Here is a 141411-nt window from a genome sequence, read left to right on the forward strand (position 1 = left end):
GAAAAAATTATCTTAATATCTAATCTAAACCTCCCCTGGCACAACTTGAGACCATTTTCTCTTGTCCAATCACTTGTTATATGGGACCAGAGACCAACTCCACATCTGGCTACAGCCTCCTTTCAGATAGTCGTTGAGAGCAATAAGGTCTCCCCTGAGCCTCCTTCTCTCCAGGCTAAATAACCCCAGCTGCTCCTCACAGGACGTGTGTTCCAGACCCTTCACCAGCCCCACTGCCCTTCTCTGGACACGCTTCAGCACCTCATTGCCTTTCTTGTAGAGACAGCCCCAGAACTGTTCACAGTTATCAAGGTGTGGCCTCAGCAGTGCTGAGCACAGGGGGACAGTCCCTGCCCTGCTCCTGCTGGACACACTATTGCTGACACAGACCTGGTGCCACTGGCCTTCCTGGACACTTGGGCACACGCTGCAGGAAGCAGTTCAAGGTCAAACCCTTGTTTTCTTTGCCCAGTGCTCACTGAGCCGAGGGTGATTCCTGAACCTGTCAGTAATGTCTGTCAGGGCAGTGAGTCGCCTCTGGAGAATCCTGGAGGTTACCTGGCAGCTTGTCCAGTCAGCTCAGTCTTAGTGAAAGAATCAAAGGGACAATTTGAAGCTGAAAGTCCATAACTGTGGATTTTTGCAAATACTAGTCTGCATGCAACGTATCTGTTGTATAACATGGAATACTGTTCAGATGTAGGGATTTTTTATTCAGTTCAAAAATTAATTAATGCTCAAGAGTAGTGATAGCAAAGCTCTCTGTAGCAGTGTAAACTAATTGCAGTCCTTCCTCATGAGGGTAGGTAGAGGGACAGGTACTGATCTTTTCTCTCTGGTGAACAGTGACAGGACTAAGTCTGCAATGAGGCAATGGCCTAAAGTTGAGCATGGGGAGGTTTAGGTTGGATATTAGGGGAAGGTTCTTCACCCAGAGGGTGGTTGGGCACTGGCACAGGCTGCCCAGGGAAGTGGTTACAGCACCAAGCCTGACAAAATTCAACAAGTGTTTAGATAATGCTCTGATGCTCCCAGGCAATGATGTGACTCTTGGGGATGCTTCTGTACAGGACTAAGTCAGACTCGATGATCCTTGTGGGTCACTTCCAACACAGAATTTTCTGTGATCCTGTAATTTTAAGAGACTTATTTTCAGCAGTTTGACATACATTAACTAAACTTTCTAAAACACAGAAATACTGTTCAAAAGAGCATTAAACACTCCCACAGCAATGGCAGCCCCTTGTCCCAGCAGACTCAAAGAGGTCAACACTCCTGAGCTGTGACTCATCCTGAAGGCCATTTTAATTGCAGGGGACAGGAAAAATTGATCTGCTGGGACTGTTGTTATTGTGAGACCAAAACCTTACCCTGACATACCCTGAGCCACAGCAGGTGAGGCCAGGTAAGGCCAAGACAGTCTGGAGAAGTGGGCATCTGGGAATCTCATGAGATTTAACAAGACCAAATGCAAGGTGCTGGACCTCAGCTGGGGCAACCCTGGTATCAACACAGGCTGGGGCACGAACAGATCAAGAGCAGCTCTGACCAGAAGGACTTGGGGGTGCTGGTGGATGAGGCTGGACATGCTCTGGCCACAGGCACACACAGCCCAGAAAGCCAAATGCTTCCTGGGCTGCACCCAAAGCAGGGCAAAGGAGGAGATTCTGCCTGTCTGCTCTGTGAGACCCCACCTGGAACACTGCACCCAGCTCTGGGACCCCCAGCACAGGAAGGACATCGATCTGTTGGAGCGAGTCCAGAGAAGGCCAACAAGGCGATCACAGGGATGGAGCACCTCTCCCACCAGGAAAGGCTCAGAGAATTTGGTTTGTTCAGCCTGGGAAAGAAAAGGCCTTGAGGTAACCTAATTGTGGTCTTCCAGTACCTGAAGGGAACTCACAGTAAAGACGGGGAAAGGTTATTTACAAGAGAATGTAGTGACAGGAGGGGGAATGGGTTCAAATCGAAAGAGTAGGTTTAGATTAGATATCAGGGAAAATAATCCTTTACCCTTAGTGTGGTAAGCCACTGGCACAGGTTCTCCAGAGAAGCTGTGGATGCCCCATCCCTTGGAGGCATTCAAAGCCAGGCCGGATGGGGCTCTGATAAACCTGGTCTAGTGGAAGTTGTCCCTGCCCATGGCACCGGGGCTGGAACAGGAGGACCCGTGCCGCCGCCTCAGCCCGAACCATTCCGTGTCCCCGGCTGTGTGAGGGGCGGTCCCTGCCCATGGCACCGGGGCTGGAACAGGAGGAGCCGTGCCGCCGCCTCAGCCCGAACCATTCCGTGTCTCGGGCTCTCTGAGGGGCGGTCGCTGCTCCCGCTGAGGGCGCGGCGGGGCGGAGCCGCCATCGCCCCCCGCGGGCGGCAGGGCCGGCTCTCCAAGATGGCGTCGGCGCCGCGGCCGGCCGAGCTGTACAGGCCGAACCGCTACGTCTCGCTGCCCGCCGAGCTCGACCCCGAAACATACGACCCATCGCCCGAAAAGCGCCGCGCCGAGGCCGAGCGCCTGGCGATCCGCTCCCGGCTCAAGCGGCAGTACCTGCTGCAGCTCAACGACCCCAGCCCGCCCGCCGTCATCGTGAGTGCGGACGGAGAGGGGCGAGGGCGCGGCGGGGGAAGCGCGGGGCTCGTCCGCCTCAGCCGGTGGCGTCCCGGAGCGGGGCCCGCGCCCGCGGCCGTGGCTGGGGCCGGGACCGTGCCCGCGGGGCGCTGCCCGCCCTCCCCGCGACCTTGGTGCCCTTCCCCGTGTGCCTTTGCCGCAGGCCCCGGGTGGCCTCACCGCCGTTCTCTTTGCCCCCCAGGAAAATCCCGCCTTGATCCGCTGGGCCTATGCGAAGTCCATTAACGTCTACCCTACTTTCCGCCCGACCCCCAAGACGTCCTTTCTAGGAGTTGTTTACGGGTTAGGCCCCCTCGTCTTCTGGATCTTCGCCTTAAAAGCTGACAGGGTAAGTCGGCCGACAGCGCTGAACATCAGCTGAACACCACCACAAACACCAGCTTGTAAAATGCAGATCGGCTTGGCGTTTCAGTCTGTGGGATCCTCGTGCACCTAAGAATGATTAATACCATTAGAGTAGTGAGGGAAGGAAGGCTGATAGTGAGCCTCTCAAAGCCTGCTGCAGAGTCTTGTTTTTCTGAGAGCCTCTTAGTGTACCCTTGGAGGTATGGCCAGTCACAGTTCGGCTGATCAGCCTGTTTTGCAGTCACAAAGCTGTGTGTAGCAGCTGAGTGAAAATTAATCCTAATTTCCTCTTATTTTCAGCAGTTTACATGCATCAGCTGTGCTTTTTGAACTTAAAATACACAGGAAGCTTATGGATGACAGACCTAGCCACATCTCTGCAATAGCTTGACCATTTCTCTAATTTAGTGAAGCAAATGGGGAGGAGAAATTATGGTAATTGCAGTGTCTGATCTCAGCTGGATGTTTTAATATTTTGGAAGGTTTATCTTGTTTCCATTCTAATTCCTGAGCTATGAGTGTCAGAATCTGATCAATGGTAGATCATTATGAAAAAACTCAGCTATATACATACATTAAAAAACGCTAACAGGCACACAGTGGCTGTTTTTAGTATAGAATTTGTTGCTGTTGTAAAATACTTTTATTTCCCTCTTTTGCACAGAAGTAGCATTTTAGATCAAGTCATAAACCATAAAGCACTAACATAAATTAATAGAATACTTGTAGGGAATGTTGTTTGCTAGGGTGACTTGAACATTCAGGTTTTAGGAAACATGCTTAGCATGTTGATGTAAATGTTCTTGAGACTTCAGTACCTCTGCAGCACTTTGCTATACTGAAGTCTTTAATTAGTGTCCAGGTTAATTCACTTTCCTTTATTGCAGTTCCTTTAGTGATGTTTGGGGATTTTTCTTGTTTTCCTGGTAGTACATAAGTCACAATAGGAATAGTCTTTTCTCTTAGGAATGTTGGCTGTTTTTCTGGGAAAGCAAAAGATAAATTACTGGGTTTTGTGTCAATCTTCTGGTTTTATCCAGTAGAAGGAATCTGGCCATTATCTGCAGTGCCTGTGTACTGTAATGGTGCCTGTCAAAAAGGTCCATGACTGCAGAGTGAGGTACAAATGGGTAGAAAGTGATCGCAGGCACTTTTAGGCAAGCAGTTAAGAAGTTTCTCCATAAGAAAGTTTCTCCATTAGATCTCTAAGATGGATTATTCAGATTAGCCAGAAGGAGGAGGTAGAAACTAAGGTACAAATTGTGAGGCACAACTAGTTTGGTGAAAAATGCCTTACAGGAAGTGATCTCTGCTGGCCTGTCAGAGTACCTGGAAGTGAGGTCAGTCTGAGCAGGTCTTTAGTAGATGAAGCTAAGTGCCTTGTTACCTTTCCCTTTTAAACAGCTTGCGCTCAGAGAATCATTTAGGATGGAAAAGACCTTTAAAATCCTATATGGTGCTACCTTCATGCAGTCTAAGCTGAAATACTAGAACTGCTGTTTTGTTATCCCAGTCCTGCTTGAAAGTCCTTCTCTAGTAGGATAATGATGAATGTTCCCTTTCTTCCACAGGATCGTCAAGAGAGGCGTATCCAGGAAGGTAAACAAAAGCGACCAGCGCTCAGTGTACTCTTCTAAGTTCCTGGAGTTGCAGTGATGTTCTTGGCTTATAAATAAAATAAGATGCATTATGTGGTGACATTTCTCTGTCACAAGAATAAATCTTAATTGCTTGTTGGTTGTCTTGCATCTTTAAGAATCATGGGAAGTGCAAAAATGTAGGATCTTTATGTCTAAGCCAGATGGATACAGAGAGGGTGTCTGGAACACAGCCATTGTACTCTTTCAGTGTACATACAGAGGATCCTTTTAAACCATGGAAGTTGCTGCTGTCCAAGAAGGCTGAAGTTTAAAATTACTAGCAGGTAAAAATGCTAAGCAAGACCAAAGCAGTTTCCTAAAGGAACTACTGCTTGCCTTCCAGATGTTTCTTCTTGGTGTCACTTTGGCAGTGTGGGTTGCCCTAACTGGATAATAGGCAAGTTCTGTGATACATTTTTAAGAACTTAGGAGTCAGCCTGACTGCGCTCAATAAGTTGAGTTAATTTTTCTTTTCCCCAATGAAATACAAGCCTAAACCATGTGTTTGTTTACTGCAGTGGACTTCTATTTTTTTATTACTACCAGATTTGGAAATAGTGAGCTGAATGTTGTCATGCTGTATGTAACTAGAATTTCCACTAAGTCTCTGGTTCCTGTGAATGAGAGACAAGAAGTGTAAGATAAGGATTTTTACTTTGACACTATCTTGTAGTATAGGAGAATTGATCCCTGTAAGAGGGCTGTGCTCCAAAGAAAAATAAAAAAAGTCATCACCAAGGATAACTGAATTTTATGCCTGCAAAGATTCCTTTTCAGTTTATTCTTACAAGAACACAAGTTTTTCCTGCCCAGGTCAACTGGTATAGAGGACTCTGGAATTGTTACTGCCAGTGCAGTGAGGTGTGAGAGCAAAGATAAGATTTTTGACCCATACTTGAGTTTTTACGTGCCTGTAGATGCCATCATAGTCCAAACAACCCTCATTCTTCAGAGACAATGGGAGCAGTTTCTTCGCAGGCAGTGATGTTCATGCCAGAAGCTCAATCTGATACAATAGTTGAAAACTTCCTTTTGCCTGCTGGGAAAGCAGCCAACAGGAAGTCAGCAAAAGCAGGTCTCCTGCATCCTTCCTTTTCCTGCATGATGAAGATGTAAATATGGGCCATTTGCAGTCACTCTCCAGCAGAGTGAGTTGATGAGCTTTCCCACATAATCACAAAGTGGCTGAGGTTGGAAGGGACCTCTGGAGGTATCTGGGTCCTACCCTCTGCTCACGTAGGGCCACCTAAAGTGGCTTGTTTAGGACCACATGTGTACAGGTGGCTTTCGAGTATCTCTAGAGATGAAGACACCACAACTTCCCTAGGCAGCCTGTAGCTATGCTCAGTCACCCTCAAAATAAAATCACTTTCTGAGTGGGTTTTTTTGGTGGGTTTTTTGTGTGTTTTTTGGGGTTTTTTGGTTTGGTTTTGGTTTTGGTTTGGTTTGGGTTGGGTTTTTTGGGGTATTTTTAATGGTTTGTTGTTGTTGTTTTGGAGTTTTTAAAATATTTTTTAAGTGTTTCCTATTGTAGCTCTTCCTGTAGCTCTTTCCAGCCATGAAACATTCAGGCTGTGTGGAGCTTGGTACTAATGCTGTGTACAGAAACTGGACTAATCAGAGCCCTGGTTTTGCAATCCCATATGTGCTTCCAGCAACCCTTTTGCACCAGTTTCTGCAGCTTGTTCTGCTAGTTTAACTAAAGCAAACCCGTATTATTCTCTGCAGAATAGCTCCTAAAAGACTGTCACAAATGATATTACAAGATAGGGCTGTGGATCAGTGCAGAGAGGCATCAGTGCATGGAGAGAGTGGTATTTAGGGAAAGAAATAATTGCTTGTCTGAGCATGCTAAATTAGCTATTCTTGCTGCCACAAACTAATTTGATCTCCTAGGACCCATTTCCTCAGCTAATTGGAACTCGAGTTGCCACACATGTAAATTCTCCCTTGCAGCTGTATTTGTTTCAGGCCAGCTGAGCAAATGCTTCAGGATGGGTTGTGGATGAGCACAGCGCCTCTGGTCTTTTAGGCCAACCTTGGATTGATGCTCGCGGCAGCTGCCACAGCCCTTTCCTTTCCAGCCCTGAGTCTCTGATGCTACATCCCTGCAGATTTGAGGGTGGTACTTGGGGAAAGGCTGCCCTACTTTCCTCTCTTGTTATTTCCAGAACTCTCCAAGCTGTTTTCTTGCTAGGAATGAGCATGCCATGCTGCTGGAGGTGGGGTTGGTGTTGGAGGCAGTGGTGCTGGGTGTAGTGAGGAAGGAAAGGGAAGTTTCTCTTCAGATACCTAGGGTGGAGGTGGGAAAGTGAATGTGCCTCGTGGAATTTTACCCTTGACTGATGTGTTACCACCCCTATATGCTTTGGTGATGTGTCTGTATGAGAGAAATTCAAGCTTGTAGGTCACTGCATGATAATTCAGAAACAGAAAACAAGCTCTTCTCCTCTGCCTGTGAAACATTTACACCTCATTTATCCCTGGATCAGTCTGATTAAATCAGCTTCTCTGGCAAATTGATTCTCCCAAATGTCCTTTTCTGAATTGGCTATTTTAGAATAAACGTCTCTGTGTAGATTTTATAATACTTTGCTCAAAGCTGATGCTTTTTTTTTTTCCCCAAGGACCTGGTGCAGATCCAAAACTGATGATGGATGTAACTGACTGATAACTGTGTGTCGAAGGTCTACATTTCCTTCTCTTTGGGAAAACTGCTTGTCTGGGGAAGTAAGAAATGTAGATCTGGTGGCACCAAGTTTATAAACTTCCACGTGGGTATATGCTAAAGTACAGGCCTGAAGTGTGGGATCCCTGGGCTGTGCTCTTGCTTCCCACTCTACTTGGGGCTTTGCTTGCTGCCTCCACCCTGTGGAATTCACCAGCTGGAGGTCAGGCTTGCATACTCCAATCCATGTTGAGATCCTCCACCTGTATCTGCAGTTGAGCTTTTTTCCAAGTACTTTCGCAGGAACAAATACTTAGACTGGCCAGAGAAACTCTCACATTTGCTATGCTGCAGTTTAGCACAGCACTAGGGAGAGAATTTGTCAAGTGCTGACAAACAAGTCTATATTGCAGGATGGCCAGAGCATGGAATAGAAACTTGCCCACACTTAGCAGTGAAGTGCTTTGGATTCTCCAGCCTTTTTTCATTTGTGGTCTACTTTTCTGACAACCAGGTCTTTCCTTGGCTGTCCTCCATGGATGAGCAGGTTGAAGTAGCTTGCTCTGATAGCGGGCTTAGGCCTGGTAGAGCCTTCAGCTCTGTGTATAAAGCTCTTCCCATACAAACAGCATACAATGCTTTGTCAGTCCCTAGGTTCTCTCTGGGGAAGACATTGGCTTTTATTTTCAGGAGGCCCTGTGAATGGGAGCTAGCTGTCACCTCGTGTTCACACAAGGCACAGCTTTCACACCAGCTACACATGGGGAGAGTCACACAAGTACTTCAACATGCCACCAGGAAAGCTTTAATTGGATTCTTGAAAGTTAAGAATGTTGATGGGTTTTACTGCATTTCCCACGTTTACTTAGGGATGATTGTTTTCATGGCTGGTGGAAGTGCCATTCTGTGCTGGAGCATTCTGCACTGCCCGAGTTGACTGTGCCATCACATGTAGGTATGCTGGATTTCCCTGCCTTCACTCATGTTGCATCCAGCAGGCACTTCCCTTTACTTGCATTTAGGGTTGAAATGGATTTTCAGAGGTTCCCAGCACTTGTAGTAGTTTTTGTCTAGGCGATTTGAGGTCTGGAGGCCCCATTTGGTGACGGCAAGGCTGAGGGATGATTCAAACATGAAGGCCTGTTGGGAAGAGGAAAAGTAGGTTAGGGTAAAAGAGGAAAAATTTAAATCCAAGCAAAGTGTCTGCTCTACCACAAAAAGGATTTGCATATGTTTGCAAGTATTTCCAAGTTCTGTCTTCAGCCTGATGAACTCAGGGAGAATGCTCTTCAGATCTGGCAATGCAATGCTGGAATTAGTCAAGTCTCAGGAGTGACTTTGGACTCCCTGCCTGCCCAGGAAAGCCAGGTTGTTCAAAGTCTGTTGATGATCATCATTAGATTTTAGGGGGTAGAGACAGGAGGACAGCCAGGGCATTTACTTCTGTGCCCATAGGCCAAGACAAAAATGAAATTTTTGTCTTGGCCTATGGGCACAGAAGTAAATGCCCTGCTCAGGCAGCAGTTTACGTGGGCAGAGGATCAAAGCTGCCTAACATCGGATGTCTCCAGGGGAGCTCCTGGGAGCTGAGCAGTGCTCATCGGTGAGGGAGCTGAATGCTGCGGCAGTTGGGACCAAGTACTTTTCCAACTTGCCAGCAAGAAGTGACAGTAGTTAGGCTTTAGTTTAAAAGTGTGCTGGATGGACTATGCCATGCTATACTCCAGCTCTTAGGAGCTCCCTTTGCTCCTTACCATGGTCCCGTCTGCAACCCGCTCTGGCTCCAATTTGGCTTTGCTCGCCTTCTCGAAGCAGTCGGCATCTGGCCCGTGAGGGGTCATCATGCTGTGCAAGCTGCCACCTCCCGGCTGGAAACCTTCCTCCTTTGCTTCATAGTGGCCTTTGATGAGCCCCATGAACTCGCTCATACAGTTCCCTGCAGGAGGCAAAGAGAAGAGTTTGCAAAGAAGGGTGGTTGGGAGGGATCACAGACAGGCTGTGTGAGCTCCTTGAAACCCATGAGTTAAGCTGGGCCAAGCAGAGGTCAGAGTGGAAGTTTCTAGAGAGGGTATCATGCTAGGGGATATCAGGGATCCTACAGGCGATGCTTGTAAAGTTGTAGAGGATTTTATTACCTGGATTCCGAAACTCAGCTCCCTGCTGAAGGACGTTCATTAGAAATCACCTTAATGAAGGTGGTTCCATCAATCCCTAAATTATGTTGGTAGACCTGTGCTTTTTCTGTCATCTTGAGCTGTGTTAGTAATACACCTGCATATGGACTGCATGGTGTAACTTGGTTTTACAGACTGGGATTAGGATTGTGAAGCATTAAAAAGGAAGTTCTGTATAATCATCTCTGTATTACAGATACAACATACCTGATCAACGGTCTTATGAGAGAGCTTGCTCTGCTGTCCCAGGTTACAAGCAGGAAGTTATTTTGATATGATTCTACCACCTCTAGTCCAGTCAGGCACTTCATTACCTTATGCCTCTAATTCCTGCATTATCTGCCTATTTGTCTACAGCCACTGTATGCCCAAAGACAAGGAGCCAAATTCTGTCCTTCCCTGAGGAAGAATGCTTTCAGTAGACCCTCTGAAACCACTAGAGTAACATACTGCTGACTTAGGCAAGGATGGTACATCTAATCATTCAGTACTTGCTGAGTTATGCTCCCTGTAAGGAAAGTACTTTAACATCTGTGGTCCAAGCTTTCAGCTTTCCTACACCTAATGTGACTAAACAATATGGCAACTTTCTGCTCAGCAGTTAGTTTTGACAAAACCAGGACATGCTTCTGTAGCTGTTTTATATATAGCCCTTTTTAACCACTAGTTCAGTCTTTGTTAAGTACAATCCAGAGTCTGAAATGTTTAACAGCAAAACTAATTTAGCTCAAAGCAGGGTTGGCCTATATATATATGCAAACATTCATTAATTTTCACTCCAAGTTGTCAGTGTCTCATGTAAGACTGGATAGTTACAAGCTTTTCATTGAACCTACTCATGTACTGCACTTGGCACATTTAAACTGCAGTACAGATCCTGAGAGCTGGATAGCCAATTTGTCTGCAACAGGAATTTTAATATCTCATAGGAAGACTGAGCAGATAAGTAGGAAACCAGCATGGCACTTAGGAAATGAGCAGAGTCCAGTCTCTTTTTCGCTTGTAAATTTCATGTGTGAACCCAAACAACTTAGGTGTGCATCCCTTCCCATTAGTTAAACAGTGTTGTCTACAAGCAGGACTTTGTGAAGTAAAAATCTTTTAGTGGCCAGTAGGTATTAAGCACCCACCATAATGAGAATCACGTAAGCACTCTCTCAGACAGAATGACTATATGCCTATGGTATAAAAAGTGTATCAGAGATTTTCAGTCTAAGTTCAGAAGTACTTAGGAGTAATTCACAGCCTCTAAGCATGTAAATGTAGCCTGGAGAAGTCAGTATTTACAAGCTGCATAGCCTCTTTGTATGTGAAATTGTTATGGTGTCCAAGAGGAATATTTTTGAAACACTGTTGCTATACTTGGTACAAAGTTATTGAAATATGAAAACCATAACTCTTGAGTGCATCAAAATTCTCTGAACACAGGCTTTCCACTGCACCTGAGGAGAGGAAGCAACAAAGCATTTCTGGCAAGCAAAATAAGCCTCTTGTGAAATACTTGGAGAGAAGCAAGTTCAGCAGAACTGAACATGTTGAAATCAATATGGTACTTCTACCCCAGAGTTGCTCAGTCCTGCTATACCTCTCTTAATGCAACATGATTCTCATCACAGCACTAATTTCAGAAGTAATTAATGTGCAGTATCTTGATAGTTGACTATCACAATGTCTGCCTTACTCACCCAAGCTCTTTCCCTCCATGGCTGGGGTAGAGCAGACAACCAACCTGCTCATCATGAATTTAGTGCTCAAGCTTATGGCTGAGGTGCTGTGGTCAAGTGAGTAGCTATGGCAGCTGTCCTCATGGGTACTCTTAGATCATCACAACATGGACAAGAGAAGGAGAGTTCATTCTGTCTTTTAGCACAGACAAGGCAAGGCTGAACAACTTCATGTATGTTATGGCTCACAATGCATTTGTGTAAACTTAGCACTGCTCTGCTGATGAGCAGCAACTTCATTGTAACTAACCAGCAGTGTGTCTTACCTCTTAGGGTCTAGAAAACGTGTCTTGGCACTATCCCAGCTAGTCAAGAGATGTGTTTTCATGTCACCCTCATTATTGCAAATGAAAGCAGAATGACAGGGCAGGACTTTGCCTGTGGGATTTACTCAGATGACTGCAGAGCTTCCTGCTATGCTTGCAAGTGCCACTAGTTCTGCTGGCCTCCAAGGTGCTTGGAAATAATCTAAGTAGCAGAAGGAACTGGCTGTTAAACTGTGGTTAGTAAGTGTGCAGAAAGCCTCTCAGCACTTCAAAGTGACCACAGCATGGTCACTTAATAGCTTCTGAGATGGAGCCTCTTAGCTGTTGATGTAAGGGGTGCAGGATAGCCAAGCTTTCCCCCTCAATCTCACAGAGTAGGGTGTCTCATCCTGTCACTGGAAGGGCAGTCCCATGTCAGGAACTGCATTTCTTGCATCTATTCAATGTCATACGTTGCCCATCCTTTGCCAAGACAATTCCAAAAAACTGCCAAAAAGAAACCAGCTCAGCAGATGGCAACCAAATCCAAAAAATATCAACCAACTCCCTGCCTGAGAAGCCAATTCCTCATCACTGGCCTCTTAAATGTGAGCAGTACCTCCATCACTGTGCACGTGGTGAAGGAGGGACTGAGGAGAGCCAATTCCCTTCTTTGCTATAACTCTGATCTCACCATACAGGTGCCAGCTCTGTACCCCTCTGTGCTTCTCACTGCTTCTAATATGATATTTCCCTTTCTCCTGTTCTTAATCTATGTACTCTAATGAGATATTAAGTGATTCATGGCTGGGTTACAGGACAATATCTGACTCATTTGTACAGTGCCAAGTTCAATATGCACCCAGGCTCTGTGGGAGCCCCTCGGCTACAGACACATCCATCTATGCAGAAGCAATGAGCCCATCATCTCTGAGTTTTCATGAGATGCTTTAAATAGGAACATCCTTGGATTTGTCCTATTTCCAGGGAGGACTGACTGACTCCAAGAAGCTGACTAACTGAGCCAAGGACAACAAACCAGACTGCTGCTTCCCTGCACATGCTCTCAAATAAATGGAGACTTTTTTCTTTTCTGCAGCCCTGGATTTGAGCACAACCAATGAAGTGCAGACTTACGGTGGTAGTAAGGTGGACGGAAGGTGTTGTTTGCTACCCCCCATCGCGGGGGGAATATGACAAAGTCAGCGAGTGCCACTCCAGCACGGGTCGTCTTGGCTGTCAGGACAGTGAAGATGGAAGGATCCTGGAAAAAAGCAATGTGAAAAAGCATGAAACAGAGCAGGGCTCAGAGCTGTCTGCTCAGGTCACCTGGGTGGTAAACCTGACTGATACAACCTCTCCCTTGCCTAAACTCCTTTGTCACCTGCACCTGGTAGCGTGGATGAGATTTAGGACTCTGGGGGACAGCACTCAGCATCCCAATTCCATGCTTGTACAGGGGGTACAAGAAGTGGGTCTCCATGGTTCTTCCTTTGAGGAGCTTTGATGATCCTTCCCCATCCTGGCCCTTGTAGCTGGCAGCATAGTAGAGGAGGGTGGACAGCACTGCAGGATGAGTTACTGCAATTCCAGAAGCAGTTTCCAACACTCCTACCACAAAACCACACCTTTTCCTTAGCCAGTTACAGAGGACAGGAACATCCTGCTAGAGGCATTTAGCCTCATGGCTCTGTTAGTTTACAAATGGAGAAGAATTTGCAGAGAAACAGTGGCTTGTTGAAATCTCCAGTCCAGTAAAATTATTTTCTGGGCCTTTGACCCCAAACCTGTCCTTCTCCTGGCAGATTTTTGTGGAGTTTTAAACGACACTTTCTCTTGGTTTTCTCACTAGAAACGCTCCAGTCTCCCTTGCACACCCACTTAAATTGCTGTGGGCACCTCTCCCACTGGACTGGTTTCCTTTTTAGATGAGTTGCTCACATTAGTTTTGGCTTTAGTTATTTTCCATGAAATGTGAAATTATTACAATGAAAGCTGCCAGCTCTTCGAAATGAAATTCAGTGCTGGACTCAGAGGAACCAGAGGAAGGAGTCTGTCCAATAGCAAGAAATAAATCAAGGCAAGAATTTGAAGCAACGGTGTTTTTGCTGAGTTGCACAGTGTATATTGGCATCAGTATTCATTCCTCCTCCAGGGAACAGAAATTCTGTGCTAAGCTGCACAGGGCTGTCTGAGAAGCTGATCAACCTCCAGTTATGTCTTTGAACCACAAAGGAGGACATCTTCTCCTATGAAACCTTGGTTTGGACCCAGGGAAAGCAGCACAAAAAATTTCACACTGTTTCTTAGAGCAAAACATATTTTTTTAAGAGGCACAGAGTCCCTGGAGCTCAGGGTGGGTTTGGATGGCACAGCAGCACAAAATTTTGCTTTGCCTTGCCCAGTTCCAGAACTTACCGCGTGGTCAAAAGCAACAGCATTAATGACCATGAATTTTCCCAGGTGGTATTTGTATGGTGTGTAGTTCCCATGCCAAGCTACAACATTGTAGGGGGAGTGATCCTAGCAAAGCAAAGAGACCCAGGATTACCACATACAGCCTTCCAATGTGCTACACATGTGCAAGATGCTGCTCTTTCCCAAGTGAAAAGTGGGTTTAGTACTGGTTAGAGGTACACTGCCAGCTCTTTAAGCACAGACCAGTGTTGTGAGGATGAGGTTTTTCCTCAGCATTTCTGCTTGGTGAGCCTCAGCCTTCCCTCTGGGGTTTGGTCTCTAAGAGCTTTTGAGTGCTCAGGCAGTGTTTGGACTGCTGGAACAGCTCTCTGGTATGGCAGCTCTGGATTGTCACAGTAGCACCAGCACCTCATTTCTACTTTGTCACTATAAACACTTGGAAACATAGACCACTGTTGTGTTTTTGGACAACCCAGTCTTCACAAACACTTTTTTTCCCGACTGAGGATCCTCAGCTGGGAAAATGAATGACCCAAAAAGACAAGGGCTCAGTTCTACTCCACATAGGGAGCAGGATTTCAGGAGACAACATCCATGCTACTAAGCTGCATATCCCAGGCCATGCCCTGGCAGTCACTGCACTTCAGTGTTACCTGTTCTCCCAGGGCATCCTCACCTGCTGAGCTGCAAACAGCTTGCCCTGGTACTTGCTGATCACCGTGTAGCCTCCTGGCACTTGGCGGTCTTCGTACCACGCCACGGGCACCAAGAAGTCACGTGGGTTGGCCAGGCCATTGGCTCCTGGGAAAGGAGACATGACAAAGCTCTTTGGGCAATCTGCTAGTGAAGTGAGAGGCTGGTGCAATTTCCTGGCTTTGTGGGTGCCACTCTGTGTTATGAATGACCCAACTGGTTTTGGCCCACCATGAAACCTGAAATAGTCATGTACTTCTCCTGCTCCTATGAGTAGGTAATTGTAATTCATCCTAGCATTCAAGTCCATACTCCCTTTGTGACTAAGACAGGCCTTCACTAGTTGCCTTCTGAATAAGTTTAGTACGTCATCCTCTATTAGAGGCATGTAACAACCAGGAATTAAGTGAAAAATGGAGGATGAATTTCTCTCTGTTCCTGGGCATCCTGCTGACAGGATGCTTAGCCATGCAGAAGCTACAAGGCATGTCACAAGGGGGCCAAATACATTTCTGAATGCTAACAAAGAGAGCAATAAAAGAGTGATACCTACAGACCCAGGGCATACTGAGGGGTTGCTTAATGTGAAGGGTGCATTTTCAAAGTGCAAAGCACCATATGGGTGCTGGAGCATTCTTCTCCTCGTTAGTATTATTGTTACAAAGTGGTTTTGAATTTCTTGGATAAAAATGCAGACATTACTACCTGCTGCTAAGGTTTAACAGTCACTGCTTTTCTCCAGCTGTCACTTTTTTCCTAGTGAAAAGTGAAGTTAAAATAAAGTAAGGCAGAAATACAAAAGATCTTGGTCTCTGAGGAGAAGGCGGGTAGGTGGTGAAGAGGAGCTCTTATAATTACCACCTCCTGAAAAGGTTTACAAGGCAAGTGCACTCTTTCTCTTTTCTCCAGAAAGTAAGCCTTATAATAGATTTCTGCCTTCTGGAGACAAAAACCCCTTCCAAACCAAAATCCCAAAGAAAGTCTAACTGTGTCTGAAAAAGCAGCTAATGGGAAAACTTATTACAAACAGGCTGGGCGACCATATCAATAATCTAGTAGAGCAGGCACAGGGTAGGATAAGTGGGGAATGGCAGAAATCTGCAGCTGGCTAAAAGGTGAGCTGTTGAAAAATCACTGTAGGCTCCATGTGGAAAATGATGTGCCCAGGATGTCATAGAGAGAAGATGCACAAATGGGGTTCCATTGAACAGCTGCAGATTGGGTTGGTTCTCCACTGAAAGAAGGACAAGCTTCACTTTCACCATGGCCATGATATACAGATGCCCTTGAATGCAGATGTGCCACACCAAGCTTGTTACTGATTGATAATATCAGCTAATTTGCTTGAAGCATGACCAGTCCTTTAGATCATATTGAGAGCTAAAAATATCTAGTGGGGAAAAAAAAAAAACCCCAATCCAACTTAAAGCAACCAACCCTGAAACACCAGTCTGAAAGTGGAGAATTGTTGGTACTGGTGTTATAGGTATTTTAGCTGTTACAAGAAGAGTTTCACTTCCCTTCCCTGAGACAATCTTAGTAGCAGTAACCAGGAGGTGTTTTTCTCAGCAAGATAAATTTGGAGGCAAGTACCCAAAGGATAAGGAAGGTGACATAACCTGAGCTGAGCACTGCCAGAAAGCCGACTGGGGCATCATGATGTGAGCAGCAGGCCTTCGGATGCTGTGTCCCCTCACAATATCTTTGACATGGCAGCAAGAGGCTGTGCCTTCATGATCTGTGACTCTGCACAGAGCAAAAGGCATCTGGCACAGGGGATCTGTGATTTATGAGTGCTTTCCCTCTGCACTCAGGGAAAGCAGATCCTCCCTGGCAGCACCACACGGAGATGTGAATGTGTTGCTGATCCAAGTCTTGTGCTGCTCATTTTATTGGTTTCTAATTCTCCAGAGGAAGCAGTTTCTAACACTAAAGCACTCCAAGGTTCCTCTGTTAACAGAAGTAGGGGGGAAAAAAACACTTGATTAAATCTAAAATGAGCCTTCAGGAATATCTCATTTTCAGTTGCCTCTGAAACCTGCCCTTCCTTTTACCAGGAAAATTCTCTCCTATCACTCCAGATTATGCTGTATCTGTAAGTATGAGACATCAGTGGTGATGGTCTTTTTGGTTTCTTTTGGTAGGAACATGTTCAGAGCCAGCAGATGGGGACACACTGACCAGAACTGAAAAGCAAATAGTAGAAAAGAGGGTGGGGGATAAGTGGTCCCTTCAGTGCCAGGGGAATCTCTGGACAACTGGTCTGTCACAATTTTTTGGGCAGATGCTTTCTCTTCTGGGGAATAACAGTGCTGGAATGGAAAACATCTTTGTGAGGGAGCACGTGCATGGGAGGATGTGATGGATTTTGGCTTGCAATTCATGCCTGTTCTTAATGAAATTCACTGTAGGTTTAACAGGAGATCATTACCAATGGGTCCTAGGTCAGGCAGCTCAAAGTGTGCCCCATACACCTCCAGGATGTAGCCTCTGGTCTCTCCAAACACCTCCACACTGAAACGCATTCCTTGCTGGAAAATAAAGAAAGATACTAGGATCCTCCCAGGACTCTGCTGACAAACCATGAGCAGCTGAGTGCAGGAGTTGGCTTGTTCCAACATCTGACTCTGAGCCACAGGCAAGGTGCATTCAGCCCTTACCTGGATGACACAGATTTCATTGGGCTCCACTAGCATCTTCCCAAACTCAGTTGTGATGAGCAGTTTTCCTTGCTGGGGCACTGTGGAAAAAAAATGCAGTCAGAGCAGCTGAAGTAGTGTGATGATTGCCACCTTCTCTGTCCCTGTCAGAGCATCCAGGCTCCGAGAAAGAGCAATGGGCCCTTTCTGACACAGCTACACAGGAACTCTTGCAGCAGAGACACCTGCATGGGAGTGAAGCCTCCTGACCAGCCCCATCATCCCCACGTCACAGAAGGTACTTGTATGAGCCAAAGCTTCATGGCCCCTTGGTGTAAGGTTTGCACCACAGTACTGATAAATGGGATTTGATACATTTGGGTCCATACTTCTTTGTCTCACAATCTTCATATGAAACAGTGCATGTACCCATTTTTGTCATGACTGTGGCAGTGTGAGATGTCTGGGAATAACTGCTTCCTGAGGGTAGAAGCAAAACTCTGCTAACACTTGTATTGTTTTCCATGATTGTCCTGGCACAGGAGAGATCACATTTTGACTTGAAAAACTAGCAGATTTACAAAACCTGCCCTGGCACTTTTACTTCACAGTAGTGAGGGAGGTGAGTGAGAACAACTTAATAGCTATTGGATGGGACAAATGTTCCTGTTGGTGTCCCGAAGGCATTCCTGTTCCTTACTCAAGAAAGATAAAAGCAAATATGTGACTTCTGATACCACTCAGAATATTTTTCAGGGTGTATGGACTTTATGTGTCAACCTCCACCCTCACTGTGGCAGTCTGGTTGCCTGAGGCTGGCACAGCACGGGAGCTAAGCTGCTGTGCCAAATAATCTTGGGCTAAAGCAACAAAGACATCTAACTATAAGCTGTTCAGAAATCCTGAGGTTTATGATTACCAGAAAACCTCTGCCTGTGGCGTGTCTAATACCAGTCTGGGGAGCAGTAGGAAATGATCCCTGAGCAACATGGCAAGGAAGCTGGGTCACTGCTCAAAGAGTTGAGGTCTGGCACAGCAGTAGTGCAACTCGCCCAGCAGCCAAGCTGGTGCCAGACCATCAAATCTGCATGGCATGGGGGGTGAAGCCAACTCTCTCCTCCAAATCTTGGCTGTAGAGCCCCAGGCTCTGGAAGAACAACGAGGCAGGCAGGTGGTACCCCAGGTAGAACCACCTGGAGGAAAAAAGAAGCCAAAGGATCAACTCACCAATCAGGAAGTCGCCATCCGAATTATAAAGGCATCTAAAGAAAAAGGAAAACAGTAAGGTTAAGGTGCTATATATAAGCCCCATGCATTTGTGTACACCACAGCAACAGCTGGGGAGTTTTGAGCTGGGAGACAGACATGGCAGAGTTTCACAATTCCACAGAATATTCTGAGTTGGAAGGGACCCACAAGGACCATCAAGCTCTTAAGAAAATGGCCCAGCCTGGAAGCAGGATGTCCTCTGACCTCTGCCAGGTCCCTGCCTTTGTACTCATGGGCACATCAGGTATTGTAAGCTGGGGAGTGGGGCTGATTTCCCCTCTGAGCCACTGCAGGGAGCAGCAACATCTGCTGCATGTGTGTTGAATTCTGAGGAGCAGCTAGAGGACCTAAATCCAACACATCTCCTCTTGCTGCACCCCCATGTCCAGCTCCCTAATTCTCTTGGTGGTTCCTCACCCACTCCTCCAGTGTTTGACTACAGAGCACAGCCTGCTGTGGACACGGAGAACATGCTTACCATGCACACAGGAGCACAGGATGTACAGGGATGCTGGGAGCCAGACTCAGGTTGGTGGCAGACAGCCAGCCAGCCTGGAGCAGCCTGAGCCACCAGCACAAGCAGGCACTGACCTGTCGATCATGGAGGTGTTGCAGACAAAAATATGGACGGCGATGCCATTGCGTCCTCTGGGCTCACCGGCGCCGCACAAGGTGTGCAGTCCCTACAGCCAAACCCAAAGCACCAGGAATGAGCAGAAGGCAGGGAGCAGGGGCAGCCCTCTTTCCTCCCCTCACCCCACCTTCTTGCTGGCTCTCACCTCCTCTCTCACTTCCCAGCCTTTTTCTGTGTGGCCTTTTGTCAAGTTGTTGGATTCTCTTTAATATAATAAGAGTTTCTTAAAATCCATGTAAGCTAGTGTTTTCCAGCCAAGGGTCTGGGGAAAACCGAGGGCTGGGGCTTTTTTTTTAAAGAGCTCTGTGAAAGTCGGTGAAGAAAATCAAACCCACTGACAGTTGCTTGAAATCTGCAATCATCTCTCCTCCCATAGATGCTCTGCAAGCCCAGTGGTTTCAAAACTGCCAGTATTACCCCAATTCTGAGCATCTTCTGTGCTCTGCCATGTCCTGAGGGGAAACAGATGGAGGATGCCCAGATGCCCGGGTTCCCCAACTTACGCTCACAAAGTCCATCTTATTCTGAGGGGCTTTTGGAATCTCAAAAGGTTTCCATCGCAGCTAGATCGCAGCAAACAAAAAACAAGAAAGAGGTGTCAGTGATCAGAACACAAATGGTGGAAATTCAAAAAGAAAGTGGACCCCTGTCCTCCCCCTGCTTCTCCTTGCTGAGGTAGCTCTCTCTTCTTTCCTCTATTTCCTCGTTGCCTTTATAATCTGGTTTACAAGTAGGGGGGAGGTTGTTTGTTTTTGTGGGGATTTTTTTGGGGGGGTGGGCTTTTAAATTTTTTAATCATATTTTTGTAAAGTAGTTGGCAGGCCTGTGTAGTGCAAAGGTTAAAGAAATCCTATTTTAAATCTACCTCAATAGATAAGTCCTCAGACAGAAGGTGCCAGAGGAGCCCAAAATATTTGTTGGATTTGAATCCACCTGCATCCTCTCACAAGAAGTTCCACAGTTTATGTTTGTCTGGGGCTTTTTGGTTTAGTTGGGTTTTTTTAATAATTTTGTTTGGATTTTTTTTTGTTTGTTTGTTTGTTTTTTCTGTGAGATATTTGTTATTGGTATTTGTTTTCTCCCTGCCTCTCAATCATAGCTTCACTTTGTCATCTCTGCTCCAGTCATGAGAGCTTTCTTCTGTTTCAGCATTTCTTGCTCAGATGCCACCCCATGTTTTTTTATCATGTTTGACTCCTTTTCAGTTTTGTCATCTGTGTCTTTTACAATTCTGCCATTGTCCTTGGGTAATTTTAAAGTGTCATTTTTCCCATTGACTTCAATTGGCTTTGCATAAGGTGCCTCCATATGGCCACTTTTTTAGATGGATGAGGATTGCTGAAGCTCCTTAAGTGCCTGGGTGAAACACAAAGCTTTGCGGGGAAGAATAGGTGTTGTCCAACAAACTGAACCTTGTCTCTGGCTCTGCTTCAGAGAGGATAAGAAGGAAAGCAAGAAGGTGGCTCCCACTTCCTGCCAGGAAATAACTCTTATGGGTTTGGTGGCAAGAGAGGGAGTGAGCAGGAGATTTGCTGCTGTCTCCTTAGACAAAAAAGGTACTACGCTTAAATGGTTTCACATGCCTGGGAGCTGGGCATCTTGGAATTACTGTAATCATAAATAATCATAAAGGTAGATGTAGGGTGCAGAAGGGCATCAAGAATGGATGAGGTGATAACAGAAGTCATTGAAGCTTCATCTGGGAAGGAGCACCAAAGGCATGTAAATATGAGCCTGTCACTGCTTCTTGGTCAATGGCTGGAAAACATATTCCAGCAGATCTGGGAAATTATTTAGACAAATGGTGAGGCTGCCGGGAGGCTGGGAATTAGCTAATCATGATGCATCAAAGGGCAAAACCTGAGAGAAGTGAAAACCAATGACCGTGAGATGATGTTGAGAGGAGAATGGCAACAGATTAGCAAAACCAAATGTTCTGGGGCTGGCAGGGGAGAAATCATGATTAAAGACAGTGGCAAGGCTGTAAGAGAGGAAGACAAATGCCATCTCTCTGTGTGTCTCTCCAGAATGAAGCGAGATTTCCCACGAGGGCTGCAGAGAAATGGGCTGGCAGCCAGTAGCCTCTCCAAAAGCACAGGGAAGGAGAGGATGGATGGCAGAGACATGCAGCTGCTCTGCTGGCTGAGCTGGGCTGTGAGAATTTGATGTGGGACACTGAAGGAGAAGAGAGAGCAGATTAAAAGGTGGCCAACAGGAGCCCCCAGGGGATTTGCCAGGTAGCACAGGTCTAACCCTGTGGAATGGTAGCCGTGCTGGGAAGCAGCACAAGGATCTGTCAAGATAGGAAGATACAAGCATCGAGGGCTGTCTTTCCATGGTGAGGAAAAATGAAGAGGTGGCGGACAAGACCCTGCTTCTGAATTGGTCAGACCCCCAGGAACCCATGGCTCCCCTCAGACCTCTTGCAACTCAGTGCCTTTGCACTTCTGATTAATTTGATATTTGACTGTCCTCCTGGCTGGACCAGGGCTCCTCCCAGCATGGTTACCTGGTTGGGGTCAGGCTCAATTTCATCCCAGTCGTGTGTCAGGTGGCCTTCCTCGAGAGGTTTGAAGGGTTTGTGGCAGACTGAAGGTAGGATTCGATACAGCCAGCTACAAGAAAGAAAAACACCTGGATTAGCCTGGGGAAGAGGTTAAACCCTCTGGGTAGCTGCTGGCTGACTGAGCTTCTAGAATAACATTTACATGGGTGGCAACTGGAACAAAAGGTTTATTAAATACCAAACTAATAATATTAATATTAAAATTACATAGCAAACAACAGCTCACAGCCAGAGGTTTCCAGAGAGATGGCTTTTATTATAGGCTCTAAATACAAACATGGCCTGATTTATACAGGTAAATGTCTATATGTGTATTTATGTGTAATTACTTATGCCTACATTCACACATATGCATATATAAAATAAAGATACAGCTTTTTCTGTTGCTGAAATACAGCAATCTCACAGCTGGAAAAAGAAGCTTGTTTAAACACAGATATAAAGCAGTTCAGACAAGACAGGGATGATCAGTATCCAATGGGAAAAACAGAGGAGCTCTCTGGAGACAACCTGTATCTGAATTTGGATGCATTACAAAAAGTAGCATCCTATGCTTGGTTGGCCATGCCCATGCAGCAAAGCCCAGAGTTCTATGTGGTGCTTTCTGCTGCTGTAGGGGGTCCCCCATGCCTCTGTCACTGCCTGGGACCACTGCTGTCCCTCCTTGCTGCCTGCTGTGGGCCCTGCCAGCGCTGCCACACACCCTGCATGGTGCAGCCAAACCTGAAGCTGGGCTTTCAGTCGGGTGAGCAGAGGTGATCAGAAAAGCCTGAGCTAGGCAGGGCAACCAAGCTTTGGATGTGTTAACAGTGGTGGTTGCAGTTTGGGCAAGTGGGAGAGGGGAGGAGGGAACTCTCTCTTGAGAGCTGGAAAAATTCCATCAAGGACAACTTCGTGCAGCAAACAATGATTCATCCCTTTCCCACGCACACTGAGAGCTGGCACCAGCCTGGAGAGCAGAGGCATCTCAGATGATGCATTTGCCTTTCATTAGAGCAAGCAGCAAAAGGGACAGAAGAGCCACAGTGGGAAAAGCAAAAAGAGAAACCCATCTTCTGCAATCTAGTTATGGCTGGAGCATGACAACCGGGACAGAGCTCTGGGAAGCTTGCTGCTGGCTGGAACAAGCTGTTCCCAGCACTGCTGAGGTGTTAAAGATCATGCTGGGTGCCTGGCACTTTTCTGAGGCCCTGAGCAGCCCCAAAATGGGAACAGACTGAGCTAAAAGCTCAGTGGCCCCAACCAGTGTACAGGAACATCCCTTAGGAGGAAAGAATCTTTCTCAGAGGCTTGGCTTTGACACTGTCCATCATCAGGTGCTTACCAGTGCCAGTGGGCAGGGGTGGTCCTTCCATAGAAGTATCAGGCCTGAAACCCTGAGGTTGTTTCACACAGCACACATAACCCATTCAGGACCATGGGATCCCTGTGAATATCACCCCCTTCCTCATCTTGCTCAGAAAGCTACTTTCTTTCCCACCCCAATCCGTCCTTTCTCAGCATTTTCTTAACCCACTCACCCCGCCAAAGCCTTTTCTCTCCGTCTCCCATGGTCTTCTGTCCTTGTCCCTCTCCCAGAGCACAGCAGAGGTGTTTTACCCTTCCAGGCTTGCAGAAAGCCCTGAGGCAGCCTCTCCGCTGCTCCCCAGTGCTCGCCCCAAGTGCCACATCCCCCTCCCAGAGCCAGGGGTCCCGGTACCTGCGCTTGTTGGTGGGCCGGGGGCAGGTGAAGGCAGAGCCCGAGAGCTGCTCCGCGTACAGGCCGTACGGGCACACTTGAGGGTTGTTCTGGGTGGGAGGAGAAGGAAATAGGAGTGAGAGGCAGTGGCATGGAACTTGGCTCTGAAGCCTCCAGCAGGGCACTGACCTGGGCACCCAGCACTCTGATGCTGTAGGGTGCTGTGCTCTCCTGAGGCTGTGCTTCAGCTCGAGTACTTGTGTGTTCTTGCTCCTCTGAGGCAGCCAGACCCCAAACACCATTCCCACATGCCACAAAAGTGTCCTAAGGAGTCAGCACAGCTACTGAGGCAGCAATAGAGTAAGCTGCAAGGGGCAGTGCTGCGCAGGGTCAGAAACAGGAGTATCAGCGAGAAGGAAATAATTCCCCGTGAATGCAGACTGAAAAGCAGACTGGTATTGAGCACAAACTTTTCTCAGACCAAGTGTTCAGAGGGGTTACCCCAGAGCATTGTCTGGCTGGCTTTCCAGAAGGCTAATAAAGACTTGCAGAAGCTGAAAGCACTGAATTCCCCCTTCTCCTCCTGCCCTCTGCCTATGGAACTAGTGCCCAGAGCAGGCGTTTTGGTGTCGTACTGCTTCCTCCTGACAGCGCTGCTTGCTGCCCAAAAGCATCAGTGAGCTGTGTAGGAGCCTTTGCTTTCCTGCAGGGTTTCTGCACAGTGAGAGTCCTCCTTTGGAGTACAAAGGGGCCACTTCCCCCTCTGCAGAGCCGTGGGTACAGCTAGCACAGGTTTTAGCAACCCTTATGAGTTCATAACTGGAGGACAGATTCCTCCTTTTCAGAGAACAGAAACTAAGCATTTTGATCTAAGTAGGCCACCATCTATTTATTTGAGATCAGCAAGAAGCAAAGACATCCAAAAACTGCAGGAAACACCCCAGTGGGTGTCATACACCATTTGCTATCCCATCTCCTTCCTGCAAGGTCTACCATAGCATCCTGTGTCCTGCTGCTGAGCAGACCAGCCATCCATATGGTATCAAACCCTGCCCTGAGAGGTGGGCAGAGGGGAGAGCTAAAGCTCTCTGAGTGTGTGTACCTTCCAGCCCTCCAGCTCCATCTTGTCAGTACGTGTATGCAGTGAGGCAGGGGGATCAATAACCCTTGGAATTTTTATCTTAGCCAGCACTACTGCAGATGCCAGTCTTATAAATACTGCATTGGAGAAAGGATCCATTCCTGGGACTGAAATCTTTTCTGTCTAACTTGTTTTCAGATTTTTCTATTAACTCTTTTGATACAGAGTCCACACTCTGTCCAGATGAGAGCACCTTAGCCAGGAGCTGGAGGAATCTGCTCTGGAAAGTGGTGCTGCTGTGGAAATCTTCAAAGAGCACACCCACCACATCCCACTGCCTTTTTAGAACCAGCAGCCACCACTACTGATCTTCCAGTTTTTAGGTGCTTCTATCTTACATTTTATCTAGCCAGCCTCAGTAACAAGACACTGCACTGGCCAAACTATCAGCCTGAATCAGCACAGCAGTTTCTTTCTTGTGAGCACATTGTGGGCTGCCATGCAGACCAAGGGGACATGTGCATTTAATGTGTCCCTGTGCTGTGTCTTAGTGTCCTCACTGGCACACAACATGTAAAGTATCAAAACTGGGGGGATCCAGAAAACTCAGGAAAACCAAAAGCTGAAAAAGTCTCCATTTGACCTTAATTCTACTGGCCTCTTTGTATAGATGGGGAAGAGGAGCACCAAGGGATGTAATTGGCTAAGCACCAAGTCATTGAATCCTGGAATGATTTGGATTGGAAGGCACCCTAAAGACTATCTAGTTCCAACCTCCCTGCCATGGACAGGGTCACTTCCCACTTGAACAGGTTGTTTAAAGCCATCCAACCCGACCTAGAACATTTCCAGGGATGGGCTATCCACAGCTTCTCTGGGCAATCTGGGGTAGTGTTCCACCATTCTCATAGTAAAGAATTTCTTCTTAGTGTCTAATCTAAACCTGCCTTCTTTTGGTTTAAAGCCATTCTGTCTTGTCCTATTCACTACATGCCCTTGTGAGAAGTCCCCTGCAGACCCCTTGTCCTGCAGGGGTATCTGGATATTTAGGTATTGAAAGGTTCTATGAAGCCTCCCTGGAGCATTCTCTTCTCCAAGCTGAACAACCCCAACCCTCTAAGACTGTTTTCACAGGAGATGTGCTGCCATCCAAGTCCAAAGGATTACAGAAGATTCAAGGGAAGCCACAGGCAGCCTCAGAGTGTGTGCTGGTGTAGAGGAGACCAGCACAAAAGGAGTTGAGAGAGGTTTAATTCTCCAGGGTTTCATTCTCACCTCTGGGCACCAAGAGGATGGCACCACGTAGGTTGTGATTCTTTTCCTTAAAACACGTAATTTATTTTCATCCAACATGTTCAAAAGTTAGTTTTAAAAATTCATCTGTCACCTTATTACTGCAGGCATTCATGTCCCCTCCCTCCAAAGAGGCTTCTCCCCTGCCAAAGACTCGTATGTAAGCTTCATTGAACCCCATTCCTGCAGAAGTTGTGAAATCTGCCTCTCCTGCATGAGCATCTCTCTCTGCCAATCTTCAAACTTCTGCTCTGGTTTAGTCCAGAGCTGGTGGCTTCCTTCTCAGTGTGGTGAGCCACTTGTATTGCAGACTCCTTTAGGAAAAAAAACCCTGTTGCTGAGCAGAGGTAATTTAGGCAAGCCTCAACATCCAAGGTGAAACTTGGAAGCTCAGAAATAACTTAAAAATAGAAAGTATGAATGGAAATCTTTAGTTCTGACTCCTGCCAGCATCTTATTATTCCAGTCTTGTATAAAGAAGGTTTCTGGAGATTTTCATGGTGGCAGAGAGAAAGGAAACATGTTAAGATGAAAAGAAGCCAAGAGATTAGATATTCACTTAAGAGTGCATTTTGATAAAGCATTAAAAAACCCTCAGTACCTGTCCCTCCGGTAAAGCTCCTGGACAGCGTGGATCCTCAGAAACATGTTCATTTCCAAATCCTGACATGTACTGTAAAATAAACCACACAGCTCATCACTGTTTTGAAAACACAATCAAAACCTCTCCAAACAACCCACCCATTGCTTCCCCATGCATTTTTCCAGGCTCTTTGTATGCATTAAGACTTTCTCAAGTGATATGGTTGCATGTTGCCACACATCATTTTCACAGCTCCTTGGATTTGCTTCGTTAGCTAACCATGTGGTGGACTGGGAAGCACAGACAGGAATTGCTCTCCTCAGTCTGCATGTCCATTTTGACCACATTCTGCTCCATTAAGGCTCTTGTGAAGTAACCCAAGTATCACATAAACTGTCAGTCTCAAGGACAAGAGGGTGACAGATAGAAAGAACTGTGCACCAATGTCAGGGATGTGTGTCAGCACCATTCATGTTCAATGTGACTTTGCTTCAATCATGGGTGTTCCAAAATCTGGAGACTGCCTGGGTCCTCAGATTCTCAGGGAATGAAACTGGGAATCATTTGGTTGACATGCCTTGTGATAAATCCCCATGCGCAAAGAAAAGGTCAGGCTATAGATGGGATGAGGGAGGAAGGGAAACAAAGCCAACTTAAACTGTGTCACTGGTCTGCCCTAAATAAGCATTGTCCTGTTGGGCATGAACTGTTCACCACAGCTGTAAGCAGGAATTAATCCATTACTGGTTGACTGTCTGGGTCTCTAGAGCAGTGAATTCCCAGGAGACCCACGGATGAAGCAGACCTACACATCCTCCCATACCTGCCCTGCCTACAGGTGCTGTGGTCTGAGCATGGCTAAAAGCCACAGGATAGAATGGATGCAGATCCCAACTTTGCAGCACTGGGAAAAGCCCCACAGCAAGCCTGAGACACATAAGGGAAGCAGAATAACAGAGACCTTAGCTTTGCACTGTCAGAAATCTAAATGCAGTCCCTTCAGATGCTACAGGAAGCCACAAAGCAGCTCTGTTGAACTCTGTGTGAACACAGAGGTGTTTTTTGGCAGCGACCAGCAGTTCAGCCCCATGGCCTGGCGAGGGAGTTAAATATTAATGTTGCCCTCTAACAACTGCAAGAATATCAGGGCTGCTCATCAGCCTTCAGACAGTGGTGCCAGGATGGCAAAGCCCAGGAGCCCTAAGGTTTGGCTGTCACACATCCTCGCTATGACCAGCACTGAGCAGCCCTGGCAGGAGCTGGGATCATTCAGGATCCCCCCTGAGGCACAAATCTGAGATTAAAGTGGACTGATGAAGCCTCTACACCTGGTTTATTTTATATATAGTATTACAGTGCCTGGATTATTCCCCCCAGGGATGCTCAACCTTGGCCAATTTGCAGCCACCTTATATTTTTTCCAGTGTAGCAGAGACTCAGAGAGCAAGCCTGAAACCTCCTGAGAAATCATGTATTTTCCTCAGGCTCCTTTCAGCGACCTGTAAGAGAAGACCATTCCCAGGGGGCCCAGGATGGCTGAAAGCCCTGCTCAGCCTGAACCTGAAAACATCCCCGTTTCCATCGGTTCAGGGAGGATATTTCTCTCCTCTTGCAAATGAATATACATTGCTGGGAGCTGCTCTCCGCTGGGTTCTGCAAGAAGCATATTGATATGCAAAGCAGTAGGTCACCTAAGCAGCCTTGGCAATTGTATTGTATTGGAGCATTTCCCCCCGCCCCGTTCCCCCCCTCCCTTCTTTTAAACGGAAATGCAGCAATATCTGATGGGACTGCAGCAGTTCCAGAATTAACTGAGACTGCCACACTGCATCCTTCTTTACCGGGAACATAAAAGTGGTCCGAGTATTTGCCTTCGGGGCAGCCCTGGTGAAAAGGGGAGGAAAGCGGGAAGAGGACGAAGAGGGAACAAGCGGATTTTCTGGAGGCATAGTCAGCAAGTGTCGACAGGCTCTGCTGAATGCTGATGGAGAGCTGGCAGGGGACAAGCAGTGGTTCTTTAGAGGGTTTGTGTACCTGGCAAGCATCGTGTGCTCCCCGGGAGCCCCGTGCCACACTGCTGGGGTGAGGGGGAAAGGGAAAATTTGCTGTGACAAATCCATCCCTTGCCCTTCAGGCTAAAAAGCTGGCGACCTGCACATCTGAACTGCCCATCCACATCCCCAAAAGTCCCTCTGCCGAGCAGAAGAGAGAGAAAGAAAGGAAAGAAAGGAAAGAAAGGAAAGAAAGGAAAGGAAGGAAGGAAGCAAGGAAGGAAGGAAGGAAGGAAGGAAGGAAGAAAGGAAGGAAGGAAGGAAGGAAGGAAGGAAGAAAGGAAGGAAGAAAGGAAGAAAGGAAGAAAGGAAGGAAGGAAGGAAGGAAGGAAGGAAGGAAGGAAGGAAGGAAGGAAGGAAGGAAGGAAGGAAGGAAGGAAGGAAGGAAGGAAGGAAGGAAGGAAGGAAGGAAGGAAGGAAGGAAGGAAGGAAGGAAGGAAGGAAGGAAGGAAGGAAGGAAGGAAGGAAGGAAGGAAGGAAGGAAGGAAGGAAGGAAGGAAGGAAGGAAGGAAGGAAGGAAGGAAGGAAGGAAGAAAGAAAGAAAGAAAGAAAGAAAGAAAGAAAGAAAGAAAGAAAGAAAGAAAGAAAGAAAGAAAGAAAGAAAGAAAGAAAGAAAGAATCAACCCAGCAGCAGGCGTCTCGTGGCAGCAGCTGCTCTGTGCCTGCGTTGGTGCTGCACCGTGCCTTGCCTGAGAGCAGCAACGCAGGGGCACTTTTCCCCTGGGCTGGATCAGAGCTGCTGCCTTCCCCGGCTGCACCGGGGGCTGCAGAGGGTGGCACTGCCCCACTGCCTCGAGAGTGGCAGCAGAAGCTGCTGCATCATTGTTTGGTCAAATAAAGTCTTTCTTGCCAAGAAAAAAAAAAAAAAAATAGAATTCTCAGGTAACTGCATCGAGGGCTGAAACAAAGACATTGGCAGGACTGCGGCCACTGGAGGGGAGACGCCTTGCTGGTCATTTATCACCCTGAGTGTGATAGGCTCCAAGACTTTTGCCTAGAGATTGGATGTGGCTTTTCTTATTTGCTGTTTCATTTTCTCCATCCCTGTGGCATACTTCGGAGAGGCTTCTCTCCTCTGCATGCCCATAGAGGGGTGGTGTCAAACATCATTTGGGCTCCCAAAAAGCTGTGCCACATGTGCTCCTTGCATGCCTTGGAATCATCATGCTTCAGGGCTCTGGGGCATCATGCAGGGACCCTGCTGATAGAGGTTGGGTGGGAGCAGCAGTGAAAGGGCCAGGTATCACGGCTTTTCTCCCTTCCAACCCTCTGAGCCCACCTCCACCCTCCCCACTTCTCAATTTGTGTTGCACAAGGTGCCCCTAAGCCAAGGGAAATGACCTCTTTCTGCCTGCCCAGCAGCAGAGCATCCTTCCTGGGCTGAAAAATCTGTGAAAATGTATCCCAATCCATCTCTGTGAAGTGACACCATGATTTCAGTCCAAGAGTACATCCCCCTAGGTCTCTGCCTGGCCTCTACAGTTCCTAGATAAGTTATAGATATCTCCAGGTTGGGTTGGTTGATGGGCACTATTGTAATTGAACAGCTGTTTTCTCTGTTATACAAAATAGTCTCTGTGGCTCTTTGTTTTCAGTCCTGCATTTAACTGCTGTTGTTATTTTGTTCAAGATCCTGTAGATTTTTATGCCAACAGGACCTTAGGAATTCATCTGACTCCACTTTGGTTTTTGTTTTGTAGTTTTTCAATAAAATGAGAGAGATAAAAGCCCGGCACAGCATAAAAAATTCAGCAAAGCTCATTGATTGGAATAACTGGGATGTAAAGCAGAGTGCTCGCAATGGGTGTCGTGCTCTGACCTATAAACCATAACCTTTTGTTCTCCAGATTAGACAGCAGGCATGGGAAAAATGCATTTGAAGTCTGAACACATAGTCTGCAAAATAATTAAGACCCTTCTTCAAACACTGCATAATATATTTCTCTCTCAGCTCCTGCTGCAGGACACAGGGAAACAACATTCCTCTCTTGACAAGAAGCACGGCACTTTTTATCAGCTCAGTCCAGTCAGCACTGGAGTGTTTAACACAAATGCAGAAACATTATGAGCATCTGAGGCAATGAGCAGAGCAGGTCTCACCCTCTGTGTGGGGCTCCACAGCCTCTTTGCAGGCTGAAGCCCAAGCACACAAACCACAGCTCTGCCCTGGTGCTGCAGGTCCAATATTCCCAGAGGAAGCTGCCACCTCTCCTGACATTTTGACATCCCTCTGCTCCAAAAGGGCTGGAGATGGTCCAGGGCCAGACCTTTCCTGAAAGGACCTGCTCAGCTCTAGGCTGGGACGTGACCCTCTGTGGACAACAGAAGAGTGGGGTGGATGCCAGGGCAGTGCAGAGGAAGGGTAAGCCAAGAGTTTTGGAGGAGAGATGCCAAGAGAAGGTGGAGCAGGCGAGGTGGTGACGGGGTAGGGACACAAGTGACGTCTTGGAGAGGAGCTGCTGGCAGAGCAGCCTGCTCCCATGGGCAGCTCTGCACAGACCCACACTCAGACCCACTGCAGCCACAGCCACAGTGGCCAACAAGGCATTAGGAGCTGCTGGAAGTGAGTTAAAGATGGATAAGGAAGATGCAGTCACAGCCATGGCATGAACCAGCTGGACCCTCATCTGAAACAGTACAGGGGCAAGGCTGCCCTGCTGCTGAAAGAGGATAGTGAGAGCTGGGAAGTGTCATGGACAGGCATGGAAGAAGCACAGTGAAATCTTACTGTTTGAGGAGACAGGGTTTCTCAGATGTGAATGAGACCTGTAAGAACACTGTGTAAAATAATGAGCATTACAGAAGGTGCTGAAGAGCACACATATGTATCTCCAGGACTAAGAACAGGCTTAGTAACAATGACATCCCAAAAGTCCGGGGAGAAATATGATCCTGCACTAGCTCTTGAGACTCATCATGTCCTGGGGTGAGGCCCTGCTACTCCTGCCTGCTGCAGCAGCTCATGCACCCCAATGGCCCTGGGGCAACTGGCCCCCCACAACAGCGGTGAGATTCAGAGTTGCAAGTCTCACATCCCTACGCTTGAGCCACAAACCCACCCTCTAACACCCTTCTTCCAAAGCTCCCCCGTGCTCTGGCAGATGGCGCAGGGAAAGCTCCTGCCAAGCTGCCCTGCTGGGGCTTGGAGAGGAGGGCATGGCCACAGCCTTGCTGTCCTGGGTGCCCTGCAAGGGGTCCTGAGAAACAGCCCTGAATGGAGCTGCTCCCCGGGGTTGCTGGGGAAGATGGCAGCCAGGGTTGCAACATCTGGGCAGATGTTACCAGCCACATTTCATAGGCTGAGGGGGAAACACCCCCTGGCAGCCAGGATGGGAGGAGGCGTGCATGCCGAGGGTGGGGAAAGGACAACTCCCACCATGAAGAGGTCCTGAGCAAGAATGATTTCCAAAGGAGGTGAAGAGGGAGAGAAACGCTTACTTATAGAGAAACACAGCAAAAATACTTCATCCCAAGAAAGCTTTAAAAACACACCCTGACACACAAAAGAGGGGCACAACAAAATGAAACAGAGCCCAAAACCTTAGTGTTAGCAGAGAAAGGGTGTCTACAGCCAGCACTGGTGGGTCACAGGCACCTGACCTCTTACCTGCAGGCCCGTCATCCTCCACCTGGTTATCCTCCTCTTGGAGCAGACACAAACCCCGAGCAGGTATGTGGCCAAAGCAGCCTGCCAAGCAAAGCCTGCTCACTGATCAACTGAGCTGGGCTGGAGGCAGGCTGACAGTGCTGGGAGTGAGAAAGTCCAAGGGAATTTTCAACCTGTTTGCTCAGCCCAGTCTGTGTTTAACCAAACGCCCTTCTCTGCAGAGCCAACCCCAGGATCGATCTGAATAAACAGGGGATGAGAGGGACTGAGTTTCCTAATCCCCTCTGTTCCCCCCAGAATGTTAAAAAAAGGGTTATAGTTCCCACACATGGGGAGGGGGAAAGGACAAGGTGTTTAGAACCACGGAAAGCCATTTTGCAACTGTTTTATAAGCTACTTTGATTTTTTTTTCTTTCATACCTCCAGCAATTTTCATACACAACCCGCTAAATGTGTAACAAATATTTGTTCATTAATTCTTCTGAGCCGTGTTACATTGGGGATAGAAGAGATCACATCTTCATCATGGTGAAGGCACTGATATTTGTTAAACACTGTGTGGCAACATTACACAGCATTTTGGGGCCAAAAGCAGGGGAGGATTTTGTATTCTGTGATTAGAGCTAGAAAGAGGAACTTACAAATTCTGAAATATTAATATTCTTCAAGAAAGCTGTTGCTGGGGAAGAAATGGCAGCAAGCATTTAGCTACAGAATACTAATGAAAGTAGCTCTGCACTCCAGAAGTTGCAAGGGAAAAAACACAATTGATTTTATTTGATTTTTTTTTTTTTTACTTTGAATTCTCAACCCTCCTCTTAAAAAAAAAAAAAAAAAAAAGGCATATTTCCATCAACTGGTCTACTTATATGCCCTGCCAGGAGGAAATTTCTAGGAGCCACACACTGAAATATGAATGTGCCTCTGAATTAATGTCTCTTTCTCTCCTAGAGCATCCTGGAAGCCTTCCCTCCCCAAAGCAGTTACCAGTCCCTGTGACCCCCACAGCAGTCACCGAGAGTTTGGGCTGCAAGAGGGGCAGGTCTTAAATCACCTCTGCTTCTCTGAAAACTAGTAGCTCCTCACACTATTCTGAGTAACACATTTGAGTCACTGAGAGCTGCCGCTTTTAGGAACTGGCAAAATAGGCTGGCTGCCCTGAGGGAGAAGATGGGCTGTATGAAGAGAGAGTGGTGGTTCTGGATAGGGGAGAGGAGAGAGATTTTTCCTTGGCTCTCAAAGAATATAGACTGAGTAATGTCCAAATTATAAGTCTTCTTCAGGTCTCTGTTTCTGCACACCAGGAAAGCTCTCTCCATACCCTGGCCTCTCCCAGCTTTGCCATAAAAAAATCCCTCCAGCAGAGAGGAATTCTCCAGGACAAGGCAGAGACTGTGAATATGTTAGCTCACCCTGAGCAGTGATTCATCATTGCCAAAGAAATGAAGTACCTGGCACTTGTCACCTACCCTTGAGACTCCTATCCTACCAGACAAGATTTAAGAGTAAAAAGTTCACCTCACTTATTTTCTGACAGTGAAGAATTACACATTTGACTACAGTTAGGCAAACTGCAGTTGCAGAGTTTCAGGGGTTTCCAAGATCCCCTTTTACTGAGACACACAGCAGGAGAGAAAATATCACCTTTTAGCTTACATTTCCCTTTGAGAACCTACATTTCACCTTGCTCACATCCCTTTACAGGCTCCATTCTCTTGTTTTCTTCTCACGGGACAGGTAAAAATAAAGGTGTTGCTTTTTAATTATCTGTAGGCCGACTTCCTGGTTGTTCTTAGTTTCCTAAAAATAGACAAGGTGTTGTCACTTTACTCACTAGATGGCCATGTAATGTTTTAAAGCTGATTAGGCTGCCTAACCTTGCTTTTCCATTCCACTCCACTCCATTCCATTCCATTCCATTCCATTCCATTCCATTCCATTCCATTCCATTCCATTCCATTCCATACATTATTTTGTAAGTTTCTGTTGAAATGCCAATTAATTAATTCATCTCAAATTACATGAAATACAGAAAAAAAATCTTAACACACATTGTGTTTCTGTCCTATCCCCTACCATTCAAGAGGGTAAATCCATGTTGATCACTCCAAATGATCTTCATGTTCTTCATGTGTGTGGAAATGTTTCCCAGGATTAGTTGCCTTGAAGAACCCCTCCTCAGGGATGGAGGGGAGGCTGACAGGCCTGTAGCTCTGTGGACTTCCCTTCTTGCCCACAGATGTGAATATTAAGTGGTAGTCAAACACTGGAATAGGTTGCACAGAGAGCCTGTGCATTCTCCACCATTGAAGACAATCAAAAGCCATCTGGATATTGTCCTGGGCAACCTGCTCCAGCTGACCCTGCTTGAGCAGGGGATTGGAAGAGATATCTCCAAAGGTCACTTCCAGGCTCAGTGATTCTGTGATTTAGCCTAAACAACCCCTTTAGTTAGCTGCAGTATAAATCTTCACTATAACTCTTATGTAACATGAAGTATAGATGTACCTCATTAATATTATAGCAACTGTATTCATTATCATGTAAATATGAAACAGAAACACGATGAATTGTTACTGCATAAACATGGGGCATAAACACAACAAATTAAGCCTGGAAGAATGAGCATTAAAGCTATTCAGTATTCTCAGCCACCTTTCTGGGTTCATGACATTATCCAGTGCATGTCTGGCCTTTACTCCAAGGAGATTCCAGCTGAAAGATGTAACAAGACCCAAAAGAAATATGTCAAAAAGCAAAAGATATCAATCAGGTATTTGCTACCTGATGCATGTACAACTGAATGGTACCTGCATACCAGCAGCTTATTACCTGTGAACTGTTCTCAGAGGCATCTGAAGAAGTGTTCAAAGAGCTCACCTACTTCAGAGAGGCAGCAGGAAAATACCAAGGGGCTTGCTTGAAAATTTAGCAGCTAGTGTTCAACATCCTGGTGATGAATGAAGGATGAGGAGGAGAATGAAAAAGATTTCCTTTCAATGAGAAGTTGAAGCATCTTGTATTTGACCCAATAGAAAAAGGGGACTAAAATTTTTGAATTCACAGCATATGCATTTAAAGTCATTTTGTTTCCTGCTGATTCAGGTAGCGGGGCCATGATGTGAACTATTATTGGATCACAGCTCACCACTGCTTTCTGCAGCAAGGCACTCTCGGGTCCCAAAAGTCAAGCTCTTTGGTCCTGTGAGCAGAAGACATCACAGGTAACTGAGGCAGATTCTTTCTGATACATTTGTGCCCCTCCTGTTGCAATAACCTGTTGCTTTTCACAGTGATGCACCCTGTTTCTAAAAGGATCAACTTCTCCTCCTATCTTCATCAGCTAAAATGCATCTGTGATGTATGTATTAATAAATACGCTCATTCACTCCTGTCTCTGTGATCCCAACTTCCTCAAATTGCATCTGTTCTTTGCTTGTTAACCTTTTACACACTGCTAAATGGGACAGGAGCTCTTCAGAGCAGCTATCTGTGTTTATCTGATAGTGTACTACTTAGTACCAGGAGGATTTAATCTCTTTTTTGAACCTTTCATCACAATATACCAAAATAAAGCAATAATGTGTATACTTTTTTTAATCACTGCCAACAGCATTGTATTAAAAAGGGTGTTTTTTTAATAATGTACTTTCCTGTAGAATGGATCTTATGAAATATGTCCTTGTCATTTTTCTTGGACTGTTCAGCAGGAGATGCCAGACAGGTTAATTATTATCATTTATTTATTCAGGAAAGATCATAAAAGTTGTCTGCAGCAGAAAGCACACAGTCCTTGTTGCCAAAAAGCAGATGCTACATGAACAGAAGCTGGAGAAGCCACATGCTCATGTCACTGTGATGCCTCTGCCTGCAAGCTAGAACCACCACTCTTAGAAGTCAGCAGAAAATCTAGTCACATTGCTTTGTTCTGTCCTTCCCCACTCTGGTGCTAATTTTGGACAACCACTGAATTTGTGATCTGACCTTTTATTCAGCAAGGGTAGGACAGTCCATCAAACCCACCTAAGCCAGAGCAGAACAAGCCTCAGGAAGAGCAGATGGTATCAGACAGAAAGATAAAAGCTCTGAGCATAGTCATAGCCTTTGCAGTGACTGGGCAGGCTTGTCCTTTAAACAATCTTTAACCCATAGCCAGCAGTGCATTTCCACTGTGTAAACATTAACTTTCAGGTCAAAGGGAACATAGATGTGCATGGGTTAATCACCCACTATTTCACTTCATGCTCCTCCTGTTCAAAAATAGGACTGAATTTTAAGTTGGCTTGCTCACACAGTCCAGATTTCATTTCTATCTAGTCAAGAAAGAGCAAGTGTTTTTATTAACGAGCCTGTCTTGTGTTCAGTAGTTTTTGAGAGAAGTCCATGGTGGTATGCTGAGAATAAACTTCCCTGTGCAATTTTAGTAGGTATGGAACCAGCATTTCTGTGCCCTGGCAAGGCCAAAGGGCACAACAACTGCACCTTGGTGATAGAATGCCAAAGCAGGAGAAAGAAAGCACATTTCTGTATTTAATGGTATTTGCAGCAGGTGTTGGCTGAGCAGCCGAACTGCCAAAGTTAGATTTCCCAGTCTATTTGCTGCCACAGAGCTCTGAACATCTGAACCACCTTCCTTACAAGTATGTGGGGGACTTGTCCTCAAAGCTGTGCTAAAGCACGCCCTTCCCAAAGCAACTAATCCTAATCTGGAAAACCTTACACATTGACAAATCTGCTTTTTTTTTTCCCATTAAGTGTTTCAGGCATCACCACTCTCACTGTTAGAGAGCTACATCTCATTTCGAGATCTGTTTTGAGTCAGGTCCTGAGAATTGCTGTTCCTTGCAGCTTTGCCTGCACAACTGGAAATCCCTTATGCTGCTCACATGGCCACTCTTAGTGACAGAGACTCTTCTTAATTTCTCTTTTATGTCCTCACGTACCATAAACAAATGTATTTTCCACACTTACTGATCAGATGTCAGAATAAAAACAGTAGCACAAGTGGATAATAAATACTAAAAATAGTACTTTTGGCTACATGTCACAGGCTCTCACTAGGTGGGAGAGCTTTCTTTACCACTGATAATTGAAATTAAGGATTGGAACTGGATTTTATTTACTTCTCCTCTTCCACCTGATAACTATGTGATGTTTTTTTTTTCTAAAATCCCTGTGTCTGAGGACCTAACACAGAGTGCTGCAGCAAAGCACACCCTGAGGAAAGCTTTACCTCTGCACACTTCCTGGTAACTTGCCAGCCAGTGACAGATTCATCAATAATGATAATGGCTTTTTGTCGAAGCAAACTAGTGCACTAAGCCACACACTTGCTCAGCCCTACAAAGGAATCAAAGTAACTAGCATCCTTGCACGGAGAGTGAGACAGAAACATGACTTCAAACAAGAGGAACTGACTAACAAAAGAAAGAGAAGGATTAAGCTCCCTTTGCCGAAAAGCAGAAGCAGGTTTTCAATCAGTGAAAACTGTCACCTTGTTATCCACTGAGAAATGAGAACTCAAACCCTGGACTTCACCACAGCTGACTGATACTGACTGCAGGCTACTCACACAGCAGTTCATCTCTCATTTGTGACAAATGAAGCATATTGCAGCCGCCTCTGCAAATATAATCAATAATGAAAATTCGTATTAAGGTTGCACCCAAAAGCCCATTACTGGGTAGGTTTCACATGCTTAAAAAGCCAGTGGCATCCTTGCTTAATCTTCCATGTTAAGCACACTCATATTCATTCTGACTATCCCCCAAATCATCAAAGTGGTCATAGATCAACCAGAAAGCTCTGCCAAGTCCCTTGAGAAGAGGGAAGGCTCATGGTTTATTAGCTCTATGTTTCAACTGCGTGTGCATGGGAGATCCAACACATCTCATATGTACCTGCATGAGCCACCTTCACTGACACCTCTGGAACACAGCACCTGGGCACATACTTCTGCCTGGGAAATAACACAGAGACATTGAGTAGCTTGAGTTTAAAGGGACTGGGTAACAATGTTTTGATGTGAAATGTGTGTGCACCTAATAGAAACCAGAGACAGACAAAACCAGAGATGAAAGAAAACTGAGAAACAGAATTTCAGTGGTACAGCAAGAGAGACAATGCATGGCAGAGAGAAACAGAGAGGAAAAAGGGATAAAAGGGGAAACCAGAGAGCAGAGCAGGAGGCACAAAGAGGACCCTTTGTGACTTTTTGTGATGCAGAGGGGTCAGACAGATGGGGAGAGAAAGAGGGATAGTACTTGTGAGAAAGAGAGCTGGAGGAACAGCGAGAGGTATAGGCAGACAGAGGCAAGACAGACAGAAGGGTCACAGGGCATGGAAGGGGTATGTGTGTGCAGAGAAAAGAAAGGTAGAACACATAAAACTAGTGTGACACAGAAAAGTTGTCTGGTGTCACATCCCTAGGCTTGCAAGTGAACCAGTTTTGGGCAGCTGTAACAGGGAAGGTAGAAAAGCAATGTAACTGGCTCCAGCTGCTCACATACTCCTGGTTCTGGCAAGAAGCTGGAACTTCCTGCAAAAATAAAGGCAACATCATCAACACGCGTAACTCCATTACACATCACCTTGTCCTAAGAAAGAAAATACCTAATTGTGGTTACCTGCTGAGATCTAAACAAATAAGATACTTATTTTGGGCTAGAGGCCTACTTTAAAACACACAGACAGGTGAGCTGCAGCCTGGGGTCTGGCCACTCAAAAGATGCCACAGGGTGAAGGAAGAAATAGCACTACAGCTTGCTTTTTCTGCTCTGCAGTTCCTTAGGAACCTGAGGGAGACCAGATCTGGTTACCTTAAGACTGCACTTGACCTTGAGAAAACAATTCTAGCTTTCATTGTCAAAGGATCAGAGCCAGACATTGGTGCTGTCACAAGCCGCACAGCTTAGACGTGTTCTTTATAATGAATATTCTGGTACCTTGTTTTTTTTCTGGTTGTAAACTACCTGTACTACCAGCCTATTTCACACAAGCATCTAAAAACTTACTGCATTCATGTTTACAACTGCTCCCAGACCTTTCTGGAAATGGCCCAAGGAAAAGAAAAGCATCTGTATTTTTAATAAGTTTGACTGGTGCCCCCAGCTGTCACTTTTGTGCCTGATTAGTGGCAGTAGGCAGCTTTCCATTTATTTCCAAGCAGCTGCCAGAAGAGCTGCAGGCAGAGGTAATCCAGAGACTGCAGAACTCTGCTCCCTGTCAATTTCACACCGGCATTTTACTTTCTTCTATCCCCATTTATTATTAATCTCTATTTATATCTAACTCCAGCTCTTAGTTAGCCTTTGCCAGAGGCTTAACCATTAGAGGTGACTGTGAGGAAGGAGTGGAAAGAAGGAACTGCCATAAATCAGGCTTTTACCACTCCGTGGAATTCTAGCAAGTTGAGAAACTGTGCAAAGCTTGGGCTGTTTAGGAAAACAAGATCCTGTACAAGAGATCAGACCAGATCAAGCCTCCTTTATCCTTGGTGCTAACTATGTAAAGCAAACATCTGTATCACAGAACCCTCCTCCTAATCATGCTCAGTTCCTACTTTTTACACAGCTTCTAAATTCCCTTGTAAAATTTCTAAATTATCCCTTCTAAATGTCTATCTATTCTAATTCACAGGATGTTCTTACATTTCATGTTTTCTGAACCCACTAAGTCCTCACGCTCAGTAGGACCATGTCATATTTGTTCCAAATGAGCACTGTATAAAAACATACTTTTCCCATCAGTTTTCCATGAACTATCTTTTAATTTAATATAAAAAACAAGACCACAATCAATTACAAAAAGATAAACAGGAGAACCTGATTTACTTTGCCCTCTCCAAGATAAACAATTTTAATTTAAGCAGCAGAACTAACACCAGTTGTTTTCTACTGATGATTTTCTTTTTAAGGCTTCAAATCATTTTTCATATCTTGCCTATTGCTTTTGTCCCTTTTGAATAGGGATGAACAGTGTGCTCTAGATGAAACAACACTCCATTCATTTAATGGAGGCATCCTCTTATTTTCCAGACCACTCCTTACCCATCGTTAGGTTTCGCTCACTTGTTTTGGTCACTTTACTGTACATGAGAGGCTCATTCAGTGTTATCTTTCCTTTCGAGGTAAAATGGATGCAAAACATTGCAAAGACTGTCCATAACTTTTCCAAATGGAGACAAGGATGTCACATAGATGTGCTGTGTACGACGAAGTTTCCCACAGGAGTGTGAGAGGCATTCAACTTATTGCACACTTTCCCCAGAAGTTCCCATAGATCCAGATGGTCTGCAATCCTAAGAAATAGTCCAGACTCCAGACGAGGTTTTTGGAAAACCTTTCCCAAGTCTTTTCCAACAATAGAAGCTTCAGCAGGCTAACCAGCTGTAATATCATTTTATCCACTTGACAGAAGCATTACTGTCTTTGAGCACCCAGTTGGAATGGGAATGTCATTAGGACAGAGGGAAGTCATCTTCCACTTTTTCAGTGCTCAGTCATAATGAAGGCTCTTCAGTGTTCCTCCTCCAAACCTCTTCCTTTCAGAGAAGCCAGGAATCTAGAGGCAGGGAAGACAAGTTGTCATGTCAGAATCAGCAGGAGCTCCCTCTAGCCCACACTGTTACCAAGCCAACTGCAACATCTTCCACATCATCTCCAGAATCAGGACTTCAGCTGACTGCTAGAGGAGCACCACCACTAATTAAACACTGCACAACTTCACTATGGCTCATCTGTTCTGTGGGACTCCTTAAGACTTTTTGGCAAGGGAAATTGAAAGCCTCAATCCTAACCCAGTTAATGACAGATTTCAAAGCCTGTATTTACCCCCAGATTCAAGTGCATACAAGAATTCCTCCTCCATTCCTTTTTAAAACTATAAAACAATATAAATCAAGTCCTATCAAAGAGCTGTTGAGGCTTCATGCCATCAAACCCTGGCAGCAGCACTTCACTGGCAGTTGAAAGTACAGTTTTATCAATGGCTGAAAGCTTAAAGAAAACCATTGGTATAGAAATGGCTGCAACAATACAAAGGATTAGACTCCTGCTTTTGCAGCCCATCTGCAAACACTGCTTTCACAGTGACAATGGATGTTTACAACGAAAATCGACTTAAATTCATCAGAAGCTTCTCTGGCTTTGACAGTATTTAAGTCAGATTTTCAATCCAATGCATCCCCAAAAGAAAGTGATGTGCTGCTTTCTAATACTGCAAATCTGCCTACTGGCATAATAAAACTATTTGATTACAGGCCAGAGTAACTTTTACCTTACTCACTACACACAAGCAGAAACAGCAGCCCCAGTAGATACACCCTCCCAAAACAATTCCACGCTTTCATAGGAAATACAGTCTACTAAAATGGAGGGAGTCAACCAAGCCCTACAAATCATGCCAGAAGAGCATGGGCATGTATGGATGGTATGGGATGAAAACAATCTACAATTCACAGCAGATTGCTCAGCTTACACACTTCACTGGTAAGCAGACAGCTGAAGAGCTTTCCCAAAATAAAAGTCCACTAAAAACTCCACAGATTAAATTTACTTGGGGTTTTCAGGCCCAAAACTCAAGCAGATATCCAAGGTATTCACTAAGGTACTGGTTCGTTCATCTCTGAAGAACAAGCATCTCTAAGGATAAAATCAGGCAGATTTTGTAAAAGGGTTCACCTCATGAAAACTGCTTTGGGAATTTAAAGAGGAAAAATGCAATCATTATAATTAAAAAGTACCTGAACACGATAGGTAAAACGTTACCTGCTTTAGCATTTTTTATGTCAAAGTCACTAATTAAAAGTAACAATTATTTATTTATCACCGATCTGATAGAAGTCATGAGCAATTTGAAACTCATCATTCTTTCCATCCTGAAGAAGTTTATAACAGAAATAACTCAAAACACAAATGATCGTAGTGACCTGTCGTGGAAAACCCACAAACACAGTGGTAAGAGTTCCATTAAGTAGATAACTTCAATGGATATAAGAGGTTGTATTGAAGTCTCCATTTCCAGTTTGTAGTTTGTCTCTTTAAACACGACTGTTTGCTATTTAAGATTTGTTTTAAGCTTTTGAGCTCCTGTCAGGGAAGTAGATAGTCATCAGCAGGCTGCAATCTTTGGCACACAACCAGAAGGAATGTATAGTTAATCCCCGGCTAGCCACTAAATAGCATCAAATAATAAAAATAAAAATCTTACATCATGCATCAAAGACAACCAGCACACAAGCAGATTTCTGCATTAAGATATTATTCCCATGAAAGGGAAAATTCTTTTCACTAGAATGTGGGGAGGAGAGGGGGAGAGGGGAAGAAAAAAAAGCATCATGCAGAACTGAAAGAGGCAAATGAAATTTATTTTTAAAAGGCACTACAAAAGCCCACAAAGAAAGGAAGCATTTTGTAATCTGTGACTATTTTCCCCTGCTCTCCCCAAGGGGCTTTCAGCACAGCTACCTCTAACAACGTACAGGTGTGACTGTACTTCAGAGATGCTTTTCATGGTAACTTGCAACATTTTTACATATGGTAAATGCAACTTCACTACTCCCTGCATGGTAAACTGCACATGGGGAGGCAGGGGGCACAAAAGCTGAAGTGGCCTGCCCAAGCCAGAAGTAATGCTACCAGTTATTTCCCCAACAGGCTGAAAACAGTTATTTCAGTCCTTTACGAATATGATATCATACTGCCATTTTCCTTGTGGCTTCACTGAGTCTCTGGAAACTACCTGTATTAAACATAAAATCTAGTTCCAACTGTGCAAAAAAAAGGCCTTTTCATTGATCTTCAGGATACATCTATGGCCTAAATTTGCAACCAAGCAGCCTGAAGCTGACAGAGCTGAGAGAAATCATATTTGCCCATTTTACTTCATTCTTCCAACTTCTACTATGTTAGCATATTTAAGTATTTCACTGCCAATCACTTTATGGACAAATACTTCAGCTGACAGAAGTCAGCCATTCTTCTGTCTAGCCTTAACAGCTGTGCTTCCATAGATATAAGAATTCCATTACCAACACAGATTGTCATTTAGGTTGCATGAAGCTCTTGTTTTAAAGAGGACTTTGTCAGCAGTTCACATTACACAGGGAGAAATGAAAACAAAAAAAAGAGGAGAAAAGTGACAAACCTGATTGCCATCTCTTAAGAAGTATCTCTTCTCTATGACCTGGGAACGACAGAGAATGATCTTAGCTTGCACAGCACATGCATAACCTCAGATTGCAACCAACAATTCACACATGAGCACTGAAACACATGGCTAACTGGGACAAGGTCTGACCCCACATCTCTGCTCCAGGCCAACTGCTTTAGTGCAATGCTCCAGCACACAGAGTAGTTGACACCTACAGCCATTCTTAGACAAGCTGTCCAATTATCCTCAACTTCAACACACTTAACTTAGCCCTCCTGGGTAATGAAGGTGATGGTCTGTGTGTCTCCTGGTTCAGAGTCAGTTACTCACATTCCCTTAGGGATAGTGATTCCTACTGCTGCACAGTAGCCCCACTAGGCTATCTTTGCTCAGAGGATTCCTTCTCTCATTTGCACAGTGGACCAGTGGACCTTAATGGTCTGTTTTTCAGGAAGGCAGAGTAATATTCTTAATTAATTTCTTAATTCCTAAAGGTTGCTTTAACTTGGATCAACAGAGCTAACTAGCCTTGTATCTCCCTACATTACTACCTCAGAATGCTGCAACCCCTCTGGACTGCCAGACAACTCCAAAAGCATAAGCAGAGTGTCTTTCCACATTTGTGAGTTCTTTTTCCCTGCTCTGTGCAGATCAGGAACTTAATAGTCAAGCAGATCAGCTGTCTCCTGTAGGGCTCCAAAAGCAGATCAATCTTTGGCCTCTTCACACCTGGTTTGAACCAACTCAGAGAGTGTCAGTTTAAGGAGCACCTTAAACTGTTGTTCATGCTCAAATGCCAGACAGCATTTGATGCACAGGATAATAAAACATCATTTCATTGACTTACCTTATCAAAAAACCTGCTTAGTTTGACAGCATTGGATGAACCTGCAGCCAGGTAACGAGGATTGGTGCAGTCCTACAACACCCAAAGGACAACAACAAACCAAGCACAAGGAAATCAGTGCAAGGAAGCCAAACACAAGGAAATGAACATACCCTTTTCCCTGACACACCATCAGTGAGGGAAAACAGTGGGTCTGCTGATTTCTGCTCCACAGTCACTTCAGAGAAAAGAACAACTGTTCTGTGAGTCAGCTGCAGAATTCCAAGGAATCCCCCAAATGCTCCACATCTTCCTTCCACCACCAGCTATACAGTCAGGCAGTGACTTGTACAGGCTACACCTGAGACTAACCTGGGAGTGTGTATACAAGCATTCACACAGCACATGTATATATTTTTATACCCATCCATCTATATAAAGTCATCTTCATGTTTCATTCAAAGACAGTCAACGTCAGAGCTATGAATTAGAAAAAGAAAATTCTAACACTCAACAATTCTAAACTTAAGTGACCTTATCTAATAATCCTTACATCTCCCTATATCGAAACAAAGGTATCTGTTTCATCAAGCAAGGGGCACAGCCAACCAAAATGAGAATGACTGGCACTAACGGAAAAATCCCCAAAAGCCAAATTCTTGTTACAACATCTTTACTTACTAAAAATTGGACTCACTCCCATATAAAAAAAAACCAACAGTGATGACAAGGATACTAACCAAATTTATCTCTTCAGCATTGAAATCCTCAGCCAAGAATGCTGTTCTGGTCAAAACTTCATTCCTCTTAGTTTCTGGGATCTGATCCAGTTTAGTTCCTATTACCAGCAGTGGGATCTGGTTATCACCAAACTGTTCATGGTCATAGTCACTGATGAGGGAAACAAATACAATACTGAATAAGGCAATGGCCATGTAAGTGGGCACAAGTACAACAACACCTTCCCTGTGCCTCTCAAAAACCAGTAATATATTTATTAATGGTCCATTTATCTAAGTTAAAATGTGCAGTATCTTTAATTTAAGGAAGGGCTTCTGCATCTAAGTCACTACATAGGAATCCAAGCTTCAATCACTCTCTTTAGCTAGGATAATCAATTGTCTGTCATTTTTACATAAACCAAGCTTTCTAGCAAGTAATTTTACAATCAAAAGCAACAACTTGAGCAAGGAATTACTAGTGGCTGAACATCTGTCCTTGCCAGAAGTTAAATTTTCGAAAATTAAAACAATTGTGAAGAACCTGTCTGTGGAGACACTGGAGAATTTTGCAGTTTAAACAATGCAAATCCTCTTTCCCATCTCCTGTGTTTCTACAGAAACACCTGTGTACCAGAACAGACAGACAAACAATTGATATTCTTCCCACAAAAAGCTACTCCTCGTTATTGCTTTCCTGCTCATGTGTGAGGTTTAGCAAAGATTTTAAAACCTCCTTGACTTAGATGGACGACAGGAACACAGAGGTACAGGAGGAAATCTTTGACAAGGTGTTGGAGAAATAATTATGAACATACTGCTTAAGAAGAGTTTTCTAAGCTCTTTTAGTCATGCTCCTAAAATAATTCCCCCATCACCCAAACCAAAAATGTATGAAGTGAACTTCCTCAGTCCTGGTGCATAGAGAGAATGCCACTTTGCCCAGACACATCATCCCTGTACAATGGCATCTCTCAGTACAGACAGACACATCCTGAGTTAACAGGGACTGAACCCACTCTCATAGAGGCCTCAGACAAATAAGGGATGCAGTAAACATCTTCTCCCTTAAAGCAAGGCCTCTGCCACCCAGTTTGGGAATCTGCTGTCAGAATCGCCTGATTGGCAGTATAAAAGATGAACGAACAACTTTCTTTGGTATTCCCCATTTCTTTCTTTCTTTTTTTCCAAGTCTAACCACATCTACTTTCCTGTGGAGACCAAGTAGCCTCAGAGATGAACAAAGGCTTCTACAACTGCTTGGAATTACCTTGTCTGAGCTCCGCATGAATGTTTTTCACTCACCCATTTGTCACCAGAACTCCTGTTGGAGCGACATCTCTGTTGAGTGCTTCCAAAGACCAGCGATACAAATTCTGGGATGATTTCTTGTTGGTCAAGTCATGCACTAAAATTATCCCTAGAGTGAAAGACAAGACAGCAAGATGCCATTTAAAGATACATATTCTCCTCCTTATCTTACCAAAATGACACCTGCAGGTTCCCAGATATCTGAGAATTATGTAAGGGATGTATAACCAGCTCAGTTACACTGAATAAGTAAAGGCTGAATATATCAGGATGCAACAGGTTTTTTAAAGCTGCTTATCAAGAATTGGCTAAGAGCTAAGAGAAAAATCACATGAAAGCAGGAAACAAACAGCCACCTCAGGGTTTAATCTGCAAAAGGCTCACAGGCATTCACTGATCCTGTCTACATCTCATGATACTGAAATTCTATATTACTGCAGCAGAAAATTTAGCCTTTCTCTGGTAAACATTTTTTTTTGTCACACTATATATAAAGTCTAAAGGATTTTTTTTAAAAAACAAACTCTTTTTGTTTTAAAAGAGTTCAGAGAGAACTACTGCTTCCCTGCAATTTCGAAGAATTAATGCTATATACTTGGGGAGGTATCCAAAGGGGAAACAGACACTGATAAAACTTCACAGTCCACTAAATGGCTGGTAGAAGCATGAATTAATAAGACTTACTGTATTTAAGATTAGGTTTCCAGCCTTTTTCATTACCATGAGCCTTCAAAATGTAAATTCTGAGACAGAGTCAGGCTTCCTTGCTGTGCTATTAACAGACACCCACTTCTGATAACCACAGTTCCTAACTCAATTTCCAACTCCTGCTAGCAAATTTCTTCTATTTATTCACACCTTCTGCAATATGTGGAATGTTCCCACTTCCTCCAGACTTCAAATTACCATCAATGCAAGGACAAAATGGAATGATACCCCTTATCTGCATCAGGATTCATTCTCAAAACACTCACAGCCTACAGGTGGCAAAAACTTACTAATTTAGTCTTTCACCTTAACTCCCAGAGGTGCCACCCACTGTACATACTACAAAGAAACCACATTTCCACAAACATTTTCCACTACCCCATATGACTGTGCACAGCCTCTCCCACAAGAGTTCCCAGCATATCACAGCTACAGCCCTATTTCAAAGCATTTATCTCAGTAACAGTATAAAAAGGCAACTTTGCTGTGTGTCCACCCCCAGTGTAGAGGGAAAATGCCTGATATAACAGAACTCGGCCTACAGCAACAGATCCAGAGGCACTGCTGCACAACCTGTGAGAAATACCCTCCACCTCCAGACACTCTACCTCAGCTATATCTTTGATTGGTCAGTTCCCTTATCTGCTTCACCTAAAACCTGCACAGTTAGTTCCACCAGCAGAAAAAGACTGTCAACATCCAAAAAGAGGAGGCAGGACTCAAGGAAATGCTCCTCCCACAACAAGGTCTGCAAGGCAAGGCTTCACTGCCCAGTCACTGTCCTCAGAGCCCCCACACCAGGTGGAGAGTCAGCAAAGAAGAACATCTGCGGATAATCCAGAACCAAACTGTACCCAGCCCTGTCAACAGCTGCTGCCACAACCAAACACTGCCTGGTCTTCAGACCACAGCAAGCCCAGAAAGCACAAGCAGTCAGGCAGAAGGAATGCATTCATCTTCTCTTCTTAAATCAGGTCAAGCAGAGGCAATTTGTGAGACAAGCTCTAATGGAGAAATTAATCTAATGAAAGAAACAAGGCCCAAGGTTAACTACCAAAGTCAACACTCCTCATACGCGAGCTGTCTAATTAGTATCTTTTGGGCAGTGGAGATAAATAACTGCATTTTAGTGTCATCAATTATAATTCAGATGCACGAGTCCAAGATTTCATTTCCTAATGGGCTGTTCTAAGGTATATCCAAGTCTGACCCACACTCACTGGCACACTGTAGTTTTGATACCAAAAAGAAATCAATTTTTTTTTCATATACCAAAGAGGCTTGCTTTGAGGTCACAACACTACTCAAGCCTTACATACAGAAAGCTGGTTAACAGTACAATCAAGGGGTGCCTAACAGTTTTCCCCCCAAGAAAAGAAGAAGTAACTAGTCAATCACAGACCAAAAATGTTTATTGTGTGGTTTAACATGTTATTGAAAGGCCTTCAAATGAGTGCAATAAGCATAATAATGTGAATAAGCAAAGAGAATAAAACTTGAGCCAGATTTTCAGAAGCAGTTCTTAGTCTGATACACATCTATTTTTAGTGAACTACTCTGGGATGACAAAAAGTAACAACTGAAAGTGTTACTTTCAGTATTCAGAAATACTGGGCCGTTATGGTTACAATCTCTTATTTGCTCTTGTTAGAGACACAAATGAACTACTAAGCCTTTAAGACAGTATCTCAACAGAAGGCACAAAATACTACTTGCTACATATGCAGAAAGTTGCAAGATTCAACTCTTAAAAATAAGTTGGTAAGCTAAATGAGCAGAGGCAACATGGTTAGCAGCATATGGCAATTTTATGGGAGACAGTTCAAATTTGCCAGGATAGGATGTAACTATCAAAGTTCATAAAAATTGAAATAATAATTTCTCTGCTGTAGGTTTTACAACAGAACAGACAAGAAAGTATTAATCATAAAATGACCCTTAAAAATGTAAAAATCGTATTTGTTCAGCATATCAGACCTAGAACGGTGAAGGCAGCCACTGCACCTTCAAAGGCTCCCTGCTGTGCCAGCTGCACAAGACTGAAGGGAAAGGCTGATAGAGCACATCTGCACGGGTCTGCCTGAAATATCTGCCATTCATAACTGAATCCATAAAATTCTACCTATGACTGGTATCAGGTTTGTTTCCTGTATACATCAGAAAGGAGAACAATGTAGCCCTCAGCCAGGCTGCCTGGAACTCTGGCCCTGAGCCAAGGGACAGCTCCTAACATAGACAGTAGTAAAACCATATTTACACCAAGCAAACTCACCATTCAGCAAATTATAGAACACTGCTCGTGTGCTTTTCACACTGGTGGCACTGCCCACGGAGCCTCCAACATCCCACAGCTCAATGTAATAGGTCTTCTCTTCTGGAGTTCCTTCTTTGTAGTCATGGATCTGATGGAAAATTCACATCATATATAACCACAGCACCATGTCACAGAGTTAATCCACATGACACTCACACTTTCAGCTGGAAGACTATTGCACTTGGATAGAAACTTGGAAATTCTCATGCTGACACTACTTCAGACCTCTCAAGTGGAAGAGAGATGGAATAAGTCAAGGAGCAGCCACTGGGCACCACAGAGATGGAGATCACCATCTCATGTGAGGCTGGTGAGTAAACAGGGAGCATCCTCTGCATCTCAGCATCAACAAACCCAACATCTCATGATGTGCTCGGACACAGCGTTTTGCCAAAGCAAACGGATAAATTAAGGTCTTGACTTTACTTAGAGTTTTAACACATGGCAGCACTGCAAGAATATTAACACAGGTGATAGACCTGGATTCCAGCTGACCACATCTTTTTCCTACCCAAATTCTGACACCTCAACTGAATTAATTAATAACTTCTGCCTCCAGAGCTGCTGAGCAGTTTTCCTCCACAACCAAACAGGACTGCCATGTTCCTCTCCTCAAATTTTGGAAATATATTCCTAACCTAGGGCAATGCATTTCAAGGAGAATGCACAGAGTGATGTAGAAAAAAAAAAAGCATTTATCAATGTCCCATGAGGGCTGTAGGCTGGGCCAAAAAACTGCTGGATGAACATCCTCATTCTTCTCACAGCAGGTACTGCAGCAAGCAGTCAGGAGGAGAAGCTACCCCATGGTCACAATTGTCACCAAAACCCAGGAAATAAACTCTTTAACCCAGCTAGGTTAGAAAATCAACACTAATTTATTCAGCACTGAGGTACCTGAGCAGCACTTCACCAAATATGTACATCAGTCACCAAAACTTACAACCATTTATACATCTTGGCAAACAAAGGAATTAGTGTCCACTGGCTTACAAGTTCTTTTCATTAATCAGTATTCTATCTTCTATTGGTTATTGATTTCTCACTTCTCATGCTAACTAGCCCACCTTTTCAGCCTTTTTATTATCTTTTTCCCAGACAGGAAGAGTCTTATTAATTGTCTCTGTTAGTTTCTTCTTCAGCTCTGCTTTCTGTAGCATGTCTTTGTGGTCTATAAACTCTGCCTTCCTGGTGTCCAGGTCTCAACAGTAGATTTCTCCTGTTAATTTCCTCACCCGGGTCTACGTGCACTGAAGCACGTCAGGCTCTAAATTTCAGTTTGTTTTTCTAACACAATGAATATCATCCAGAGCTTTCCTGCATTCCGACGACCTAAAGGAGCAAACTGTTTTCCCCCACTGTGTCTGGCTGACATCTTGGCTGCTCCTTGCCTGTTTCTCAAGGAACTGGCCACCCTGTGACTTGTAACACGCCAGTGACCTCTGCAGCAGGGAGCTACGAGTGACAAATGTCTTGTTTGATTGTGACAACCTTGGAAAAGTCAAAACGTGCTTACACAAGTGCTTGGCTCACATTTGACGCTACTTGCATCAGATTAAGCCCTCAGCAAAACATACGATCAAAGTACACCTTCTTCTGGGGCGGTAGGTAATTAAAATAAAAAGTCAAGGCCCTTCCCTCACACGTCAGGCTCAGGGCCACCAAGAGCCCGGGCACGTCACCTACTCGCACATCCACGGAGCAGCCCACCGTCCAGGACGGGTTTCCCAGCACCTGGTTGTGGCACAAGAGGTGAACGAGCGACGATTTCCCGACACCTGCAAGTGCACAGAGAGAGAACAACTCCTGGGAGGCGGTGCCAGGGTTACAGGTGGCGAGGCCGGGAGCTGCACTGAGCGAACGCGGGCGGTCCCGGCCCCTCAGCGGGGAGGCGAGGGGCAGATCCCCAAGGAGCGGCCCCAGGACACACGGCCTGGGGACACGGACTCACCGGAGTCGCCCAGCACCAGCACCTTGACCCTGTCCAGAGCCGCCATCTTTACCCAGCCTAGCAACAACGCCCAGCCACCGGAGCGCCCGCCAATCGCGGCTCGTGTTCTTGCCGCTTCTCTCAGCCTATTGGCTGTCTTCGGGAGCGGCCGGCGCGTTTCTCACTTTTGATTGGTTTATCCCGGTGAGGGCGGGAAGGGAAGGTGCAGTACGAGCAGGCGATTGGCTCGCTTCCCTGTCGCTCGCCCCTGAGGGCGGGGCGCGGGAAGGGCGGGGGCGGCGCGGCGCACGCGCTGGCGGCGCGGTGACGGCAGAGGCGCGCGCGGCGGTGACGCGGGTGGCGGAGCCGCTGGAAGCGCCGCCCGGAGCCGGGAAGAGCTGGAAGCGGCGCCAGGTCAGTGCCGGCCCCGGGGAGCGGGGTGGTGCCTGCGGCCCGCGGAGGCCCCCGGCCCGGCGCTTGGGTGCCGCAGAGCGGCCCGCGGGGCCCGTGCTCCCCGCACGTTGTGCCCGTCTGGGCCCCTTCCTCGCCTTGGCTCCTTCCCACCGTTTGCCGTTCCTCCTGCGGTGTTTGTTGAGGCTTCTTCTTTGTTTTGTTCTGTCTTTTTTTTTTTTTTTTTATTTTTCGATTTTTTAAAGAGGTATTGCTGACCTCCTCTTGTCCTACGGAAGCCTACACAGTTCCATGTTTAAACCTCAACACATAATAGCGGGTAGGGAATGGGAAGCTGTGCAGACGGCATAGGGATTCTCCCCTCCGGCTGGCGTTAAAGCTTAGTCTGCTATTGTAGTCTGGGAGTCTGTGTAGTTTGTAATTTGAAGGGAGATGCAGGGTTATGGGCATCTGAGGAGTGGCTGATTGGCAAAGCGAGCTCGTTCCTGTTTGCCAGCTTTGAGCCAACCAGCCAGCGGTGTAACCATTCAGTTTTCCAGGTCAGCAAGGTGAGGTTTGTGGTTTTGGGGTTTTTTTTTTTTTTTTCTTCTTTTTGGTCGTTCTGTGGTTTGGGTTTGTTTGATGGGGTGTTTTTTGGGTTTTTTTTGTTGTTGTTGTTTTGGTTTTTTGGTGGGTTTTTTTGGGTTTTTTTTTGTTTGTGGGTTTTTTTGGTTTGTTTTTTTTTTTTTATTACATTTCTTTTGGCCTCAGGAGCGTGCTGGTTCCCTGAGAAGCAAACCCCACATCTCACAGTGGCACCGAGCTGTTGTTAAATGGGTCCAGCTGTCAGGCTTGTGCCATTCCAAGCGGCTGAGAATGAACAAGGAAGATCAGAATTCTGAAAAGGCTGTTCAGCCGTGCACAGCTAAGGTGCATTTCCATGAAGTCTTAGTTAGCTTAATATTTTTTATCCACAAAAGGTGGAAGTTTTCATCTTTTCCAGTGCAGTGGCATCTCTCTTACTGCTGGTTCTGTTGCTTGTCAGGAGTTCACCAGCAGCTCATGAAAGTGTTGAAAAACATAGCAAAAAGGAGAAGATATTTTTTTTTTCTACCTTTAAGTGGTCAGTTGGGTGTATGGGATGGTGCTGAGAAGGCAGAGCCATGTGCCTGGGAGAGGAGCACATGCCTTTCTGGTAGGAATGAGGCTTAATGGGAATTGCATTCCCACCTTCCACTTCCTGTGACACACGGCTCACTTCCTCACAAGATACTTTAGGGCCTTTTTCTAAACAAGAAACTATGTTAATTAAAGCTAATCTGGTGTCTTGTTACTTAATTTCTTTGTTTCCTTATTTCTTATATCCACAGTATATACCCACCTGCTTGAACTCTGATGCGCTAAAACTGTACTAAACCAAATACTTCCATAATTTTTTGTTGCCTTTCTGGAATTTCCAAAAGGCAATATTGCTTAACATCTGTCACAATGAAAAATGGGGTGTTCCAGGTCTCATTGAATCCATAATGTGAAAAGCAATTATTGCTTTTTTTGCAGTCAGAAGAGTAGAAAGGGATGCTGGGGTTAATCCTGCTGTGCTTTGTTGTAATCATGACTTCCTAGGCTTGATAAGTAAGAGAAACAATCTTACTTTCTTCCCTTTAAACAAACCCCCAAAACCTTACAACTACATTATGTGAGGGCCAATGCTCACACGTCCCCAGAATAACACACATGCTCCTCATAGGTTCAGATCAGAGTGTAAATTGTAAGAGGTTCTGGTACCCATAATTACAGTTTTCTAGTGGCCTCACATTACAGTTAGGTCAATTTTGCCACCGTGTGGGGAAAGCTCCCCACTCATCTAAATCCTGAGCCATGCATTCTTTTTTCTGTTTTGTGTTGGCTATAGCCTGGTAACATGAATGATTCAGTTCTTGAACTTCTCCCCTTTGCCCTCTGAAATGTCCCACTTTTTTGTTTTGGCATTTAACTTTTTCACTTTTTATCAACTTGATTCACATTGTTACATGAACAGTGAACTGCCGGAATCAGGACAGAAGAGTGGGGCTTGTGGCTAAAGGCAAGGAAGGAAAATAAAGACTTTCTAAGGGGAGGGAGGGTGTAATTTCACTTAAGCTGCAACAGGAAATTTCATCCATTTGTGTACGTGCACACAGGTGGTCCTTTAATTTCCTGGCACCTTGCTATTGTTTATGCTGGGTTAAGATTATAAAAGTGATTGAGAATTACATCCTGAGCCTGCATTGTTCAGTTTCTGCCTGGTGTGGTCAAACCTTGTGGTCTTACTCCATCTGGGTCCATGTGTTTTCACTTGTGAAATTAGGGAGAAACACCCTCTTTTCAGCCAGGCCCCTCAGCTTTTCTGTGCTGCAGCACAACTTCTCATCCTGAGTGAAGAAAACCCTTTGATACCTGTGGCCTCCTGGTTTCAGTTTATGGAAAGCCAACAAGAAGATGGGATTTCAGTGAAGCACATTGTTCTTTTATGCTCTCATACTTCAAGGCAGGTCTTGCAATGAAAATACACTATTTCTTATCAAGATGTAGTGCGGGAGGAAGGCTGAGCAGCAGTGTTCATGAGCTCTCCAGGGAATGAAACTCAGTAAGCTCTTGATAAAATGTCAGAAGACTTTATTTTGCAACTGATGTGGGATAAAGGCAGTTCTGGGCTCACTACAGAGAAATGCAAGTAAAAGCAAGATTTGAAAGTGGAAGATTCTGTTCCCTTTTCTGGAAAAGATGAGTAGTGTCTGAGGTTACATTGTACAGACGTTGAAAATCTTGGTGGCATGTTTTCCCACTGTAGTTCTGAAATTTATGCCTTCCCTTCCTGTTCTCAGGAAGATTCAGAATTGCTTTTCTTAGCTTAACCTCATCATCTTCTGAAAGGCAGAATTTTACATCTGGTTAGAGTGAGAGACTACAAAAGTGGGATCTGGTGTTTGCAAGTGACAGCTGGGGCAGGATATGGCAGGCACTGGCTCCAGGAAGTCTGTTGTACCTGCCACATTTACAGGTGAGGGGATTCTCTTATTATAACCTGGTTTTGATTTCACTTGAAGAAACTGTCAGTGGTGTAAGCAAGTAACTTTTTTTCCCCTTTCTTAAATATCTTGTGTCAGAAGCTTGCAGAAACATTTCTCAAGCAAATCAGCAAAAGCTGGCTTCAAAGATTTAGTGGAAAAGAGCACTGACTAAATAAATGTGGGGAAAAATAGGAAGCACCTGTGCAAGTGTTAACAGTGTGTCTGATGGCCTAGGTTCACAGCCAAACCTGCAACTCCCAAGTTTTTCTCCAAAGGGGATCTGGGGTGTTAGAAAAGCTTTGTATACCCATATGAGTCTGAAGAGCATTCTGCTTCCTTTTCTAAGATCCTGCTTTTAAAAATCCTCGGTCAAATATATGAACAGTGAGACCATTGAATTTTCTGGGTAAAATTAATGTAAGTCTCAAAAGTTACATGTTGAAACAGGGTGATCTACATTTGCAGTGTTGGATAAAAATTCATATCAATTCACTGGCTGATGTAGGTTTTCATATTTTCTAGTACTGTTTTCATCTACATTGTGGCTTCTAGGTTATCACCCTTCTAGTACTTTTTGTCTCAGTTTTAGTCAAGAAAAGCAGGAAGAAAAATCAGGTGTAACTTCATTAGCACAATTCCTCTTAGAGTTCATTGAAATTGAAAACTCTTGAAACTGTTGTTTGTGGAGAAGAAGAGTTCACTTGCTTTGATGTTGCATCAGGAAAGACCTGAAAGTGGAGGTGTTTGCTCAGTTCAGTTTCTGGCTTCTCTGTTGTCTTTGATCCTGTCATACTGAGGGTTTTTTTTGCAGTCACTTCTTCTCCCCCTGACATCTTTTCTGGTATCCCTGCTTATGCTAAAGGCCTCATGCATTTTTACTCAACCTTAGGTACAATCTTGCAGAAGGTACCCTGATTTTCTTCACCCAGCAGATCTGGTTGTGTTGTGTAACTGTAAGTCTCTTTTTCCAGTGTTGCCTTTTATAGACACATCAGTATTAATTCCTTCAATTACAGCAATTTAAAAAACCCAACAGATGTGTATTTAGGTTTGCTGTCCTACTGTGTTAACACAGACAGGTCTGCTTTCCTCCTGTACCCATAATACTGAATTGTATTAGTGTAATTACCCAGAACAATTCCCCACCAACTGTCTCTTTTAATAAAGTCCTTGTTTAAATTTGGAAATTCTTCTTTTGGCTGTTTCTGAATGTGATGCTGTTCAGTGTGCCTTATTATTGATGCTATGGCTGCTTACTGGCATAGCTGAGTGTCTTGGCCATTGGATTTTTTCACCTGAAAATGTTCCTTGATGTTCATAAATTATTACTCTCAGTTCAAACATTATTATGAAACAGATGCACGTCCATTAAAACCTTGTTAAAAGGTGTTACCGTATTTCTTTGCACATGTTATTAATTCAGGTTTGACTTACTGCTTCAGGAGAAGGTGAAATCTTTGCTAAAGGATGTATTGGTAAAATCCTCTGGGTTTTAGTTTTGTGAGCTGAATCAGAGTCTTTTTTGCCTGGTGAAAGATGGTAGGAATTTGCAGTTTAGGGTTTAAAAACCATAGATTCTTCATGGACAAGACATCAGCTTGGCCTGGTGAGATCTGGCAGTGGTATGCACTTGCTTTTTTTATTTTTTTCTTTTCTTTCAAAGCTGGCACTCGTCCGTTGTTTGTTTCACCCAGAAACTGTCTTCTGCAGGATTTAAAACTTAAAGTGTGTTAATCCACTTTTGGAAGCAGAGGGTAACAGGAAAGAATGGTTTCTGGTGTTTTCTGAACGCTTGTATTTCCATGTATCCCCACCTGGAAGAAAACAGCATCACAGTCAAGATAGCCCTAAGTACACAAAAGATTTGGACATCACTCAAAATCTCCAGCAGAGTAGAAGAAATGGTGTTAAAACTAGTCCCACTAGATGAAAAAGAATATTTTCAAGTGATTGACACTAAGAAATATTATTAAATCCCTGACTGTTGCTGAAAACTCTTACAGTTGGTTTTATTTATTGGTCCCTTGTAGGTTTCTGTTTAAGCTGTTTGAGTGCACAATTCAGGAAATTGTACTTTAAACCTGTTTTGGAAATGTCTGTGGAAGTCTGCAGCTGTCTTATCAATGCAGAAAAAGTGCTTTCCATCAGCTCTCAGATGGGGTGTCCAGGGTGAGATGTGCTTATTTTAAAGCACTTTTCTCCTTTTTTTTATTTCAACTGATGTCTGAAGGTCACTGTGCCCCTGCAAGTTGCATCACCAAGTTTTTCTGCATGGAAGTTTTTAGGGAAATTGGATTGTTGAGGAGAGAAGGTTGTCTGCTCCTCAGATCAGCATTTAACAAGCTTTTCACTTTAAAAATTTGACTTTTTAACTCTCCTGGGGTGCCAGGTTTTATTTAAAATTGATCTTTGCATTTTTTCTTTACTGTACTTTAACGCTGAATAAGATTTAATCAATCTGAATAAATCAAGGCTTCCCTCCAGCTTCTGCATTGACATTGTTTTATAGTGTCAGTATGTTGCTGACAGATGCAGTCAAAACCAAGACTTATCTTTAAGTGATTGAAAGACTGAAAAAATACCAAGAGAATGACGTTGATCTTTAAAGACAATATCCTGTGACAGTATTTAGATTTGGTCTGACTTAGAGATTCCAAAATACTGCATGGCTAACTCTTGATGGGGCATCACTTATTGCTAGCACTTTTGCCTTCAATGCAAAGCTCTATAAAGCTCTCCTTTGTGTGAGATAAATCACTGTGTCTCTGGCATGCAAGAGAAAGCTGGCTGACTCCAGAAGTACTTGTTTCATGGTTAATTCGTGGTGTGATAGATGTGTTTTAATTGAATTTCCTTAAAGGGAAGCTGTAGCTGGACATCCAGGCATTGTTTGCTGTGAGCTATTCTCAGCCTGCACACCAGCAGACAACAAATGTCATTCAGTTAATTTCACTTTGAGCACTGTGAATACCATTTGGCCCTAAGTTAGAGGAAAAGAAAAGCTCAAGCGAGGATGTGTTTTAAAAGAAAAACATGAAGGTGGTGTTTTTCTTATCCAAGAGGCAGAAAAGACAGGATGATCATAATTTACTTACTGTGAAGCTTCACATCCCACAGTCTAATTGCTTTGCAGTTCTGCTGGCCATAACCCTTGAAAGGAACATCCCTCCTCAGAGGCAGCAGAGGGTAAGGGTGGAAGAGGAGTGGATAATGCCACACTTTGTGAAAGGGCACCGTTTCTCATAAGAAAAAAAATAGCCAAGCAGGCTACTGTGGTAAATGATCACAGATCTTTGAGAAGTCTTAGCTGATGGAAGTGAATCAGCAGCTGCTTGGTTAAATACAGAGTTGGTGATCTCAGAGGGATGTCTTACTGTGGGGAGTGGACAAAAGTTGTGTAATGGTGTTTGTGAAAAGACCTATCACAGGTTTTATGATAGTGATGAAGAAAATAGGATACTCTAGGATAGGATCATCCAGATCCTTTCTTCTGCTGTCACTTGCTTCATTTGATAGGCTTGAATACTGGGGAGATACAGATACAAGAAAGGAAGTGAAAATTTGGATTGGCAGAGTTTTGCAATGTAATATATTAGATCACAGCAAAAATTGCATAGCAATGATGAAAAAAACAGAAATTAGGATGAAGGAGGTTTTCTTCAGGTAAAGAAATCTTTTGCTTCAGAAATGGTTAGTAATGTCCTAAACTAGCACAGAAAACTCATACTGAAAAAGATAATTCTGAGTCTCAGTTGATGTTAGCTGGAAGTGCAGCCTTCTGAATGGGTGTTTCAAAAGCAGCTCTAATACTTTGTTCTTCCCTTGAATCACTGCTGTTGTCTGTGAGCTAAATCTGGCAGGGGTGACAATGTAAGGAATTCCTTGCGTGTGATCTTATATATGTTGATATGTATGTCACAGAAGCTTTTAATAGTCATGACCATTTGTGCCATTTGATGTTATGGTGAAGACAAGTGAAGTGAAAACAGAGTTCTTACAAATTATTGTCTTGTCACAGACAGCCTGGTAAGTGGTGGTAAGTAACTCAAAGGATATTTCATGGAATACTTTCTTTTTTAAACACATAATCACTTCATATTTGGTATGTCTTGATTTTTGCTTTATTTATTATGCTATCTTATTAATGGGCTTTTAAGGCCTGGATGTGGGACTTTAAATGAAGGTCCAGTCATTTGTAAGGACCTATTGGCTCTTGTAAGAACAAGGCTGAAGCAATTTGTGGTGTGGGAGTTGGTAATGCTAATGGTTTTCACGCTGCAGAGTGTTGACTAAGGTCTGTTTATGAGCAAGGATCTGTTCTCAGGGTGCAGCTGGGAGCTTTTGCTTGAATGCATACAGGCCTGTACAGCAAGCTGTCCTCATAGTGCATCTCTGCCCAGGGATGGCTGAGGTGTTAAACAAGCAGGGATCAAGTGATCCTCACACTCCACTCTTGGGCTGTCTTAGGGCCTTTCTTGCTGTAGCCATTTTCTGCTTTTCCTAATTTACAGGTCTCAGTTGTCCCAAAGCTGGAGCTCAGCTTCAAGACAGCTTTCTTACTCGAGCTGTGTTGTCTGTGACTAAATACAAATGAAATCTGCTGTATGTTTTGGTACTGCTTTCTTGTGTGCTTTAAAAAGAATTTTTACATTATTTTGCTTTGAATGAGAGGTATAGTTTCCTTTGTCTGTAGCATTATTGACACCTGAGGACACAGTACAAGGCTTAGGAAAGGGAAATGGAAAACACCCCATCCTTTTCTTCTTTTCTTATGTCTAAGTGAGACAGATAAGAAGTCTGGAAGTTAGAAGACTAACTAATAATCCATGTCCCTTTTTTCCATTGCAGAATACATGAAGCTCACGATCTGAGCCTGCTATGACTGACCCAGACGTCCTCACTGAGGTGCCAGCAGCTCTCAAACGCCTCGCCAAGTATGTGGTGCGTGGCTTTTATGGCATCGAGCACGCCTTGGCTCTGGACATCCTCATCAGGAACCCCTGCGTGAAGGAGGAGGACATGCTGGAGCTGCTGAAGTTTGACAGGAAGCAGCTGAGGGCCGTCCTCAACACCCTCAAGGGTGACAAGTTCATCAAATGCAGGATGAGGGTCGAGACGGCTCCTGACGGCAAAACCACGCGCCACAACTATTACTTCATCAACTACCGCCTGCTGGTCAACGTGGTCAAGTACAAGCTGGACCACATGCGCCGCAGGATCGAGACCGACGAGAGGGACTCCACCAACCGCGCCTCCTTCAAGTGCCCCATCTGCTTCAGCACCTTCACAGATCTGGAGGCCAACCAGCTGTTTGACCCCAGGACAGGTAAGGGTGCAGCTGACAGAGTGCTCTTGCTGTCTCCTGTGGCTCTGAGTGCTGGGCTTCAAGGAGACAGAGCTAGGAGGCACTGTTTCTGCAGGTGGGAAATGCTTGAGCAGAATACAAAAGTAGTGCATACAGACAAATAGCAACCTTGGAGAAATGCTTTTGAGTGATGAGCAGCAGAGAAATGGAAGTCTTATTGCAGTCGCACTCAAGGGTGAATAGGGCAGTCTGTCTTTGTTGGAAGCTGATGGCTTTTCAGTATAACCTGGTCTTGCTGGTAAACTGTCAGACCTCCAGGTGGTTTGCCGGGAGGGCATATGTAGAGTTGCTTTTAGTTGCAAGAAGTGTTACTGTTTAATATTCTCTAGCATAGTGCATTATACTGCACCCTTGTTTCCCGGTGCAAGGCAGTCTCACCAAAGTTAAAAGAGATTAATTACGGACTTGTCTGTGGTCGGGAGTAAACAAGATTCTTATTCATGTGGAAGTCTCAGTGGAAGCGTGTATCTGTCTCATGCATATGAAATGAGAGTCTTTCTTGGGTGTCATTGTCTACTTTGTGCTTCTGTGCCAGGGAATAAAAGGAAGAACACCTGCACCTGATGAGATTCTGTTTTGCTAGTCTAATCTGGGATTATTTTGCAGGAAAAGCAGGGAGGTTAGGTGTTCATTTACTTTTTAATTTTTTTCCTTTTGAATTCTCTGTCCTGATTTTACTTTTTCAGAAAAGTAAGAGGACAAAAGTCAGGAGAGCTCTTGCATACATAGAAGTATGATGTTTTGTGTCAGTTAACAGAATGACAAACTGTAAATTGGACTGTTTAGCAACGATAAAGCTTTTAATCTGGGGTTACTGATGTTTAAATCTGCCAAGTGCAAACACCCAAGAAATGTTCAGCCTATCATTTTCTCTTTTTCCTGCCTCCATAGTTAAAGGACTGTGAAACCCCTTTTACTTGAGCAGCCATGAAGACATCAGTTGCAGAGAAGCAGAATCCACTGAGTCAAGTCACAGTTGTTCATGAGATCCAGTGCAGCTCACTGAATAGAAATTGCTTCCAAACCAGTACTGCCAGCACAGAATTTCTGTGCTCACCACTGAGTGTAGAAACTCTATGTGCCCTCCACAGTTAACGATCATCTGTGGTGGCTATGGCTCTGTGTTGGGCTAAAGAGAAATGGTGCTTTTGCTGGTTGCATTAGCAAGGACAAAGTAGAGAGCCTGTGCAGAGAGCACACGCAGTGGGGAGTGTGGGACACTGATCCCAAGGGGACGTGTGGCACTTAGCAAAGGCCTGGGGCCATTGCCTCCCAGCCTGTGTGGGCAGTGACTTCTGAGCGCAAAGAACTGCCTGTCGAGGAGGTGCTGAATATAATAATGCTGGGATTTGGCTTTGATACCAAGGCCTGTGCTCCAGGAACTGATAAGGTCAACCAAGTGCACTACAGGCACTGGCTGTGTCCACAATGTGAAGTCATTCACTGGCACATGGAGTGCTTTATGTTCTGATGGAGGAAAAGGCTGAGTGCTGTTTTCTCAGCAATTCCCAGGAGTTCTGTCAGTATTTGTGCAAATAACAAGATTGTCAGTTTACTTTCAACTTACTTTCAGTAAGAACCTAGAATTTATGTATATTCTCTGTCTCTTGATATTATTTTTAAGTCAGTGATAGCTTCATCTAGATAGTGCACAATGATACTGTTGTATGTCTGCTTTATATTGCAGTGGAATGTGTTGTCTGCATGTTTCCTGCTGCTCTGGAATTCTGTATTAGAAAAGACCTGAGAAGACTCCATGATCTTTCAAAGAGGAAGCTCATGAGGTCAAGGCATGCAGAGAAACAAGGTTTATTAGACAGTGAAGAGCCATCCTTTTCCAAGAATGTCTTTAGCTCCTGTCAGTGCTAAAGATAAACCTCTCCCAGTCATGGAAACTTGTGGCAGTAGAACTGCTGAAGGGTAGCTGAAAGCCACACAGCTACAGTCACAGCTGACCTGAGCTGCTCTTAGACTGCAGCTATGTTGATAAAACTTTGTGAGTTAAAAGGCCTGCAGGGCCAGAATCTGTTAATCCGTGGAGCAGGTAGGACATGGAAGGCATCCTCTGCACCAGTCTGGACTAAGCCGCACTTAAATTGAGAGTTTTTTGTTAAAAGATACCCTATTTCACCTCCTGCTTTTTGTCCTTGTTATTCAGAGATGGGTGTGATTTAGATGTCCTGTGTTTTCTTCTGCTTTGCTTTCTTCTTTCCTATCTACAACTCAAATGCAAGCTCTGAGCAATTGTAGAATTGGTGGAAGAGTTGCTCTTACCCTTCCTTATTAGTGAGGGCGAAGAAGTTTCCAGAACCACTCTGTGACTGTGGTCATTTTACTGGAATTTGTGAATTAAGAGTGCTTATGAAGGGCCTCGTTATAACTTGGATCTGTAGAGCTCTTCAGTTTTTTACCACAGCATCTGTGTCTACCTCTTGGATTTAGCAGACCTTTTTTCTTACGGGTCAAGTAGCTCTCTTTTGGATCTGTTCTTTACTCCATCTCTGAACAATGTTGAAATAAACCAGTGTTTATTTTTTCATCAGAAAATGTGATTATTGATGGTTTTGGAGGGTAGACACAAGTCTGGTGAGAGAAAAAAATTGATAATGAGAAGGGTGTATTTACAGGGCATGTTGGTACAGATGCGCTTTGCCTGCTGTTCAGTTAACTTGAAAAAATATTTTGAACAGAATAGTATGTTTGTCACTCAAGTAATTTTAAATGTAGATTTTAAATAGTAGAAGTCTTACTTTGGGAGTGTGCTCTCTCTGTTTTTAAAAGCATTATAAGATTTTTTTTTTCTCCATCCCTTTTTCGGCAATAAAATGTCTCAACCCGAAAGAGCTCCAAAGACTTTGTATGCTGTCAAAGGTTGAACAACTCTTACCTGGTACTTGAAGGAAGTTCAAGGACAGAATGAGAGACAGTGAAAGTCAAGATGATGCCAAAAACTGGAGTTTTTCTGCTGCTTCAACTAACAAGGAAATCTTCTGAAAAGTGAAAAGAAATGCATGCTGTGTTGAAGGAGTTGCTTGAATTGTATGACCAGTGAGTGAGTGCCTGTTAACTCTGAGCATGATATAGCCAGGTCAGGAGTTGTAGCCCCCATCTGTTCCACATGAGGAGCTTAAACAGATCTCCAGCTCTCCCACTTTCTCCTCAGCAGTGTTTTTACTGTTGCCTCCAAAGAGGCAATATCAGTAAGCCCCGGTTTTAGAGGCAAACAGGGTGAGCACAGCATGATTTTCTTGTGCCATAGTTTGCAATGGAAACTTGTAGCAAACCTTAGAAGAACTTGGATTCAAGAGTTTGCCTATGGATGGTATGGATGGGAATTGGTGCAGACTGTGTTGTTGCAGGCTGAGCAGCCACTTTTGTGAGTGTTTTGTGATCTACAGGAGGGAAAACAATAATGCTGATGAATGAGAAGTGTTACTTCTAGCTCTGTTTTTCAGACAGGATGACTGATAAAGGAAAAAGATGGTTGTTATCCTGGCATATCCTAGCATAAGTGCCTGATCCTTGCCTTTCCCTTGTGCCATCATCTGCTGTCTGACCATACTCTGGTATTTGATTCTGCACGTGAGCAGTAGTTTGCAGCTGCTGCTGTGATGAAGCCTTATGCAGGTGGACAGTTTCAGCTGTTCCCCTGGACAAGATAAGGGCTGTCTCTTGAGGCAGGGGGTGTACAAGGGGAGAGTTTAGTTGAAGAGCAGTAAGAAAAGCCATCTGTGAGATGTGTGAAGTGAATAACACTGCTGAGCTCGGTCTACTGCCAGACCTGGGCTGACAATGGACACTGGCATAAGGGAGCACTGAGTTTTCCTGTTTTACCTAGAGATAGGATTACATTAGTCTCTTAAACCTGTGGCTAGAATATTCTTCTCTGTGCTTTTAGATGCAGAAATTGCAGAAGTTTGAGTTCTGCAGGCCAATCCCTTGAATTGCAGATCAATCTGAACAACTCGATACCATTTTGTGGACTGGATGCTCGGAGAATTAAATCCACCCACGTGCGTTCGGTGGAGTGCGGGGGAAGGACAGGAGGAGCTGCGGTTCTCACCCGGTAGAGGGCTCTGTCTTTACTCTCTACAGATGTTCTTGGCTTGCTTAATCTATGGAATGTCACAACACTGGAAATTATCTTCATGGATGTATGTTTCTGTAGCGTGATTAATTGGATCTGGCTGGAGAAGGTCTCTAATGTATCCTATTCTCATACCCCTAATCGTATTTGTAAATCTAGTGTGGTGTTGGAGTTCTGTCAAATTCAAGGTCAGCGTGAAAGAAAGTATGTGACTAGAAACTGCAAAAGGGAGAGTGAGATGGAAGTGAAGGAGTGGCAGAAATGAGATTTTACAGTGCCTCACCCTGGTATTCAGCCCTGAATTTCCTTAGGTATTCTAAATACCAAACTGTGTTAGGATACTCACCAGGGCAGCAAGTGGATTTGATGTTAGAAGGTGTAAGGCTAGATGAAGTAGTTTTTCCACTGCTCTCTTCCACCTTTGCAATATAATTTTTGCCCAGTCTTGTGTTTCTTTCACTTCTGTTACTGTGAAGAAAAATATTGATGTTACCAGTATGTTGTAATTACAGTTGATCTTTCATGTGCATCTATATATTGTGTCCTTGCCATAATATTTAGTTAGATAAAGTGTGAATAGTAGTGGAAAGAAAAGAATAGAAGACAAGTGGGTTATGTGAATCAGAAAGGTGATCCTTGTTGGGATGTTCTTAATCCCAGCTGCAATCACTGAAGTATTTTGTTGCTTTTGGAAATCACAGCAGTTAATTACTTGTCTGCTCTTCATCCTCCCACAGTTTGCTCTTGGTTTAGTGAATGATTTTGTGGGGATGTCTTGCTGTTTCTTATAAATGCACTATAATGCTAACACACTGTGTATCTGGATACTGGTAAGAAATTTAATTTGGGAAGAGCAAATTGAAGGTGACAATATCAGTTTGATAGAAGGAAAGAAAACACCTTGAATATCATTTTAACCCAGTTGTTTTACTGTCTTATGTGTCCTTTGTGTACTTACAGAATTGCGCATACCACATTCAGAGACTGGTCTTCTGTACCTGTCACAAGGCACTTAATATCACATTCAGGCAGCCTGTGTGTAGCTGAGCACTTGTATGGTTTGAGCCCCGTTTCTGGGATTAGAAATTTGACTAGTCTTTCATTTTTTTTGCTTTGGTCTTGTGTGCCGACTTTGGGAGGTGCTACCTTTTCTCCTGAGTGCTCAGCTCCTCACTTCATCCCCAGTGAGCTGCTCAGAACACATCTGTCTTCTCATCTTCTTCTGAATTCCCACTTCCTCAGGCAAGTTCTATGTTAGCTTCAAAACTTCCTCATTTGATTTAAATTACTTTTGAGCCTGTCCTATCTATTTTGTTAATTTTTTATTATGCTTCCCCTTTTCCCTGCTTTTTTGCCTTACCCTTTCTTGGGGAGCTCTTACGTCAATTTCTAGTGCATCTCTTTTTGTATTCTGTCCCTTCCAGCCACTAGAAAAAAATAAATCACATGAAGCTATTCATTCTGTATATTCACACAATGTAGCCAATCCTGTTTGATCTTTATGCTGTTGTTTCTTGTCCTTTGAGTTCAATGATTTTTCAGACATTCTGGATAGCTTTGTCTGCCATGTAGTGCCATGTATGTGCTAGATGATGCTACTACTAAAACAATTTACAGCTTTTAACCAGCCAAAATGAGGACTTGGCAAGTCTTAATGTAAATAGGCATACTAAAACTTCCCTTGAAAAAGAAAGGATTCAGAGCAGTTCTGCTTTGAACAGCTTCATGTTCTGTGAAGTTGTGTGGTTTTGTTATCATTGTTAGCTTTCCAAGTGCATGAAAACCCATCAGTGTTTTTCCTTGACTCCACAAGCACATTTTGTTTGACTGTGCTGCCACTGAGAGCTTTTGGCAACCACCAGCAGAAGAAAAGTGTCCATGCTCTGCTTAGTTTTTCTATTTCTATTCAAATTCCTGGCAAAATCTCCAAGAGTATTCCTGTCAGCTTCACTCTGCTTCAGCTTGATAAGGCTGGGAGCCACAGGGAAAGGAAAACTGAGAAAAACATATCAGAATTAATGCATGTTTTCCTCAAAGTAAGAATACTCTGTAGAGTGACTTAAGAGTTGCATCTGTAACTTGAACCCATTCCCTGTGGGTTGAGCACTCTGTCTGGAAAATAACTGGCTGGTCTAACCATGGATCTCTGAGATTGATGGAGAAATAGGTGAAGGTAGGGCTGGAACCTGTGCTATGCAGAGCATCAGCCAAGAGGATAAGCTGCTGCCTCCTCTGGCAGTAGAATGCTGGCTAGATCAGCAGAGTGCAGGGTCACGTCCCTGTACTCCACACCGACCTCTGGCTAGAATGCTGTGTCTCTTAGATTAAGAAATCTAACAGATAAATGCATGCCCTGACTTACAGTATTGATGCCTTGTTTTTGTTTTTGTTTTATCTGCAATGGGCATTTTATTATTTGAAGTACAAGAAGTAATTGCCCTTCAAGTAAAGGTTATCAGTTTAACTTCTCTTAGCTTTGCAAATTGAAATAGATTGCAGGAAGAAGATCTCTGTAAAATCTGTGAATATTGCTAAGCCATTTATAGTGATGAAAGCTGAACTGCAGCATTCCTTGCTTTTATTCTAGTGACATGTTCTTTTGAAACTGCATCCTTGGTAATCTCATCTGCAAAGGGTTTTTAGGCATGGGCATCTCTAAGTCAGATGAAGAGCTCATGGAGATTCCTGTAATTTGTATTGCAGTCTCCCTGTTAGTGGATGCAATTCAAGGGTACAGTATGTTTGCTGTATAGTTGGTATATTTGTGTAATCTTCTTGAATGAAAGAAAAAAACTGTCTCTGGTTCTCACTGGGCTTCCTTTGGATAGTCCCTCTGCCCAGTTGTGTTTTTCTTGGCTTAGTGTCTGGCTTAATTTATCCACAGCAGGACTAAAGGAAGAACTCTGTCAGCTCAGAGCTGCTGAGGTTGTGCATATGAGCTGGAGCAGAAATAACTTCCAGAGAGGAGGAAAGGATTCCTCTCTTCCAGTTTATAGTGAATACATATTAAATCATCTGAGGCTTCTCAATTACCAATAATTTGATGTGTGTCTCATGCAGTCCAATTTTCGAATGTTTAATTTACCTTTTCAAGAGAAATGTCTTTGCTTAAAAATTGTGTTGCAGTAATTTTAATTTAGTTGATCTAAAAATGATCTGCACACTAAGATGAATGAGCAACATGGTGTTCCTCTAGATAAAATAAAGTTGTTCTTAATGGTCTTTTTTTTAAAAAAAAAAAACCTTAGAGGTTAAATTGTTCCCCTTCTCTAATTGCAAATCCAGCTCATCAGGAAGGGGAAACTGTAGCATGAAGTGTAGGTTAATGTTGTGAAATGCTGAAGGAAATTTGATTGATATCTTAAATTTTCTCAAGTTTACTGCCTAAACTATGGTCAAGAAATAAACACATGTAGGGGCAGTTCCATATACACATTGCAATCTGTGATCAAGTTGCTATTTCACAGCTGAGTTACAGCGCTGCTTTGCCCTTAGAGCACCTTGCATGCCTCATTCTCCACTGATTACCTGCTGTGGCCCCCTGGCAGAGCTTATTAACTTGTATCCTGTACAGCCCTCTAGAGAAATGTATTTTAAACTGCTGACTGGGCCCTTGGACTGTCTTTGTATTGCTATACTTGATTCTTGGCCAGAAAAAAAGGCTGGTGTCTTTTTGGCTTTCCCTTTAAGATCAGAGTGATACAGCTGTGGGTGTATTTTCTCCCAGAGTGCTGTCAGGGTACAAGCTGGAGGCTCAAGCGTGCCCATCCTGTACAGTTATGTGTCTTCCAGAGCCCATTGCAGGTCAGGCATGGAGCTTAAAGAAAGAAAATCTGTTAACCCACGTTCAGGTAAGCCATTCTGCTGCTTGAGGAATGAGCTTTTTTGCAATCTAGAGTTACCAAGGGTTTTTTTTCTTGAACAATGTGAGATTTGGGAATGCAGAAAGTGGAGAGTGGAAGTGCAGACAGAGATCATAGGATCTCAAGTGCAAGGCAAGAAGCATTTTAGAAGGTAAGTAAACAGTCCAGTGTTCCATCTAACTGTGCTCTTCTGAAAGAGGCAACAATAACAAGAGGCATGAAACCTACTTGGTGAAGATTTGCACTTCAAAAGGATTGGCAAGGCTTTTAATTCTCTCTACCAGGGATGGCCAGGAAGGGCATTTCATCAGAGCACAGCATCCTGTCTTCAATGATTAAAAGAAATCTGGGTGTCAGAGGGAAACAGACAGCTGCTTTGATGGAACAGGAAAAAGCTCAATAATCCAAAACTGTTCTGAAAATGCCAGTCTAAAATTGCATCATTGGAAGCATTTTCTCTCTTCGCAGTCAAAATTTTTCTTCCTCTTGGGCTGCTTAATAGTTTTATTCTTACTTTCCTGTTTCTTCTTGGGGACTTCATATGAGTTAAAACTAGTGCCTGGTAATAATCAGGTTCTTTGGTTGTGCTTACAGGTGGAGCTAAGGCAGGCTGTCTTTCCTGGATTCCCTTTGCTGTTAGTCTGAAACAGTGTGATCCAGTTTGCTGACTTCAGGCTGGGGAAAAGTTAAACTACACTGCTTTCTGAAAACAATCCTGTTGACAAGCAGATAAATGCCTTCAGTAGTTTTACTGCATGACTAGAGTATATAAACTCCTAATGTCCATGATTATGGGAATACTTGAATACTGTAGTTTTAAGTTGCAAAGAGATTAGCAACTTCTGAATGTAATTCAGTGGAGTTGAAAGAAGAGATACCTTTTTAATTTCCATAAGAATTGCAGTGAGCTGCCGAAACTGATTAAAAAGGGCTTTGCTTATCTACCCTGAAGCCTAAAAAGTGGTGAGAGTAGGACAAGGATGTAACTTGACCATAAAAGACAAAGGATTAGGTGATTTGTGAATCTTCACTCAAGCTGAAATGGAGAGATGGCAGTCTCTGTGGTTCTTCCTGCTTTGTGAACAAGATCACATGAATATATGATTGTTTTTGGGAACAGACCACATCAATTTTAAAAACAAACAAAACTCAACATTCTTTTAATATGAGAAGACAGTAAGAGCTGTAATTAAATTGGCTGATCTGTATGTCTGTGTGAAAATATTAAGAATGTTAGAGAAGCGGATGGGGGATAAATCAGGCAATAAATCTCACCTGCTGTATGCAATGCTCTATCAGCTAAAACTTTGGGCTGATTCTGTGCTTGACTTGATCCTTTTTTTGCATTTTAAAGAATATAACTCAAGGAAGTCTGTGTGCTCTCAAGACACAGTTGAGCTGCTTACTATCACCCAAATATTTTTCTGTGATAACTGAACATCGGGTGTCTAGACTGGAACGTTTTTGTTGAGGATTGAGTTCCTCAGCCCTGCCTGTTGTCCCCCCTGTCAGCCAAGGGTCTTACCACTGTGGTAAATGCTTTGGTGATTCATCTTGATCTGCCTGGAGCTGGAAGTTAATGACCCACAAAAGCAGTAAATTGTAAAGCTGACAGGAACTTGCTGCTTTCAGGCAATGAAAGCTGCTGTGCTTCTCAGCAGTTTAGTATTTGCTTCCAAAACATGATCCTGGTCGTCATCTGAATCTGTAGTATTCATTCAGTGACTGAGTGTTAAGGAGCTGCTGCCTTGTGTGTCCTCAAGACTGCAGTGGTTACAGTCTAGTGAAGGGAAAACAGCTGCAGTGGTGGAACCAGAGAAGGTAGGACTGAGCCTGAGTTTGACCTGTGCCCATCATCTGCAGCTTTTAGCTCCTCATAAATGCTCCCTGAGTGACTGTGTTGTTTAGATACCACAGCTTAAACTGGGCACGAGCTCCAGAAATCCTTACATGGCTTTATCACTTGTTACTTAGGTTCTCTGTCTTCCAAATGGGAAATGTAGAACACTTTTTCCTCACGCTTGCTTTGGCTGGATAGACTGACAGTTTTTGAGGCAGAATTTTTCGCACCAATTATTTTTTGCAGGACTCCAATTCTGTGCAACTCTGAGCTTCTGTGTCCCACGTGAGTAGGACCAATGCCTCATAAATACCAACGAATCTTTGCTGGTCTTCAGCATTGTTCTGAAATTTTATCTTTATATGTAACTAGATGACAAAATGATAAACAAATGTTTACAAATCTCTGAGGTTCTTCTGTCTTTTGCTGCTCTCTTGAATTGGAAGAGACTTTGTTACCTTGTTAAATGAATCATTTATACCCTGCTTCTCCCTCTTCAAAGTACAGACAATGAGTTATATCTCAGATTCAAGATCATTGGAGCGCTGCTGCTCTTGCCCCTGTAAAGGAAAGGACTAAGAGCTTGCTTCTCTTAACCCCTTTTTATTTGAATTTTAATTTATTAGGTGACTTCCATCAACTCTGGTGCATTTCTAATAGCAAGATGGCGATTTTCCTTGGAGCTGTGCCAATTCTGCTTGCTCTGAAGGAAGCATTTGTGGCACCAAGCATGAGTGCGTGCTTAAGAGGGAAAGCAAATGCAAGTAAACAGCACAGCGAGCCTGCTCTTTGAAACTCCCTGTGAGGGCTCAAAGATTTGCAATTAATGTCCGTATGTTTGTTTATAATCAGTTTTGAAAGAGCATTAAGACCCTGTAAGCTACTGAAGGCTGTAAGACAGGAAATCGGGATTGGAAATCTGAGAATTCATTTCTGTAGTTTGTTTTCTTCTCAGATCACTGCCTGCATCAAAATTTGTGCAATAAATTTTTTTTAGTATGTATTTACTGATTTTTTTTTTTTTAAGGCTATATAAAGTCACGTTCTTTAATGTAATGGAAGTGTTTGCTTACAAATATGCTATAGAATTTCATGGTGTCAAAACATTGATTCCTCAGCTTGTGATGACTCTTCATGTAAGCTCTGCTGTCAGCTGTGATGCAAAATCCTTTAGTATAATTTGTGATACCTCTTTTCAGGTTACAGCAGTTAAAACTTGGAATTGATCTCTTAGTCAGAAGTTGCTTTGTTTGAGAATATCCTGTGTGATATAGTTGCAGGCATAGGCACTCACTTGGATCGTGTGCATCAGTCTTTGTAGGTGCCCCAGTATTGCAGCATCTGAATGGTGTTAGGGGATATTGTTTTTATACCTACTCTGCCAATCCAAAGGTGCCTTTATAAGGCTCACAGCCATCATCTGTAGGCAGTATAGAAAGTTAAGTGCAGGTATGTAAAAAATAATGGAAAAATAAATGGATGCTTTGCACTTTACTAAACATCATCTTGTTGACAATTGACAACTTATGTAATGGATAAAGACAGTTTTTCATTCCAGTTGTGTCTTCTGCCAAGGATTTGCCACCTTTTCCAGTTTTGTCTTGTTAGTGTATAGCATATGCACCTAAGAGTCTACATTCAAAATCTTTAGGAGAAACTATGAAATTGAAGTGAACCAGGATAGACTCTTGAAATGCCCTCTAAGGCTAACAGTAAGCAATGATTTTTTTCAAAAGTGGTGTTCTCCACCAGGTGTGCAATCTTGTTGGAATTAATTTATCTGGATGATGTTTCTTTAGTTTGCTGATAAGCGTCCAGAACAGTTGAAGATCGTCTCTTCTCCCAACCGAAATAGATTGCTTCCCGTTTTTCTCATTATCCTTTATCTTATCTCATTATCCTTCTCTAAAACTTTTTTTTTTCTCTAATAGCTCATATACGTGATCCCTCCTTATGAGTAAACTCTCTTCCATGCTTTAGCTTCCACCAGTGTCCAGTTTTCCTGAATGTGTTAGGGAGTATAACCCCTAAAAAATGGACTGAGTCTCAGCTGTCCTCCATCCTTCCCCAATCCTCAATTCCAGTCACTGGATCACTGCCATCATAGATTTTTTTTTCTCTGCATTAACCCCAGGTAAATGCTATTCCTCACTGAACTGCAAGAGATTAGATAGTGTCCTTGGAAGTAGGAAGGAGGAGAAAAGGCCATCTGCAGCAGTCTCCGAAGTGGGATGCATGCTAAACAATCCATCAAAATGGGAGGAATACTAAGAAAATATTTTTTGTAACATCAACAAAAATCTTTTAAACCAGTTTTTCATCTTTATCCTCTTCCTAATTATATTCTTGTGTATGCTTTATAATGTATAGCATATTATTACAGTACTGCATACATAATTTATGAGTAAATATTCTTACAGTTTGCTCAAAAGTTATTTTACTGATGGAGTGCAATCAAAAAAGTGATCTGGAGCTTCAGATTTCCTCTTTTCTTTTCCAAAGACAACTTCCAGTCCCTTGCTGGAAGGATCCTTTCAGAATCTTTTTTCTTTCTTTAGCTTAGTATTTTAATCCAGAGCATTATGATTTTGTTATTTGAGGGTTGAATCAGACTCCGAGTTTGTTTATAAATTTGAAAGGCAGTGTTCTGTGCTCTTGAGAAGACTTGCATGGATTTTAATAAAGCAGCTTGATCTCCTGCTGACTGTTTTTGTCAAAAATCTGAGTGTTTCTTCTCCCTTCCACTGGAATCTTTTGTCTGGCTTTCCTTGACCCTGAAGTAAACTCTTTATATGCACTGAATACACTGTTGTGAAATTGAGATTTCTCTGACATCCTTAACTCTCTCACATGTTTCTGTGCATCCCTTTGGATGTGCATCAGATAAAAAGGATTGTTGTGACTCTTACATGATGAACTAGCTGAAGGTAGTCCTTGGAGCACACAGAAGAGGATGCCACCACCTTTGTAGTACAGTTCTTCATCTTCTGCCCAAGGAGAATTGCAACTATTCCAGTTTGCGATTGCAGTGATAACAAGTGATTGCTTTTGTGCCTGCTCCCCATTAAAAGCTCTTCTCTTCTTAATGCTGCAGGTTGCAGCTGAGCAAGGTGTTGTGGTTTGAGGTTTTGCTTTTGTTTTTATTCTCTGTTATCTTACCTTGTCATCGCTCTAGGGCAAAATATCCCTGTGTGTTCAAATGGAACCAGAACAAATTGCTTCATTCCTCAGGTTGTTGTGAGTGAGGCAAAATTATTTTGGAAATATTTAGGGAAGTTGGAGCTTTTTGTTAAAAAGAAAAGCCAACAAAAGTGATAGAATCTCAGATGGTGTAAATAAGGGAAGATACTTATCTGTGTGGGAAGATAATTTTTTGATGGAAACTTGCTCTGTAAAAAGGTGTTTTTAATATAGGAATAGAGAAGTACTCAGAATACTGTTTCCTAGGTTTTTCAAAAATGTATACATTCAAAAATTTATTCAGGATGCAAGGCAGAATAGAAAGTCTGCTGATATCGGACTTGAGAAGTTACTGCAGTGATGAACATGAAATATCTAAATGGAGTTTTCTGGCTTGGGTTTAACAGGAGTGAAAAACTGATATTAAAAAATCAGAAAATCAGCATTGTTAAGATAGATTTGCAACTTTATTCTATACAGAAGCATTTGACACAATCTGCATATGCCCTTTCTTCTCAGAAGAAATGCAATATATTTTCTGCAAATGAGTTTGCTGCCTTGTATGTGTATCAGGTAGTGAATGCTTGCAGCAAGCTGCTTTTTCATGTATAATGTTAAAATATGCTGGCACTATTGGCAGCTAAATTAATTCACTAAAAAGAACTAGTAATTGTGTCAGTAATGTTTTTCTCTGATAGCAATAATTGACAGTGTTACAGTGAGGTCTTGTGAAAGTATATATAAATGTAAATAAATTGCATGGGTAGGTGTATGATGTGTTCCTAATTGGAAATAACTTGGTGACAAACCTAGAAGGAGACTCTGAGTTCAGACTTTAAATTATCATCCTCAGAGAAAACCTGAAAGGCTGAGATATTGTTATTTTCTTTCTGATGCCACTGTGTGAAAATGTAGAACCTTTCATCTGCCTTTCTGTGCTGTAGAATATGATCTTTAGAGTGGCACTATTCATTAGTAAATTCTGCTAAAATAAAAGTAAAATGAAGCTCGGGAAACTGATGCAGATAACTCTTGTATTCTTTTGCAGACTTTGGAAGGAAGCCAAAATTAGCATCAACAATGGTTTCATTTAAAAAAACGTATTTGCAGAACATTAGAAAATGTTCCAGTAATACAATAAATGGAAGAGGGAAAGAGAGCGTCTTCCCAAGCATGGCCACTGGCACTAGACAAGGTATTAATCTTCCCAATTTTAGGCATTTAGAGAGTAGACATTGACACTTGAGGCAGAAGAAAACTGTAAACGGAGCATTTCTATCTCTGCTGCCAGTGAATGGAGCCCTGCAGACCAGTAGCCTCAATGTTCTTGGCTGGTTTTAAGTGTCCTAGGTTCAGTGGAAGTTCTTTCTACCTGTCACATGCACCATAGGAATGCCTGTTTCATTCTGTGACTCTGGAACACCAATTAAATTGGCACAAGTTAAAGCTAAGCTCACATATGGTCTGGTGTATACTAAGCTTCTGTGTAGAACAATCCAATTCAGGAGAGGCATTGAGCTTTCCTACAAAAATAACAGGGTTTGGTTTTCTTCAGGGAAATTATTCATTAATAAAACTCGTTTGTGAAACCAAACTCTATCACTTAGGGTAGTTTTTGTGCTAGTCATTATTATTTGGCTGTGCTTTATATTTTGATTTGCTTGCTAAAACCATGAGTAGCAAACAGATCACAAATATCTTGGCTCAGATTCTGTACAGTGTTTCAAGTATGAAGGCAAAATTCCTCCTGTGTACTTTTTTGTCTTGGCCCCTGAAAGTGCTTTCACATGTGAAGGATCAAACATATCACTGGTTAAGGTTATTTAGTGGTCGTCACTTAAATGAATCAAGTTGGATTGAGCTCCCTTCCAGCTTTGAAATCAGCAAGTTCACTCTATCTAGTCTCTCAAAGGGTGAGTGTGTGCCTCACAGCATACCTTGTAAGGGGTGTGCTAGGAACAGGAGAAAAGAAATGTGAGGATCAAGAATTTGTCATAGGAATCAACCTGCAGTCTTTTACTCTTCTTTCAGCCTGCATGTGTTGGAGACTGGGAAAACAGGACAAGAGCATCAAGAGATGTTCAGTGCCAAGTCAGACATAAAATAACCTGTTAAAGTGAAGCACACAGCTGGGACTTTCACTGGAACAGGTTAGCAGATGGTCTGTCAGTCCATGTGTAAGGTGCTGGTGCAAGTGTTTGCTACAGTCCCAGCAAGAAAGGCGTTCAGGCTCTGTGGGATATTGATTAAAATATCAATTATTGGAACTAACAAGAAGGCAAGGGAGAATGGATAATCATACAGGCCTCCAGAGGGGTGTGCTTTCTAGTGCATTTCAATTACTGTGATCCCGGCTCACCAACTTTTAACATAAACATAGTGGAAAAACATAGTCTAAAACTGGCAATCTGTTGATTAAAATGTACAGGAGAAAGGCTGAAACAAGAGATACAGCATTTGTGAACCAGAATGATGATGCAGAAACAAATTTTCCAAAGAAAGGTGTTGTTAACAATTCTGTTTATTAAACAGCCCTCAGTGGTGGGAGGGAAGTTCTGTTTTAATTTTTCATGCTTGGTTGTCAATTTTATGTTTGTGGCTTTAAAAGCATTGTGTGTTTCTGCTTTGAAAAGTAGATAGAAAATAGGGAATGAGTATACAGTAAAAGTATCCACATTTCAGAATATGCTGAAGGTTATTTTCAGATACAGTGCAGGGATAGAAAAGATAGCCATATCATCATCTTTCTTTGAAGCAGGGTAAATTTAACCTCCATGGCTAGCATATTCCAGGCTGCTTATACTCAGTTTTTCATAATACCTTAACCTAAAGGGATTTTTTACCCCAGATTAAAGCTGTGAGTAATATTTTATGTATGTGTAAAATATAAGAACAATTTGTCACTGTTTTCATTACTGTAATACCCAAAATTTACTGTTTTCTACCACCATTTTCTTAAAACTAAACAAGTCTGTCTTTCCATTTTTTCCCTAATGAAACGTGTGTTAAGCCGTGTCATTTTGTTCATTTGGAATTTTTACAGTTGATCTCTGTCTTCCAGTATGGAATCTGAAGCTGCACCTGGTTTATCAGGAGGAGATATTCATAGGGAAGAATAAAGCAGGGTAACATACTGTGGAGAGTAACAGTCATAGTCATGCACGACATAGTTATTAATATACATAGCAGCCAGATTTTCTCTTACTTTCCTTGCAGCACAACAATTTTGGTTCCTGGCTTTGTCTTCTGTTATAAACCTGAGCCTCTTTGCAGTGTGCTGCCAAAACAATTGCCCCCTTCTGGTCACCCACCTTCCTTTTTTTTTTTTTTTTTTTTTCCTTTTTCCTTTTTTTTTTTTTTGGTCTCTTTTTCTTTCTCTTTTTTTTTTTTTCTCCCTAATCCAAGGGCTATATTTTCTACCAATCTCTGCTGAATTTCTTTATACTTATGCCCAGCATTTCTCCATATGGAATAGCAATCCTGTCTCCTAAAGCATTGATAAGCCCTACCCTTTAAATTGTGAGCAAAATTCACAAAACTTAGTTATCTGACACTCACTGTAAAATACTAACTGTTCCTTGCTTTGTTCCCACCTGATACCAGATTATTGATGCCTACTCAGAATATTTAGAATGTTTTTCAGAACATTCCAACATCAGATTACATCACATCTAATACCTGTTCTTCAGCATTTGTAATTATGAGCTCTCCAGGAAGACAAAGCCAGGATATTCAGTGATGCCAGGCTGGAGGACAAGAGGGCTAAACTGCCGTATGACCTTTTCACTTTGAGCGAGACTTCCCAGAGACACTGTGCAGTCTCTACCCTTGGGAGGTTTCAAGACATCAGTAGATAAAGTTTTGAGCAGTCAGCTCTGGTTGCCCTCATTTGTGCATGAGGCTGGACTGGAGACATGCTAAGGTCCATCTATGTTTCTATTCTTTCCCAGATCTGATCTTTTTACTCTTTATCTTTGTTCTGAGATTTTGACAGTTCTTCATATCCCAGAGCCTGCTTTCAACAGTTCCCTGTTTTCTCTGGGGATTGTATCAGAGATGTGTAACTTGTGTTACCAGCTGTACAAAGCTCTAGGTTCCACCTGATTTCCTTCTTTTCTCTATTACAACATACCAGTTCATATCAGTTGACAACATCATCAACACATGATGTTGTACAACATCATCAACACACGATGTTGTCTACGGGCAGTTTGCTGGTGGCAGCAACACTTGTGAGCAGTGTCACAGGCACAGTGACCCTGTAGTTGCCACCTTCTGTGCTTTCTGTGCCTGAAGGTGGTGAGCAGGGCCATGTGATGCCTTGGGAAGGCTGGACTGGACAGAGCTAGTGAATGAAGTAGGTATTTATTGAAAGGCCTCCAGGATCCACCTTGGACAGTACAAGAGCCTGGCCAGGGCTACACCCAAGGTGGACTTAAAATGGTCACAAAATGGATGACTGGTCACAAGGTCTGACACTTTTGCAAGTTTTGGTCCACTTGCATATTGGGGTTTAATTGTCCAATTAAACAGCTTCAAGTTGCAAGGTCTCATCCTTGTTTTCTCTCTTCAGTCCACCATTGTTTATGCTTTTGGGCCCAAAAGTTGCCCTTGGTCTCCAGTAGGAAACGGATTAGTTTTGTCTACCTACTCTGTGAAGAGAGCTTACTAACACTTAATATGAGGCTCAGAACTACACACCCAGGCAGCACAGACTCTGAAATACATGAAAGCTAAAACTTAAGGCATCACATGCAGTTACAACAGGAACCTCCTCACTGTTCTGTGCCTTCATCAAACCTGTGCTCATGTCTTTCTTACCCCCAGCTACCTTCCCCATGAGATGTACCATCTTGGTGCTCCTTCTCAAAGGAAATGATTGAATCTAGTCTGTGCTGCACAGGGATGTCACACACAACCTGGCACAGCAGCACAGCTCACTTGGGACAGTGTCTGTGAGTGCTGCATAGTTTTAACTTCCAGAGGTGAACTGAAGTGATCAAAAAAGCTCTTACGTTGAGATTTTGGGTGGACCTCAGAAAAAATAGGCATGCGTATTCCCATCAGTAACTAGTCACTTTCCCCTAGTTCTACCACCGGTTCATTTAACGTTATCTAACTTGCCCATGGAACTGAAAAACCAGCAGACATTCCCTCTGCTGGAGGAGAACAGGCAGTTGCCAGCCCCTCTGGTGCAGAAGCCCTTTTTTCTTTCCTGGGATGCTGCATTTATCTGCCTGTTTCCCATCCTCTGCGGTGCTCAGGGGTGTGTGACTTGGCCCCTGACACCACCTCCCAGCACAGCACTTCCAGGGGAAGGCTGCCCTTCCTGCCACGCTCTCCGCACTGGAGGGAGCAGGGGCTGGTTAAAAATAAATTTGGGAGCAGATGGTGAGGCAGATTATTGTTCATCCTAGGGCGATGATGATGATGTGCCAGCTAACTGCTGGTTGTCTATCAGAATTAATCAGGAGCTTTTGTGGCGCATGATCAGTGAAGCCTCTGCTCCCTCTGGAAGAGCAGAGAAACAGGTCTATAAAATGTTGGAAAAGCACTCCCTTTGAAGATACAAAAAGTTTCTGATGGAGAAAAGACTCTAATAAGAAAAACAGGAATGTTTTTACGATTTGGGTTTTTTTTTTTAATCTACTAACACTCTTTTATGTATCTGCAGGTATGCTTTGCTTCTGAAAAGCAACTGGGAAAACTTGGTCACTTTCTTCTTGCATTTTTTTCCACCAGAATTGTAGATCATCTGAAATAAAAACATTTAAGAGGTTTATAGGATCCTTACAAGCACTGTCTCTATTGCTAGTATGAAATGTTATCCATGAATGCACTTGGTTTGGATTTGTGATCAGTGTCAGAGAAAAGGACTTGACACTTGCTGTGCTCAAAACACTTCACTAATGTTGGATCTCTATACTCACAAAACAGACAAGTCAAAGGCTGACTCAACCCACTGAGCTGAAAGGCTGTATCAGTTCTGATGCTTTAGCAATCAGAAGGGTAGTTTATCCATGTTACCATCTTTTTCACTGAAGAGGTTAATGAAATGGTTTAAGAATTAGCAGTGATGAGTCAAATTAAGAAACAAAACAGGAAGTACATTTTTGGTTCATGTTTTGTAATGAAAAATAACAGTCATTTTTGATCACTTAGTCCACTTAAACAACCTGTCAGTCTGTTTTGTTAAACTACTAACATGTGTTAAACCAAATGTCTTATTTTGTGTATTCAGCTTCTGTTGTCCAGGCACTGTCATGGCATCTTGTTTCAGAGTCTACCCAAGCTGATGTCCCAAGATACATTTTGCTGGGGTGTAATTTGTGGAAAATTTATGCTTTGTTGGAAGGTGATTTACTAAGTATTTTTTTATTTAAGATTGTCAGGTCCATACAGTCTATCCTAAATAGCACTTTCTCAACAAATATACAGTATAAAATACAAAAATTTGGATTAAATTTGTTATTTCTTCATGTTTTTAATCTGTTCTTCTTTTATACTTTCTATTAAGAAGGTAGCACTGTTTTAGGTTATACCATAATCTGAGGCCTCTGTCTGTGTGTAACAGGGGGTGTTAAGTCAAGGCAAGGCTGAATTCAACTGCTTCAGCTTTTATTTTTCAGGTGGTCTAATTTGATACATTAGAAATAAGATAGAACGGCATCAAGAGAGGTGGTGCCTCTGTACTCAAAATTTGCAGGTGTCAGGGAAACTCTATTGCTTTGTCCACATTACTGTGAGCTTCATCAGTCTCTGTCTTTAACAGTTCCTTGAGTGACATGGCAGATCACTGGTGGGTGATCTGTAGTGGTAATCTGTAGATCAGGAATCCTGTTAAAATATTCCTGATACTAACAAATAATTTTCTCTTGCTAAGAGTAGAAATGAGAAGTAAAATAATTTTTTTACTGGGGTATTTCTTGTGCATAGGTCAGACTGAACTGGAAAACTAATCTCACTGGCTTTGTTTCTGGTCAGTTCTGTGTGCTGCTGCAGGAAGGTTGGACTCTTACTGTTTGGAATCCGTAGCACCTGAAATGTCCTTTATTATTTATTTTTTTTTTTAACTTAGTGAAATAATCTCAGGAACCTGTTTATTTCATTGCCCTTGCCCTTCCAAACTCCATGCATGTTGCTGGAGTGAAGGGATGGTTGTGTGCACGTGGGGTGGCTTGCTCTTTAGATCTTCTGCAGTGCTTGGATGCTGGTAAGGTGAGGTTTTCTACAAACCCTGCAGTGCGGAGGTGCCTGGCTCCATGGGTGAGCATTACTCAGTTTTACCATGAAACCCGTGATGAGAGACTGCAGTACAGAAGGCAAAAATTGCCCTCAGCTGTAGAGATAGTTCTCCTCTAAGAAGAACAGTAATTGAAAACAGCACCTTCTTTCCAGGCAGGTAGTAGAAGTGAGAGTGCTGGGAATTTGGCCTTTGAAGTGTTGTTAGCAGAAATCCTGTTTATTAACACAACCCTGTGGCACCTGTGACTGTTTCACCGAGCCACACTGTTGTTTTAGTCCCTCTCACCTCTGCAGGCCTATGTGGTTCCCATTGCATTCCCATTCCAGTCAAAAGAAAAGGATAGGGAAGGTAAAAAATACACCTTCTCTATCCTTCCTTCCTCCCTCCCTCCCTCCCTGTCTTCCTCCCTTCCTCCCTGTCTTTCCTTCCTGTCTTTCTGTCTTTTCCTGAGGCAGTGTGGGAGAGAGGTACCCAGACCTCAGTCCAGGCTTCACAAGAGATCCTGCCCAGTATAATGGGCCAACATTTGAGCAGCCTCAGCAATTTCTCCTGCATGTTTCTCCTGGTGCCCTGTTATTCCCTCCTAATCTCTTTTTTCCAACATTTTTGTAGTCCTAGTCTGTGTTAGTTTCCCTTTATGCGCCAGGTTCCCTCCTGGCATCTGTGCAATTCTTTCACTTAGGACCTGCCAACTTATTTCTGTCCATGGCAATTCTGGCACCGTCCTGCAGTTTGGAGCTTAGCTCAGTCCCAAGGAGCTTCTCTTTCCATTTATTCTCCCTTACTTTTAATGAGAAAATGGGGTCCTCCCTGGCAGCCTCTGGGAAGCACTGCCCAAGCTTTTAGGGCTGTTCCCATTACTCTAATGGCTCTTCATGGACAGAGGGAGGAAGGGTGTTTAAGCACTAAGTGCTGTCTTTGGAGGAAGCTTTTCTATCACACTTCTTTGGACTTCTCTTCACTCTCTTCTGCCAGCTCTGGCCTGAGGCCCAGGTTGTGTGCAGGGGGTCCTGCAGGTGGGAGCTGGCTGGGCTGTAATCCTTCCCCAGCCAGGAGAGGTGGCCCTTCATGGAACAGTACTGGGACTGGTTACGTGTGGCATGTAGTTTTCACAAGAACAGGGGAAGGGTATTTCCTTTGAGAGCAAGGAAGAAAAAACTTCTGCACAAAGGAGTTTCTAAAAGGCATAACATTAAGGAGAAAAGAGAACAGTGAGGGGCATGACTATCCAGAAGAAAGTGTGAAGGAACAAAAAAGGATTCATGGATATTTCTGTTTCCTTAATGGCAGGTAAGAAGTGAGGCTTCATGTGCTAAAATGTGAGAAATATAGAATGGATCAAAAATACTGTGTAAGGCAGCAGTTAAAAGGTGGCACTTGCAGGCAAAGAGTATGTGCAGAAGTTTCTTAAGGGGATCTGCTGCCTTATATATGGCTGAGAATCCAAGTTAGTTGAATAGAAAATGCTGCCTTGCTTCGTCCTGCACATTGCCAGCAGAAAGTCAGCTGAAAAGCAGCATTCATTCTTATCATATACTGATGTATATTTTTGCAGTGCTGGGGCACCTTCAAAAGCTGCAAGCTAGGAGCATGATCCCTTCCACCAGTAAATAGTTGGTGAATATTTCCCATAAACTATTTGAGGGAGTAGAGTAGTGTGATGTCTGTTCTGATAATAGTCTATCTTCATTCTTAAGTAACCAACATCGGAAAAACTTCCTTTGTTTATTGTGAAGGGCCTCCAAAACCTGTTGGAAAACAAAAGGTGAACTTAGGAGCAGCTTGTCCTCTTGGGGTTGGCCCATTCCATTGTGTGATGCTGTTGAAAATAAAGCTGGAAACAACATGCTGGCTTGGAGCTCCTGCTTTAATTCCTCTCTCTCACTATTTCTGGCTGTTGCCATCCCAAGCAATGGTATGGAAACACGTGCTTCTGATATCGGCCCTGTTAGCCTTTCAAATAGTGCCTTGGGACCATGGTTTAAGGATTTTTTCTTGCTCTTTGTTCTTAAATAGATTTCTGGTGTGTACATGAGCAAATTTGCACGAATTGCAAAGTCTCAGCATCCACTGTGTGTTCCCTTGGGTGCCCTTCTTTTTAACTGGAGTTTATTATAATGAGGAGAAAATGACATTTTACATTTTTTTAAATTAATCTGTATTGTTCTCTGTTAGTGGCCCTGAGTGCTGATGCAGGAGATTTTTCTTGCTACACATTAACTCTGATTCTGAATGCTCTGAGGAGAATTTGAAAGTAAAGGATTTAAGTTCTTGCCGTTTTTGAGCAGTGGAATTTGAAGCCCTTTTGGCCCTCTGGTGGGTGTGCCAGAGTTCTGAATCTACTCAGGGAATGTGTTGTATGATACTAAAGGGATTTGGTATTGGCAGTGAACATGGAAGAAAAGATCTCTCTGAGAAAATCAGAAGTGCTGGTGTAGTTTAACAACTGGATCTGAGGCATGGGGAAAGTATTTAACATTTGCCATTGCCAGGGTGATCTGGAAGAAGCCTCTGAAACCTTCTGTTTCCCTGTCCCCAAACATTTGAGATTTTCAAGGAAGAAAAATGCTGGCCTTACGTATTTGAAGGTTTTGCCAAGGGTGTCTTAGCTTGGCAATTCTCCTTCTATTGTTAACAGCAGGGTTCATTTTGTGCCGAGAGGGTCCGGAGTGAGCGCTGGACACTATTCTTAGCCATCTGTAATAACATTCTAGCACCACCATTCTTCCAAATTATGCCTAGGATAATGTAACTGCTGAAGTAAAATCCGCTCTGCAGCTTAACAGAGGGATCTTGTGTTTCCAGGACTGCCAGTCCCTCAATTTTTATACATTTACACACTGCTCTCAGGAAGAATAAATAATACATGAACTTATGCATTGGCTAAGTGAAATTTCCTTCTGATTATAGTGAGACACTGTTTAATGGCAATTATAAAATGTGTTTCTTTTATCTTTTGCTACTTCTGCTGTGTGTTGAAGAGTATGCCTTTAATTCTTTTGTTGTTGTTGTTAAGTTACCATCTTGTTTTTATTTTTTAAACAAATTGATCATTTTTCATATGTTAGCAAGTTGCAGTTTTGAAACCTCCTGAACACATTTTTGGCAGAATTACCTCATCTGAATCAGAAATAGTGCTACTGCATGAGTGCCCTTAAATGAGGTGGCTGCTACATCTATATTACAAGAATAGAAGCTTTGAAAGGAAACTGATTGACATTTATCCCAAATGGAATGTTTACTCTTATGTTTAATACCTGGTGGGCAATTCAATACTCTGAATCTGTATTAAACATGTTTAATATTAAAATGTTTAGGAAGCATTATTGAGGCTCAAAATAGGTACTCAAAAGTCAGAGCATGCATGTATTATGAAATGGTGTTAAATTGTATGGTGAAACACTGGGTTTTCCACTTAGTAAATTCATAGAATAAGCTTTTTTCAATCCCCCATTTTCAAAGGCTGATTTGGAGGATAGGAGTATATATGACTCTTTTCCAAACCTGTAGGCTTGGGCGTTGAATGCTGTTCCAGGAACCTGGATTTTACTCTCCTGTCTTCATCGTACAGTACTCTTTCTTATTGAACAGCAGGTCAGTGAAGACAAGCTGTTGGAAGGTGAACAGTCATTGCTCATGCTCTAATTCGCAGAAACCCAGCTTAAAACCTTATGGTCTGATATTGAGAAGGATCAATCGCATAGCTGTTGTCTCAGTAGGATTTATGCTAGAATATGTACAGACCTGAGAAAACCTGCGTTAATATTTGGGGCACGTAAAGTTAAAAGGAGGGGTTTGTTTTTTGAGGTTTTTTTACTTCATTGTGGAGTCTTGATCCCATTTGTAAACAGTAGATTACATAACTTTCTTAATAATTCAGATATTGTGGAAAAATTAATAAAGACATTAAAATCTTTCTTCAGATAATAGTATTAGTTACATTGTTTGTTCCTAGCCCCATTTTTTGCTGAAGTGCTGTGCTTGACATGCTCCACATGCTTCCTTACTCATCTGAGGCAGAATTGTGATAGAAAATATGTTTTAGCAAATTTCTGTCTAGGATCTAACAATAGGATATGTCTCTATACTAATGTATAGTATTGGTTGTTGCTGTGCCTCCTGCCCATAATGGGTATTAGGTCTTCAGAAAAGGAAGAGGGGGATAGAGAAGATGCTGTGGTTCATGAGCCTGTTACTTGGAGAGCTGTCAGTTTTGGGGGCAGGATGTGTGTTTAGCAGTCTGTAGCTCAGGCCTCACGTAGCAGGCGTGGCAGTTTGGGTGCTGTATGCTTGGCTCCAAACTGCAGCCACTGCACTGACCTTCTCTGGGCAGCACTGGCCCATGGAGCTTTCAGTTCTCTGCTTTCAGGTACCACCCATATGTTCTGGATTTGCCCTGTCACCGTCTCTGACCAAAGCCACTCTTCTCAATTGCAATATCCTGTATCTTCTTTATGGTTAGAAATTATAGAGCAAATTGGGAGAAGCTTGATGCATTTTGGATTTCAATGGCAAAACTGGATGTTTTATTACAGAAGTGGGTCAGCGAATCTTCCCAAAATGCTGACATTTTCTACACATGGTCCAGTGTTTGTTTTCATGCCCTGAGTTCTGACAACAGAGTCTCTTCTGGGCTATCCCAAACAGGACTAATATAAGAAGTTAAACTTTCTGTATCGTATTTCAAGAGAGAGTACTGGCATCAGCCCTGGGCTGTGGAGCAGCCCCAGGAGCTTAAGATCCGTTGGACCATGAAACCTGTCTCAGAAAGATGAGATGTGGCATTACATTTTATGTAATGCACTGTGCTCTGTAGCTGGCTCTTTTATTGCATGTGTAGAATCACTGAAGTACTTGCCAGGGAGAATGGTGTATTGCTGTGATGTTCAGGAGACAGCTTTTATTGGTGGATTTCTATTGCTTTTTCCTAAAGCAGCTGCATTTTTGGAACGTACATGTGGATCGAAATGTACTAGGGACTGTGGGTTTCCAGTAGAGTGAGAAAAGAGGGATGGGGCCAGAGAAGGCTACCTGATGAAATTAACAGCAGACTCATCTTTCTGTGTGGCACGAGCACATTTCCCACTCAGACACACTGGATTGCTTTCTCGTTGAGAAGGTGAGAACAGTTTGATGAGGGCTGAGAAGTCTGTTTAAGTTTGGGAGTCACTAAAGGACAGCAGCTGCCACCAGTCTAATCTGCATGATGATTAATCCAGTTAACAATCAACTGTTTTACCAATTAGCTCTGTTAGCAGATCAGTCCATTAAGGTCATTAAAACTCTCTTTACTTTCATTTAACCCCTCAGCTTGCCACTTCTAGTAGGTTCAGTATCCTTATAGCCTAATGTAGAGTATGTTATGCCAACTGATGATCCAGGTCTGTTGTAGCTGCTTGGCCTACTATTTGTGTCTTTAATGATTCAGCAGAGATATGCCTTTAGGTGCTGCTGTAAACAGTCCTCTAAATCTTAAAAATCAATGATAAATGAAAGGAACTTAATTATAATTTGTACTGACAGCACTGCCTATTACTTAGGTCGCTAAGTATTTTCATTACATGAGATTGGCTTTTTAGTGGAGAGCAGGCATAGGAATTGTTCTGTGATTTTTGTTTTGTTCAAAACTTGGTTAAACACTTACTGTATGCTGAGTTTTTCCCATTCTATGCATCTGATTATATTTAAATTGCTTAGGAAAATTTAATTAAAAACAGTTTGGCTATATTGAAGAATGGGCTGATGAGAAAATGGAAGGGAAGACCAGAAAAATGTATATTCTTTTGCCTGTGTAATATTGTTCTGAATGACAGGTTATGCTGTGAAAGGATCTTCCATCTCTCTGGCTTGAAACAGGAAATTAGTTTGATGACCAGGGCTGAAATCAAGAGGCAGAAATAGTTGATCTAAGAGTGTGGGGCAGAGAAGCACAGGAATGAGGAGACACTAAAATTGGGAAAAGAAAAATGGACAGAGAAGTCTGAGAAGTGAGTAAAGTTCAGGCTGAAAAAGCAGGACAGATAGACCAAGACTTGCTAGCAAGGAGAATAGGGCCATCAGAGAAGGAAAAGCCCAGAACTGGGGTGGGAAGCAGATGGGAAGAGCTGGATAGGAAACTATAGGTGTGGGGATCGCAGGTAGAATAGCAGATTCCCACAAAGCACACCTCTTTCAAGAAGCAAGAGCAGCACCCAAGGTGTTTCCTTCTCATCCTCCCTTTGTTACAGGAAGCAGGCTGGCACGGTATCCTGCTCCCCTGCAGCACTAGCAGGTTGTCATCTTGCCTTTGGCCAGTCAAGTGGCAGAGGCCTGTGCAGAACTGAGGGCTCCAGGTCTGCAGATGAGCCATCTGGCTGCTGAAGCATCCCATGGTGGGAGGCATTTGTCTGCCTTCCTGGTGGTAGGGACCTAGGAAACTCCTGTCCTTTCTTTGGGGTCTTTATTATCTCATTTAACATCAGGTGAAGCACTCGGGGTTAAGGAGTGTTGAACTAAAGCTGCCTGTGCATCCTGGAAATTCTTCTCTGTGACATAAGTCCTCCCTCTGCCAAAACATGCTTTGCTTAATGAGAGAGAGGAGTTATGCTTATAGAATTCACTTTTTGTCTGGCTTGCTGCAAAAAAAGGAAGAATGCAATGTAAGAGTCAGGGAATTATTTGAAGAAAGTGGCTGTAGAAGCCTCAGGAACATGATCTGATCCTCCAGGCCAGTTGAGTTTATGTGATGTTGAACTAGTCATTTTAAGCTTTTCGGAGGCTGTCATTAGCCATTGTACCTAACTCATTGGAGATGCCCAATCATAGAGCCTGAGAGAAGAGTGGTAAGAATACTGAACATTCTGTTCTGAAAAAGAAGTTTCAGAAAAGCTTCTCAAATCAAGTAGTGCTCAAATCAGCAGATACTTCTCAAATTGTGCCATCTGTGCCTCAGCTCACTCACCATGTAATGGTAATAATGCTACTTCTAAAAGAAGGTTGTGGGAGATTTTGAAAATAAATTAGCTTAATGTTTTGTGATGCAGTCAGGAGTAAAGAATTGGATGAGGGTGAAGGCTGGAGGAATATAAAGGAGCTGATGGATTATACTATGAAGTACAGTGTCATGCACCTACCATCTAATGCAAATGTCTGCTATAAACACAGTGTTCATCAGCTGGAAACTACAAAAGAGAAGGAAAGATACAAAGGAAAAGAAAAATCCGGGAACATTGCTAGGTCTTGTGATAATTGAGGCAGACCCTTTCATGGTCTCTTACAATGTGATCTTAAAAGGTCTCAATGGCTATCAGAGAAACGCTAATGCCTTTGAGCTTTTGGGAGAGCTCATCTGGACACTTGTCTATACCTCCGTCTTCACAGCAGAAAGATGAGAACAGACTGGAGATAGGGCACGTGAAGCTGTTAGCAAGGTCACAGGAATGGGTGGCCAGTTTTAAAAGGTAAAAAAGAATAGATGGCCTTGCAAAATGAAGACTAAGGGATGAGTAAGACAGCAGTTGAAGGATTAACAGCAAGATGGAAACTGGATGAGATGAGGTACAGTTCTTGGCAAAACAGTCATTAGGTTTGAGATTAATGGGAATAAGTTGAGGTTGAAAATCAAATAGTTTCTTAAGAGAGTAGTGATAGTCTTGGACAGCATCTGAAAGGACAGAGTGGAAGACCCCTTGTTGGGCTGGAGGTGAGGCTTGAGCCCTTTGACAAGGGTGAGCTCAGACTCAGGAGTCTATAGCCAGTTAAATGTGTTAACTGTAGCAGATGCAGCATGCACACTTGGACATCCTGCCTTCAGTGTGTGTGGGTGGTTGACCTTTTCCTTCTCTCCAGTGAAATCAAGTCATTAGGAATAATCTCTGAATATTCTGGCCCCATCCATGAGAGCTTGAGCTGCTTTAATCTTAGTAAGCCTTGGGGAGCCAGATTACCAGTGTATCTGCCCCACAGAGTCTGGGAGCATATGAGGAGGTCTCTTTCACATTGCTGGTTTTTAACGTGCAGCCAGAGAGGTCTGTTGAGTGCCTGTGCATGTGTTCAAAGAAGGGGATGTATGTGCTCTCTGTTAGCATTTCCAAGATGCAGAAAAGCCTCATGTCTGTTTGCTCCAGGATATCTGTTAGTCCTGGTTTCTGCAGCATTTTGAAATTGAAAAATTTTGTTGTGTAAGGGCTGAAGGAAAAAATACGTCGTTGGAGTGGAAACATTGCCATTCTCAGCCTTTGGATGGCTTCCACTTCATGTTTGTCACATGCAATTCATATCTGAAAGGAACATGTGTCACTGCTGATGTGATGTGCCATGTCATAAAAGCTTTGGTGACATTTTCTGACCTCTTAAAAACTAACGAAAGAGGTTTGCAACTTGTAAATGCCATCTGCCATTGCAAAGCAGCTGAGAACTTCCCAGTTCTCTAATCACATATGCCTCTTGTGAAATGCTGCATCACCTTGAAAAAAATCAGCATATTAATGGAGGAAGCTTGTCTTTTCACTCATTCCCAAATTCTTTACATAATTCATCTATTAACTTTTTTGCTTATTAAGAACCCTGAGGGATGGAAGTTGCAGCAAATCCATGATAGCTTTAGGAGTTCTGTTTCATTAGAGCTGTATTTATTTTCTGATTTTTTGGTACTCTGAATTGGAACCATTCTCCCTGTGATCTTAATCTTTTGCAGATACTCATGGGGTTCACAGATGGAAGTGTGGAAAGTCTGAGCTGTCTCAGGAACACATAACAGGACTTCTGGGGGACATGTAAAAAGAGGGGAATGTTCTTCATTAACCTGTGTTTGTTCCCATAGTCCATTATGGGAACTGAGATGTGCTAATTACTTTGAATTGATTCAACTTATGTCACACTGATAGCCTCAGATGTGGGATAAGGAGACCAAATGTTGGATTCAGTTTTTGCTGGGCTGACAGCTTATATAATGAACAGTTTTGAATCAGTAGGGACAGTTTTTACAGCCTGGAAAAAATAAGCAGAGTGTTTCATGCTTGGATAGGAGAGAAGAGCTCTTTATCCACTTACCTTTTACTTTGCATAGTGCTGTTGTCTGCTGCTCTGGCTTTTGCATGTCAATAAGACAAACTTTCTAAAGAAAGGATTTATTGCAGGAAACGTGTCCATATTACAGGCCATGTCTACAGCATCCATTAACTTCTGAGTAACAGTGAGCAAAAGCTACTTCAGATGGTGCCAGGGTACAAAACTGCATCTCTGCAGGCTGGTGAGAAGCAACAGATCTCCCTTCTGTCATAAACAGTGCTTTTTGTGTTTGCTGAGACGAGTGTGAGCATTGTCTAGCCCTCACAACCAGCGCTGAAGAAGTTAGGTCTGTTTTTATCACTGTATTACAGGCAGGGAAGGAGGTGTGCTGAAAAATGAAGTGACAACACTAGCAAATCTGTGTAAGCAGCAAACCAAGATACCAGAAGCCCTGGCTTGCCAGCCTGTCTTATTACATCATGCCCAAGTGCCATGGGCAACCCCTGTTCTTTTGACTGTGTTTGTACATACGCATTGGTGGCATAGCAGACTTCAATACTGATTCTAATTCTGATTTTTATACATAAGATTATCATTTCCATGGCAGGACCTGTCCTCAGGCTCCTTATTGGTAAAAAGATCTTGTCATTTCTTCATTGGGGTATGGAGAGATGAGGCTAGATGTGCATGGTTGTCACAGAATGGATAAATAAAAAATATCACCCAGGGACAAGAGAAATCAAGAAGCCTGTGAGCATCACTCTGGAAGTCATGTTCTGAGGTGGCAGGGGTGTATGTTCTCAGTCCAGCACTTGCAAGACAAAGTCATTACAGTGTGCTGCTCCCTCCTAGCAGACCAGATGGAAAGGTCCCACTGTGCATGTACCGCCTCAAGGGTCCTGCTCACAGATGGAGTGATGAAACCCAAAAGCTGCTGTGCAGGAGTTCAGTGGGTTTTTTGTAGCTGCTTTCCCATGTAGCCATTTCAGTCTGACCTGTTTCTAGAGATCCTGATGAGGTCTGCAAAACAAACTTACTTTTAACTGCTATTCACATGATTCTTATCTTACCATTCGTAATTTTAAGAAGCTGATATATGGGAGTTGGGTGGGATAGGTTTTTGCATTGGCTGCTCCGCAGTAATGACTTTTTTGCCTGGTTTGGCCCTGAAACAGAAGGAGAAGCCTTCTCTTTTTTACAGTAGCTGCAAAGTGACAACAGTTAGATCTGCAGTTACTGCAGGCTGGTTGGTGCAGTGTAAAACTATGCTGTTTTATTGTGAAATCAGCCTGTTGGTGTGGCCTGGGAGATACCAGCACAGGCACCTGAAACAGAGGCTACTTGAACTCCTCAGAGGATACTGTGTAAGCTTTTTATCACAGCCCAGTCATAGCTGACATTTCAAATGTGCCGCAAGGAGGGAGGGAGATGAGGAGATGTCTCAGTTAGAGGTATTGCAGCCCATCTGGGCTTTTCAGAGCGAGAAACCGTACCCAGCTGGGTATCACTGGATGGTATCAAAACGCTTGCTTTGTTGTCTGCTTGAATAATAACCAGGTACACCACGTGTGGGAAGGGATTTTCGGGGCAGAAAAGCTCCTTAGCATCCGGCTAAGGGAACAGCAAGGCACTGCTGTCAGGAAGGCTGCTTCAGGAGCTGGGCCTGCTGCTCTCCTTGCAACACTGAGCAACTCCTCTTGTTTTAGGAACTTTCCGCTGTACGTTCTGTGAGACCGAAGTGGAAGAAGATGAGTCGGCGATGCCCAAAAAGGACGCGAGGACGCTCGTTGCGCGGTTTAACGAGCAGATCGAGCCCATCTACGCGCTGCTTCGTGAGACGGAGGATGTCAACTTGGCCTACGAAATCCTGGAGCCAGAACCCACAGAGATTCCTGCCCTGAAGCAGAGGTGGGAGCGTGCCTGGGCTTTCCTCACTGTACTCCTTCCTTGTAGAGTGTTCCTCTGCTCTGTGGGCCTTGCCCAAACCTTGTGCAGCACCAGCTGTGCAAACAACTGGCAGCTTGCTCCAGCAGTGTGTGCTTTACAAGGAGACAGAGGGCTGTAGCCATTTTTTACTGAACAAGGCAAATGACTGTTCTTCTGGTCAGCCTTCTGCGTGTGTTTGTCTATGAGGTGTGATGCGTGAATTGCCTGCTGCTTGCCATGCTGCAGCTGGTAAGCACACCAAGCCCTTGGCCCAATATTTAAAAAATGCAAACTGCAGCTGCTTGACAAAACTCTGAAGGTGCCACCTATGCTGTCTTCCATCTCTCAAATACTTAGCTTTCATCTGTTCCTTTTGCTTCTCCCCAGCTTTTGAAATGAAGCTATCTGCAATCCACACCTTGTATTTCAAATCCTCATATTACAACATTGGAGTTTGAAGACATTACATCTAATAAGCAGGTTTTTTCCTTCTGATTTTGCCCAACTTGTTACACACCTCTTCTTTTCAGGAGACGACCATGTTGGAATCAAAAACTCCTTAAAACGTTCTTACCCCGGGAAATGACACTTTCTTTCAGAACATTCCTAGCTTTACAAAAACAGATGATGTTTAAATAATGCAAAAAGATGTGGGGAGCTGTCAGTTTTGTCAGCTGTGGTGAAATGTGATGCACTTCTCTGTATTTAAAAAAAATTAATTATACACACGGGGGAAAAGAACTGTACCATGAGGGGGGAAGCATTCCCACAGTGCCTTGGGATGCTTGGCTTTGGTTAATAGGAGAGCAAGCAGGATACTCTTTTTGTTCTCTCAGGCTAACCTTGAGAAAGAATGCTTCTCATATGTTCATGCTAGACAGTTTCTAATTAATACAATAAAAATTCTTTGTCTATTCATAATCTTTTTCTAGCCAAGAAGGTAGATTTTTTTCTCATCATTCTGATAGAAAAACAGAAGCAATATAAAGAGCAGAAAAGATTTTTCCAAGGTCACTCAACGTGTCTTTGGTGATATGGGGAATTCTTTGAAGCCTTTATACCCAAGCTGAATCATTAGACTCCTTTAAAATCCCTTTTCAGTAGTTTGAGTAGTAGAACTGGGCTAACCCTACCAAAAAACAGAGTAATTTTTCAGTCTTCCCTTTTTGTGTACAGGAAATTAGCACAGCAGAGGCCTGGTGCAGTCCCATGATTAAATAGCAACGCCCACTTACTTGACTCTTAAATACTTAAAAAACATTGTAAATGATTAATTACTCTGTGCAAGGAATGGCAAAATAAATCGGCAGCTTTTTAAATGCTTACTTGAACACAACTTGCTTCAGCACATACAGTGATTTAATTATTTATTAACTCTTATTAATTCAAAGCAGTTAATTCCATGAAAGCACTGCTGTGAGATTTTTTTTTTCAACTGCCAAACCCTAGGTTATTTATTCTGTCTGTTTTTATGGAGTCTTGAGTGTCTGAAATCATTGACAAAACTGACATTTGGTGATTCCGAAACAAACTGAAAAGGTCACAAAATGCATGTGTCTTCTCTTTGTGGTAACTTGGGCAACTTCAGGTGTTTTCAGGAGAACTGCAGCTCTAAGTGGCCCCACTGGCATTGCATAACTGTCATTTACCTGCCCTGGGAAACTGGGAAGATCTTCATTAATGTTTTCCTAAGAGGCTATTAATTCTCTTAATCATGGGAGAGCATGAATTAGCCCCACAGGTTTCAAAATAAACCTTCTTTCCTTAAACACTCTGATTTTTGAAAAACTACGGATTTTAATAACCCTTCTATTTTCTTGTGTCAAAATAGCTTGAATTAAATTAACAAAAAAATCTTCACAGAATTAATTTTCTGTGGTCATGCTGTCAAGAACTATGGGTTGTCTGTTGTAAAGTTGAAGCTCTCAAGAGCAGCACAGGGAAAATTTGTTTTGTTTTATCTCAAAAGGCAAAAAAAAGAGAGTTATCCCCATTATCCAAGACCTTTCTTAATAGTCTGGGCAGGATTGAGATGAAATTTTCAAGTTGTTTGCCCACTGCACAGTGTGGTTTCTGTGGGCCATACCTCAGCTGTGTCAAGGGCTATTTATGTTGCCTTTAAAGTTAGCTAAACCACTCATTACGGGATTTCCATCAGGATGAATAAAACAGACTAAATGTAGCCACTGAGCTGCCACAGTTCCTGCCTGCAGGGTGGCCGTGTGAAGTCCAGAGCACGGTGGGGAAAAAGCAGTTTGTGGATCTAAGAGGGAAAGAGAGATTTAAGAGATCCCTTCATCTGCTCTGTGCTGCCTGTAAGGCAGCTCCCACTCCTGGCCTTTTGTTGGTGCCTGCTCCAATGGTGTCTAATCCTGTACTTTGGAACAGGTTGCTGAACAGTAAGTTCTCTTCTTGCAGAAAGAAGTGTTCCCCCTGTTCAGGTAGTCTTGGGGTGGTGCTCACACCTACCAACAGTGTCACTGTAGATAAAAAGACATAAATTGAGGCACATTTGCAAAGCTCACTGGGGTCCAAAATTAGACAGAAAGTGTCTAGATAGCTCCAGCTCAGTGTGGGACATTGCAGTAGATCACGTGAAGTAATTAGTGCTGTAGGTGTCTCTTAGAAGTGTTACTTTCATTATTGAAACGTTCCTGACGTCATGGAATAAGTATTTTGTGGCTAAATGGTTCTGTATAGAAAAAAAGTCAATTTCAGGCACACTTACAGGGGCTTCTGTGCAAAAGTATTATTAGGTAGTTTCTGGCACTACTGAGGCTTTAGTGTCACACTGTAGTCATGGGGAGGGAGAGCTGGGGTGAGAGCTGCATTGTGCATCCTGTGAGGAAAGTGGATTACATAAAATCGTCAGGGAAACGCTAGTTAGAGGTTTCTATTGTGTGGGAAGCAGAGTGGTGCTTTTCACAGAACACACGCCTGTCTTGGAGAGCTGAAAGGTACCAACACTTGAAATAACACTCTGGGAAGAAGGTCTCTATGTGGTTCCTCAGGTTATATAAGAAAAACATGTGCATGAGCCTTCTGCCCCAAAATTCAAGGCTGCTGTGAAGCTCTTCTAGCAGAGCTGGCTGCAGGATTGCCAAGGACACAAGACATGCTAACATGGGTGCTGTGAAGTATTTTGTTAACTGTTCCCTGCCATTCCACTACTGAGAAGCTGTGAGTAGCTCTCGATCAACACTGTGGCTGAACACACCAGTATTTTTCATCTGGGGAAGAGCAATGCTCACCTACCTGTGTAATTTCCCCTCACTGTTGTACACCTAAAAATCCAGGGGAATTAGCTCATCAAACAGCACTAATGTCCTTGCTGAACTAAAAAAAACTTTCATATTAGTCAGATCTTCTCCAAGTGCAACTTTATTTTAAGCTTCTTGGTTGGAGAAAAGGTCATTGGGTAGACAGCAGCAACTGAACCATGCTCACTGATGACAACTGTCAGCTCAGCTGGCATCGTGGAGTATCCCTGATGGATTTACTCTGGACAAGGGGAGGAATCAAGGCAGGGCTGTTTCTCATGAAGAGCTGTAGCTACCCCTGGCAATCAGATGACTGAAACTATATGGCTGAGGGTGGGTGCAGTCTGCAGCCAATTTGTTTCTCTGAAAAGATGAAATCTCATTCTGAAGTAGAGGAACAGTCACATAGTTTGGCTTTCCCCACTCTATGCATACATAGCAGCACAGGCCAGGGTGTATTTTAGGCTCATTGCCATCATCAATGTGCAGAAAATATTTTACCTGATATACTCTTTTGATCAGATCCAAACAGGACTGTTTATCTCCATCAGTCTCCTGAGCTAGAAGGGGCCCTGGAAGGAAATATTCTGAGAGCAAAGGAGGGCTAGGCTTTGACTGCCATACCCTTCAGATGGGTCAGCACCTTTCTCACATTTCTCCAGCTTTTCCACAGTGAAGACAGTCCTTCTGTCTCCTCCCTACACTCCATCAGCACACAAAGCCTTTTGTCCAGCCCTAGTCCTCTGGTTTGAAGGTGCTCTTTCTTTTTTCTTCTCTGCCTGGATTTCCCAGTCCTCCCAAGGTTGTGTCTGTGGATAGTACAGATCTTCTGTGTAACACAGGAGAGGCAACTTCTCATGTACATTGTCACTCACAGTTCAAGCAAAGGTGTGAATTGTGTTTTTCATGGTGAGTTAACTCCTTCAGGAGTCCTGTGATTAATAACAGTTCACAGCTCTGAGCATGCTGAGTCCCTGGGCCCACTATCTACCTTGGTTAAACTTCAGTGCTCTTTTCAGCCAGTATCTGGTTGCTGTGTGAAGGCCAAAAAGAGGCTTTTGCAAAGACCAGACTACTGTTTGACTGTTTCACTGCTGTGGCTTTTGTTTTGGGGAGTTCTGGGATTTTATGCTTGTTTTAACGTAAGGGCATCTGCATCCCTAGTGCTGCCTCTTCTTTTCATTGTCTGTGGTGGATGTTGCCCTGGCCCTATGTAAGGTTCCCCACTGGAGATCTACAAGTTGCCCAAGCCAGCTATCTGGCACAGAAATTCCTGGCAGTGCATGTTAGAACTGAGAATGAAAGTTCTCAGTGCAGCTCATGGGAGACAACTAATCATAATTTAAGTATTTTTTTCTAAGGAGGTGCTTATTCTGAGAGCTCTGTTTTTCTCTCTTCAACTTTCATGTAGCAAGGAGCGTGCAGCTGGTGCTGGTTCAGGGGCAGCAGCTGGCCTTGCAGGTGGCCACCATCGGGAAGCATGGACTACAAAAGGACCATCCTATGAGGACTTGTATACCCAGAATGTCGTCATCAGCATGGAGGACCAGGAGGATCTGAACCGGTCTGCAGGTGAAGGGAAGCCAGCCAGAGAGAGACCCATCTGGCTGCGTGAGAGCACGGTGCAGGGGGCTTATGACCCTGATGAAATCAAAGATGGTAAGAAATTCACAGAGCAGAAGTACTGCTCTGCTTATACAAAGCCTTTACAGTGCTGTCAAAAACGTGTTCTGCTGTGTGTGTGTGTACAGTGCTGCTCCCAACACTGGACTGTGTACTCCCCTCTGCTGTGCAAAGCACCTGTGTGTAGGCAGATGTAAAAATTCCTTAGATCCAGGATTGAAATCTAGGTCAGTAAAGCTGAGCTGTCCGTGAAATTTTGTGGGGGCTTCTAAAATGTTAATTAACTGTTATAGCTTCCACCTTGAGAGCTTATTGCTTCTAGATGAAGGTCTTTCAGTTTCATCTAGAAAGCTGTCTCCCTAATAGGTCACTGCTGAAAAATAACATTTATTAATGTTCAGTGACTCTGAAATCCACTAAATCTACCAGCAGTGTTTATATGCTCCCAACCCTCTTGCCAATTGTTTCTCAAAACTTGTTATATATGAGAAATACTCAGAAAGAGAGCTTCTGGAAGTACAGTTGGAAGGTCTGTCACCATGACAGGTGAGTCTTTATTCCCTTCTGTTTGTTTCTCATTCTCTCTGCTTTTATTTTCATTCATCTTGGGATCAGGTTGTCCACAGACCATGGTCAAGATCTTACAGCTGTTAGTAGAAACATTCTGCTTTGATATGTGTTTATCAAGGTTCCATGCCAAAATTGGAAATGGAGACCTTTTATGATTTTTGCAAGAATGAGTCAATAGATAGAATCTTTAGAGTAATTTTAGGATTATGGAGTAAAACTGTTGATGCACTAGGAACAAAAGATGGCAAAAGGGAGTCATGTGTGTATGTGACCCTGGAACTTATTTCATGTTCAGGAGAGGAGTGGAATATTTAGGTAGCAGAAGTGAAGAAAATAGATGTGATATAATGGTCAGAAGATACTTAAAGAACTTATTCACATGTAATGCCTTCCAAGTGTATTACGGATCCCAAAACATTTTTCAAATAGATAAGCAAAGTGAGATGATTGAACAACCTGCTCCTGCAGTCTGTAGCAGATGTTGTTACTCACCAGCCATGGTGAGTTCTCACTCCATTTTTCTGCTAGACATTCAATTCACCTGTAGTTTTAAATCAACTCCTTGAGACAACTTCTGATGTACACAGCATAAATGTTTCTCAGGAAATCACCGAGGGACATGGAGGTGGAATATCTCCTTACAGGATGGTGGCATCACTGCTTAACCTCCTCAGCTTAGGGAGCTCAAAGCAGGAGCTTGTGGAAATGGCCTGAAATTGCTGCTGCAACACATAAACAGGAAGGACAGAAACTTGGGACCATTGACAGAAAAGATTCACTGCTTGGATCTGGCAGAAATAGTTCTTGAAAGCAAGAGCAGCCAAAAAGTCAGCCTTCGTGGAGTTATCTCTGGCTGTTGTAGTTTCACAGCTCTCAATGTGATGAGCTATGATATGATTTCACAGAGGTGCTCTTCTACAGCCTCTTATGCTCCACAGTCACAAGCAGTGAGCTGAGCACATGACTTTATTCTTCCTCTCTTTCAGGAATTTGGCAGCACTCTAATATTAGTAGTTGTAGCCATCATCCATTACTACAACTTTATTTACAATGAAAAACAGAATTCTGGTGATACTAGGTGTGGTTCTTTTGGCCTTTATTTTACCACAGGAAAGGAGTGACCACAGACTGCCCTAGCCTTTAGAGCTAAATGCAGAACTTATTTCCTTCACATTATTTTTTCATCTGAAGTTGAAAAATGTAGCAGCACATTTCTGACTGGGGAGGGGAAAGACATGGGAGCGGTGTGCCTGGATGTCGTGCTGAAACCATGAGGGTCTGTGTCTTGGAGGAGAGGGCAAGTGGCTTATTGTATGAAGGCAGAATGCCAACACCTCAGCTCCAGCAATTGCTCATAGGCAGCATCTTTTGGTGTAAGACAGAAAGTTTGCCACAGGGAGCCTATCCTACAATTTAGGCCTCATTCTTTTTCTCTGTATTTAATTTTTTGTTCTGTTGCCGACTGTTTTTTTTTAATTATTTTTTCCATACTCCCTGTAGTTTTGGTGCTAGGTGGACTCACAGCCCTCTCACCAAATGTAGGATCAGGAGAGGTTTTCTGTGGGATGCTACTTTTTGAGCAGAATTTTACCTTTTGAATCCATAAACTGGTGACATCCTTCCAACCAGAGCCATATTGAGCCCTCCCAGCTGTTGTACAGCCAAGTTTACTGAAAGAGGAGCACAGGCCAGGTGTGTCAGCTGGGACATTGCAGCCTCCTTCAAATAAGAGGTGCAGGTAGGGAGCCACAGGGACTGTCTGGGCTGTGTTTCAGCTTGGAGAGCAGGCACTGGTTAGTGCTGGGCTGCAGGCTGTCAGCTGCATCTGCTCCATGCCACCACCACCATCTTCCTGTAAGGAGCTTTTCCCCTTCCTGCCTGGTATAGGTGCACCTCTGAGCTCACTAGGCATGGCTGCTCTAAATGTTGTTCTATAACAGATGGTTTTCACATGTTCTTTGTCTGTCTGGATCCATTTCTTCTCTGTGTTAATCCTTACATGCAGGGAGCTCAGCAGGATAGGGCCTGGGCTTGCGGTCTGTATTTTAAGGACTACTTTGCTTTCTGCACCACTGTTAATTCCTGAGTTGGACAGCTCCCTGGGGAAGTCTTTTCCAGGTGCCTGCCCATCATGCATTTGTTGTCTTCCCTTGCAGTGTGCTCCAGGTCGAGGCTTCCATCTGGGAGCCACAGTGATTCTAGGCCTCCCATTCTCCTAGGAAATGTCAGTACTTGCTCTGCCATAATGAGACAAAACTGTCTCTGCCTTTCAAGGGAGACGAGGAGTTGGCATAGGGAGAGGGTGTGACTTGGCCAACTGAGCTCAGTGGCAGTAATTAATGAAGGTTAAAGAAAACTTCCAGGGTCATCACACAGATCTCTGTGAGGAAATGCTCATTCCCTCGTGTCCCTTTGCAGGGGGCCGAGATCTGGATGCATTCCAGGAGCGTGAGGAGAGCCGGGCAGCCCTGGATGACAATGAGGAGGTGATGCGTGCCCTGCTCATCCACGAGAAGAAGACCCCCTCCGCCTCCACCGTCGCCGTCAGCGGTGCCGCTCCTCTCTCCGGCGGCAACGCCAGTGACTCCGAGAGCGAGACCAGCGAGTCGGAGGAGGAGTCCCCTCCCCGCCCTGCCACCACAGCCACCACAACATATGGGCTGGAGGAGGAGGAGGAGGACGAAGAGTTCGAGGTGGTGGCAGAAGATCCCACTGTCACAGTGGCTGGGCGTCCACACTCTTACAGCCAAGTGAGCCAGCGCCCCGAGCTGGTGGCCCAGATGACGCCGGAGGAGAAAGAGGTTTACATAGCCATGGGGCAGCGCATGTTCGAGGACATGTTTGATTAACTGGTCCCTGCCGTGGCATTTTTTAAAAGGTGACTTTTTGAGGCAGAGACTCTTTAGCAGAAGAGAAGACTGGAGCGCATCTTCCCTCCCCTGTGCGCAGGCAGGGTCACTGCGGCTCGGCACTGCTAATCTCAGGCATCCTGCTCCCTGTGAGCGGGGGAGCAGCAGAGCTGCATGTGCCAAAACACACAGGGGAGGACGAGTCTCAGAAGTGAGGATGCTTGCAAGGTAAAAATCTGCTTCAGGGTGCCCTGCACAGGCACTGCTTTAACCTTGTCCAAGGCCCTAGCAGCTATTTCTCCTGATGGCTTTAAGTTGATTTTTGTTGCAGATCCCAGTGAAGTCCTCATCCCTGCTCCCAGGGCACATAAGGGCTCTGTAGTCTGAGCAGAGCACTCTGCAGAGGAGGGCGTATGTAACTTACAGCTGCCTCTGCTCAGCGAGGGGAGAAGAGAGGGGAGCACTTGTCTGCTGATGGCAAGCTCGGGCAGGGCTTGTAGCTGACCCTCTGCCAGCAGCCACGGGCCACCAGAGTGGCTCTTTCTGAGCAGGCCTGTAGGCAGCAATCTTTTCTTGCTCTCGTTGGCTGCCTACTGGGACTCAGCACCTCAAGGTCACGTGTAACTTAAAACAGGCAGAGTGAAAGCCTTGGCAAGCACATGCAGTCAGTCACTTTTTGTCAGTGTAACAAATTCCCTCCATGGATCTGAGCTGCCGCTGCTCTGACTTGCTGGGAGATACCTTCATTTTCCAGTATTGCTGCCTGTTGCTTCTGCCTAGCCCTGTCCATGAAGACATGCAGCCAGTTCACAGTGGGCAGAGCTGCTGTCAGGCAGTGCCAGAGAAGTAGCATAACTAAGTTTTATTTGCAATCTCACCAGGGGTGTATGATTTTAAGAGGAACTGTACAATTTTGAATTCTGCTTGGCACACTCTTTTACCACAGAAGGACATTTTTCAGTGCCTATAGAGCAATATAATGTTTTTAATGTTTTTCTCTTTCAATTGAAAATGTTGCTTTTTTAAAATTGTTGTGTTTTCCTACATAGTACTACAATAAAACAAAATTATAAAAGAGTTCTCTGTTCCAGAGAGTAGGGGCAGCATTATGTGCTGTTCCACTTATATGGGTGGTACAAATTTGCTGTTCACTGAGACTGTAAATCTGTTTTATACTAACTATGCTTTCTCTGTTCTGCTAACCTTGTAATGCCTCCTTTGTGGTTTGATTTTCAGTTTCTCAATACTCTAAATCCCCTCTTTTTTAAATAGTGTTATAAATTTTCTTTTAAGTCATTTTAAAGAGGAATAAATAAACAGAAACTTCTCCCCTTTGTCATCTTTCAGTTTATCTCGTGCCTAGTTGGGAATGTTGTTTGCTTATAATTTTGATTTATTGGAGTCAAGAAAAAAAAACCAATTTGAGCTCTCCTTTGAGAAGACCATTTGAAATCCCAGTGTTCATTGTTTCTCCTTAGCAGAGCTTCCTTGAATGCCTCCTGGATGCTCCAGCACTTCCAGGATGGATATTCCATTACATCAATGCTGTGTAAAAAAACCCAGAGGCTGGTTTTGATCAGCACTTCCATTTCTTTCTTCCTTCCTCAAGGGAAGCGTAGGCTGATGCTAGAGGACTCGCAGACATTGTACTGCTGGTTAAAATGGTGTTCTTGTGTAGACAAGCTTCCAAGATCTTGTATCAAGCTTCCAGATATCAAGTCACAGAGCTGATAAGTCAGATTCAGTGATCAGCTAGCGCAAAAAAACTTGCTGTACCCATTCTGTCTAGATTTAATCTAGCTGAATTCAATATTAACAGTGGAGAAAAGCAGGTAGATTTACCAGGAGCCAAAAGCAGAAACTGAGAACTAATCCTGAGTACAGAAAGCTGCTCATGTTCTGAACTCAACAGGACTGTATACTGAGTTTTCAGTTTGCAAAATCAAGCTGTAGGTTTAGTAAAGGTGAAGTGAAGAAATACCCAGCATAAAAATCTATTAAGTAGTGGTTTTCTTAATAAACACATTTAATTGTGGTTTGTTCAGCAGTTGCAAGTTTTTGTCATTCAGCAAAGCATGTCCTGCACATGGGAAATCAAAGCAGTGGTTGTGGGGTTTGCCTTCCATCTCTCATCCACCACATGCAGCCCTCAGGAGGACTGGAAAGGTCAAAGGGGCACGAGCAGATGCCATCACTGTTTCCTGCCCTCTCCAACAGTTCCTGGCATTAGAAAGGATGGCTGCTCTGCTCTGTCCCAGCCAGTTTGGGCTGTGGAAGGGCAGCCATACACGGCTGCTTCCCTGTCCTGACAAGCACAGCTTGAATGAACAGAAGACACAGTTGATAGTGCCCAATTTCTCTTCCTGCAGTTGAACAGAGCTCTGCACGCGTGCCAGAGGGGAAAAACAGCTTCTGCAAGCAAAGCCAATCACTGCCAGAAGGTTGGTGCTAATGCAAGGGATAAAGCCATCAATTCTGAAGAAGGCCAGCCATTTCCCCTGCCTGCTGGACCACATGTGCTGCATTAACACTAACCCAATAACGCTGTCAAGCCTTCCTGGGTGGATGTTCTGTCTAACCCCATTCAAACCAGTTTCTGCATCTGCTTCCGGCCTAAAGCGCATTTTATCTGATGAGTGATATCTGAGAGTTCAAAAAGCATTTGGACAATGCTCTCAGGCATATGGTGTGATTCTTGGAGGTGTCCTCTGCAGGGCCAAGAGTTGGACTTTGGTGATGCTTGTGGGTCCCTTCTAACTCAGAGTATTCTGTGGATGTACACGAGGGCAGGGCACTGGAGCTCCCTCTGGAAAGAGAACTGCGTTTCTCAGGCTGCTCATGCTCCTCTTCCCAATGGTCAGAGGTCCCTCTCCAAACGGGTGAGAGCTCCCTCTGTTCCTGCTCCCACTGCAGGTCAAGAAAACTGCACTGGGGTTTTGTGCTCCCTGGCCCAGTGCAGAGCAGGCAAGAGCAGATTAGATAAGCTGTTGATGGAGGGAATGTGCATTGTCAACCATGAAGAACAGAAACATTACGGTCTTTTCTACTGAGCTTCCAAAAATTGGCTTCCTCCATGCAGCTCTTCCTGTGCTGCTACCTCCTTCAGACTTGGAATGAACAGACTTGCTCTGTGAGAGTCAAGGGGTTTGAAGATCCTCTGCAGGAATCCTAGAGGGCAGAAAAATAGCACCACCTCCTTCCTGAGACATCCGAGGAGCTGTGCCTCAGTGATGTCTGCAGTGCCAAGACATGCTGTGAAGTTTAAGAGGGCCTGGCGGGGGAAGCAGCCTGCTGTGCTTGGGTCTCTGTCTCCCACTGTGCCTCCCTAGGAGGAGAGAGAAAATTGTCTCAGGAATCAAATGCAGGACAAAACCTTCATGGAAACGGAAAGGTTATGAGCAGGTGGAAGGACATGTCGGCAGCAGGGTGAGCCAGCAGGCTGTACAGGGGTGGGCTGTGGGGCTGAAGCAGCAACAGCCCCGTTCCTCTGGTGTGTGTGAGCATAAATGAGGGAGGCTTTGGGCCCTGTCCTTTGGAGCAGGGGCATGGCAAACAGTGCTCCCTGATTGATCTGGGCTGTCCAGGACCAGTACTGCTTTATCCCACTGGAAGCCCTGGACTAGGTAACCATGCCCCAGGCTTGTTCACAGGCAGCTTGGGAGTATTGACCTAAGCATGGACAGCCAAGGATCCCTAAGCATCACAGTGCACTCCAGTTTAAAGTGTATTGACTGTGAGACAAGTCTCCAGCAGCAGAGGAGCTGGGGCTGAAGAATAGCTTCTTCTCTGCTGAGCTGCTTCCAGAAAAATGATCAATATTTACAAAGTCCAAGGAGATCATCACTTGAACAGCCTTGATAGGAGGTGTAGCCAGATACTTGAATCTGTTTAAGATGTGAATCCACAGAGAGTCATGGAGAGGCCACTGCTAAAAGGAGCGGCAGCCCAAAGCGTGGGGAACAATGTCTGAGTGCCGGTTCTCTTGGAAAGCTGCCTGCCTGCCTGTCTGTCTGCTCCCTGCTAGCACGCAGAGAGCAGAGCACCGGCAGCACTGGACTGTTCAGGACTACGGTCTTGTCCCTGTGGCACAGCCATTTTATCTCTCTTTCAGAGTTATCCACGGAAATCTGGGCTTTTGCCTCTTTGGGGTACCTAAATCAACTGCCAGAAAGCAGTTTCTTATTTACCAGCATTTAGATTGAGAGAGAGAGAGAGAATGAACCTAATTTATATTCAAACGAAAGTCAGACTTTGGAAGCACCTGGTATCTCATTAAAAAACATTAAGGACAGTGAGTATTAGTGCAACCATCCTGAAGCAGCAGACAGTCTCTGAACAAGATGCTTTAAATATAATAGGTATTTTTGCTTAAAATATGTTTGTGACCTAAATATAATTTAATTTCCATGCCTTTGAACAGTGTGATGCTAATGAAGCAGGCAGGGATGGCAGAGAGGGGGCTGAGGCAGCTCATGGGAAGCAGCTCCACTGCAGTGTGTTAGAGCCCCTGCGTGTGCTCCGGCCCGGCCACCACAGCCACCAGTGCTCCAGCCCTGCCCAGGGCTGCCCAGGCAGCAGGAGGAAACCTCGGGCTGCTCAGCCAGGGAAACGGGCAGGGATCCAGCCACAAAATGAGAGCTGATCAAGTGCTGTTCCACGAGCATTAATATCTGTGTACAAAAAAAGGTACGTCTGGCAAGGAGGAAAAATCCCGTCTCGTCGAGATGTGATTAAAGTCCTGACATGCTGCTTGTGCTTATTTTTCACCTGGAATCTGTATCACCAGCCTCTGCCATCCCATTACTTGCTGGAAGAAGGAGGGTGAGCAGTGGTAATTTTGCAGTGAGCTAAAATTGTGCGTAGAGCTGAGAAGCCTGGCTCAGTTCCTCCTGGTAAGGAGATCCTCCTAGTCTTAAGCATTTATTTTCTGCACTTCTGACAATGGAAGTCTGCCTGAGCCAATGCCAAATTTGCCAGGCTCTGGTAGCACAGTCCATGCTTTTGCTATTTTCTCATGACATGCATTGTGGGGGCACAAGTATGTCAGACACCACTAATGTTTGTGACCACAGCTGACCTGGGTGTGCTTTAGGTTGCAGTGTCTGAAACAGCCCTGGCCCACATGAGGCAATGATTGCTTGGGTCATTTTGGCTGGATTATCAACACCTGCTCTTTGCAAAGGTGCTGGTTGTTGTTCTCCCAGGCAGTGCTGATGGGCTGTCATAAATTCAGTCTCTCTGCAATCACACACAGGGGTCAATTTAAAATTAAGCTTCAAGCCCTTCACAACCAAGCAGCTCCAGCCATGTCCTCTCCTGGTGGGACACGTGGTTCTCCCATGCCAGGTGCACCATGCAGGTCTCGGCCATGACTGCCTCAGCCTGTGCCACATCCCAGCAGAGAGGTTTAATGAATGGTAGGTTTGTGTTTTCTCCAGAAGTGAGCTCTGGCTGGGCTCAGGCCCCTGAAATTCCTGCAATTGGTAGGAAACAAGCATCAGCCCCAGGCTGGTCAGTAGATGTGATTTGGTAGGAGTGGGTTTGATTTTTATTTTTTTAACTGTTTTTGTTCCTTGGGAATATTTTGAGTTTCTGAATTTCTCGTGTTTCCCTGCTGCTTCTAACAAGAAAAAAAACTTTTTTTTTTTTTTTTTTAACGTAAATGAGGCTGTAATGTCTTGTTAGAGAGACATATCTACTCTCCCTGCCCTGTCAGCACAATCATTCTTCCATTGCCGGACAGTGCTTTGTTCCAAGAAGATGTATGCTTTCAACATCTCTTAGCCCTTCTGGTGATGTCAGGAGATGAAAATCATTCCCAGTACAACACAGAAGAGTAGAGGGAAATGGAGTTGGAGGGAAATTGGGCCTTAGGAAAATGGTGCATCATGAGAGAAATTTCACTCTCGCCAAATGGGTGCTGTATCCAAGCAAATAAAAATACAATGTGATGATAAAGGACTTGGCTTATGGTGCATTTACCCTGGTGTATTCCCTTGCTTCTGAGCCCATTAGGAAGGGTAATATTCTCCATGTGTGCCAACCTCTTGTAAGTTATATAAAGGCATCTGGAAGGTCCCAAGTTAGCAACCAACTTTATCAGGAGCTTGCAAGTCTGTTTGAATGATCTGACTCTTGCTTTCCCCGTGCTGAAAGGTTTGCTGCAAAGATACCTCACAGCAACTAGTTATGGAACTGAGCTCAACTGTGGCATTGAGAAGTATCTTTTTCCTCAAATATTTCACCAGAATTTATGCTCTTAAGTCTGTGTATGAGAAACAAACATAAAGGCCTGTAGGGGGCTGCCCAGCCCTCCTCAGACATGAGCCCCTTTGGGAATGTTAACAGATAAGGACTTCTGTATGGTTTAGGTAGAAGCTACTGCCAAGAGCAGCAAATGATAACTTGAGGTTTTGTTAACTAGACAGTCACATCATTGCAGCTGTCTGAAGTGTGGACTAAAAGTGCTGATGTCCACAGACAGCAGACATGGGTTCTTACAGCTGAACATATGTCAAAATGCCACATTTTCAGCTTTTCCAGTGTTGGGTTTGTTTTTCCTTAATTCTTTGCATTTTTTGCTTCTCATGCAGCGGGCTCAAGCATCTTTTTGGTGCACGATGCAGGTGCTACCAGCAACTAAAGACTTTCTTGAGGCATTGCTAATTCACATGCTAATGGTACCTGTCTCAGGAAAGGTGTGAGTCAAGCAATTAGAAACACGGAAGACAAGCCAGATGAATATTGTGGGCAGCGGTGCATTTGTTCAGGTGGTCAAAGCCAGTGAACAGGAGATGAACAGCTCCCTGGTTGCAGAAAGTCTGTAGAGCACCCCGAGTCTGCAGTAAACATAAAAACTGCTTTATGCCTAAGTCAGTAATAAAAAGAGCATCAAGACTGGAAGTCTATGTTGAGAGGGAAATAAACTGTGCATTCTTGAGGATTATTTATATTTGTTGAGTAGAAAGGGGTGGTGAACCAGAACCTTTCCCTGTCCCATATGCAAGACCCTTTGGCACCTGTGGATGTAACAGTGAAGCAGAAATGGGAACCATTCTGACCTCATAGCTGCTGATGGATTGATCTGCACAGGAAATCCAGCACTTTTTAGCACTAGAAGAAGCCAAGTGTTCAGTGAGACCAATGCAGCCTTTGCTGTAGCAGTGACAGCTGCAGAAGCACAGAGAGAGCTGTTGTGATTCAATACTCATGCTTGTCCTCTCTGGTTTTTACAGGAATCATGGCCATGCTGCAGGATTCATGGAGCATATTACCACAAAAAACTCTATGTAGAACGTGGTCTACTGGAAATGGTTACTTTCCTTCTGTCCTTCCTGGCCTGGCCACTTCCTGCTGCCTTCCTCTTGTATTTTCAAAAGGAAAAATATGAAAAATAACGACTTTTCCCTTTAAACAGAGATAACAAAACAAATGATACTCAAGCCTGCCGCTTAATGGCAAGGAATTGAGTTGAAAAAATGATTGCAGATGACTCTCAGTCCATTTTGCTGATAACTTTTCCTCACACCAAGGGCTGTAAGTCCATAAAATCACAGAATCTCAGAGGGCCTTACAAGAGAGCAGGAGCTGTAATGCTGGAGTGTGGGTGGACTCTCCAACCCATCCCAAGGGGACAGAGCAGGGGGCTCCCATGCACATTTCCAAGGCACTGCATGACTGTAGGATGAAAAGTGTGAAAGTGTAGAGGAAAGTGAAGAAGTATCAGGAGAGCAATAAACAGGGCACTTATCTCCTCCTTAATCACAGCCCAGCCTTCAGGAGGTCTGCAGGGAGAACTAATGGATTAAATACAGGTATTAAATGAAATCTTGGAAACATTTCCCTCACCTGGCAGGACTGAGAAGCTGACGGTTATGAGGAAGTGCTCCCAGTGCATCTGAGCTGTGAGAGGCAACCAAAGGAGCTGGGGCCATGGTTGACCCTATACAGCCACGGGATTGAATAACCTGGGCTTTTGCTCTTGCCAGGGAGAATCTTGAAATTTCCTGAATATGTTCTTCAGCAATTCACAGGTGGACTAAATTCCCAGGTGCTCCTTCACAGATTTCTGCCTGAGGAGGTCAGTCTGTGTTTTATTTCCCTTGCTGCAGTGCTTGACCATGTCCAGATTATGGGGCACGCAAGCAAAGAGCTGCAGCTCTTCCACAGCCAAAGACTACAGCAGCATCCCAAGAGATGCCTTGTTCACTTCCTGATGTGACCTGCCCAAAACCTTGCATGGGTGTCCTCAAAATTCTTCTTTGGGTCTCCAGGTGCCCTTCTGTCAGGAGGGTGAAGATGAGGAGTGATTTCTGTCCCAGTGTGATGGAAGGCTGAGTGCAGATGGGAGCTCACCAGGAAGGTTTCAGTGAGTACAAGCACTGTTCACAACTGGGAAGTGGAACATCATGTTGTTAATTATATACCTTAGTGCAGTGGGGTTTAATCCTGGCTGCATTCCCAGGCCATAAGATCTCACCTTGCTTTCAGCAAGGATTCAGTAATCTTTCCTCCTCCTTCCCCTCCTAGGAACTCTTTTGCCTTAATAATATTAGGAAAAGCAGTGCTTTTCATAACTCCAGGGGTTTATCCAGAATGTGTGAAATGGAACAGTGTGAACTGTCCCTCAGATGACTGTAGCTCAGCAGGGTATGAGGGGTAATCTGCTGTCTCCTTTACTAAGTGGATGGGATGGCTGGAGTCCCTGCATGACCAGGTGGTTTGTGAGCAAGTTCTCACAGAGAGGGCAGCACTGCCCACAGCTGGAACCAGCACTGTGAACTCCACTCCAAAAATTAAGCTTCTAGTGCGGTGCAAACTAACACATCTGTTGGGAGAAAGCAAATCAACTTTAATAAATGGCATCATAATTTAGAGTATTTTTTGAATATAAGGTTAAATTAAAGTAAATACACTTCTTAAGGACAGATCAACACCAATCAGGCTAATCAAACTCTCATCTAAAATAATCCAGCAAAAGTAGAAAATCCTGTTTAGCTCAGTGATGATGCCAGTCATTTTATTCAATCACTTTCAGAGTATAAAGAGAATCCTTCATCTTTGAAGTCAGTGACATTGGTTTCTCCAGCTCATCCTGCATTTCCTAGCACATATCCCCTTGCTTTCAGAGTGTCACTGGCTGGGACACCAGTGACCAATCCTGGTACAGTGACAGGACAGTCCTCACAGTCCTCATGCCACCACTACCTGAGTAAAACCTCAGCAGAAGTGATGCTTCACCAACACACACCACTCAGGTGCTGAATTCTCATTAGGGGTTGCTTGAGCATTACTGACAGTAGAGAGTCCCCTTGACATTTTAGACCAAACTCACTGCTGGCACTGTACTGGCAGTGGGAAAAGGGCAGGTCGGTGAGGTGTAGCCAGGATCAGGGTCAAGGCCAGGTCTGCAAGGAGTTGTGCTGGGTGGCTGTTGTGGGACCATAGGTGACAGTGACAACACACCACTGGCCCTGCCACTCAGAGCTAATGTCATAATTCAAGGAACAGTAATTATAAAACAAAGCAGCAGAGTATTATTTGCATAAGCCCCCTCTTTAAATGAGCATCTGTCCTCAGCCCCCTGAGCTAACTCAGCCCGCTGGTCCCACTGACGAAGCTGGATCAGAACCGTGTCTCCCTGAGAGGCAGCCCCAGGTGGAAACAGGATGGCAGGAGATGGGCATGGAAATTAACAGCCAGTTTGTTCATCAGGTACACACAGGCTTTGCCATCTCCTCACCAGCATGTAACACACACACAGTCCCACCACTCAACTCACTAATCAATTCCTTGGCTTCTTTTGAATGCAAGTAACTTTTAGCTCTCTACTTATTTCCCTCCTTTCATCATTTCATTTCTGAAATGAAGAATTGGCATTTCCTCTGTTTGTGCTCCTGAGAGGCAGTTACACCTTTGTAACTTACACCTTTGATCTACCTGCTAAGACTTCTGGAACCATTTTCTTCCCGCCCAGGAATCTCCAAACTCCAGAAGTGTTTTTGATCCATTTCTTGTGGTCTCCATCACCTCTATTCCCGTGATGTCCAGGAGAAGTCCATACACAGAAAGCTTCTTCAGAAATTCTCAAATGACCTGAGTTGCTTTTCTCCAACTCTGGAGAGAAATGACAATGATGTCTCTCATCTGTTATGTGATCTGTCATCTGCAGAGACTGTCCCTCACACAGAGGGGAATTAACATGAGCTGAGGGATTCCAGTGCATTTCAAGAGTTTTATCGTAAGTCAACCTTCAAAAAAGATTAGATGCAAAAAATATTACCATGCCTTTCCACTGCCAGAGGCACTGGAGGTATAAATTTAAGGATGCAGTCAATATAACTACCCGAGATATGGCTTCCCAGGGGCACCATGTCTCCTCTCCCTCTCCACAGTCTGGACACTGGAAGTTCATCCAAGGGCTCAGCTACTCGGGTGAGCAGAAAAATCTCAATAACATGGAACACAAGAGCGAACAAAGAGCAGAGGTGCTGCAGGGGCTCTGGAGAGTGGGAACATGGATCTGGAAACATTCTTCCCTGTTCCTCTTGTTTCCACCAGCTTCTGTGGAACTTCCCCAGTTCCCAGTTAGCAGAGGCCAGTCTCAGTGCCACCACACAGCGCTGCTCCCAGGCGTGAAGCAGCGTGGCACAGAGGTACACGGGTTGCTCTGGGGCAGCAGGAGTGCCATCAAACCAGCTGCCTTTGGAGTTCATCTGGCTTTACAGAGAATTGTTTCAAAAGCACCCTCATGTGCACCCTGCACAGAGCTGACTGGCCCTGTGGTTTAATCACTGTGGCTCTGTGCTGCCAAAGGGCTTCTGGAGCACAGCTGGTAACAGCAGCGATGGGTGAGCTTGCAGCATAAGGCATCCAAGCCATAACCAGCCTGGATGTGAAGTGGCACTACAAGAGCCAGCTGCCATTTCTCCATCTGCACAACAGCACACTCACGGTCTGGACCACTTGTGAGAAGCTGGGATCTTATTGTGTATTCAACTAAGTGTGTCTCCATGACACCTGCCATCCCACTTGGGTGACAGGCTTGGTCACCATCAGAGTGGCCCTGTCAGGAAGAGACAGGGTTGCTGCAGGCTGCTCCGTGGGGACATTGATCTTGTGAGCTCAGGGGAAGAGCAGTTCCTCAGGGAAATACAGGAAATCACCGCTCAAAGGTGTGGCATGACCTCTGGAGCCACGTGATCAAGCGAGACAAAACCCCTTCTTGTACGGCAGACTTTCTTCTTCCTACAGCTGCCAAGAAATATCAGCTGTGATTTTTTTCCAGCTGTGCTGGTGGCAGATGCCTGTGGGTGGATTTTGAACTGGAGGGTTTAGCTGCACCAGTGCAAAATCCCTGCTGTAAACAAGGCTGACGTCTGTATCTGCCTTTCATTCCTGCAGCAGCCCTTTCCTCTCTCCCCCTTCTCTCTAATAAAGACATCCTGGCAAGCTTCCTGTTTTTCAAGAAGGCTCATCGCTGCCATTTGCCCTGGCTTTGGCTTCATGCAGGCCTCTTCCTCTGCCCCTATTAATTCCCCTGTAAATCGGATCATGATGAAAGGCAATCGGCAGTGTAATTTAATTGTCCTGCGAGCACAGCGCACTGGAGAGGGATGCTGGCAAGGATAAGTCCTGCTCATGAGACGCCTTTTTTATCCCTATATTTTACTTTGCAGGGGAAGGGGGACACTCAGCATTAGCTTCCTCTCACCATGTGATTTCTCATAATGCCCAGGAGTGAATTGTGGAAGTTCACTGTGCTGCGGCTTCCCCTCACTGGGAGAATGAGAAAATTGAGATGTCCCCACTCCATACTGGATGTAGGGATGGGGGATGGGAATTAATTAAGCAATTGTTGGACAGAGCTCTAAAATATAATGTGCTCCCTCATTGTGGCAGTCAGGCAGCCCCATAACTTGGCAGAGCACCACTGGATCCCATCCTGCCACCAGTGAGTGGGAGTTGGGGGTGGAAAAGGAATGGGGAGCAGAGAGATCAGTGTCAGAAGTGTTTCTGCAGAGAGAGAGGTCCCTTAACAGAGAGCAGGGGCAGCAGTGGGAGTCCCACAGCTGTTGTGGGTTGTGAAGTGGCTCTGGAACTTAATTTAAAAGCAGCGAAGGGCTCAGGCACATGAACAAACCACACTGGGAGGGAGGCACAGCACATGAACTGAGCCCCAATGCCTCTCTGTCACTGAGCTCTTTCCCTCAGGCAATCTCGTGGTAAGATGGTACATTTCTTCCATCAGGGCTTGCTGGGCCTGCTTTCCTGGGCAGGGTGGTAGCACAGAGATGGACAGCTCCTCTGCTCTGGCTGAGGCACAGTGACATGTTTGCCATCTCATCTTTTCTTGATCTTTTTCTTGGGAAGAGTGTTGGCTCTTTTCTTCCTCTTAACTTCTTAGCATTCCACTAGAACTTTCACCAGTTGCTAATCCTTTAGGGATCAGTCTCTAGCAATTAGGAAATTGCATTAAAGTGATGTTTTACTGGGGGTCTGCTGGCTGATACAATGGGAAAGCTCAAGAAAGGTGTTGAGCTGGAGTCAAAGGGCACTAGGGCTTTGCTCTGAGGTGAATTTATTCCTAGAGACTGATACTTTGACATGTGAGCTCATGTGTGATGGAGAGATCAGCAGCAGATACCTCCTGCATGGGGGTGGAGGACCCTGCACATCTTCCCTTTCCCAAGTGGCAGGAAAAAGACAGGAGAGGAGAGTAGGGCAACCTTGAGCCTCTTCACAGGAGCTGGGACTCTTAATTGCTGCCATCCCAGATTTGTCACCAAAAGGGTCTGCTGCTAATAAGAAGTAACCTGAAACAGTCACCTGTACAATGTGCAGCACCAGTGCAACCTCTGAGCCCTTCAGCTGCTGCTGGGCACCAGAGACCATCAGGTGGTAGCTGCAATTACACACACTCACATTTTCATGGTTTGGGTTCTTCTGCCACTCTGCCCTGAAACTCCCAAGCTGGCCGTCGGTTCCTCTTCCCCATCAAGACCAAAAGGTTTTGCTGGTAAAATATTCCTTTTTTCCACACTTTCAAATGTCTGATGTAGAAAGTGTACATGCTTCTGACTTGCCCTCCAGGTGTCTTGAGATTTAATTAATCCCAAGTCACATTTGAGTATCTTCTGAGACAGAGGCATAACACAAATCCACTTGCAGAGGAAAAGGCATGCAGATAATTGCTTCTGTGTCTTTTAGTATGAGGAGAATGTCTGTCAGATGGAGAGTCACTTCCTTACATATTTCTGATGAATTACTGTTTTCATTTAAATCCTATAAAATAATTACGTAAGTTGATGTGCTCTTGAGAATGTTGGCCCCAGAATTATTTCTGGATCAGATACTTATTGCTGAACAGTGTTCAGCCTTCTGCAGGTTCCCTGTCTCTGCAGCTGAAAGAGGCCAGGTTTAGATTAGATATTAGAAAGAGATTCTTCACTGTTAGGGTGGTGGGGCACTGGCACAGGTTGCCCAGAGAAGCTGTGGATGCCCCTTCTCTGGAAGTGTTCAAGACCAGGCTGGATGGGCTTGGAGCAGCCTGGTCTAGTGGAAGGTGTCCCCTGCCCATGGCAGGGGGCTTGGAACAAGATGACCCAAACCATTTTGTGAACATCAGGGTGAGACAGACTTATAAAGATCTCCCATGTGAAGATGGTCCTCACCTGCCTGGATTTGGCTGTTCTGTGATAGGAAATGCTTTGCTGGACACAGCCTTTCTGAAATCCAGAATCAGATAAGGAGCAAGGATGTACGAGGTTCATCAAGCGACTCACCTGCTCTGAGACTGAGCCCTGGTTCCCTGTGACTTCTCATTAGCTGTGTCCTTATGGCCACCACTTCCCTGGCTCCTCACCAGACCTTCTTTTTTGACATTCAACTCCAAGTGAGTAACTTTTTCTCACTTGGAGTTGAATGTTCCCCTGCCAGGCAGCTCTAACTGGTTAAATCCAAACCTGTGTCTAAATCAGATTCCAGGTTCAAACATAGTCATCACCAAGGACACGGCTGCTGAACAGGCAGAGTAAGAGAGAGGTGCAAACCAGAATGGTAGGCAAATGCACTCAGACTTTGACACCTGAGATGTTCATAAGCAGACCATTTACAGTGAGATGTCAAACATAATTTGAAGATTACCAAGTTGTCTTGCAATGAAACAAGCAGGAGAAAAAAAGAGCAGCAAAACCAGGTGTGGGATGCCTCTGAGCCTGTTCACCTGAAGGATGGTTTAGAAAGGATGACACAAGTCTGACAAACCCCGTCAGTTTCCATGTCATGTGGGACTGCAACATCAGACATGCTAAAAACACAACCTGATTTCTGTTGCATGTAAGACTAAATCCACTGGTCTGCCCCATTTGCCCTGCAGGATGTCCCAGTCTGCCGCAGCTTCTGTTTTTCTTGTAAGTAAACTTGTGTAAAGAACTTGCCACACAGAAGTCCCTGCTGGGAAATGCTAGATATTGACAGCAAGCACCACAACCTTGAAAGCTCAATGAGTAACTCTTTCTGTATATCCTACACAAAGAGGAAGATATTTTTGAGTAGGCCAAATTGAAAATACCATATCTCATTTTGTTTGAGCTCACAGCACTATTCTTTAGTGCTGTGTGAATGACAAATCCCTGAAAAAACACGCTCAAGGTGAGGATGTAACACATGTGCCTGTGTTTGCATGAATACACGTTTATTTGGAGAGACTGTTGAAATACTTGTACCAGAAAGAAATATGTGACTTGTGTCTAAGATGTTCTCCTCTGCACAAGAGGCAAGGTGTGGAATACAGTGCCCTTAGGTGAGGTTGTCTTATCTCACCTATTTCTGTAGTTTAACTCAAGGTTTACCTGATTTTAGACCTTGTACAAAGCTGTTGGGGCCCAGTGTTCCAGCTTTGTACCTTTGACTTGACAGCACTGGAATCTGTGTGTCACCTTGAGTCTAAGTGATTTTACTGGGATTTGGTGATAAAAGTGCATGGGGCTTCTAGTACTTGCTGGCCAAAGGGGTTCACCTATTCTGCACAGAAATATGCACATTTTAATTTCTTGTCCTCCTTGCTTGATGAATAGGCAGCCTTGAAAGGTGGTCAGAGCATCTCTGTGCCACTCTTGGCCTGCAAAGTCTGGAGGTCTGGAGTTGGAGTAGGGAGCAGAAGTGAGCCTTGTTTGTGCTCTTGGCAGTATAGCACAGACTCACAGCCCAGATACCAGAGCAGCGGCAGGAAACAAGTGTGTCCAATTTCTGTACAGGATGTGATTTCCATGCTCATCAGATAGTGGAAACTGGAATAAATAGAATTAATGATCTCTTGGGACCATTGCAGACAGTGTGAGTGCAAGTTCTTCGGCAGAGGGCTGCACTTTCCCACCCTAAGTGCCCTGAAATGCCCTCACCAGGTATTCAAAGAAGGAAAATCCTGCTGTTATCCCATGCTTTCTCCAACCATCTTCCACATCAAATGCTCACAAATGAATGAAGGATGAGATTGGAAGCAAAGGTGGCAAGAAAAGTTCAACACTCCCACTGGAGAGAGGATGCTCCAGAATAATCACTGCTGGGCCTGGTGCTGCTCCTGAAGACTGATCAATATTCAGAGTAGTAAAGGGGCCCAGAAATCTGGCAATTACTTAGCGAGGAGCAATGTGCACAGCAGGACCCTGTAGCAGCTTGATATGCCCGAATCTTGGAATATGTGCTGCTGTGCTCCAAGTTACAGCATCCTCAAAGGGATATATTAGCATTATAGGGTGACAAACTCCACAGGAGTACTGTCACTTCAGCATTCTGTTTGCCTGATTGTCCATTTTTAGGCTCCAAACTCAGGGCATTCTGGGGGAGTGGGATGTGCTGAGGTCACCCCCCTTCCTTGCTGAGGGGCAGTGATGGTGTTGGGAGGACTCGGACCTGGGAGCCCAGCAGCACTGCCAGGTCTAGAATTAGATGGGAGGGAGATAGGGAACAGTCCCTCTAGGAGGAGAGACTAAATACATTAAGGCTCTGTCCTTTCCAGTCTTGCCTTCCTGGGACCTTGGCAGATCCTTCGGGAGGCAGCTTTGAGTGCTGGAGTGCTCCTGGGACTGTGGATCATGACTTAAAACAAGGTCTGGTTTTCTCTGCTGATTACAGAGCCTTTGTAATCCTGACACCACCATGCCCCTCTCCTCAAGGTCCCACATGTGTATCTCCTCCTACAAATTCCAGCCCTGATTCTAAAAGGACTCACTGCTGAGATGGCAGCTACTTATTAAAGATCCATTCTTCACAGTAGAAAAGGAACTGGAAAAGAAATGAAAATTTTAATTAATGCTACTGATGGTTTATAGAAGAAAAGCAGTAAGAAACACCTTTGGTGTGAGACTGATATTAAACTATCTTTAAAATTACTTTTCCTCCTTTGAAAGCAAGAAATAATTAACTGTGAAGTGCTGGCAATGTAATTCCAGCTCTGAGTGGTGGTGCACATATTTAGTGCTTTAGTTGTCCAGTTCTGAGAGATCCCATGGGACAGGGTTTATAACAAGTATATTATCTCCTCATCAAAGTGGTATTTTTTTTCATTTTAGAGAAAAAACTTAGTTCAATAAATGATGTTCACCAAACCCCAAACTAATTGAAGTCAGGAAGTCAGGGGACTTCTAGCTGAAGGCCCCACTAGAGCAAGTCCAATTAAAGCAGGTTATTTATGGCTTTGTCCAGCAGTGTCATGAATAGCCCCAAGAAGAGAGATTTCCTAATTTTTCTGGACTCTACTTCAATCATTTATGACTCTTATAAGGATAAAGGAGCTTTTCCCATACCACATCCAAATTGCTGGCATCCCACCTCACACTTGTTACAGTGGGATCTCCAAGAAAAATCTGGCTCCATCTTGTCTGTGCCTTCCCATTGCAGACACCATCAAGATCTCCCCATACCTTCTCTTTCATCTGAACAAACCCAGTTCACCCAGCTCCTCCCTGTATGTCACACACTGCCCTTCCCTAACCATCTTGGAAACCTGCTGCTGAACTCTGTGTTAACATGTTTCCTCACTGGGGAACCCCAAAATGGAGAAGATGCTCCAGGTACCTTGTTAGATGGGGTAAAACAAACTGATTCTGCAATCAGAAGTCCCAAATTTAATGTTAGCAATAAGCCCCTGGCCTCAGGATAAGAGTTTCCATCTCTTCTGCTGGCAGTACATGCCCATAACCAGACTGGGGATTTTGAAGTGTGGCAGGAATGCTTTAAGTAAAACAAAACAAAAAAAAAAAAAAACAAACACAAAATCCCAAAAAACAAAACAAAACAAAACAAACCACCAAACAACAACAACAACAACAACAAAAAACCAACAGGGTTTCAGCAGAATTATTAAAAATCAAAATAGGTGTAGGTGTCAGATCAACCATGAGTCCAAACTGTCACAGGTACAACTTCTAAATATCCTTTGAAACACACACCCCAGCAAAGGAAGCAGCTGGACACACAGTTTGGATGCATCTTGATGCAAGCAATCCTGCCAATGTGGGAGCACAGCCCACTCCATTCTGCAGGGTGACCAAGGCAGCAGCAGCTCATGGGGAAAGAGGAGAAGCAGGTCTGGGATCCTGCAGCTACACTCAGTGCAGGGGGGATTGCCGAGGTAAAGCTGCTGTGGAAATCACATCACATTCGAGCTGCAGGACGAGAGGTGCACAGTCCCTGATGTTCCACACCTCCTGCAGGTAGAAGAGAAAGGCATGGGGACGGATGCATCCAGGCCCTTGGGAACCACTGGGGATCTTTATTCTCCAGGCTGGTTTTTTTCTCAGCAATGATGAGAGTTCAGCAGATCCCTTCCCTGGCACCGAGTGTGGGTGACAGAAAGGGAGTCATGGAGCGAATGCAGGGGCTTTTAAGGCGCATCAGCTGAGCACGTTGACTTGGAGGCAGAAAGAAGTGCCAAAGGAAAATGAGGGATAGTGAGTGCTCCTTCCCTGCCACCATGCTGCTGTGCTGGTGCTGCTGGCTGGCTGCGGGGTTAAGTCTTTTGTGTGGCTTGAAACAGCTTGTAAAATATTGTTAAATGGCTTGAAATTCTCAGGGTGATTTGGATTGAAGTGCAGACTTTCAGTACTTTTATTATTTATATTTGTGAGTTGATGGGGTTTTTTCCCTTCTTTTAATCAGGCTGTGACTTCCCATGTATTTCTGTGATAAATCACTCAGTTTAATTATTGTGTCATTTAGAAATAATCAAAGGGTTGGCAGCAAGAGAAGATTTTGCTATATTATGCATGTATAATACATATTCCATTTTACTCTAATGGATTGTTCCAGGTATGTGAGAGGCCCGGGACACTGAGAGGCAGATGCCAACATCAAAACAGCAAAAATGTGTTTTTACAGCAAAACCTGTTGTTAAAGCCAAGTTGCTGTGTCCAGAAGACTGAGTTATCAGGAGCAATTTCCATCCCATTGCTCACGGCACGTGCATGGAGGATGCTTCTCTCCATAGCCATCTCTCATCCTTCAGTATTCACTCACTCAGAGTTATAGCTCTGCCATTTTACAACATCAGAAATCCTCCTGAGAAGCTATTTGCAATGCATATGAGTGTTTTTTAATTTAACATTTGTTTTCAGGAGCAAATAGGCAATTGCCTCAAAAGAGGAGAACTAACAAACCCCACAAAACTCGCACTGGCCTCACATAACTCATCAATGTTAGAAGATGCCCCGCACAGTGCTGACAATATTGTTAAAATGTCACCTGTTATTTATGCCACTGCAGCCAAACGTGACATTTATGGCTGTAAATGAGCAGCAGGCTTAAGGAACAAGTGGAGAGGCTGAGTCCCCCATGCTGTCACTGCCCTTGGGCTGCACTGCCGGCTGCAGCCCAGCCCAGGAACACCCGGCATCTTCTGCACTGCTGCCGCAGTCTCACGTCTCATAAAGTCCGTGGCTAATTGAAAAGTGCTTACTCCTCTTCCACTCCAGCACTTAGTGCTGCCTCTGTGGTTTTCTGGAAGGAGGAGAAGCCAACGACCCCGCTGCTAATGAAGAGTGGAAGTTTGAACATCAAGAGGCAATTCACTGTAGGTCACGTATGGAAAATGCCTCTGCCTGCCCGGAGCTGTTGTGTTTCTTCAGTGCACAATTTGGTTTTTTTTCTGGCACTCCTGAAGCTAAGCTGCCAGCAGGGTATAAACTGAAAGGGATTCAATGACAGCCTCTCCACTCTTCATCAGGGGTGCCCAGGTTTCTTTGACCTGCAAGCCACATATCAACCCCTGTGCTGCTCTGCACAGAACTGCTGACATCCTTGGGTGCTGTCCCCCAGTGAGAAATGACCCATCTGCGTACCCTGCCTCACCTCCCAGCCCTCCACTGCCACTTCTGGGCTTGGAAGTGGCCTTTGGGTCCCCAGTTCCTCAGGATCGGCAGACCTGGCAGCCCACCCTGATAGCTGGGCCTTGGCTGAACACCAAAATCCCAACAAAGGGACTGGATGCTACAGGTTTGAAGCCAGCACTATGGAAACCATCTTATACTTGCAGGGAATAATGGATATATTTTCTTTCAGGACGGGTGAAAACAAGTCCCTCAGAGAGCTGGTTCCCTCTGTGGAAGCACCTGACAAACTCCTGAGTGCAAACAGACCACTTCTGAGCCTGCAGGAGTCTATTTGGTTCTTTCCAAAGAGAATTTCTAGAGGCCAGCTTCAGTCAAATAATTGTTTCAAGGAAGAATTTTAGCATAGAAACAAGAACGTTGTGTTTGAAAAAAAACCCAATTAAATTCCTCCCAAACCCACAACCTGTCATTCTGTGGGAGACTTTCTGGTCTCAAATCCATCTTTCACAAGAAGTGAAAGTGACAGACAACAATGTATATTGCAAACCTTATTATATGTAACAAAGGAGAACAAGAGAAAGTCTGGTGGCTGTGCAAACAAGTCACCAGCTAGGAAAGAGACAGCTGATGGAAGAAGAGAAAACATTATGAAAAAATCCTGGGTTTACAGATTAAGGGCAAGAAGGCATTATTTAAGTATACTAAGACCTAACGAAATCCTTGCAATCATACAGAAGGGTAGGATTCATAGGGACCTCTTGGACCAGCAAATCCTCATGCTATCTGTATTGCCATATCAAACAATCTTCTCCATGGAAATAGTAGTATTAAAGTAGTTCTTTTTGTCCCCAGATCCCAAGGGATGGAGGAGAGTGTGGAAAAGCATTTTGGAACCTGGTATTTTGGTTGGTTATAGCCTCCTTGTGATTTTGTATTTAAACATTTTGTCAGCATTTCACACTCATTCTCTCTCTGACAAAAACTTTATTCATCAAGTTCTGTCTCTTCCCATTGTTAGCCCCTGTAGCGCCGATGTTAAAGGTGGCAGAATTGCCAATTGTGATAGTACAGAAAGAAGAAACATTCATTGAATATTTATGTTGTGTATTTAGAAAGAAATGGGATGTGCTTATTTCACAGGAAGGAAGAAATATTTTCTATCTCCTCAGTAGCAATGGAGGTTGTAAGCAGCCATCACAGCAATGCACAGAAGTAGCACCAGAAAACTGTGACCAAGAATATTGAAAGAAGTGTCTGAGGAGAAACACTGACTTCCTGAAACACGAACAGTATTTGCAGAGCATATTGGAAGACAGGGGAAGCTACAAAGGGCCAGAGAAGTGACTGTTGGGTAAAGAGCATGAGACAAGGCTGTCCCCAGAAATGGGGGCATGACATACTGGGCACTGCTCCCCTGCATGTGCAGAAGATGTGGTTGCAAACCTGTCTGGTCGCCCCGCAGGCAGACTGGGCACCTGTGCAGCTGGTACTGCATGCCAGTTGTTATGCTGATTGAGTGCCAGCCAGCAGCATGGCAGCCCCTTCAAACTGTGAGTCCACACCTGAATTTCCCAAGTCCAATCAGTCTGTCACTAGTCCCAGGCAAAATTGTTGCTAAGCACATATGGGAGCTGAATAAAGCATTAATGAATGGGAGCATACTCAATGCCAGAAAATGCTGAAACCTATTTTCTTAAAAGCAATCAATGAAACCTCTTATAAAAATTAGATTTTTTTATTTATCTGATTAAAGTTATCTTTATAGATCACTGGAAATAAGAGATGTCTATTTGACAGTTGCATGTGTCCTTCTCATTAAAAAAAAAAGACAATTAAAAAAATCACTGTAGCCAGTATTGCACTGCTGAAATTAAAGACTGGCTCATAGGTGTCCAAGTAATTGTCAAAAAAAACAAAAAAAAGAGCTCAATCAGTATTTTTCATGACAACTTCAAGTTTGGTCCAGAGAAGATCAAGAACTGACTTTGATTGTGTTCTATAAATACTCACAAGGGCAGCACTTTCTGGCAGTAGATAGATCTGCCATCTAGCTAAGCTAAATTTGTAAAATAGTGCAGCTGAGAAGAATAATACACAAGTTCCAGGTAGGAAGAAGAAAATATTTGAACAGGGAACAGTTGATTATTAGCCCAGCTCATTAGGCAAGTAGTGAATTTACACCTGTTTGAAACCTTGTATTTGTCCAGACAAACTGTGCAGGCAGCCCCAGTGAGTGCTGGTGCCCACCAAGTGTGATTCAGGGCAACTCCCTGTCCCCTACCCCTTTGGATGGCAGTGTTTCAGAGTGCCTGTCACTGCATCAAGCTTTGTCTCTTTTCTTGGGGGTGTGCAGGGCAGCCACCAAACCGGGAGCTGAGATAACACCCATCTGTGACACCTCTTGCAAGAGCAATCGTCTGATTGTTGCCTGGGTGTGCTCTTTCCGAACAGCCGCCTGGGCTGTTTTCAGGCAGCTGCTTGCAAACACTGCAGACAGACACTTGAATTTCATTATCCCCTGTTGCACAGGAATCACTCAGCTAGATATCTGAGGTCATATCACATTACTTCTGGTACTGCAGTGGCTGTGAAGTTACCTTGGGAAGGGAGGACGCTGCGTAACTACCTCCCTAAGCATCAGATCTCAGTAAAAAAACACCAACTGGGGCAACCTGAAAAGCACAGAATGATGGGTCAAAGATTAATTAAGACAGACTTGGCTGACCAGTAATGCCCATAGGACTCCCAAATGAGAACAAATGCTTTCCTGCTAGGAAGATCATATTTGGCCTGGCAGAGACGTCAATGCCATGTGGGACCTCGCTGCGCCTCATGGTTGCTGCTCAGTGGATAAACAGATCTCTGCTTTAAAAACAAAAATATGACCAAAGGGCTAACTTGGAGTAGTTGTGGTAATGCCATCTCAGGCATGTTTTCATAAGCAAGAGGTGAAGGTGCATCAGAGCAGACCTGTGCAGTGAAACCATTTGGGGTGTGGGGGCCTGCTTCAGACCAGCTCTGGTTTGGACACCTGTGGACTATCAAAGCACCATTAGCAGTTTTAAAGCTGCTCAACTCTGCAAGCCAAAGCAAGAGATGGGACACAACCAGGAAAGCCTCATCAAAAGCACTCAGGTAATCCAAACTAAAATGCTGAGTCTGAGACACCTCCAGGTACTCACAGTGCAGTATGCAGGGGAATAGTGGAGATGGATATTGGCACATCTTTTACTTACTAAGGAAAAGCTTTTTTTCCCTTCAAGCAATCACAGACGGTCATCTGACTTTGTGAAGGTGCCAGACTCTCACGTCTGCTGTTCAAGTAATGGCACTTCTGTTCCTAATCACACCAATGGCTGATAATGACATGGGAAGGACAATTTTGCTTATTCTCTTTTTTCCCCCTCCTTTAAACAGGTACCTTGAACAAAATGCATCTATGTACTACACAGCATCTTCATGTCATTGGAAGAAAATATAAATGCCACGAGTACCTTTCTTGTATAGCCAACCCTCTCTGAGAATGATGAATCTCAGCATATAGAAATGATAAATTAATGCAAAATCAATGTAGAGCATATTCTGCAGAATCTGATCCAAAGCCTGAGGAAGTCTATGGAACCTATTTTTTTATCTATGACAGGGCTCTGAACAGACTTGGCAGAGCAGTTTCCCACAATGTCAAGCAGACTGGCTTAGATGTACCATGATTGTAGATTCCTCTACAACGTCCACAAAACTAAGACATTTGGAGTGAGAGACACACAGCATATAGGAGAGATCTACCTACCTGTCCTGAAGATCTCAGCAAAACAAATCAAAACACCTGTCAAAACACACAAGATTGAGTCTACACAGCTCTAAGCACTCTTTGAGGTTATGCACCTGCCTCTCAATTGAGCTCCTTGAAGAACCAAGAAAAATGTCAAATCCCAAGGTTTGGTGAGGCAGTAAGTCCTTTTCTCTACTTTTTTCCTCTGGACATCACTGGCTTTGCTGTACTTTCCCCTCTTCTGGTTTATTGGAGCAGGCAGGTACGGCAAATGAACAAAGAATGCATGCCCAGACATTTTCAGTTGGCTTATGACATGGCATGAATTTGCTGTAATGGCAGGAGTTTGTATTCATCATCAAAGTTTCATTTCAATTCTTGTTCTTAATCCTCCCGTCTTTCATAATACTCACAAGATACAAGGAAATGACATTGCCATAGCCAATTATATTTTAGGTAGGGGATAGTTACTGATGATCAAAGGCTGACACACTTCTCTTCACATGTACGGAAAAAACATTTTAGTTATTCAGAAGCAGCACTGAAAAATCTACATCCCAATTAAGGTGTAAACTGTGTTTTCAAGGTGCAGGGAAATGGTTACAAGTCCCCTCTGTGGAGATTGCTTGAGAAATTGCAGGAATGGGGCACTGTAAGAGCAAAAGAGGGAGAAAACAGCACAAATATGAATGGAATGGGACTAAACGATACCTCTGCACCCATCTGTGTGCATTTGTCTGTGGCTGTAGGAGTGGCAATGGTAAAATCTGATAGATTTTTGCTGCCTGTGAGCAGGGATTGCTGCTAACTACCTGTAGGCACCCCAGGAGCATGACTATGGCCCCTTATTGTAGCTACCTCCCCCCATGCTGTGGGGTACAAAGCAATGATCCCTTCTTGTCCAAAGGTCAGTCACCACCTTTTTCTAATATCGGCTGAAAATATCACTGGTGTTCCTCTCCTGCAACATCTCAACATCCTTCGTTTCTACACTACTATTTATTATTTAAAGCAATGCCTGTATTATTTAACTCACTGAGCATTTCTGGGATATGGTTTCCATGAAAGAGGCTGTACAGCACCACTCTGTTGAACTGTGAAATAGCAACATCCTTCTCTGTTGGAACAAACACCACCCATAGCTATTCTCAGGTGGTTTTGTCCATAACATACTCAAACATGAATAGCATGCATACATTTGTGTCTGTGCACATACTTTAATGTGTCTGTGGTATTTCTCAGAAGAATGTGATAACCTGCCAGATATTCTGGAAAGCCTTTGCTCAGCTGCAGCTTTCTGCACTCTGTGCTGTTTATCCTGCATCTTTGGCTACCCCATCACCACACCAGACTGTTTTCCAAAGAGCTTTTGTTTGTGGTGCTGTGTCTCAGATCCCAGACATGGCTTTTCTCCCCTCCACATCCAAACTGGTCACTTTCTCCTAAGCTGAAGGTTTTTGATAGCAAACACACTCAAAGGATGAAATGAACTGGCCAACCAATTCAAAAACACTGTCTCTCTTATTCAGCCCCAAAGACACTTAGTTTTCATTATATTTTTTTTTTTAATATATAAAAATACCAATACTTCTAGCTCGGGTAAGACTGAGTCTGTTATTTTTACATGCCTTCTATTCTTTCTGCTGATCCACCACAAGACACATTCCAGCTGAATTTTCAGTCTCAGGGATCACGGGGCTGTTGTGTGGTTTATTTATTTTTTGGCTGTGATTTGTCAGTCTCTCTCTGACTTCTCCCCGCGCCACTCCTCTTCCTCTCATTCAGCCATAGGTTTGCAGAGCCCTGGGCTGTGCAGATCTGTTTTAGTTCCTTGTCAATTATTCCTCCCTGTTTACGGTAACAGCTCATATCACATTTTATTACTGTGGCTCATGTGCCTTTCACATCATTGCTTTTGAAACACTGAATTTATTCTGAAATGCATCTGGTTTTCAGTCTAGCTCCTTACTGTTTCCTAATTCCAGTAGGATTTTGTTGTTGGTTTTGCATCTTTTTTTGCCGGCTGCAGCTGTGCCTGTGTTCCAGGATTATTGCTCAGGTTGCTGTGGGAAACATGGAAATGTTTTTCCTTCTCTTCTCTGACCTTCCAAGCCCTTTAGCTCCTTCTGCCCCTACCTGCTCTCCCTTCTGAGCCTTAAGTGCTGTGCTCCCTTCCCAGCCTTTGTGTCGGACACAAAGACGAAATGACCGGGGCGTGTGAAAGCGCTTGACAACGCTTCAATATTATCTTCTCCTGCAGGATATCACAGTTAACCCTGGGTCTCCACTTCTTTTTACAACTGCCTTATTTTCATTTTGAGGCAACTCGGCGCTCGCAGCAGCATGGAATTAATATCTCAGCTGCTGCTTTGCTCAGGCAGAGAGCCAGCTTCCTCTCCCAGTGAGCTGCCCAAGTGTCTCGCACTTGAGCACCTGTATCCCTGCATGGGTAAGGGCAGCTCGGAGCTCTTTATCCCTCTTGCTGTTCCTCCACGTCAGTGTGCCCTTCTGTCAGGGCCTGATTCCACCTGTGAAGCTGAATTTTCTAGAGGGCAAACAGGATCATTTTAGAGAAGATCTTGCTACCCCCCCAAAGGAGAGGAGCTCCTTTTTGATAGGCACTTTTTAAAAACCCAGAATAGCTGATCTGGAGTAGAGAATGGGAGCAACGTACTCTGTAATGTAAACAGGTTTTAAAACTTCCCCAGACACTTGTACTTTTTTGCCAGCTCCAAATGATAAAAAAGCACACATCAGGTCTCAAAACACAAGATTGTCTTTAAAATTCATTACATTTAAGAATATAAATTTTGAATGTTTATTCACTCTTCCCCCTCTGGGCCTGGAATTGTATTTGATAGAACCTTCCTTCTTTGAGAAAGGAAGCTTTTACCTCAGACAGTGGAGCATGGAAAATGAGAAATGCACAGAGAGTTTATAGCTGAGGAACAGCTCAATGCCTCAGTGACTTTGGCAAAACTTAGTTTTACTATGCTTAGTTTAGGGTTTTGGGAAAAGGAGAGAGAAAAGAAGATAGGCCTGGATGGAAGAAGTAGGAGAAACCCCTGGAGAGACTGATACTGAGAAAAGAGGTTGGCTGCTTCTATCTCCAAGACTCACTGTCCCCCACCAATTCAAAAAACCCAGGCTCCTTTTTCATCAGCACAATGTAACTTGTCTTGCCACAGTTTAGGCAAAGTAGGCTGAAAAAGTATGACTTTTCTACTGCTAACAGCCCATTGTCCTGGGTGACTAGGTCTTCCCTACCTCTAGAACACCCACCTTCTTTCCTTTTCCCTTCCCCACCTCTAGAAACCCCTTTAAGCAGGTGGATACCCTTCAGTTACTACAGGAAAGGCACAGAGAGCATTTTGATTTGTTATGGTTGTATGAAGATTGAAACTCTTGCCTATTTTCTACCAAAAAGCATAATACCTCTAGAAAGCCTTTGCTGATAGCAGGAAGGAAGCGACAAGTCAAATCACAAAACAAATCTATGAAGTTCAACATGAAGACACAGAAAACTTAAATACAGGCTATTACTCAGTGTTGCACCACTAAAAGTAAACTGGGTAATCAGCTGAATAATCACAACTGCTGATGATTATTTATGAGCACTCTGAAAGCAAAGTGTGACCCTAAATGTTATCTCCTGGGAAAGAATATAAGCCAACTTTTCCTTCCAAGAAATGAGGTAGCTTTCCATCTATATAGGTAATAGAAGACAAGGAACTAGAACACTACATCAATTGCTAAAAATAGGTAAGGAACTAATAACATAGTTGTGTGAGCAGCTACAGCAAAATAAGGTGATAAATTGCAGACAACTGGGGCTTATAGTGTATCTGAGAAGCCAATTTAATTATATTCTTTGACAGGATAACAAGCCTAGCGGACAAAAAATACTCCACAGCAGCTATGTCTATCATTCTCTGAGATGACCTTATATGTGGATTACTGAAATCTGAATGGTACTTCTCAAACCCCAGCTCTTCCAGCATGAACCAGATGCAGGGAAGTGTGTCCCACCATGCAGTGTTTTGCAGCCAACACACTCATTTTAAACTCCACGGCTGTTCTAAGCATGTTTTCTCACCCTCCACATCTATGAAAGTCACTGAATGAAAAGGGGATTACATCACATCCTTTTTTTTACAAAGGACCTGAATCCTACATTTCAAACTACCAGAGGGGCTCAGGACCACAGCTATGCAGATGTCTTGCTCTTAGAGCAAGCAGTAGGGGCGATGCACACAGTTTTGGTTTATTTTGCCATCAGATGGTAGTCAGCAGTTTTCTGGAGGTGGAAAAATCGTTGGAGCTGTAAACAAACACCCTCATCCAAATACATCACGAAGGCTATTGCTCAAAGGTGCGTTCTTCCCTCCTCCTTGTCACCCACTCGCCTGCCTGATATCCCATGCTGGGAGGTGGCATTGTTCATGCACCCTGACTTGTTTCAACCAGCATGGGAGGAGCTCTTTCCTTGGCTCTCTGTCAGGCAACTAGAAAGGGCTCCAGGAGAGGTAGAGAAGGATGTAAATTTAAGAGAGACGCTCTCTGAAGAGGAATCCCATTTGGAACCCAGGCCACTGTCAGTATATTGGCATTAGTGCAACGGAAGGTGTTTGTTCTTGTGTCCTGGTTTTGGACCTACAAACACCATGGGCTCCAGTGGTTAAAAATAGCATAGTCAGCACAAGGATTTTGTTAGTATCAGTGATAGGAGCTTAAAACATGATCCAAGTATGGAATGGGTGACATGGATCAGATCTGCTAACACGCAGGCATTAGAAAATTCATGAACCTCACTGTGGTCCTGCTACTGGAGGAGGACAGAAGTCCATCTTCTTGGGAGAGGTCACACAAAAACACAGTTTGGTCCATTTTTCCTGAGATCTGGAGCATTTGACATCCCTATCCCCTCCTGTTTTTTGCTGTCAGTTGCATTCTACATGACTTTGTGCTCTGTCAGCCAGGTGGGTGGCATCTGTGCTCTGGCGGGGGAGCTGAAACTAGATAACCTTTAAGGTGCCATCCAACCAAAACCATTCTTTGATTCCCTGATTTTATGAGTCCTCTCTTATCTTTATGTGGAATGACAAGGAAACAAGAGAAGCTATTTCTTTGTGAAATTGCAAACAAGTTTCTGCTGCAGGAGTGTCAACTGATTATACCTCTGCCTTGTACAAAGCCTGATGAAAAACAGCCAAACACCCAGGATAAGTGTTAGTGGTGGAGAATTAATCAAAGAGGTCTTCTGTCATGCCCAAGCAACCCCTCTCAGCTTGAGAGCCTGCCCATACCTGCAGAATAGAAAGAGGGAAGCATGTACACAGCTCTGGAAGGTGAGAATACACCAAGTGCAAGCTAGAAGAACGAGCTGAAATCAATTAATTGAAGTTCAGCCCCAACAAATAAAGGAAAGGATGAATAAACATGAGTACAGAGAAATGAAGAGATCACAGAAAAGAGTCCTAGGGTTAATGAGAACATAGTCAAGGGGGAATTGCTAGATGAGGCTGGCACAAATGCACAAAATGTATTATCAGATAGATATTGGGATTAATAGGTGTCATGACTTTAAACAAGTAATGCAGCTGGAGAGTATTGAAGCATGTTTTGATCAGCACAATTCAAAACATACATAAGCCAAATGGATAGAAACGAGATGAAAGAACGCAAGAATCAGCAACTCTGGGCCTATTTTGTTTGTTAGAAAAACCCCAACACTCAGTGTAAAGCTTTCTTAATGCTGATAGGAGTAAATCTCCTGACTATAGAGCTTAGAAGAATTGGATGGTGGTTTCCTTCATGAGGGAAAATAGAACTGGCCATTTCTAATTAGCCACATTTTCAGGAATCACAGTTTTCTTTACTCGTGCTGTGGTTTCACGTGCTGTATGCTTCTGCTTTATTCCCAAGCAGAAAAATCTTAACTATTAATATGCTATTGCTGTGGCTGTGCCTATTGGAGGGCACAGGGAACATACACAGAGGCTTCAGAGAGCGTGAAGCACAGTTGTGCAGTAACTTTCTGGACTGGGGACAGGGATGCAAAAGTATTAAAAAAGGGAAGAGAGCTCTGCCTACCAGCCTCTAAATCACTGTCAGGAAGCTCCCATTCTCCAGACTCAGACCAGGTCCTGGATGATCCTTGTACCTTCCATGGGTGACCTGGTGACTGTAAGGCGACTTCACAGCAAAGACCAAGTCAGACCATTTGCAAAGGTGCACAGGTGATGTATGATACCTGACTCAAGCAACACCAGTGATGTCAGATTTTATATAGGTGTTGCCAAACTCAGAAAGACATAGCCAAAAGTGATGAGCCACACCAGAAGGCACAGATTTAACTGAACTGAAGAAGCAGAGAAAACTCTGTGTCCCCTTGATACCTGTGAATAAGTGGCAATAACTGTCTATTCTTCCATTTACATAGTAGCAGCTGCTATACTATGTCAAGATATCCACTACAGTTTCAGTTTAGGATGGAGGTGAGCATGGACTACCACCTTGCAAAGGAACAGAGAGGAATGGAGGAGGAAAGAAAAAAAATCCCAGGGGACAAATAACTTAAATTTATTTAAAGATAAAACACAACCAGGGTATCTCACAGGTCAGGATAGGCATGGTAAACATGACAGAAAATTTTTCACCTTTATTTTAAAATTAGCTTGTTGCATTGGTCACTGTAACAAGCTGTTACAGTGAAACTGAACACAAGCTGAACACAAACTACTGGCTTCTGTTCTGAAACAAATGTAACAGCAACAGCCCAAAGCAAATTTCACTATTACTATTATTAAACAAATTACTGCTGGGCTTTGGTACCTCAGCTCTTGTGAACTTGTTAACTCTTTCATTGGTGGTGCTTAGTGGAGGAATACCCTGTTACCACTGCTACACCTACACTGCTAAAGGCCATCCACCCTAAGAGATGCTTATTCTCTTTTCCAAACCAAGTCATGTAGTGGAGCAGTCCCCTGGTTGTTGCTGGTTCCCCCTAGAGAATGTCTGCATGCTCGCCCTGGGCATCCTCTTAACTCCCCGTGGAGCTCCCAGGGCCTAGGGGCAAAACCCTTTCCTTCTTTCCTTTTCTTTCCTTCTTTCTCGGTTCAGTCTGTGTTAAAACAAAAGCCTTGTGCTGCAGGCCCAGCTGTTTTTAAGTGGGTACATACCATGAAGGTTGGTGGAGGAATTTCATTCTCCAGTCCCAGCTCTGTTTCCCTAGATAGTGACTCACCTCACATGTTTCAGATCAGCTCCTTTTGAGGAGAGGAGGTGTGATACAGGTCCCACAGCCTGTGTGGAAGATGAGACTCTGTTATGCTTGCAAGACAGGTCTTAATTACAAAGTGAGAATTGTTATTTCGTGTTGAAGTGGTGGGAGAAGAGATATGAAAGCAGAGGAAATATCCAGTAACTGCTGAAAAGGACACGCAACACCCAGACACAAGGAGATGTCTCATTAATTACTTGCTTTAGTCCCCTTTGGGCTCAGAACATAGCAGCAATAGAATTACTTTTGTTAGCAGCTGTGTGTTCTGCTTTGACTAAGATACATGTTTTCTATTTATACATTAATGGTTTTTGACATGTTTCTTTTTGGTGTGGGAATTAATTACCTACAATTTATCTAGAGACTGTACTTAATCCACATGTCAATCATTCGTGTTTCGTGGTGTTTCACAGACAGCAGCAGAAACAAGGACTACTGAGAACAGAGCAATCCTGTCAGCATTCGTGGAGTCATTCAGGGCTGCAGCTGTTAGTTACCAGCCCAAGTAGGTATGTGATATTCAACAACTGAATTTCACACCAAAAAGAAAGCACAATGAAGCAGTAGCTGTCACTGACTGAATTACAGAGAAAATCTCTCTTCCTAGAGACCAGCTTTGTCATTCTATTTCACTTATCCAGTATTTTCTTGAAGAAATCTCAGAGACCAATAATAGGAGTTAGTGAGGGTCTAAGTTACTAAGATGTTTTAAAGTAAACTGTCTTTCCCACAGATAAAGCGTAGCTACTTCAGATTGGCAAGAGGCCCTAAGTTATTACATCACCTCCTAACCCCAGTCAAAATGCATGACTGTCACGTGCTGTCAAGTGCTGCCTTACGAGAGCAGGAAAGCAGTGAAGTTTGAACTGAGGTCTGAATTTCCTGGAATTTGAAAGATACTGTGGTCCAAGGGACTTGTTTCAGAACTGCTCCTTGTTAAATGGAGTCTGTTAGTCACCTGAAAACAGCTTAGCCCTAAGAATCAGCTAAATCCATAACTATTTGCCAGGGAGGGAGGGTCAGGATGGAGCATTAGTAATTGCAGCTGCTCTGGAGCTAGGGTCCAGAATGCAGGTCTGCCTGCTTTATCCTCTTGCTCCTTCCCACCTCATTCCCAAAAATAAAGGAACACAAGACAGAGTAATTTGGTCACCTCTCCATCGTGCTTTGTCATCCCTACCAATGATCTTGGCAGTTTATATTTATCCAGGGAGAGAGGAGGCGAAACAAAACAAGGAGGAAAAGATGGAGGAGTGGATGAGAAACTAACAATTTCTGAGACTGTAAAACTCGGCAGGCTTTGGTTTTATGGCATCATGGTGGATGGCTGCACAATGAAGAGCTGGCTTCTGTTGATAGCAACACTATCAGCAATTTCCCATCCAGCTGGGAAAGGTTTTTTGTTAATACACATCATGATTTTAATAGCATGTGTGTAGGTGGTGAAGAATTGTATTTTTTAAAAACTTTATAATCAAGGTGAGAGGAGGCAAGCATAGTACATGAGAGAGAAACATGCAGTGTCAAAACACTCTCATCTATTATCCTCCAGGTCACACGGGCAGATCTGTCCCACCTTCCACCTACTGACTGGTCTTTAAGTTGAGAAATGTACCCTGCTCAGAGCACTTGAATTTTTTGTTTATTTATTGGAAGAACTGAGCTAAAGGTGGTGACAAAATACCACTGAGTATATCTGTTCATCTCAGAGGTTAAAAATGGTTGCTCACACTTTGTATCCAAAAAAGTGTCTACGTGTAGACCTCAATGCAAAATCTGCCTATGGAAAGGAATCGGAACAGTGTTTGTTTAGTACAAGATAAAGAGGAATGTGCAAAACCCCAAAACCCAGCAAGACAAGGCAATTAGTTTTACTGTTAACACATGTAAATGCAATAGAAAACTTGAGCTTGGCACTCTGTTGACTTGGCTTTAAAGCACAGCCTGCTTCATTTTCACAAAGACATTTTCTCCCTACCCTAATGACAGGGACATCAGCTCCAGTGATGCTTTTTGTTGTGCTTTGCCCAGTGGCTGCAGAAGAGGGGTACTTTCCCTGTGCCTGCCAAGCAGTCCTGCAGCTCCCCTGCATTAGCTTTAAGCTGCAGAAGTTCTGCAGCAGCAAGATGAGCTGAGTGAACAAGCTGATCTGGCAGAAAACTGACATTGCCAAAAAGCAAATAGTTTCAGCATGTTGAGCTGACTTACACATGTGATCTCACATGTTTTGGTACAAGGGATGGAACACAAGACAAGGGAGAGATGGCTGGTGTAAGGGCAGAGGAAGTCAGGCCAAGACTGACCTGTCATCACCAACACAGAGCCCAACTGAATGGTCACCCATGACAACTTTGAGACACTCAGAGCAGTAATCTGGTTGTTTGGGGTTCTTTACCTGTTTATAAAAAAAAAAGAGGGAAGACTTTTTGAAAACCTGTGTAGTTGGCCCGGTGCCACTCCCATAAATAATAGCAAACCAGCCCTGTAGTAAGCTTGCTGCTGCACAGAGATGGACACAGATGTGCTAAAGACTCTTCCGCACTCACCATTGGGAAGGACAGAGAACCTTATCCTGCTAACAGTCCACTGTACATCTCCAAATACAGCTCAGCATGTGCTGTCTCCAAGGATGGCACACTATCCTGGGTTCTGTGCTTCTGATCAGCTGCATTTGGTTAGGATGCTGTAAACTTTCCAACCCCTCAAAGTGGCTTTTATGTCTGAAATGTTTTGTGCTGGTTCCATATCCTTGGCCCTAAAACTCTTTTTCCCTCTGCACATTCTCTGAGGGTAAATTCATCCATACAGATTCAACAAGCATCCTGACAAACACAGTACTGACTGGTGTCACTCTCCTGTCCAAACTAACATTTCAGCTTTCATCTGACACAATCTTAGGGCTAAATAGCTGTCAACTTTAATTCAGTATGACCAAAATGGAAAGCTGATTTTGATTTTTCCCATTCTGCCCCACCTTCTCTGTTAGTCCCTCATCTTCCCAAAAATGTTGAAGACCTATGGCCTTGTCCTAACATTAGTATCTAGTCTGGATCAGCTTTTTCCCAAGTCTCTCACCCTGGGTTTTTTTAAGCCTTGCCGCCTCGCATCGCATATTCTAAAATCCACCCTATCCCACAGACTCAACTACAACTGTCAAATGCAATCAGTTTGTCAGCTCCTGTTTCTACTACACCAGTGAGAACTGAGAGTTTACTACATTATTACCACAGTAGTATCTTTATACTTACAAGCCAGAGCAGGTTCTGCAGAGGAAGAGGAAAACATGGCCCAAACAAGGCAATTTCCAAAACCATTTGTGATGCTGCCAGGGGAAAAAAAAAAAAAAAAAAAAAAAAAGCACAAGAGCTCTTTCTTCATTAATTCTTTATCTGTGAGAATACACCAGGCAAAAACAGAGATTCAGTATGTGTTTATACTTGAAATTGTCAAAGCTTACTTAAAATTAATGCAATATCTTCATCTCATCATGATAGCAAGGGGTTGAAAATACTGTGTTTTGTATTCAGACATGATTTTAATGTAGTACCAGAAAGATTGTTTCAGATGGCCTTACCTATCTCCAGGTGTAATTGTGTAATGGTTCTTAAAAGTTGGAAAAACTTCAAAATCAAGTTGACATCAGCTTAATTTGGCTACCTTCCCCCAGGTAAAAGAGCATCTAAATAAAATATAATAATCCCTTTCTTCCAGGAATGATTTTGTGAGGTAGGGCTCTCTCCCAGAGCTCAATGAAGAGCCTTTGGGGAATTCCTTGCTGGATAAGTCTAGTGTGGAGGCTGTGTGAGCAAATGCCTCAGAGCAAGTGAGAACAGAATAGCTGCTTAAGAAGATTAATGAGTGGATTCCTTAAGCTACTTATGGGAAAGGTGATCTCTTATGTGTGAGCCAAAGACAATTAATTAAAATGGGTCAATTAGCCTGTCAAATGCAACATGTATCCAGAGTTCAAGCTTTAATGTATTCACACCAGAACCAAAATCAAGGAAGAGGGAAGACCGTCTGAAACTCTACAGGGCAGAAGAAGAATATGAGTTGGTGAAGAGAGAGAATACTTCCCACAGCTTCCAGAAGCTCCACACTCGTGAGACGGTAAATGCTGATGTGTTAAGTCTTGTCACTGGTGTACAGGACAGTGTACAGGACAGTGTTTGCCTGCATCTGAAGCTCCTGCAGTGTAACAGAGCCAGAACAAACTAGAGACAGAAAAATCTGCAATTTTACACTTGTGGTGTTTTAACCCTGGCTGGATGCCAGTGCCCATGAAAGCTGCTCTATCACTCCCCTCCTCAACTGTAGAGAGCAAATATAATGAAAGCTCATGAGTTGAGATAAGGATAGGGAGAGGTCAGTCACTGATTGCTGTCATGGGCAAAACAGACTTGATTTGGAGAAATTAATTGAATTTATTACCAATCAAGTCAGAGCAGCATAATGAGAAGTAAACCAAATATTAAAAACACTTTTTCCCCACCCCTTCCTCCTTCCCAGGTTTAACTTTATTCCCAAATCTCTATCTCCTCCCCACCCAACAGTACAGGAAGAAGGGAATTGGGGGTGTGATCATGTGCTGGTTTTGCTGCTGCTTTCTCCTCAGGGAGAGGAGTCCTTCCCCTTCTCCAGCACTGGGTCCTCCCACAGGAGATAGTTCTCCATAAATTCCTCCAGCATGACTCCTTCCCATGGGTTACAGTCCTTCACAAGCTGCTCCAGTGCAAGTCCCCTGCAGGGTCACAAGTCCTACCAGCAAACCTGCTCCAGTGGAGGCTCCTCACCTCACAGGGCCACAGGTCCTGCTGATGCCTTGGGAGGGCTGATCTGGAACAGAGACTGGACAGAGCTAAGATAATAAACTAGGTATTTATTAACACACCTTTATAGGTACACTTTGGGCAGTACAAGAGCCTGGCCAGGGCTCCACCCAAGGTGCACTTAAAATGGTCACAAAATGGATGACTGGTCACAAGGTCTTACACTTTCATAAGTTTTGGTCCATTTGTATATTGAGGTTAAATTGTCCAGTTACAGCTTTAGGTTTTTCAAGTCCCATCCTTGTTGTTTTCTCTCTTCAGTCCCCCGTTGTTTATGCTTTTGGGCCTGAAAATTGTCCTTGGTCTCCAGCAGGAAAAGGATTAGTTTTGTCCATCTACTCTGTGAAGAGAGCTTACTAACACTTAATATGAGGCTTAGAGCTACACACCCAGGCAGCACAGACTCTGAAAACATGAAAGCTAAAACTTAGGCATCACTGCCAGGACTCTGCCCCAGTGTGAGCTTCGCATGGGGTCACAGCCTCCTTCAGGCATCCACCTGCTTCAGCATGAGGTCCTCCATGGGCTGCAGATGGATCTCTGCCACACCATGGACCTCCATGGGCTGCAGGGGGACATCATGTCTCACCAGGGTCTTCACCACAGGCTGCAGGGGAATCTTTGCTCTGGCACCTGGAGCACCTCTTGCCCCTCCTTCTGCACCCACCTTGGTGTCTGCAGGGCTGTTCCTACCACATATTCTCACTCATTTCTTCTCTGGCCACAATTACTACAAAATTACAATAATTTCTTTCCTTCTAAAATAAGTTATCCCAGCGGCCTGGTGGCTCAGCCTTGGTGAATGGCAGGTCCATCTTGAAGCCAGCTGTCTTTGGTTCTATCAGACATGGGAGAAGTTTCTGGCAGCTCCTCAAAAAAGCTGCTCCTGTAGTCCCCAACTTGTTGCCAAAATCTTGTCACACAAACCCCAATCCAACAGTGAAACAAAACCATTTCTTATGTGGAGGACTCAAATCCCAACTATGTGAGCAAAGAGGACGTGAGGACTATACCCTTTTTCAATTCCTTTGCAAAGAACTAAAGCCTTTTTTTTCTTCTAAACAAACACAATGACATCAGTAGCATCAAAACAGAAAAACCTTAAACCATTGAGGATGCAGAACAGATTAGATTTTAGCACAAACCTTTGGAAAAACAAACCCACCTTGACAGAATGAGTTTTGGTGAGCCTAAACAAAATGCAGTGATCAAAATACTAAGTCAGTGATATATTTTAAAGAATAGTCTGACGAGAAATAGAAACATTCTTTGTTCCATCAGCCACTTGAAACACATTTCCTTCCAAATGTGTCTAGAATCTGTCCAAGCGTCAGTGTATGCAAATTCAGAGATGAAAGCAATAATTCATAGTGGTAGGAAAGCATAAGGCATTTCTAGTATGAATGCCAATCATCCTCCATAGGTCATGTTGCTGAGTGATGAATAGGATGTGAATGTGCACCTGATCAAAACTGAGAATTTCAGAAGGCATACAATCCATAAAATACCTGGAGATCTCAATATTCAAAATGAGTGAGAACTTTGGTTTTACAACTTGTCTGTGAGCACATGGTAGATGCAAAGCAAGGGCTGGGATGTTGTGTTCATGTTAACCAAGACTGGAAAGCTTAGACATGCCTCCTCCTGGTTTTTCAAAAAATGCTGGCTTGTAATGAAACAGAGTCTGTGCTGTCTGGAGGACAAGAGCCTTTGATGAATCACCCAAATTCCTACAGCCCAGGCACCACTAAGCAAACTTAAATACCAAATAAATTACTGTTTGTATCCCTTATACCTATTCACCTTCAAACCTGCCAACAGATGAAACAAATGACTAAAATATGTGACAAATGAGTTAGAGGTACAATACCTCGTTTTGGCTGCATGTTATTTAATAACTGCCAGATTCCTGGTGTTATCCTTTAGACCAGGATTTATAGTCTTATTTATTTTACAGAGATGAGAAAATAATTCTCAAAAATATAGAAAACTGAATTCTATTAGGAAGGTACTATCAGAATGCTCCATATGATTTATCACTTTGAACACTTCCCTAATGCTGGAGCCAAAGATTAAAAGTGATTTTCCTTGTGGATAGAGATGAGCATGATGTGACGTACATGAGTGGGCTACGCAATTATTTGCTAGTCACTTAGTAGAACAATAGAGAGAATGATTTTTTAACTCTTTGCCTGGATTTGGGTAATAAAGCATGGCTTGATGATACAGATGGGATAAGCAAGCATATCAGTCTGATGTATTTCCACCTACGAGGTGGTGGGTCTGCCTGAGAGAGACCTGATTTTGCAATGGGAGACCGTTGTCTCTATGAAGTACTTCAGAAAACTCCTCCTGCAGTTCCTTGGGAAACTGCTTTGATTCAATGGTCATTACACAGAACTTGAGATGTAGGACAGCTGTGCCTAATTCCCCACTGACAAATGCATCAAAAGTCAATACAGGACAGAAGTGGAAGTCAGTGACAGCTATTTTGGACCAGGTTGAGTTGATGGGAAGACTGAACAAGCAGGTTAAGAAGATGATTCTGATAGAAATAAAACGCAAGCAACATTTGGAAAAATAATTCTGATATTTTCAAAGCAGACATTTCTTTTTTTTTTAATTTACATTTGGGTATTTACTTTAGTATATTTTAAATATATTAACATTATTTTTATATTCTGAACTGGAAAACAAATTATTCCTGTAATTTAAAATACTGATTTTACACTGAAGAATTAAGCTCAGATCTGTCCTGAGGTAGATTCTCATTTCCTCCAGGTTTCAAGAAATGGCCATTAATAGGATTGCACACACACAGATTGCAGAGAGGCAGACTTCGTGTTCCCCACTGTGTTGCAGATCAGCACTGCACTAACTTCTTAGCTGGAAAAGCACTCTGCAAATATCCACTACCTGAAACATGCAGATGGGACAGCGAGGATGCAAAGCCCCTAAGACAACTCAATCAAACCCCATACAGGCACCACACACGCAATTCCTATTTGATATATCACACTGGCATAAAGAAAATCCCTGACTGTGAGACAGAAGAAGGGCTGAAGAATAATACAGCTGTCATTTCTGGCATGAAGAAACATTTTTTAAACTTTTAGTACTGATTGGATTTTCACTGCTAACATTTCTGCCAGACTTCCTTTCAACAAAGTATCGAGACTAGGATGGAATATTTCATAGAATACTTGCAGAGGAGACAGAATGGTTGGATCTGCCTTCACTTTGCTCTTAAATTAAGATTAAAAGAGGGGAAAAGGAAGGCATAAGAGCCATTTCAGTGATTAGATTCACCCATGGAATAGCTCAACATGACATTAATTCTTAGACAGTTGATTAGGTGGTGTGCAGTCCTGTGCTGAAGGACCTGGCTGTGGTCAGGCTGTGGTCCAGGTTTGGGGATGGTTTGGGAGACAGGAGTGATTCTATAGAGTAGCAGCAAGGAGTTCTCTTCATAAACTTCAAAAGAAGATTGGAAGTCAGACTGCAGGTAGCATTTGTTTCCTGGAGTCTTCTGGTTAGGCTGTTTATTATGAAGAATTGTTTAGTCAAAAAGAGACAAGGGTATTGGTCCTGCAGGTCAACAGCAATTTGCAGAATATATCAACTGTTAAAAATGAAAGGTGCAGACATAAAACTGAGTGGTCTTAATAACAAAAGGATTGAAATACTGGAATGTGGACTCCATTTTACCTTTGCTTTTCTTCTTTTTCTCTACTTCAATCATTCCAACTATTTTTAAATGCAAATATCTACACTATTAAGGCCATCCATACGAAATGCAGCCACCTGCTCTTGGACCAAGACTTTTCTATGAAGGTTTTTCACAAATAGGCCAGAAATGTGATATCTGATATTTTGTGAATTGATGCATTGTATTTTTGGTTCCTATGATTCATAAACTAGTTTGAGTGAATGGACATTTTTACCCTGTAATTTAAACTGGAGGATATTGAAAGGCAGCTGAAATTTTCCCCAGCTAATAAGAAGTCTCTTTTCTGTGAACATTGGAAGAAATCTGCCCAAGAATGCAAACTGTGCTGACGGCTTTTCTACAGAGCAAGTGCAGACTCATTAAACTTTTTTTTTCTTTCAAACTCCTTATGCTTTTAAATTAATTCAAAGATTCTGCTACAAACTTGCAAGACTGTGTGGGTTTGAAGCAACCAAGACAAGTAGCCCAGTCCTAACTGAGACCTTTGTTAGGGCAGAATCTAGTAAAGTGAGCTAACAATTTGCAGTACATTGGCTGTCACTTCAAATGTCAGTGATAATTTGCAAAACACTCAGAGCAATAATGGAAAAAGGCATAAAACGTCAAATTTGTAGCAAAGCTGACAACAAAAAGAATATTCACTGTGAATTACAGTCTTCCTGAATTGCTAAAGCTCTTACTGGTTTTGCTTTAATAAAGGATATTCTCCTCTCAACGGATTTAAATACAGTAGATTATCTAACATGCTTAACTGATGCTTGAAGTTCCCTATCTGAAAGCTTATCCTTGATGACTGGTAAATCTGTGATCTCTTGCAAACATGTTTGGGAGGGCAACCAGTAAGTTTGGTGGTTCTGTTACTTGGATAGGTACACATTTGGTCAAGGACCCCACCATTCCCTCGTATTGAAAAGCTAGTGGCTATTCCATTTTCGTAGATGTCTTTTTTTGGAAAGCTGTTCTGCAAACTATTAACAACTGACTTTGAGAAGGCACCAGCTCCTGCTGTTTTGCAGCTCCTAGAGAGGATGAAAATGTTCAGAATAGAAAACATCCACAAAAAAGTCCAGAGATGTATATATTGATTAAAAGTCAGACATATGCTTGGTGGAAGTTAAAACTTTAGAGTATAAAAATAACAAGTCTGCTTTCCAAAAACCTGTGCCAGTTACTAAAAATATTTTAATGAACCATTACACCTTCAGATACATCAGATGTGCACAGGCTGGATTGCAAGCCCGGGTCATTAGGAGTTCAAATAGCCTGGCTCACAGCAGGACCTGGGAACGCCAGACAGTTTTATTTAATCCTTATTGAAGGGGGAAGAGGGGAAACAGGGAGCTAAACTATGTGGCAGACAGGGATCTATCAAATGAAGTGTTAGGCAAAGGGATTAAGAGGAAGAACTAGAAAACTGTGCATGGAATACAATGCAAGTTGGATGCAGAGAGAATACCAAAAAGTCAGTCTGAGAACTACAATAAAGGTGGATAAGAAATTTCTGGCAACATGGTACAAGGCATATATTAACTACCCTAGAATTATCATGCCTCTTAGACTAGTTGTGTCTCCCAGGCAAGGCCCCACATTGTCTTGACTACAACCCAAGTTATCTCGATTTGACATCGCAGAGATTTGCAGACTTGCTACAGTAAAAAAGCAAGTTACTGATGTGCAATCTCCAAAGCTTCAGCTCCTGTGTGGTTCTGTAACACCTTAGACCCCACAGCCTATTATAAAAGGACCCCTGCTTCAGAACAACCAAATCTAGGTTGAGTCCCAGAGCCTTGGGAGAACGCTATGCAAAACCCCCCCATTGCTCTGTCCCAACAGAGCTGCTGTTTAGGTGGCTTGAGACAGCTCTTCACTGAGAAATGCAGCCCTTCCTGAGCAGGGCATGTATTTGGAATACAGCTCAACAGGCCACCATCCCAATGAATGTTTAGTGTACGCCTGAGCCAAACCACATTTAACAAAAGTGGGACCACTCTCATCTTTCTGTCCAGGTCTGTGGCTCTGACTTTCTTTGCACCAGCTCGAGGGTTGTGCAGAGCTAATCCAGCTCATTAACTCAAATAAAACTGTTGACCTTCCTAGCAAATTAATGTATTGCTGAAGGGACAAAATACCCCAAGGGCTCAAATAGATGCAAGACCTTCCCTTTTCAACAACAACAAGAACAGATCACCTCAAGCTGAGGTGATTTATCCATGGGGGACTCTACCCATGAGCTAATTTATACCTGTACTTTGCCTACTGCACAAAATGGAGTTCTTATTACAAATTACATTCTCAGTTTTGTACAGACACGTTCCACAGCTTCTTCATTAAGAAATCTGGTCTCAGAGCACACATAAAAGATCTCATTTTTATGGTAAATATTTCCATCCTGTACTTGTGAAGAGAAAGAAAAATGATAATGTATTAATATTACATGAGGATGATGAATTATCTTTCTATCCATTGACATCTCTGTAGGATGAGAATGGCACTGCTGTTTTTCAATCAGCAGTCTCTATGGCACCTGAGTATCCAAAGATCCTTAAGAAGTAGAAGACTTCCAGCCTTCTTATGTTAATTTTTAACAGCTCTCTTTACAGCTAATATTCAAAGAGCAAAAGGAAAGCTGATGTTATTCCAAGAATCAAGCAGAATGACCAAGGTAATAACAGACCTGGCATCTTTGGTAATCTTAGACAAAACAGTGATGTTATGTGAATTAAAGCAGTCTTGCTATGTGTGATTTCATCAATAAGGAGTTAAAGGTAGGAATGTAATGAAAGCAAGTCCACATGGCTTTATGGAAACAAGACTTGACAAGCAGGCCTGACTTCAATTTTTGATGAGATTACAGGTTTGTTTGATCAAGGTAACCACATGGACGTGATAGACTTGGACCTTCCTAATGAATCTGATTTAGTACTGCTTGACATTTTGATTAAAACATTAGCATTATATAGCCTTAATAAAACACATTAAATAGATTAAGATCTGGCTAATTGATAGAGTTCAGCAAGCTGTTCTAACCAGATATTCAGCACCGACTGGGGATATTTTTAGTGGAGCTCTGCAGGCAGGAACACTATGCTTGCTGCCATTCGATGTTCTGGAATTACACAGAAACATGGGTAATCCTGGCAAATGTCCCACAGTGTAATGAGGAATAGGTAGCTGTGCAAAGTCACAGTTTTGCCTGCATTGGCATAAATGTGTTTCTGGTATTTGATTACATATTTTTCCTTCGTGTCTCTACAGGCACAGAAGTTCTTTGTCCAACTGTAGTTGCAAAGCTGTGGTCTAGTCCGCTCATGGTGGGCATACAGTGATTTCTCTCAAGCGT

General features: G+C 43.7%; 4 protein-coding genes across 5 annotated transcripts; 2 read left to right on the forward strand and 2 right to left on the reverse strand.

Moving 5' to 3' along the window:
* Positions 1 to 2337: 2337 nt before the first annotated feature.
* On the forward strand, positions 2338 to 4707 carry NDUFB4 (NADH:ubiquinone oxidoreductase subunit B4). The gene is made up of 3 exons (XM_066341014.1): positions 2338 to 2584; positions 2808 to 2954; positions 4543 to 4707. The coding sequence occupies exons 1-3, from the start codon at positions 2390 to 2392 to the stop codon at positions 4606 to 4608; spliced, it is 408 nt and encodes a 135-aa protein (XP_066197111.1). The 5' UTR covers positions 2338 to 2389; the 3' UTR covers positions 4609 to 4707.
* Positions 4708 to 8061: 3354 nt separating this feature from the next.
* HGD (homogentisate 1,2-dioxygenase) lies at positions 8062 to 32099 on the reverse strand. Its single transcript, XM_066341013.1, has 14 exons — positions 31935 to 32099; positions 26295 to 26366; positions 23341 to 23429; positions 21585 to 21690; positions 19579 to 19638; positions 19033 to 19124; positions 18400 to 18434; positions 17194 to 17273; positions 16965 to 17064; positions 14517 to 14641; positions 13841 to 13945; positions 12560 to 12686; positions 9034 to 9215; positions 8062 to 8419 (listed from the first exon to the last, which is right to left on the reverse strand). The coding sequence occupies exons 1-14, from the start codon at positions 31947 to 31949 to the stop codon at positions 8288 to 8290; spliced, it is 1320 nt and encodes a 439-aa protein (XP_066197110.1). The 5' UTR covers positions 31950 to 32099; the 3' UTR covers positions 8062 to 8287.
* Positions 32100 to 39682: 7583 nt separating this feature from the next.
* On the reverse strand, positions 39683 to 50998 carry RABL3 (RAB, member of RAS oncogene family like 3). 2 transcript variants are annotated; one of them, XM_066341015.1, is made up of 8 exons: positions 50915 to 50997; positions 50650 to 50741; positions 48922 to 49051; positions 45936 to 46050; positions 44652 to 44802; positions 43933 to 44004; positions 43080 to 43118; positions 39683 to 40496 (listed from the first exon to the last, which is right to left on the reverse strand). In XM_066341015.1, exons 1-8 carry the CDS (start codon positions 50958 to 50960, stop codon positions 40431 to 40433), a joined length of 711 nt encoding a protein of 236 aa, XP_066197112.1. In that variant the 5' UTR covers positions 50961 to 50997; the 3' UTR covers positions 39683 to 40430. The 2 variants fall into 2 exon arrangements, with proteins under 2 accessions (XP_066197112.1, XP_066197113.1); XM_066341016.1 differs by lacking the exon at positions 43080 to 43118 and having other exon boundaries at positions 50915 to 50998.
* Positions 50999 to 51195: 197 nt separating this feature from the next.
* GTF2E1 (general transcription factor IIE subunit 1) lies at positions 51196 to 100457 on the forward strand. Its single transcript, XM_066341018.1, has 5 exons — positions 51196 to 51307; positions 59182 to 59659; positions 90609 to 90810; positions 95500 to 95747; positions 98700 to 100457. Exons 2-5 carry the CDS (start codon positions 59212 to 59214, stop codon positions 99128 to 99130), a joined length of 1329 nt encoding a protein of 442 aa, XP_066197115.1. The 5' UTR covers positions 51196 to 51307; positions 59182 to 59211; the 3' UTR covers positions 99131 to 100457.
* Positions 100458 to 141411: the final 40954 nt, after the last annotated feature.

Source organism: Sylvia atricapilla, chromosome 2, assembly GCF_009819655.1.
Source record: "Sylvia atricapilla isolate bSylAtr1 chromosome 2, bSylAtr1.pri, whole genome shotgun sequence".
Classification (NCBI taxonomy): Eukaryota; Metazoa; Chordata; class Aves; order Passeriformes; family Sylviidae; genus Sylvia; species Sylvia atricapilla.

Bases quoted from the DNA above. Each gene is read 5' to 3' on its own strand.
- NDUFB4 (XM_066341014.1), top strand. From the start codon at position 2,390: ATGGCGTCGGCGCCGCGGCCGGCCGAGCTGTACAGGCCGAACCGCTAC. The intron at 2,585-2,807 runs GTGAGTGCGGAC...TTTGCCCCCCAG, and splicing joins CCAGCCCGCCCGCCGTCATC to GAAAATCCCGCCTTGATCCG. The intron at 2,955-4,542 runs GTAAGTCGGCCG...TTTCTTCCACAG, and splicing joins TCGCCTTAAAAGCTGACAGG to GATCGTCAAGAGAGGCGTAT.
- HGD (XM_066341013.1), bottom strand. The intron at 21,691-23,340 runs GTACCGGGACCC...TCTTTCTTGTAG, and splicing joins CGGCCCACCAACAAGCGCAG to CTGGCTGTATCGAATCCTAC. The intron at 19,125-19,578 runs GTAAGTTGGGGA...GTTTGGCTGTAG, and splicing joins ATAAGATGGACTTTGTGAGC to GGACTGCACACCTTGTGCGG.
- RABL3 (XM_066341015.1), bottom strand. From the start codon at position 50,960: ATGGCGGCTCTGGACAGGGTCAAGGTGCTGGTGCTGGGCGACTCCG. The intron at 50,742-50,914 runs GTGAGTCCGTGT...GTGCACTTGCAG, and splicing joins GCTGGTGCTGGGCGACTCCG to GTGTCGGGAAATCGTCGCTC. The intron at 49,052-50,649 runs GTAGGTGACGTG...ATTTTCCATCAG, and splicing joins GCTGCTCCGTGGATGTGCGA to ATCCATGACTACAAAGAAGG.
- GTF2E1 (XM_066341018.1), top strand. From the start codon at position 59,212: ATGACTGACCCAGACGTCCTCACTGAGGTGCCAGCAGCTCTCAAACGC. The intron at 59,660-90,608 runs GTAAGGGTGCAG...CTCTTGTTTTAG, and splicing joins GCTGTTTGACCCCAGGACAG to GAACTTTCCGCTGTACGTTC. The intron at 90,811-95,499 runs GTGGGAGCGTGC...ACTTTCATGTAG, and splicing joins ATTCCTGCCCTGAAGCAGAG to CAAGGAGCGTGCAGCTGGTG.